The sequence below is a fragment of the Brienomyrus brachyistius genome, unplaced genomic scaffold, assembly GCF_023856365.1.
Source record: "Brienomyrus brachyistius isolate T26 unplaced genomic scaffold, BBRACH_0.4 scaffold113, whole genome shotgun sequence".
NCBI classification, from domain to species: Eukaryota; Metazoa; Chordata; class Actinopteri; order Osteoglossiformes; family Mormyridae; genus Brienomyrus; species Brienomyrus brachyistius.
In genome coordinates, this window is record NW_026042388.1 from 65,984 (window position 1) to 200,606 (window position 134,623).

Sequence of the window (134,623 nt, forward strand, 5' to 3'; positions counted from 1 at the left end):
CTGCTCTGGAATCGCATGGAAAGCGTGATCAGATGCTGAAGGAGATGAGAGAGAGAGAGAGAGAGGGAGGGAGGGGATTCACGTGCATTCAGCGCTGCGTGGAGCACATGGCAGCCGGAATAATTCACACTTCTTCTTTAGTTCCTGCTGCGGCAAAAAAAAAAAACAAGACGACTCAATCGGGTTGATTGGTTTTACTTGCCCGCAAGACTCTGTTCTATAATACCTGACTACAAGAGCCTGAAATAAACATGAAGCACTAGTAAGGTGTGACGTTGCTTAGCAACACTGGAATCGGATCCAAAATACCATTTTTAGCAGGGACGTTTCCACAGATGGGACAAACCGATTGAAGCAGGCTTGTATCAGAGGAAAAATGGCTATATCTTGCTATTTAGGAATACATTTAATGAAAATGTTTAAATAATTAAAAAGGAACTAGACCTATATATGGGTGGCATCGTGGCTTAGAAGATAGCAGTGTTGCTTCACATCTGAAGGTTGGGCATTTGAATCTTGCCTCTGTTCTCTGCCAGTAGTATATGAATGTGTGTGTGTGTCCAGCTATGGACCTGGGCATATGAAGTCCTGTCCACGGTTATCCCTGCCTCGTGCTGCCTGGCAAAGAGGCAATTCTGGGAGCGCTCCAACTCACCCTCCCCTTACATGGTGAAATTTATTACTATTATTTTAGCATGACGTCTTAATTAATAACACCAATAAAAAGAATTTGCACAAAATGTTTGTGCAAAACCGAATACACAAATAAAACAGATTTGTCATTGTAATGTACTATGTACTCGGCTGTCCTTAGGGGCCCCCTCTCGGCTTGGGGCCCCTCTCGGCTTGGGGCCCCAGGTCATTGCCTGCCCAGCGTGTCCTGTCATCGTGTCTCCAGCCATGGATCGGCTCCAGGCCCCCCTCTGACCCTGATTAGAGGATGGATGATATATATATCAATATAGTGTAGCTATACACATGGGCAATCTAAACAGGTCCATTTATGAAGAATAACCTAAATTCTTTCATATTTACACACCTGAGAACTAACTGACCTGCTGTGAAGACAGTAAGGTCAGTGTATTACTAAAAGTGTCCCTTAACCCGTATAATGAAGGGTAAAGAATACCAGGCCACTGTACAGTCAAACTTCACTGCATTAGTCTTGCAACAATACATCGCAGTTGACAGATTAACTAGAGGGAGACTCTGGTATAGAGAATAATCCTAGTAAGAATATGTGTGAGATTGCAAAGGCCAAGTAGACAGTCTAACAAGGAGAGAATCATCCCATGCAAACTTAAATGGTATTCACCTGCATCTGAACCACCATGCATCTGTCTGTGTCACTCTTGACTTGGTGACACAGCATCACTTGTGCAAGCAGGTCACGGTGCTGAGAGCAGAAACCGCAGCTGTTCCTCACTCACCCGAGCCGAGCCGTAGCAGCTGATTGTCTGCTTCCTTCCATCCAGCATCTGCACAGTCTCAAAAGGTCAAATCTCGGATGCTTTATCCTATTTTCGTGGTGTGCTGAGCGTTAAAATTAATTACAGACCTTTAATTATCAAAAGATTCTTGTTCTGGAAAGAAAAGCTATGCAAGAATTAGCTGACTCGCGCAAAGCACAATATTACCAGCTGGGGAATATGTTCTCGTACAGAGTGGTAGGAAATGCAGCTTGTGGTATTTCAGACGCTGTACGGCAGCAGTAATCAAAGGAAACCGAACGTCTAATCAGAAATGTCTCCGGATATGACAGATGGATGCCAGTGTACACTTGGGTGAACTCCGTCAGTAAGAGATTCCCAGCTGTACAAATGTGTGACGCTGAATACAGCCTTCAGATGTCATTTTGGTTTCGTTCCGTAATTGATTTCCAGCTCCTGGGCGGGAAGGTGTTAAGTCTTGTTGACGTCTGTAGCCCATCTCCCAGGATTCCAGGTAGCCCAGCTCACCCCAGCTCCACAATCTGCTTCTTTGGCCATGAATGTTTCTTTGGATTATGTTAAGTGGCTTCCTTTGAGCGGCGGAGATGCTTTTATCAAGCGGACGCAGCTTCCGCTCAGTACCGTTTTCGCCGCGTCCGCTACCCACCAGTCATTGTTCACTGCCGGCTGGCAGACGGACGGCAGTGAGGACGTTTTACTAATTCACGTGAAGCACTCACACCGGCTGAACCCTGTGCGCATGAGCCGGCCATTGCTGAGCAACTGGAGGCATCAAAATGAAAGGCCCTAAGAAAGGATTAAAAAAAACTCGATTTACACGCGGGTTCCTTTTGTGCTGCAAAACTTATGCGAAAATCCTTATGGAGGATAAAGTCAGTCCATCAAAACTGTCAGTGCTGGAATTAACATTGTGCTTGCAAGTTTTAACCCTGAAAGCTGGATAATGCTTTCAGTGATAATATTGCAGCATAATGATAATGGCAAACAATAAGGCTTATGACAAAGAATAGAAACTAATTTTCCCCTGAATACCCCACTTTTAGTTTTGTACCACCTGTAGCCCTTTAAAATGTCTTATCTGCAGTGGTTATTCCTAAACAGGGAGCTGCTTCTATCTGTACAGCTTATGTTTATAATGAGTAGCAGTTAGGAACCTGGAAGAAATGATAAATATTTAAGTTCAACATGGATAGACCTTGAACTACTGCGCCACCTGCCTGTCACACTATTTACTGCACACACCATTGGGGTGAAAGGTGTCCTACTTCTGGAACAAAAATGCTGGTCTGCGGTGACATTTCAGTCAACTTCAGGAGGCCAGAGGGACTCTGTGAGCGGACAAATATTTTTAGGTAGATTTTTTTGACCGCGGTCTATTTCACTGTCATTCCTTCTACCTTATTCGCTGCATGTTAATTTTGAGGTTCGGAATTTTAATGTCAGTGACAGACACCTGTATATTTTGATATAAAGAACACCTGCTTTACTGAACAAAGGAATTAAAATTAATGATTAAGAATTTTCAGACATACCACACACATGCAATTCAAAAAAATTTGTTATACGAATTATGCTTACATTTTATTTGCTAGTACATAAGTATGTACGGAAATACATAACAAAGGGAACTGGCAGTCCTGGACAGCTGTGGCTGTGGGTTACAGTGTCAGCACCCCCTTGGAGGTGTGATCATTCTGCTGTGTGGAGGGAGGTGCCTCAAACTATCTGTCACATTTCCTGTGGCATGAACACATCGAAAGCTGAAGGTGAAAATCCTAATAAAAAAACCTGCTAATAATTACTGATTGATTACAATCAGGCTACTGTAGCTCAATAAGTAGTGGATTCAAATCCCATTGCACACACAAATTGCAGAGCAAGCCCATCAAAGGCCGCTCTGTGGAAGAAGCAGAATCTCGACTTGGCCGAGGATGGAGCCCTGATGGACACCCAGCTATCCCCATCAACTTGTTGCACAGCCACGATTTTGTCTAATGATAGACTGATTCCTCACTGAGACAGGGGAGACCTAGAGAAGGAGAATAGGGTTAGGGTTCATTTTGAGACTGACTGTCACGTCAGAGAAAAGGCCAAAGAAAACCAGCAAGCATGGCAGGAATTACTGGTTAGGGACACAAAAGCGAATCACTTGCTGCCATCAGACTTCATCAGAAAGCCCCTCTGTGGTGAAACCATGAAATTAAATCACGCCCCCTTCTCAGAATACTATGTTCATGAAGTTAGCAAATGAAATCAAGAAGAGAAAAAATATATACGTGACTCCTGGTCTGCACTGTTAATCAAAAAACATGCATATGACCAAGGGAAGAGAAACTATCTGCAATGCTGGGAGTAAAATCTGTCTGGGACTCTGTGGTCCCCCACGATGAATTTTTGTGCAGTGAGAGAGGACTCCTCCGCAATAAATTGTGCTGACCCCCAAACCCATCAGCCCACCAGGAAAATGCCCTGTATGCCAGATGGCCTGTCCAGGCCTGACAATCTGTAATATGCCAGAGCACTCTTGAGGCTAAATATATAAAATACAGCATTAAGCATTCAATCTATAAGGGTTTATAAGCAAGGTGATAATCCAGATTTTAAAATAAATATTTACCAGTCTGCTTGGCATGGACTTAATGACAGAAATTGTGCTAAAAGTATACATTTTCCTCTATTAAGATTTAACATTTCATGTCAAGTAACTTCATAACGAAACTTACACGCTTGCGATAATTCTTATGAGACAAAGTATGACACTGAAACAATATAAAAGAAAAAACATCTTATCTGCAGTATTCGTTGATTATACTGATTGTTTCAAATAATAAAGAATTATTGATGACCCTGATCATCCTTTTTGTGGTTCACCTGGAATCCCATCCAGGGGAATCCCTGCCTTGTGTCCTGCTCTCCCTAGGATGTGTTTGAGACGATGCTAAGGATTAGTAGATGCTATTTAGACGAATGAGTGACAATAAAATTACAATAGTTTTGTGAATTTGCATTTATACGGTGGCTCTTAGCTCCAGAAATCCAAACCAACTTAATTAGCTGACCTGGAAGCTTTTGTTTGTACAGTGGACATAAGTGTGCTACAATGTCATCTTAAATTGTTCTAGCACAAATTCAATAAGTTCATTTTCACTGCCAACCTGACTTCTGCTCTCCCATGTTTCATAAAGGGACTCTTGTGTATATCTGAGCCAGTTAATGGGTTTGTACAATTGACTAAAGGGGCAGACGGAGTCAGACATCAGGTCTGATTGGCTTAACGACCTTCAGAAACTGGGTATTCTCTGTCTCCCCTGGGACGTTTAACAAGACGGAGCCCCCTTTAACAATCCCAGTGCGTGTGCTTCACAGAAGAGCTCTCAAGGATAATGACAGGCAATTGTCTCGGGATTGATGATTCAGCTATGGAGGCCGATCTGTAAAAAATGACTTGGGGATAGAGACCATCGATTTCCAACACAGCCAAGAATTCTCCATATCTCTGCCCAGTGACATGTCTGATTAAGTAATTCAAGGAGCTAAACTATTCTAATTGGACATTATGCAAAACAATATTTAATAAGTGGCTGTCTTTAACATCCGTTCATGCATTTCAAAATGATCGAAAGTCTTGATGACAGCGGATAGGATCAGAGAATGATGGAATAACACTGAGGAAGTTGGGTTGAGAACAACTTTAAAGAAAAACTAATAGAAGCCACTATCAAAATAATTTGACATACTGCAGTACTCATTCAATTTTATGTAAGAAAAAAATGCATAGTAAAATATCCATCCATCCATCCATCCATCCATGGATGGATGGATGGATGGATGTATATGCCGATATTAAATGTGTGTTAGTACTTGATTTATATTACTAATTAGACAGTCAAAAATGTAGAAAAATCAAAATCAATTATGAAATCCAGGTAACAATGTTGGTGACCCAGGGATCAGAGCAGGTACAGCAGCCCTGGGGAAGGTCTGGCCCCGGGTGAATACCGACACCGACAGGCACAAGTACGTTACCCAGACAGTGCTGACCATGATACCTCTCTCAGCACCCGGCCCCCACACATTAATAAGACACTTCCCACAGGGGTGCTTTGGTCAACACATCTCCTTCCTGTGTCTCCCACAATCCCAAATAACCGGGACAACAGTCAGAACAGCGAATGCAGAGAGGGCAGCAAAGGCCTGCAAGGCACCTTAATTCGGGTGGTGGAGCGGGGTTGGGGGGGGGGGGGGGGGAGAAGGGGAGGGGCATGCTTGCTGAAAGACTGCAGCTGCCCTCCATTGTTACATTGTGGCCAGAGGGGGTGACTCGGTTTATTTTAGGACTGCACTCGTCTCCTTCTCTTGCAGAAAAAGAGATCAGTCTGTAAGGTACCGAGAGAAAAGGGCTGACTGTATGCTTAAGTGACTGAATGATATGTTTCATATTATTATCCTTGACTTTTGTATAGCTGACAATTGTAATGCATTACAATACATTGTGGTGCTGATATTATATAAGACCTTTTCTAGAATTTACTGTTGCCGTACTTGTTACATATTCTCTATCCCATTGAGGTAAAGCCTTTCAAATGTTTCAGCATGCAAATCCTTTCTTTCTTCCTTTTTTCAAGGAGAAAAGACTTTTGATAATAGATGAAATGCTTTTATATAAAATTGGGGTCTTGATTAGGGTAATTAAATTTCACAAATGCAAATTCCCCAGTATAAAGATTTCAAAGGGTCTTCATGCCGTAGATTAAGAGATATTTAGCTGTCACTGTTATTTGCCACAGACCTCATATTTATGACTTTCCCCGGGTAGGAAAACATTTTGCTTATTACATTTTGAATATTGCAATTAAAGCCATATTTGGCATGGATTAAGAGGTTATTTAAGTGCCACACTTCATTACTTTATGATCCAGGAGTCAATGTTTCGGTTTTAGAATTCTGGCATTGGTCAATGCATAATATAGTAATAAATAATGTATCTGTGTTTCAGAACCTTACCTCTGCTTTTTAAAAGCCGTATTTTAATCAATACATCCATCCATCCATCCATCCATTTTACAAAGCGCTTATCCTACTGGGTCGTGGGGGGTCTGGAGCCTATCCCGGAAGCAATGGACACGAGGCAGGGAACAACCCAGGATGGGGGGCCAGCCCATCGCAGGGCACACTCACACACCATTCACTCACGCATGCACTCCTATGGGCAATTTAGCAACTCCAATTAGCCTCAGCATGTCTTTAGACTGTGGGGGGAAACCAGAGTACCCGGAGGAAACCCCACGACGACATGGGGAGAACATGCAAACTCCACACACATGTAACCCAGGCGGAGACTCAAACCCGCGTCCCAGAGGTGTGAGGCAACAGTGCTAACCACTGCACCACCATGCCGCCCCCTTCATCGATACATTTTACAGATTATTTTAGCTAAACCAAATTAAACACTACTCTGTTATACCTGTGTGATGCAGCCATCTAGTCATTAAGGCAAATAAAACTTGGTGGAATTGGCCTTGGTTGACTGCACAAACGTCACAGAGTCTCTCTGTCTGTTTGCACGTTGTTGACGTGAGGGATTGCTGAAATTTTGGTGAGAAAATAACTTCAAATGCCAGCCACAGAGAATTTCCGTTGACAAAGTGCCTGGCGTATTAATATTGCATGTGGAATGAAAGCGAGGAACACACACTTAAAAGATTTAAATTAACTTACAGAACAAGACAACGGACTGGTCTGTCATCTCACCGCACCTACTCATAACACTCGCTCCTTGATAATTGACTGACCCTGTTCCGTGCGTTAAGACACTCAACGTTCATGCCATGAAACACACAGAGAAGCATCACCTTATGTTCCTTTGCACAGATAATTGCCTCGGAGCTATTCTGAATATAATTAATATGTTGAAGGAATAAATGATCTTGTCTCATTCTAAAACAGGATTATAAAGATAGTTTCTGAAAATGGAAGGAGACTTGCTATTTCTGTAGCTGCCGCAACAGTCTGCCTTGAAGTGAGTGACTCATAAACTTGAGGAGACAGGAAAAATCTTCCTGTACCTTCACTAGATCTCCTCGGGGCATTTAGGAAATCCGGGTTGAATGGACAGAAACACTCATAAGACGCAGTACGGTTTAAAGGTTTGTACTAATTTGTTTTGCGTGCCATCTGAGTGCTGCTGATCGCGCTCTGCTTGCTGTACTTTCCTCACATCTCGTTTGCGTAGCGCCGTCTGCGGACAGTTATGTCACATGGGGCCTGGCAGGGAGCGAGGCCTTGGATGGAAACTGCTGTTGCAGTGGAGACCCAAAAAGAAATTGAAACTGACCATGCAAAATATTTGGACGTCCTCTGGCTAACCAACAAAACAGATGCGGACACAAACAGCAGGTGTAATCAATCAGTGTCCTGATACCTGGTCACATGACCTCCTCTAGACTGCTGCCCGAATGCCAGTATGCCCCAGTACAGTCATATTACTGACAGTATTAAAGAATGTTATCCTGCTGCCTTGGAAGCTTGGCCATTCATCATCGCACGAAGAACTTGTTAAGTGGATTTAGTCAAATGATCACACTCATTACCAGTTTAATGGCCTTGCTGTGAATGCTAATTCTTTTTTGGGTACCATTCAGTTCATAAAATAATTATAATCTGCCTAACGAAAGATCTGGGCCGACCCAGCGAAGAAAAGCACACTTAAACTGAGGATCATTACAATAATAATCATCATTATGGCAGGATCATTAGACGAATGGAGCCTTGTGAATGATCGTCCCATTAGTTCACCTCACAGCGACGAAATCCATTTCAATGAGGTCTACAGCCAGCTGGACAATCCTGATGGAAGTTAGAACCTAACAATGTATGATACTGGTCTTGAATGCCTTGAATGACAAAAGATGTAAACCTTGGTTTGTAGCTAATAAAACCGGTTTTTCTGACACACACACAGACACACATATATTTATATATCATTCACTTGGCATAACCGATATGAATTCTATCTTCCGGTAACCAAACATTTTTACAATGAATGTTGGTCTCGTAAAGTGTATTTGCAGCAGTGGCGAACGCATGTGTTGCGAAGTGTGAAAATTAAGTATTTGTTGCATTATGGTTCTCATGAGTCCATGTGGGATTCGCAGTGAGTCGTTCGAAATAGCTCAGCCCCTTTAAAGGGGGCATGACATCCCAAAATGTCACTAAGAGCTGGGGGGGTGGGGGGGGTGAAGGCTGCTCACAATGGGAGTGAATATATGCACACACACCCTGAGTGTGCAGCCTGTGTCCTCGGGGCTGGCAGTTGTACAGGTTCTAGAATTCAGTTCAACTACACACTGTCCCAACTAGCAGAACAGAGTTAAAGAAAACAGATTGTTGTTAACAAGGTCCCAAGTACGGTCCACTGCCTGGAGCAAAGAGGCACACCTCAGACTGCACACACACACGCGGCGAGGTTTTCTGCTTGTCGGTCCTTTACTTGAGGTGCTTCGCTGGACCAGGCCAAAAGCTATGGAACGAAGCAAGGTCAGGCAGCGGGCCAAGAGAGACTACAGAGTGCAAAATGAGACAACAAACCAAATGTCGGAGCCAATAAAACGCGGGTGGCCTATCTTATCCAGAGAGGGCCGCTGTGTGATGTGTGTGCAACTCCCTAATTAGATTACTATAGTGAGTCCTCACACCTGGGTTTAAACAGCTGACCTAAAGGTCATCCCAAAAACCCCTGAAATTATTCAAAAATAAATGTAAAAAAAAAACCCAGAAAGCCAGATGAAGGGAATATCCCACTAAGACTGAGTAGGCAGACATTGACTATACTGAGGTTAAATACATTGATTGCATGCATGGGTGATTATACATTAAAACCATCTGGAGGGGGCGTGGTCAGGGGAATGATGATGCAGGTAGTTACTGTATCGAATGGTAAACTGGATTCTGGATCAGATGTTGCAGTGTAAATGCCAACAAAAATGTCTTAATTTCGGCAGCTCAGCAATTAAGCCTGGGATGACTACATTTTTGCTTTTCAAAATGCATAAATGTCCTGACATCTATTATGTTTACAGTGTTGGTTCAAATGTATGAAAAAGTGTTTCAGTGTTACTACTATAACGATAGTGAACTGTAAAGGGAGACAGCTATACAGCAGATTTGAGAACAAAAACATCTCTAACCTGCCTCACTTAAAAAGGAAAAAAATAAGTATTTGACTCATGTAATGTAATACGGAAACCACATTGTTCCGTGACATTAACAAGCTGTTGTCACATGTGTCACTATATGCACCAAACTGCATTTTGTGGTCTGAGTCCTTGTACTTTGCACAACGACAATAAAATTGAATCCAACGTAATCTAGTCTAATCTAATCTGATCTGGTCTAATTTACAGCGCGGTGTTTTTTTAGATGGAGTTCTGCATGACACAGTAGAGTTGTGTTGAGATCATTGTATCTCCTGTGTTTAGATGGCCAGAGGTCTGTTCTAAAAATGCTTGCGTCTATTAAATAAGCAGAAGTCCGGGCATATGCCAAACTCCCCAGTGACAGCATTAATATTTAGCAGCTTCTGGGCTTGCTGCTTGAGGCATTAATAAGGTCACTGGTTTGACATGAAACGGACCCCTGGTCGAGCTCCAGTAGTAATGAGGTCACCTGGGACTGCAGCGCCTCCCATATCGATCGCGAACAAGCCCACAGTGTCTGTCACTTAACCGCTGACTAAACAGAACCTCTCCCGGGATACGGTCGCTGTCCGAAATGCCACACGTCTCCTATCATTCTAACTGTAATTTTGTGTATGATATACTGATCTTCACATTAACACTGACCCCACACCCCCCGGAAGTTCTACAGTCCGACATTTGGTCGAAGTCCTTCATTCGGAAGTGACCTGAGACCGCAAATTGGCATGATTTTGCAGAAATCCGAATGTTTCAGCATTTTAATGAAGAAAAATTCTTTTTAAAAAAACCCCAAAAAGGGCAGTGGTGGGTTAATGGTTATGGAAGCGCACTTGAAAGAATGCTGGTTGCTGGCTCGAATCCCTGACCAGTAACACGCCACTGAGGTTCAGCCCCCAAGCACTGCTCCCCTTGCGCTGAATTTGCTGCCCTCTGCCATGTCACATAAGGGTTAAATGCAGAGGACACATTTCATTGTTGTGCACTGTGTGCTGTGGTGTGTCACCAATGATCCCTAAATTAATTCATTCCACCCCTTTAGAGGTTAATATCCCCACTCAGGCTATGGTCTGTAATACATCTGAAATGGCCATTCTTTTGGGGAGTGCAAGAGCCTTAACTCTACGCACCCCCATTTTACTCTTGTTACCTGCGTGTTCTTTATAAAACTACATAGACATAACTTAAGCAATGCTAAATTAATACTGGTGCCAGGTACGAATTTTGGCTGTACAGGCTACCAAATTTTAATTCAGAGATGAGAACAGGTATGTCTACAAAGGTAAGACAACAAAGATAGAGACATTTCTGCATTGTTCCTGAACACAATATTTTGTAGTACTTTTTATAGATCATCCATCTACTTATCCAGTATAGGATCATGCTGTCTCTCTGTTCCAATGAACTTATTTTTCACCCAGAATGTCACATAAACAGATGTACAACTTTCAGCTCCTGTTTCTTTTAATTAGGCCGGGATTTTAACATAAATCCATTGCCGATCAGCCTCAGATTAGGTAGCTAAGAACAGAGGCTAACACTCATCAGCTTGATTACGACAATGGAAATAAAGTTTGATTCAGCGCTTAAAGATACATGCACATTTTCTCCCTTTAATGCTGGCTTTGGTAGATTAATGTGATGGCCAGCGGAGTTTCCTAAGAAATAAATGTAGTATTTCATGCTCACAATTGAAATAACCAGAAATACAGACTGTAGACTTCGGTCATCAGAACCCAAGAAAACAGCTGCTCTTTTAAAAAAAAATCTGCCAGGTTTTTCCATTATAACTTAAAAGCACATACTTGGTCCTGCTTGTGTTTAATCTTATGGAGCCACGCTTCACCATACTGGGGAAACAGGAGCAATTGCAATTCCCTTTGTGAACAGCGTCACCATGAGAGTAAAAGCCCTTCAAAGACTTGTGTTTTTAAAAAAACAAAAACACAATCAAATAAAACCAAGTGTATGTTGCCCGTTTGATAAGTCCTCCAGACTTTGCCAGTCTATTTCAGAACTGGGTAAAAGTCAACAGGAGCAAAAGGGTAGAAACTAAAATGTGTGGCACGTTTCAGCGACTTACAAACCTTTTATCCCTCGATATGCCCTTTTGTCTTCTCACACCCCCCCGTCTTTCCGAATGGAAAGTACAGTACTAATAAACTGGGAAGCCACCATCACATTTAATGGTTTCGTACCAGGGGAAACAGATCAGTGTAATTATCTGTTTTGTGCCTTTGTCATTGTAGAATTTCAGAATCCTGCAGTGTAATGTCTAACAGGCTCAATATGGCCCACTATTAAACCCCTAGTGTTACAATAGTAATCTAGTTTGTCTTCAAAACAAAATTTATTAATCAAATTTGTTTATTTCAGATGTATGAAATATGCCGCATAAATGTCACAGGAGTGTTTTAAGGCTTTTTTTTTAAATAAAAATAAATAATTCTCAGTAGGCAGCTAATTGATGCTTAACAAAAACAAAAGTTATTTATTAGGACTCGACAAATCAGAAGCTTTGAATTATAGCGTAAACTGCTCAGAGCCGGGGTACTGGGGGCTCGACTGAATCATTTAAAAGAGTGCCATGTAATGTTCTCCAAACCCCCCCACCCAGCCTACCCCACTATGAAGCCTGCGCCCTTCAGGAGGGGAATCATGCTTAAAATAATAATAATAATAATAATAATAATAATAATAATAATAATAATAATAAGTTATATTTAAATAGTGCCTTTCACATTAAGCTTTCCTTTTTAAAGACCCCCCTACTAATTTCTTCAATGGTATGTCATTCCAGGAGGGGGCCCCAAGTTGAGGCCCCTTTTAGCAGTGCCTCTGGTTGTTCCAGCACAGCCCTGGCAGGACGAGAGCACATGCTACCTGGTTCCCTTGGTCCCACGGCAGAGGAATGCACCTTCATTCATACACAGCTGGAGAGACAATCGCGGTTCACGTTGTCCTGGGGGGAAATATGTGGAAAAATAAAAAACGAAAAAGAATATATAATGGTTGTTCTCAGATTTCTGAGATTCATCCGGTTATTTGAATAACTTTCCTAAATGTGATAATATTGTTAAGTGAAAGTGGCTGAATGTTCTTGAAAAGTATTTTTTAGAAGGTTGGAAAAACATTACTGAGAGGCTTTTGGAAAAACATTACTGAGAGGCTTTGGAGCGTAATTCATTCCCTTTTAGTCATAATTAGGCCAGAATGAAAATCTAGCTAAACAGAATCTGCAATGGATTTTTAAAATATGAAAATAGACCCTCATTTGAGAAAAATTCTATGAAACCCTTCCGGAAATACTTCTGAACCATCTCTCCAAGTTTACTTTGAAGCCACTGAGAAGGACTATAACCCTAACTGAACAAGCTGGACTGATAGCACATGAAACATATTACAATTATCATCGCCACAGTAATTAGCATTCTGATATGACGTAATAATATGTTAATATACCGCCTACTTTCAAATGAAACATGCTATGCAGGTGTTCAAATCCAGAGTCATTTTCCCAAATAAGTGGCAAGACATGTCTGCTACCCAATAATCAGAAATGCTACTAAGTACTGCATGAGTCACATAAATTAAAAAGTATTTTCTGCTAGTAGAGTGTGTGTATGTGGGGCGTCAGTGTTGCTAGTGTAGCTGCTCAGAGGTGCTGCAAGGGGATCATGAAGTCAATCTGCAATTGGGGTACAAATTCTCTAGACAAAATGAAGGCTTCCTAGGGCTTTGGTCAATACTTTTTGGCGCACAAAGGCGAATATCTACTATTTGTAGCAAAGTTTGTATACTTTTTCAGTGGATTACCAGTGCAACCTCAAAAAGCAGGCTTGGGGTAGTAACACCTGCCGGTGGAAGTTTTACTTACACAAAAATGTTCTGAGGGCAGAAGGAAAAATGATTGGTTCAGAGAGATAGCCAATTGGACTGAAGATAAGGTGGGTCCAAGCATCTAGAGGAAGTGGGACCGACCAATCAGATGTCTTTGCCCCGCCTCCTCTAGCTGCTTGGACTCACCTCCTCTACAGTCCAATTGGTTGCCCTCAGAACATTTTTGTGTAAGTAAAACACTATCTATCTATCTATCTATCTATCTATCTATCTATCTATCTATCTATCTATCTATCTATCTATCTATCTGTCTGTCTGTCTGTCTGTCTGTCTGTCTAATTTGGGACAGCGGATTCATCGTTCCTATCAAGTAAAAGTAAGTAGACAAATGAGTAAATGAAAAATGTCCAGTGACCAGCGATAAGCCGTGTCTTTGCTCTAAGCTCTAAGCCACGACTTTTGGCAGTGGGTGTTCTGGAGCAGCAGGACACGGCTGGAAATGTTGGGTGTGTGTGTGTGTGTGTTGGCTAGAAAATGGTTTCAGCTGCAGGCGGTCAGGTACCGGCAGTAAGAGATGACGCCTCTGGGCCAACTTCCGATGGGCACCTTGCACAGTGCCCCGGGTCCTGTAGTGTGTAATGACAGCAGTCGATTTGCTGGGGGGGTGGGATGGGGGGGGCTGCAAGCAGACAGGTCTAACACTGATTGTGGCACTACTCCGTTGAAATATATGAATATTTTTTCCTTAGCTGTGTTTTGTGGTACGGTAAGCCTGAAAAACACAATCTGTAGGGGGACTGATTTACTCTGCAGGAGGAAACTAAAGAACACAAAAAAATCTGCTAAAAAATAGGAAGAACATACAGGGGATGTGATGCAAAACACCAGCCTTACACATGCTACTCTACAGCCCCTCCCACCCGGCCATTATGGCAGGAAAGTGGAAACTAAAGAGATTTTCACGTAACCGCGTGACCTGAGTCTGGCTCAACCTGGAACACAGCATCCACAGACTGACACCTAAGGCGCAGTACAGCATGAAGCCAGCGGGGGCATCCCATCTGCTACCACAAGGCTGTCACATCACAGTGTGGGCAAAGCTGCACAATATTGCAAGAAAGTCGCAAGCCTGGAAGATGTAAAAGCAGAAGTCCAGATTAACACACGCCGATTAACTAAACTAATGTTTCCAGTGCTTGATAACTCCACGGTAAGCTGGGCTGGCCCAGTGAATTAGGCAAGCACACTTTGGAGACAGATAAGCTACTAGTGGTGGCCAAAAAGTGTTGTGCTGACAGTCTGAAGCTGTTCTAACCTTAAGCAGCAGGTTTGATCTTGCAAAAAACAAAACAGGAAGTGTAATGAACAGCTGCAATGCAAAGCGTACTGCTTACGACCTGCGCCGCGTTTGCAGCACCAGAACGTTTTCTGCGAACCTTCGCTTAATGAGGAAGGGGCTGCGGACGCCGTTTCCTGCTCCTCTGCCACACCAGGGGTCTGCAGGTTTGTGGGGGTGGGGGGAGAGGGGGAACTTTTTTCAAAGTGTTTTGAAACCTGTAAGCTGCATATATGATGGCGAAAACATGTTGAATATAACTTGTTGGCTTAATAGTGAGAAGTACCTGGCATCCATCATGTCTTTATTTGCCTGGCTGTACATTGCAGTTCAGTTCCATTCTCCTCTCTAATTCCTTAGCTCAGTACCGCGCTGAGCTGTGCATACCAAGTATCTGTCTTATAAGTTTACTTTACTGTCACTCTTACAATTTTATTTGTATTCAGGGAGAGAAATTTTACTATGCTGACAAGCCAGGTGATATAAGAGAGAGAGAAAGAAAACAAATTTCAGGTGCATATTTCATGCCGGTAGCTTGTTGGACTCACAATGCCATAACATCAGCCTTCCATGAAAATTAGCCATCAGTGATTTCTTCTCACCTGGGCTATTTTTACTTTGCTGGGAAAAAAAATCCATATTTCTTGCACTCACAGATGTGTCTCGTGTGAAGGTCTGGACAACAGACGGTAAAGAGGGGTTCTATATTTGGAGTATTTTTGAATTGGGGACAGGATCACAAAAATGGCCTAGGAGGGTGATTAAATTATACATCTTTCTATGTTTATAAATTAATGCCGCTGCAATAATTCACATGGCGAATGCTTTATTGGTTCCGACAACAGAATGCTCCGGCCAAAAACACCCTGAGAGTCCTCTTTCTACGGAGAAAGATCTAATCCTATAAAACTACAACTTTGCCAGCGTTTTTAAACCTCCCACTCTCCAAGGTAACAGATTAAGACCAGGAACTAAATTCAGTATCTTCATTCCTGTTCCCAAGCAGAGCTGATGAAAATAACCGTCTTGGATGAATTCCTTTTCTTCTCGTTCCTTTTGCTCGAAGACTGCCGATCGTAAAACCTGGCGCTTTCGGAGCTGGGGCGGGCTGAAAGGCGCGTGACGTGCCGCTAGATCAGGGAATGCGGGCCTGATGCACTGGCAAAGGGCGTGTTTGGGTGTTTATGGGGCGCTGACATGTCGGGTTTTGAATGTGTCACATGGTTAAACAGTGTGTAAGAAATGCAATCAGAAACACGTCTGTGTAATAAGCTGCAGATGCACTGAGACTGTTAGTTATCCGGAGTCGTGTCTTGTCCACAGTGGGCTTGTTAACTTATATCCTGAGCAGAGCAGCGTCCCTATGGAGCTCTATCCCGACGGCGGCTCTCAGGCTGGGATCAGGCTTCACTGACTCAAACGCCATTTGAGCTCCTTGTCTACAGAGGAAGAATCCAGGTTACGGTTGGGGGGGGGGGGGGGGGGGGACATGTCAATGCTGGCAGCAGCCCATCAGGGATATGCATGCACTGGGATGCCAAGACACATAATGGTCTCCCTTGCTAAAAGGGCTTTGGGGATGGGTGGTGGGGAATTGGTGGGGGGGGGGTGTTTTTTTCTTGCTCCATTATTAAGCTGCAGTGCCCATTCTCCAAAATGGTCCCTTGGGATTTTGGAGTACAAATTGTTTTTAACTAGAGAAAATGAACTTCCTGATCACAATTATATTATTGTGCCGATATTATCACCTTGGATGCCCCTGGGAAATGTTGCTGCTGAGCGGGGGGGGGGGGGGGGGGGGAGGGGGGAGGGTGTATTTCAGAGCCCCCTGAATCTGCCAGGGCCCGTGCTTACAGTTCAGTGACAACAAATATAGAAACATATTAGGCTGGAAGTATTTGAATGTCCTGGCAAGTTACACTGTCTATGTGTGAGAATGGTTGTTAAAGAGGAGCGAGACACAGACGGTGCAAGCAGGTCTTGTTGCCTTCCTGCCGCACCTGGTGAGCATCGCCATGCTGCCCCGTGTCACCCGGGAGGGGCCCTGGCGGCCGACTGCTCCCGACGCTCGTGAGCTGACAGACGGTGGAAAGAGCGCAAACCAGAGTGGGACAGGTGGGATGGAGAGGCGTCCAAGGAGGATGCAGCCAGCGGATCAGGGGAGCAGGAAGGTGAGCATGGAGCCACACGTGCGCGCACACACACACACAGGTTAGTAATTATATCTTTGTGGGGACTCTCCATTCATTTCTATGGGGAAACTCTAATTCCAACATGACGACCTTAACCCCCCACCCAGCCATAACCTTAACCATAAGTAACCAAACAAAACAGGAGACTTTTGGCGTTTTTACTATTTCTTTGTGGGGAACCGAAAAATGGTCACCAAAGTAAAAAAAAAAAAAAAAAAAAGGTTTTTATAACTTTGTGGAGGACATTTGGTCACACACACACACACACACACACACACACACAGAAATTACATCTGTGTTCATGCTGACAGGCAATGGGAAAATAAGTATCACTATTGCCGTGTGCAGACAGGGAAATACTCGCGAGAATGTGTTATGTCCCCTGATAAAGGGGGTGCGCTTTCACCCAGACTGATTTAAAAAATCACTGCACTTATATTCAGCAACAAAAGCTTCCTCCGAAAGTGATATTCAGCAGCCCAGCTGGATGATCAGCAGCCCTTGGCCTGCGCATTCCCAGGCGGCCGAGAGCCTTCCTATCAATCCGTTCCCTAGGCGCTGAATCCGACGCCCTTTCCGTTTGACTGAAATTGCCATTGTACTGTCCTCCATTCCCCCCTCCCCTTTAAGCCCAGTGGGTGATTTTTGGGGCAGGGGGTCTTCTGAAGGTCAGAACAGCGCAGGAGACCAAAATGGATGATCATAGATGGGGGGCATTATTTAAATCTGGCCAAACCTGGTTCATGCTCTGTATTGCTGACTATGGGTAAGATGCGGCAGAGAGAGAATCATGTCGCAACTGGAAGGAATTTTCATAAGTTTGTGATCATTTTATCAGTCTGGTGGCAAAATAAAAATACCGTAACAGCTCAGAAATCCACCAAAGTGCAGGTTAGGGAGCTAAACTGTGTAGCACAAGGCTGAAAGCTTCTCACCCAGGCAAGGCAACATTGCAAGGCAAGTTTCCTTAAATGTGAAATATTCTGCTTTAATATTGGTGAAGCTGTAACCATACAAAGTTACGAATAGAAGGACTTGGTCACAAGCCAAATGGCCCTTTTTGGCTATTGACTATTGGCTGAATACATGTATCATCTACAATCCTGGTGGACGACATGTTGAACAGAATTAGGGTTCCTCCTGCTGCCCAAAGACAAAGCTAATCAGTATCTCTAAAGCAGTGGTTCGTAGCCTTTTTGCACCATGACCCAATTTTTACCGTGCCAGTTCAGTCGTGACTCTATATCAAGTACAGGTCTAAATTAACGCTATAATCAAGCACGCAGTGCACTCCGCAATTTACACCAATTAATGCCTATTGCAGAAATCTGAATGGATGTGCCAGTGAATTTTAAATTAAGCATCTGTGGTTTGGATTAAACAAGGATTAAAAAATTTATTTGTTGGGGGGGGCATCTCTGTGGGTTCTGACTCAGAAGGTTGTCGGTTCAAATCCATGGGTCGGCAGAATGATTCCACCATTGGGTCCTTGAGCGAGGTCCTTAACCCCAATTGCTCCAGGGACAAGCTGGCCATACTGTCTCCTCTATGCCAGTTTCATGAGGTGGCCTTCTGGGATGCTTTTCCAGCTGTTCTGACGGAACTCCCACATATGCTGAGCCCTCATTGGCCACTTTTCCTTCACCTGGGTCAGGTGGCCAGGTCATGTGATGTGACACTCTATGTCTCTCCTTTGTAGGTGTCAGATAAAATTACAGTATTAACTGGTACAGGACGGAGATCCATGCGTTCATTGCCACCTCCAATAGGTCTGTCATCTTCACAGACTGAGACTTATGCACATACATAAAAATACATCCATATTGGCATAATCCTTTCAGAGTGCTGAATATGCACAGCAAGCAGGTGCGAGCCTCCCAGAGAGTGAGTTAAGCTGGTGCGTGGGCGTAATGCATAGGTTGGCCACAAGGGGCAGACAGTGTGCAATGGACCATACATCCGGGGCATATGTACAGTCTGAGCATTTGTCAAATATGAGCATGTAATGTGCCTGTAATGAAATCAATAATCACATTTCCAGGCTGTCTACTCATGGCCACCAGACAAAAGTCAATTCCTCGCTCATTAATGTGCACCAGGTTTTACTGCGGGAATCACACCTGTCAGATGAAATTGGCACCAAAGCCCATTTCGTTTAGCCATGCGGAGATAACCCCTGTTGCCATTAAAGGTGTCATTTCAGATTACACAGGTCTGCCTCCGAATCATCCAGATCAGCCTGTCGCCTCGGAGGGTAATTCCTGTGACTCCCATATAAATAACGATGCGAGTAAAATGTTTCCAGGATGCACTGGTTATGCATCATCTGACAGATACTGAGTGACATCTGAGGTAACTGGGCAGAACTGCAGAAAAAGGTGAAAGTTGTAGTCATGGAGTAGTTGAGTAGTAAGTGCCTAGCAGAGGGTTACTGCTGTTGTAGTGATGAGGCTAAACTATCTAAATGGAAACCTCTAGCTGTGAAATACGATTAAATTGTAAAATGTGAGGTGATCCAAGTAATTTTGGCTGAAATTGTCAGCTGAGCTTCTAAAACGCTAATAAGAGTGTACGTTTTTTTGATGCTTACGTTATTTCGTTGCTGAGCCATGGAAAGGTCCGGAAATACCACATCACATTGGGGTGACAGAGATTATGTTAGCCACCGACGAAAGAAACGCTCAGCAAAAATGACTGGGATGTAGCTGACATTCAGGCACATGCTACCCTGAGCCACGGCTTGTATTTGACCCCCCCCAGGGGCCACGGTGTTGCCCTCAAGGACGTCCATCGCCGACGGCGGCTAATGGAGGATGGATCTGGATGCCTCGTTCACCATTAGGGACTCGGTGCCTATGAGCGATATATGGGGCCGCTAACGACTCTGCAATGTGCTTAAATCTCCATCCCTCCATATTTATCCTGGTCAGGGTCGTGGGTGAGTGGTGGAGCGTGTCTCAGGCAGCGTAGGGAGGGGTGCACCCTGGACGGGAAGCCAGCCCAGTGGGAAAATGTGAATGGCTGCAAAATAAACCTACAGACGTTTGTGTGAAGTGGGCCGGACTCACTGTAGATGTAGATGCATGGTCGGCCACAAGGTTCTCCGGGGGGGCAGGGGGCCGGGAGGTATCTGTATATAAGACATCCGATTTACAATAATCAAAAAGCAAAGAAATGATTGGTTGCCCCAGTGGTCCAAACTTGTGAGTAGGTGGGCCAGACCTTCCTTACCCTCCTCTGGAGCTGCCCCCACTCCCAACCGCCCCCCAACACTCTTTCAAAATCATGTCCACCATCCTCATTATACCTTGACAACAGCACACTGCCTGCATCTGGGGCTGGGTAATGGGGTCACTTCAGCCTGAACATTGTGTAGGTCAGGTGTGAGGAAGAGGATGAGGAAGGAGGTGGGCATCTCCACCCGTCCGGGCGTCAGAGTAATATGGGTTGACAAGTTTGGAATATCTAACAGACACGGAGTCTGACAAGCCCCGCTGCCCTTTTTGACCCCAATCCAGCCGCCCCCCCCCCCCCCCCCCCCAAACCCACCCCCCGATATGGAAAGCTTTCCACCACACTTGTCATAGCTCATTACTTGAAGAACAATAAAGGATGAGAGCAGGGAAGATGGGTACCTGGGAAAATAGCTTCATATTGGCTGCCACTCTTACTCGTTACCCAGAGAATGTATCACATCTCCAGTTCCAGTGAATTCAGGAGATTTAAAATGAGTACAACGTGTGTGCAAATGGTGATTGTGCCCTGCAATGGGCTGGTGCCCCATCCTGGGTTATTCCCTGACTTCCACCCACAGCTTCCAGGATAGGCTGTGGACCCCCCCCCCCCCCACCATCCTGCATAGGACAAGCTGGTACAGACAACAGAGGGATAGATAAAAAGAGTATAATAATTTATAATTGGTTTAATTTTCTGCATTTATCTAAAGCAACCTACATAACTTAGATTACATCTAAGATTTTAATTTAGAATATTTAAAACATAAACAAATTTTAGAAATTTTAGACAAACTGCACAATTTACTGGATACATATTGGAACTCTTTCTCTCTCTCTCTCTCTCTCTCTCTCTCTCTCTATATATATATATATATATATATATATATATATATATACACACACACACACAAACAGACAGACCCCATTGCTACAGTGCTGAGCCGTCCTTTACTGAAGCCATTATCTGCCATAACTTGGGGAGAAAACTAGTGTGAATATTGGCAACAGCAAGATATGCAGAAATCAGCTGGATCCAGACCTCTTCAGGAGGGAAGGAGGAACGTCAAGTCGACCAAACACTGGATACTTGTCATACTGTAGGGTGACCATGCTTCCTCTTTTTTCCCGGACTTTTCCTCTTTTTTTGGACCTAAAAATACCTTAAATGTCCGGGATTCTGCTTTGCTTCATGTTGACATTCGCTGCGCACAGTCAGAATACTTTCTGTCTGCATATTTGCGTTGCTTTGTGTCCTGCCCACGGTGTCCTCTTCACTGCAAGGAAAATATGGTCACCCTAACATGTAATTATGTGGTTTTAAGTACAATGCTTTGGGTGCTGGCTAGCAGAACCTGGGCCTGAATGAAGCATAATTAGTCCGCATGCGGCCTGGACTGGGAGACTGGGGACTGGGTAAGCCTGGTCACCCGCAAGGGGCTGTGGTGTCTACACCAGCAAGATACAGCTGCCCTCTCCGCTGTCAAGAAGTGCCTCAAGATCCAACTGTTCCATGAATTTCTCTCTTAGCCTGATGCCTCTCTACTGCACTTCCAGCCCTTGAATATTCTTATTAGGTTCAGGCTTTGTTAGAAGTTGTTGTGTGATCGTTATTGTGTAGCTCCTGCTCCAGTACTGACTGCCCTTGTTCCTGGGGATTGATTGGAAGCTCAGCCTAGCTGCAGTAACGCGTAGTTGACTCCTCAGCAGCACATGTCCGCAACGTGCTATTTACAACAATTGTACGTCGCTTTGGAGAAAAGCATCTTCTAAATGTATAAATGGACAATGTAATGATGTTCACATTCAGCCCCTGCTGAATTTCAGAGTAGAGAAAGTCCAGACCGGGATTTTGTTTCAACCAACCAGATCAGCAACCAAATCCCGGTCTGGACTTTTACTCTCTGGACCTGAATTACCCAGCTCTGGAGAGAGCTTAGCCAGCCATGCCCACAGCTATAACAATTCCTGTTTGTATTGCATCCACATGATAAACACTTGCAAAGAGCATATTAAGTAATTTTGGACTACAATTGTAGGTCATAACTACCAAGCTATAGTCATTGTTCTGTAGTATTTGAATAAACTTTTGGTAATATATACAATTTTAATGAGTTTGTTACACAAGCATCCCCAACCCTCCAAGGTTATCACAAAAACAAACAGAATAAGTACTTTACTTTTCCCCACTGATGCAGAACACTTACATCTAATATATGTCCTGCCTAGACTTTGCTTTACTTACTTTTAGCTCCATCTTTGCAGCCAGATGGACTGACCTCTAGCTCACTTATCATTTCTTCCATCATCTCAAGGTCTTTCCGAACACGATATTTTCCGGGAAACATTGCCAATGTCACCACCACACCAATATATGACTTACATAAACCAGGCGGCCTTTGCATCGCCGTTATAAACAATCTAGAATTCTCATTGCCGCTGGTGTGGTGGGGCAAGGCAGGGCGGGCATCCTCCATCCAGCTGCGGAATCTGTTGTGACAGCTCGTGTCTGTCATCTGGCGTTTGATTGAAAGATATGAAGGAGAACTATTGTGCGATAATAAGCCAGGATACCAGCGATACAGCCTAGAGCTTCCTCTCTTATACGAGCCTGAGAGCATGCAGAGGGGCCTGAGTGCATGCGTTTCACTCTCAAGTCCCAATACGTCATTCACGAAGACTGTGTGAGGTCTGGCTTAATAATATATAAATTAAAGATTACATCATAATGTACATGTGTGGATCAGCTCCTAACTACAGTCAACACATCTTTGCCTTAAAGTATGTGCGTCAGTAGCTGTAGGTCACATAAAGAGATCTCATATTAAACAATTCTGCCCATCTGTATAATCCTCCTTTTATTTATTATTTCAGAGAGTTGATATGACCACACTTTTCTAAACTAACCGACTAAAAATAAGACTAAAGTCTAAATTAACTCACTAGTAACTAAATGTGAGACGGGGGCTGGCGCAGCCTCCGGGACGTCCAGTGTCTCTTTTGTACAGAAACACGGGGCTTCTTGTATCAAAAGGGGTAAAACTAAATCGTGTTACCCTTTCTTCGCATTGACATGCTCAAAACTGACATGCTAACATGCGCATTTTGTATGTGTCAACACGTACAAAATGTTCTCGTCAACATGTCAATTTCCAGCTTTTTAGCGCAAAAAAAAATAAATAGCAATACGTTTTGACCCTTCCGGCATTCCGTAGCACGTCCTCCGGAATGACGTTTCGCGGTTCGATGGTGCTCTGGGTGCGGAGGGTTTCATTCACAGGCACAACGATAAAGCTGCCACTGAACATTGTGTCAGGAGCCAATTAACCAAGTCACATTACAACTCAGTAAGAAATAGGGCAACTAGGCTGATAAACCAGCAATAATATAACCAAAACTGGTGAAGTGAGCCTTAATGATTTATAAACCTCTATTCAAAATAGCTGCAGGATGCGTGATCTCTCCCACTGGTTTATTAACACATCAAGCATAGTAATGGTTTTTAATAGGTGCATATCTAATTATTGACATTGGCTGTTATTTCTCTTTTATTTAAAGCCATCCTTGGCCATAAATGATGCCAAACTGTACCCCACATGTACAGATGTAGTTGTGGAAATCTGCAACATTATACTGAAATCAAGGATCCGACATATTATTTTTAAAATCACTACTTTATTTCATAATGATTCAACTAATCACAGGATACACACAACAGAAATTAAATAATGGAATAAGATCGTACAGCAATAAAGGTTTTTTTTTTGTGTTCCTTTGTGAAAAGTTTTCTGGAAAAAAAGTATTGAAGGGAGTATCTTAAAAAAGTTGGCAAACGTAGACTAGGATAAGCGATGGTGTGTGTTGTATTTTCGACAAACAGCTGTTCTCACATTGGGCTACTGACTGCATCAGCAAGTACCTTCACTGCTCTGAGCGTTTATATACTATGGAGACTGGTGGGGGAAAAAAAGCCTTTCAATTATCGGTCAGTGCCTGTTCTCAGGGAAGCTGTGAAATGACATGCAAAGAAACTGAGCTGGGATGTTTTTAACAGAATTCTGAATGAGGCCAGAGACTGAATGCCACATTCTGCAAGCGTCGGAGAGGAAAACAACATCAGTGGCGACACTTAGAGATCGATTTAAGCCTCAATCAAATGAAAATCAGGCCACAATGATATTTATGACAAATAAATTAACAGACGATTTTTTTAAAATCTGAGTGACCCTACGCTGGATTAGTAGCTGGAAGATGGATGGATGGATGAAAACATTGGTCTATGATACCATTAAGAATGTGGACGTTTTGTTAATTATACAGCGCAGTTTACTAAATAAAATAGGAATTAACATTTTGGGTGTTCTGGAAGACCTTTACCCTATCAGGGCGTACAAATGTACAGTATCAAACTTATAAATAATGCTAATTTGTGCAAAATCATACTGCCTATTGTGCAAAATCATACTGGCTATTGTGCAAAATCATACTGGCTATTGTGCAAAATCATACTGGCTATTTGTACTTAAGCAAAGACTTCTAATATTAACCTTTTTTAATCCTTACTTTTTTGTTTGATAAATAGTAAAGTCTTACTTTTGTAATGGTTTCCATTACCACATAACAACACAAGAGCGTCACAAAGAAACCATATATCCACATAATAATACATTATAAATCATGTATCAAAAACAGCCTTTTTCCCCAGAATGCACTATTGCACACATTACATAAGCTAGTTGTGTATTTTGTGTATATGGATACGGAAGCCATATATGGGTTAAGTAAAAATACAACATTCACTGACCTTGTCTGCTGTTTTGACTTTGCTTTGACCTGCTGGTTTAATCTGTGTCAGTCAACATACCAAAAATTGAAATGACTGGGGACTCAGACAACCAAACAAGCCTGAGGCAAACTGTACAAACTAAGAACTACTGAACAAGTTGCTCCTGGCCATTACAAGGCTTAGTTTATGAGTATTAACCTAGGAGGAAGAGACGAACGTGAATGGCTAATTTGAAGCATGTATAAGACATATCAGTCTTTGACCTTTAACTGTAAACAATTATTTTTTACATACTTTGCGGAGACTGGATCCACTGTAGCTAAACGACTCAGATAACGCCTTTCCTCCTTATTTCGTGCTGTGCTTCAGAGAGGGGTGTTAGTTTTTGGGCTGCGGAACCTCTATTTGTGCTAGAAACGGTCCTAGGACGTTCTTCTCGGCTTCTCCCCTGTTATGAGGTTACCAGAGTGTAGATCATACTGGGGAGAGAGGAAAGGAAGAAGAAAAAAGGCATCAGGCATCAGGTGAATTTGCTAAGTAATTGAATATCTGGAGGATCCTAAATAAGGCCGACGTAAAATATGGGAGTGGTTTAGCACCAGCTGCATTCTGATTGGGTCACTTTTTTTTTGGTTGGGTTTCCCACCTTAGAAGGGGAGTGCTAGATGCACCTGAGACTTGAATTAATTAATTGTTATAACTGGATCGTAAACATGTTAGGGAGCCATTAGTAGGTGAGACTCCTGTTTGTGTTTTGATCCTGAGGTCCATGCTTTTGTGTTAAAAGAGGCTGAATAACACACCAGATGAGGTTTGGCAAAAAAATTAAATCTGAGAATGATTTGTACTATGCGGTCTAGATCATAAGAAATGAGGAGTGGAGAAGATACAAGTCCTCCCCCAGCCAGAGCTGCAATTTAATTACCCCCCCCCCTTTCAATAGCAGAATCTGCTACTGAGAAGATGTTGGCCATGAGCTACTTAAAGGCCTGTTTTCGCCTCACTGTCTTTGGCGACGGTTCTGTCATGTGGATGGATGCTGAGGACCAGGCCAACATTAAGTGAGCAATATGAAGTACCTACAAACCAGTATCTGCTAAGGCCTACTGATGGCAGTAGGTACCACTGAGGTCCTTTATAAATGAGGGGAGCGCATTAGGCCGATGATGTCATTATTATGTGTTGCCTGTACTTGCTGCTGGCCTTCTCATCGCTGAGATTCAGACCAGTTAGACTGCAGTGAGTGTTGCAGTGGGCACCTCCATGGATTCTGAATCAAAACTGTCATTTCTGTCTGGTACTTGCTGATGCAGGTCATCTAATAAGCCATGTTAAACCATGATATCAACGTCTGCCTACGGACTGGTGTTTAGTGATCTGTGAATGAAACCAGCTTAACATCAGCCACTTGGGAGTTGTGGGATTCATGCACGTGAGGGGGGCTATGGGTATAAGGAAACACACAGAAAGATCCAGAAGAGAGGTTCACTGAGGCAGGGGTGAAAGGTAAATGGATTGCATTTATGAATAACTCAAAGAGCTTTACATTTTATGCCTCACATTCACCCATTTATACTCCAATGGGGAAGACTGTCATGCAAAGTGCCAACCTGCTCACCGGGAGCAATTTGGGGTTCAGTGTCTTGCTCAAGGACACTTTGATGGGGTCAGGAGGTACCAGGGCTCGAACCTGCAACCCTCCGGTTGGAGGATGATAGCACTACCTCCTGCGCCACCATCTTCCCACATTACATTGGATGGCAACAGTCTATGATGTAACACAAAGTGGCTCATAAGAGGATGTCGTCTGATTGGAAAGGAGGTACTTAAAGGTTGCTGTTAGCTTTTCTCTGGGTGACGTTTGTAAAATCCCATCACCTTTACCACAACATTCAATGCTGAGGAGCAGGGGTGCATAGGTGTTACTTTGGGAGGCGGTGAGTCCCTAAGGCCAATGATGGGAGAGCTTGATACTCGGGAGGGAGGCAGAATGATCACACACAGAGCTGTCATTTAGGAAAAGCACAAATTGAAATCCTGATCATGCTAATCACTGTGCTGGTGAAACGTACATTTACATATTGCTTTGAAATTCCGCCCAACAGCTGCATTGCACTTTAAACGTAGACAGGATTCTAACACAGGATTAACAATGTAGACAGGATTTTAACACAGGATTAAAAATGTAGACAGGACTCAAACATTGAACTTTAAATGTAGGCAGAAATCTGAAACAGGGTTTTAAATTTAGACTGCATTCTAAATTTCAAAGTTCAAAACAGTATGGAAAAAAGCAAAAATGGCTAACACAAAATCAGCTGTTGTGACTGGCATTGACAATATTAATCAATATCTAAGACACTGAAACAAGTTCAATTATTTGTAATGTTGTGTCTACAAAAAGCTATTATTGGTCATTATGTTTTTTTTTTTAAAGAATCTTCTAGAACGTGGTTAAACACACATCGTGTGGTTAGATGTGAAGAGGACAGCAGTAATGTATAGTCAGACAAAGGATGACGTGAAACGGAAGGACGGACAGAGACTCTGCTCACTGGGTGAGGAGGAGCAGGTGGACAACGTACCAGTACAGATAGTAAAAGAAGGAGAGAACAAAGAAGGCCATCTTGCACCAGGCTTCCTTCTGGCAGAACTTCAGTGTGTCGCCGTTCATGACGGACGCCGGGTCGTAGGGCAGTTCTGGGGTGTCCGTGGGGCTGTGGAAGTACCTGCCAGAAGGTACCAGAGAGTGGGGGGAGGCCCAATTCATTCAGCTGCACCTATGATTAGTGGGCGTATCCCGGAAGATTACAAAATGCACAGCGGAAATGTGGTAAGCGGCTAGAGACACCAGGAAAACTGGTGGGGGGGTAGCAATATCCCTAGAGGATGAAGCATTACAGTTAGCAGAGCATGGAGAACGCAGGGGGACACGAGAGACCCCAGAGGAGTGACCCACAGAATGGTTACGACTGCGGGATGTCCCAAGCCCGTCACTTCCGGAAATAGCCTGATGTAGAGAATTGGAGTGTGTGGGGGGGGGAGGTGGGTGGCATGAAAACAAGAGAGGGTCAGACAAGCTCCCGGTGGGGGGGGGGGGGGGGGGGACTGTGATTACAGCCCTTTGGTGAACTGCAGGTCTTTGCTGTTCCTCAGCTGTGAACGGCCAACACTGTATTCTAACTCCAAATCCAGTGCCTTCCACATCCCCCCTCACCCCCCCATCACTCATACCTAATCCTGATAACCCTTCTTTCCTGTTCGTGTTGTGACCTTTTATTATTTACACATTATAGGATTTTTTAAAGTGGAAGGCATAAGGGGGCAATAATTCGTACAAAGGTGCCGACATTATCATCAGTCAACAATATCTTTTGAACTGGTGCCTGGCAGGGGAGGGAGCCAATCATCTTTGAGCGTCAGCCAGTGTCCCTAAGGCCCTGTCCCTATATTTTCCCCCTGTTGCTCCAGGCCTCCAAGGCTCTCCTTCAGGAGCTCTGAGCGGATGCTGGAGAAGCAGGCATGACAGCCCCGTGAAGGCAGGAGCCTCAGAAGGAGGTCTGGGATACAGGCAGTGCATGAAAAGCTGGGGGGCGGATGAGCCCTGCCAACGCCGAACAGAGTAAACATGGAGGTACCGAGCATCCACCTGCGCTCTGTGGGGAGTCAGAGGCGGGGGAGGGTAGATCTGAGGCTAATTTTCTCCCTGGCATCTGTGGCCAGTAGGCATCTGGCAGTGGCCGCAGTCAGCGAGACACAAATCGCCCGGTAACTTCAGCCAGCGGAAACAACAACAACATCGACATCGACATCAGCATCAGCAGCGGTAGTTCTGGCCCGGACCTCCGCAAGACACCTGAACTAATATTTTAAAATAAAGAATAGTGTCAAACACCTGTCAGTATTCCAAGTTACGCAACTTAAATTTATCCCTGCCTGTTTGGACGCACGCCTAGGTTCCGGTCTCACGTGATCCTTCATTTTCCACGTTCCGCTCGTGCCAAGGTGCACCATAGCCGGTTTTTTCACTCTGCTGCCTGTTGCATTTTGGCCGGCAGGCGACAACCGGAGCAGCTGTGGTCGCCTACCTCCACGTGTTGTAGAAGAGCAGAGGGATATTGAGGCCCACTGTCAGCCATTCCTGTGCGCACAGGAACATGATGCAGAACAGCCCGTGAATGGAGTACTCAGGCAGGACGAGCTGGCGGGAAGAAGCAGAAACAGAGTTAGCAAACGGCTTCGCTACAGCCTCCCCCATTCCTCTAACGTGAACAGACACATAACCTCACATCTGCTACTCATCCATCCGTAAAGACGGACACGGCTGGCCTGGCCCAGAGATTTATGTTGCGTTGTTGCGGTACAAAAATAAGCCAGTGTGTATTACTCATTGCATATTTCCTCTAGGGATTGACTTGAAATGACAGGTTCACATCTCGAGAGAGTAAATCTGAGTTATTCCATGGAGGCCAGATCTCTAGGGCCCGGGGAGTAAATGTAAGAGCATAAATCCCAGGAAGGATTATAGCAAAATGTAAATGAATCATTATTTAAAATTTAAACACTATATACTTAGATGTGTTACTATCCGTACATTCATTTTCCACACCTGCTTGTTCCATGCAGGGCCCAGAGTCTGTCCCAGAAGCTACAGGCACAAGGCAGGGAATAACCCAGGATGGGGCGCCAACCCATCGCAGGGCACACTCACACACCATTCACTCACACATTCACACCTGTGTGTAATTTGGCAGCTCCAATTCATGCATGTCTTTGGACTGTGGGGGGAAAGCGAAGCACCCGGAGGAAACCCCACGATGACACAGGGAGCACACACATACCCCACACATATGGAGCTGGGCCGCGGACTTGCTCTCCCGAGCCGTGAGGTTAATGTGCTAACCACTGCACCCCCATGCCGCCCACATGTGTTACTAGTTTGTGTTAATTTATGCAACGGCATTATTAATGCAAGGAAAGAGCCCCAATTCAACGCCAACGCCATACAAATAATTAAACATGTTTTTATTTACATTAGTACAGACATAAAATACTCACAGGGACTTGACTTTCCATGACACTTTCTAGTTATAATTTGCAGGAAAAATAAGGCGGATATAAAAATACGCAGAGCATAATTCTAGTCCTCATTCACAGTTTGTCTTTAGAGATGCAATACGGACACATAGTTTTTGTACCGTTTTGTTACTGGATAACTTCTCTCACAACTAATTCTGTTTATCGAAAGCACAGTGGCTAAAACAATTGAGGAAGTAAGAAGATAATGTGTTTTACAGTATTACAATAGTGATTTTTCCCAAAGAGAGAGAATGTGCTTTTGAATGACAATAAAACTGTAGCAATGAGTTATTTCAAAGTTACTCATGTTTCATAATTTAATCTCAGACACAGAGTAGATTCTACCTTCTCTGCCTTCACAGGCTGACTGCCTCTGTGGTGGTAACTGTAAGAAAACAACCGTGAGGCATAAATAATGAGGTGAGGCCGGGCGCAGGCTGCAAGGCCCCTGTCAGGCCTGACTAGAGCTGCTTAGTGTTCCTGTCAACTCCTCTGTGGCTTCATTCAGCATAGCTGGCGAAGTGGGAGGACAGCGAACAGGGACACACTGCACGAGCTCGTGGCACTGAGCACCGTGACTCAGCCAGCCCATGTGCCCAGATGAGAAATGATCAATACTGTCCTGCACAGAGCTACGTCGCAGCAGCGATGTTCTGCCCTTGCTTGCGTTGGTTACCTCTGGGTACTCCGGACCTCCTGAAGTCCACGAGCATGTGGTGAAGCGAATTAGGTGCTCCAAAATGGCCGCTGTGTGTGTACCCTGTGATGCACTGGGCCCCATTCGGGGGATCCCACTGCCTAGTGCTCTGTGATTCCTGGGATAAGCACCTGACTCGTCACAGCCCTGCACCAGATAAGCGATTATGTAAGACGGACAGATAGAGCAATATAGTGCCGTAAAAGGTAGGCTGCTATATGAGTTTGTTTACGTATATATATATTTATGTATATTATATTAGTCTGCCTTTACCCACAATGCTAAGTGTTTTGGAAATAATTTATCCTCCCAACCGTAAGCGTTTTTTTTTTTTTGCCTTACCGACACCTCAGTCCACCGAGTTCCTGCATTTTTATGCAATGTGCGACATGCACCCATGCATTATTTAACATGCGCCGAACACGCTTCACTGACACGTCTCACAGCAGCAAGTGACAGGAAAATCAGTGGCTGAGTGTCGGAAATAAAGATCTATAAAACTGTAAATAGACTTTAAACCTGGTTCCAAAGTTGGCCTTTAATGCCTCCCCCAAACCCCCACCGCTAATTCAGGAGTCCACAGTCTTGATGGAAATCATAGAGGGTCGGTAGCACTGGACAGAAATTCTGTGAGCATCTACAGGGAAAAGGCATAGTTAAAAGGGCAAATGCATGGTTTGGAAAACACGATGAGGACATGCGTGGTGATGGAGCCAGTAACACATTGCTATTAAACGCGTCTGGCTGTCCCCTCACTGCCCTCATTTTTGGGAAATCACAGCAAATGGGCCAGAATGACACTGTGCTTTCAGCTCCCGCGTCGGTGTCCGCTGTGTCCTCACGTCACGGAGCATCTCTGCCTCCCTGATATGCTGCAGAAAAATTTGCCTATCAAGTTACTTGGTAGAGAGGGAAATGGAAGAAAGTTCTTCAAAATATTTCATATATTGTATATGATGGTTGAAAACTGAATTATGAAGAAATTCAGGTTAAATGGTCAACGTAATGTCTCAGTCAGTACTAAGTGTGAACTGTGCCTTGACGCCTCCCAACGCCCTTCCTACCGCAGCTCTGTGTGTGTGTCGGGTTCCCATGGACTGTGGCTACTTTGCACAGATTATGACATGTGCTCAGGTGTCTCCGACTTGCTCTGCATGACTGCCTGTGCTCTCAGATGGGCAGCTATACCCTGCTCTTCTAAGGACAGACTTCATGCTCACCTCAACCCTGCACTGAATCGGTCCTTCTAAGAAAATGAACGATTACTTCCGGATGAATACCGCACACCAAAACCAACAAGGTCAACAAATAGCAAAGTCCCTCATGATATGAATCTCACCCCTAACCTCCCGTACGTGCTGCTGGCTGTGTGAAATTCCCTTATAAGTAACTCCGAAATGCTAACATAGAACAGCGCTCATTAATATCTGTGAAAGCCTGCATGTGACTGAAATATAAAAGTAAAAAAACCTCCCTGGGTACCTCAAGGGGTACAGAAATTAATGGCAGTTTCTCTATGCTTGTATCCACATTACTAGTTACATGGTTGAACAGAACTAAAAAAATAAGTCTTTACTGTACAGTATATCAGTGTTTCCCAACCTGGTCCTAGAGGAACCACAGACAGTCCACGTTTATGCTCCCTGCTAGACAGTCAGCATTTTTGCTCCCAATCCATTCCTCGGGGATCCACCGACAATCCACATTTTTGCTCCTTCCCAGTTCTCTGCTAACGAGTCAACATTTTTCTCCCAATCCAGTTGTTGGGGACCCATAGAGAGTACACGTTTTTGCTCAGGAGGAAGCAAATACATGGACCATCTGTGGGTCCCCAACAACCGGATTGGGAAACACCGTTTGGTATTCACTCATGCATTGTCAAAGCCCATTGCAGGTCAAGAGACCAGAACATCACAAGAAGGTTACTGGCCAAACATGCCACGGCCAGGAAACATTAGAGACATTAGGGACATTAGAGGAAGGCTATCAGCACGGGCTTTTTCCTGAGTGATTATGAGTGTTATAGCTCTTTCCAAGCACTCGTGGAGAGACCTCTCATGATGTAACTCCCAACAAGAGCTCCGGTTCCATGAAGCACGCGCTCCGCTGAGCGTGCCCCCTCCTCCGAGGCCGGGGCTAATTACCCTCTCAGCGCTCCTCCCCCCCCCACACACCACAGTCCTCTTACGGCAGCCACCAATTAATGCCACTTTAATTATATACTTTTTAGATGTTCCATTCGGGGGAGACAGCAATGCGCTGGTGGATCTTTGAGGAACAGATGCTGAAAGGCTCGGCGAACCTGCACTCTGGTGTTTATCGGCTCTGATCCTCTGTTCCCTCCGTTCCTAGTGAAATATGGTGCCCAAGAAAGTCTGGGAAACAAATAGCTGAGGGCTTTAAAACTGGGAGCAAAGGATACTTGAAATGGATTTAAGCTTGCAGACACTGACATGGAATGTGCTGTGGGGCTACACTCTCAGAAAAAAGGCTATAAATTTGTACCTTTGCTTGTTACTGGGGCTGCACCCTCATTGCCAACTTCCCAAGGTACAAATAACAATAATATACCCCCAATGTTCTGAGTCCATTTCTGTACCTTAAAAGGTACAAGTAAGTATAGCTAAGGGCGCAACTAACAAACCCTTGAAGGTACAGCCCCAGTGACAAACAAAGGTACACATTTTTAGCCTTTTTTATGAGTGTGCTGACGTCCTTGGACCTGGGGCTCTAATGCTGGCTGAAGTCGAGGGGCTTCCACTAAAAGGGGCCCCAAATAACCTTGTTTAATTGAATTTAAAAAACTCCCCCACCCCGGTCACCAGCTTTTATTGTTACTGCCGATAACCCCCAGTCGACAACTGGACCAACAGTCTCCGACTCAGGCTAGGACAAAATTGACGATTCCTCTGACTTTATGTAAAATCTGGAACTGTAACCATGGACATTTAATTAGCATCCTTCGAGATGCAGTTCTGTGGCTCTGGGCTTGTGGTTTCCCTGAATGCTGGAGCAGAATGAAAGTCGCACGGCGACTCTCGCTGTTCTTCCCTGGCTCAGTCTGGCTCTATTAACTATTCATAAGGGCCCCTTTATTTTGCGGACACATTAGTCCTGATTCATTTTCCATCCCCAACATCAGCACTGTTGCTGAATATGAGAAAAGTAGGTAAAACAGGGGCTGGTGTCTCCTGAGACACAACAGCACAATGACAAACCAGATCATCTGGAATGACTCTGACAGCCGGGACGAATGGAAATGTACAAGAAGCTTCGTACTACTGCATGACATCCCTCTCCGTTTAATTGGGTCGATCATCAATTTGGCACTTTAATGAGAAGATACTGTCACATTATCAGGGTGCCCCACTAAAATCTCAATGTATGGGTCTGCATCAGAGCGAGCGGACAGCGGTTTATACTCACTGGACTAAAGGGAGAGTCTGCACTCCAGTAAACCCGCTTAGTTTAACAGTCCAGTTAAAAGCCCCTTTAAATAATACCTACCATCTCAACTTCACGGACAATTTTGATGCAGATCCAAATTGTCCTTAAATGGCAGGAGATATTAATGAATGCAGCATCCTTAATGATATTTAATCATGTCAATAAAGCTTGACTAACAAATGACTGGTTAACAGGTAGGGTGACCAGATAATCCATGTCATAGGGACACTTTGAAATAATTCAGGTTTTACTAAGTTCCGTTCTTGTGCTTTGACTGGTTTGTTTCCTTGAATGAAAGACTCATTCAGCTGTGACACATTAGTGACACATGCATGATTATAGGAGACTGACCAATCAGCATTAGCGCTGACCAAGAACATTAGCGCTGAAATCCAAGTGTTTTTAATTCAAATGGTACTCTCCAAATCCTGTACTAGTTTAAAGTATTCTCTCTGACATGGATTATCTGCTCAACCTACCAAGATGACTAGTCTAACAGTCAGTCATTTTACTCATTTTAGACATATTTTGTGTTGCTAAGCATTGGGATATTGACTTTTGTGAAAACACAGGAAAAAAATATTCCTGAACTATTCACTACTGTGTCCTGAACGCAAACTGCAGTTTGGTGCTAATTCAATAGTAACTCGTGTAGCGGCAGGTGGGAACTTGGTTATCATGCCAGGAAGACAATCACTTTCAGCGACGTGCCTCGTTAAAATCAGACCTCGACGACAACATCAGCCGAGATCCAGTTTCCATCTGCGGTCCTGCCTTCTGCCTTGTTCCCTTTCAATTAGCATTAGCGCATTTCATCGAGCGGGTTGAGTGCATCATTAAGTGCATCTTTAGCTCGGGAGCAGCTCTGAGTGAAACGGTACCTTGGCTGCAAGTACAATCACACATCGGCTGCTCTCCGCCCAGCCGGCACTGCTGAACAATCCTGACGTCTGGCTAATTTTAGCAGCAGCCCTCTCCCTGTTGTTGGAGATCAGAAGGGCCTTTTCTCGGCTCCAATTAAAGTGGTGAAAAATGGCACGTAGCTTCTTTTTAAAAGGCACTAACTCTTCTGGCACATAATAGCAAATTAATGTGCCTCCTACCGTGTTACTGAAACATGGCGTCTTAACGAGGGCAATTAATACTAGATGAGAAGATGTTTCACTTTCAGTCGCGGTACGTACACCCTACACCTTGCGAAAGCATCCAAGCCCCGCTAATGATCTCATTTTTGAGGAATCATGTACATATATCTGTTAAAAATGTAAGTGTTGCAGGAGACGCAATGAAACGAGAAATACCTCCGATTCTGAAAATTTACAGACGCCTGACGGAGACCCCATTGACAGTTTTTATTTTGGACTATCAGGTTTGCAGTTCAGCTTGGCATATTTTTTCCCTGGCAGGCTTACTCAAACCCGGTGTAGCTGCTCGGGATTTATGGATTGTACATTACAAGCGAGGTTCTACGTGACCATAACACCTTTTGCAAGACAGAGCTGATTTATCGCAAGCTTAGTAATGGCTTTACTGTTTTGCCACTCTGACATATGGGGTCTGATTGTCCTAGTTATCTGAGACTGGCATTTTCTCCTCCTTGCTGGGCTCTTTTTCATCTTAGTCACTGAACACACTTTTAAAGCTTGTAGTTTAATCCCTGCTGGGCTGCTTGCTTAAGCAGGATGACTCGATCTAGGCAGGGTCTGGGTGCTGTGATGCACTGTCTATTTCTTGGCAACTACGTTTTTTTTTTTATTTTTTATCACAGGTTACTTCTGTACATTCCAAAACCTGCCCTTGATTTGTGATTTTCAATTACTTTGATCGCCGGCTTCCTCTGAAAACACCACGGTCGCGTCTCTGCGGGAAATTCACTACCTAATCAACAAAGTTCACAGAGACAACTTTCTGAAATGCTGCAGATCACTCTGCTGACTGGGTATCTTCAGGCTATTTTGAGCGACTCGGTAAAAGTATCATTGCTAATACATTGTACTATCCATCCATCCATCCATCCATCCATCCATCCATCCATCCATCCATCCATCCATCCATCATACACTCCATAAAGTGCAGGGTTATAGTGAACCTGGAACTTATTCTAGCTGCTCTCTACCCCAGGGCTGGATGCAGGGGACTTGAACGGTATGTCCATCACAGGACAGACACCAGCTATGTACAGTTTAGAGTCACAAATTAACCTAAACATAATAATAATAATAATATTGTCCATGCTGGACTACCTCCACCTCCCCATTTCCCTCACCTGTTGCTAGTCGTACCTTTTTACGTTGTAAGGTGTGCTGACCATGTGCTTATGTTGCTGAGGTGTTTTTTTTCGGTTCCTACAATGTCCTCCCCACTGGAGTACAGTCTGGGGGATGTTTTTTTATTCTCCTCCTCTCTCCTCATGTTATTCTGTTTCTTTTTCTTCTCTCTGTTTGCCCCTGTCTTCCTGACCTGCCTACCCCCTACTGTGATGTTTGTGTATATGTATGGTCGGGTTGATGGGCAGTTTTTTCACTGGTACTTGTGACTAGTGACAAGTTGTATTGCAACAGCAATAGAGGGTTTCATCAATCAATCAATCAATCAATCAATCAATCAATCAATCAATCAATCAATCAATAATACATATTTGGGTGCCTTTCTAGCACCCAATGAGACCTTACAATAAAGCATAGAACCATAAAATACAGAGAACATAGAATAAAACAAGTTTCATAGAGATAATTGTGATAATAATAACAATAATTAAATAGAAAACTGGAGAGAAAATGCTAATTTGAAAAGATGGGTTTTGAGGGCAGGTTTAAAAAGTGAAAGTGAGTTGATTTCACTTGTAAAAAGTGAAAGTGAGTTTCTGATATCTGGTGGGAGTGAGTTCCAGAGCTGTGGAGCAGAGCGACAGAAGGCTCTATACCCCATGGTGGTCTGAGGGGCAGAGGGAACAGCCAAGTGAATAGAAGAAGATGATCTGAGGGTGCGGGAGGGGGTAGCAATGAGAAGGAGATCATGCAGGTACGGAGGTGCCAGGTTGGGAATGGCCTTGAACGTTAAGAGAAGGGTTTTGAATTCAATACATGTTTTGAACCATAGGAGGAAACTATGCAAACACGGGTAGAAGATGAAAACTCTACATACTGACCCAGCATGAGATTCAAACCCACAACCCCCGAGGAGGTTGTGACGTCAAATTTAGTTTAATATTAATTATCGAAATCTAATTTTTTGCTTTTACAAACAAAGTTATATGGTAGTGTAGGATGTGTCTGAATACGTCATAAAGACTCTCTGTTTATGCACATTCTTGTCTTTATTTCCTGTTTTAAAAAGAAGGCTTATACTATGATAAACACATTTGACTAATACCTACAAATGTGATGGGCAGAATGTCATTGAACAATGAGCATTTCGCAGCTTCCTTAATCTCTTTGTGACTAAGCTCTTGTTCCTTCTAAAACACGACTCAGCTCCGATCCTTTTCACCCCTCAGGACCTTTAACCTGCCCCTCCATCATTACAGTATAATAAAATAACTTATTATTACTTTTATTTCTTGAAATAACCTGGAGTTCCTACTGTTTCCCTCAGTTGTAATAATTTGTCTCATCTAAAGACGTCTGGCCTTGATCACAGTTTGTGAAACGTTGTCAAAGCCATGTTAAGGTGACTGAAATGACATATGCAGCATCAGGACCAGAGTGATGCAGGGACAGGGAAGCACATTACATTTCAGATCTGAGCAAATGGTATTATGAGAGCAAAAGGCTGATAACCAGAAGATGGCAGCAAGCGGTATTTTAATGTCGCAATTAAAGATGTGCAATGTAATCACGGGCGCTAAAGATCCCATGGAAGACCTGCCTAAACACTTCAAAGGATGATCTGTCTGTGTGACTCTAGGTCCAAACCACACCTTCCCCTTATGAAGGTCATCACCTGCTTCTCTGTGGAAGGTCCTCATCAGGAAAAAAAAACAGCTCATCCCTGCTTCTCATCGACAGCTCATCCCTGCTTCTCATCGACAGCTCATCCCTGCTTCTCATCGACAGCTCATAAGAACATAAGAACATAAGAACATAAGAACTATACAAACGAGAGGAGGCCATTCGGCCCATCAAGCTCGCTTGGGGAGAACTAAACTAATAGCTCAGAGTCGTTAAAATCTTATCTAGCTCTGATTTAAAGGAACCCAAGGATTCAGCTTGCACTACATTATCAGGAAGGCTATTCCATACTCTGACTACACGCTGCGTAAAGAAGTGCTTCCTTAAATCCAGCTTGAAATGTTCTCCCGCTAATTTCCACCTATGGCCACGAGTTTGTGTATTTAAACTAATGCTGAAGTAACTATTTGGTTGAACAGCATCCAAACCTGTTAGAATCTTATATACCTGGATCATGTCCCCCCTCAATCTCCTTTGCTTGAGACTGAACAGATTTAGCTCAAGTAACCGTTCCTCGTATGACATTCCTCTAAGACCAGGAATCATTTTTGTGGCCCTACGCTGCACCTTTTCTAAGGCCACAATGTCCTTTTTAAGATATGGTGACCAAACCTGCACACAATATTCTAGGTGAGGTCTCACCAAGGAATTGTATAATCTTCATCCCTGCTTCTCATCGATGAAGGGCTTCTTCCTTGCTTTATGGGACTTCAGTCCTGCTTCTTAGAGCCTGTTTTGAATTGGCCTAGCAGTGCACTTCACACCGCTTAATTTTTCCCATTCTTTTTGAAGGTCACTTGAGATCATCCTCCGATTGATGAGGCTCTGCCAGATAAGTTGATGGTCATCTCTGGCATTAGAAAGTCGCTTCTGCCCTCTACTTAGCTGGTTTCTGGTTGTTCCCAGCGTCTCCTGCTTCACCTTGTTCTTGTGTACTGCTGTCTTAGAAAGTCTGAGCCTGGAAGCAGCCTGCTGCTCAGTGTAGCCTTCTGCCAGCAGAACCAGGATTATTTTAGATTTTAAAAAAAATGTAGAGTGCTCTCTTAATTTTTTCCGGAGCGGTAAGTACTGTGACACTGCATGTCACCTCTAGCCTGTGTTTCACTGAAGGATTCGCGTTAAACTGCAGCTAATGACTGTGCCCTCTGAGTGCCTCATACTTACAGACTCTCCAACCTAGATGAGGATTACAGCTCAAATGCAGTAATTATTGATGGGAGTTCCTGACAGTGATTAGGTGTGATTTAGCCATAGCATCATTTATCTTCATATCTTTGAAGTCAGATATTATTATCTTTAAACCCAATATTATCAATTCTTACTATTGTACAATAAATACTATACAAAATTGCAAGAAAACACTGTATTCTGCTGCTGTGTGACCCCTAAATTATGGGCTGCCTCAGTATGCCACTCTGCATCCGTCTGTCCATCCATCCATCCATCCATCCATCCATCCATCCATCCGTCCATCCATCCGTCCGTCCATCCATCCAACCGTCCGTTCGTCCATCCATCCGTCCATCCGTCCATCCATCCGTCCGTCTGTCCGTCCGTCCATCCGTTCATCCATCCATCCATCCATCCATCCTCTTTATCCACTTGTCCTATGATAGAGCCTATCCTGGAAGCTATGGGAGCAAGGCAGGGAATAACACAGATTCTGAATATGCTACAAGAGAGAAAGGTTAGCCCATTAAAAACTTATGCTCATAATTGCTTAAATTTGTACAGATTTCTGTTTGAATAGCCAGCACAGCATTTTAAATGAGGGCTGAATATCATTAATTTTCAGCGAGGCTCTTGGTCTGCAGTAATTGCGATTCCCTGGTAACATTGCCAAACTTTTTCTGGCAAGGTGCTGATGGCTACAAGTGATGTTCTCACCAACTTGGTGCCGAGACCCAACTGTCTGAGTCCCTGTGGATCACTCTGCCCTGTCTGCAGTGCTCAGAGTCAGAGTCACCTCCCTGAAGGCGACGATTGAACATTTTCCCCAGTTTCTGGCAATTTTTTTTCCTGCCAACTGATCATATGTGTGTAAAAGAGGGAGAGATAGAGAGAGACGCAGAAGAGTGGCTGAAAAAATCAGCTCATTCTCCTTAGAAAACTGTTCTGTGCTGGCATGAGTACTGCCTCCAGAAAAAGTCACATAGCTAATGCTAACGATGTGTCATTCCCGTGACCTTGCTATCAGCACTCAGGCTAAGGAGCCATCCAGACCACCACATGCGGCTCGCGGAAACTCGCAGGCCGGCATCCAAGTTAAGAAATTACACCCGTTAATGTCGCGGAGTTTTTAATCTCAAGAAAATCCCTTCTTCGGCAGTAACCAGGGCACTAAATTAACCGTCAAAACGACAGTGGTAAACAAGCGTGCGTGCGTTGCCATGGAAACTCGTGCTCCCGCCGGAAACCTTGCAAGGTCAACAACGGTCATGTGGATTACGTAGATTTTAACTCGTCGTAGAGAGAATTTTTTCTCCACGGGAGAGTTGGGGGTGCCGTCGGGCTACTGAGGATCTAACAAAGGGTGCGAATGGCGAGAAATTGTGTGGCCATATTGTCACTTGCAATACGGGTTATTCCCAAAAATAAGACTGAACAAATATCCAGTAATAACTCTTTCAGCTGAGCGTAGCAACTGGTGGGCAGCAAATGACTCAAATGCAAAGCTATTATGGTTCATATGCTCACATGCACGTTCATAAGAACAGACATTAACATAATCCCCTTACTCATATAAATCTTATAAATAAAAGCTATTGCTTTGGCTCAGTTCCCTGATGAGTAATAAAAATAATAATAGGAACGTCTTCATGGGTCCCTGTCGGCTCTTTGATGTCAAAGCCTTCGCCGCTTGGGTGAGGCGCATTAAAAATACAAAGAAATTCAATATACCATAAAACTGAAAACCCAATTTGCTTCCACCTGGGACGTATCCACGTAAAAGAAAATGGCAGGTTTAATATCCCCTTTGCCATCAAAGAAACCAGCTTCCGATTGGCCTCCTGCGACTGGAAATCTACGCAAATGTCTGATTTAAACGGAGGGTCATGGAGCGATGAGGAGGACTGAAACCTTTGTACAGCGACATCAAAAGTGCCTCCTTGTTTGAAGAATGAACACGGCAGGCGAGGCATCTGCTGGGGGCTGCTCTAGTCAGCTAAACCGACAGGCTCGGGGCGGGGGGGGGGGGGGCATGCACCTTCACACCAAAGTCAGGGAAAGCATCCAGATCTGGGTGTCCAGATTCCCACGTGAAAATTACAGCAAAGCTACATTGTGCAGATATCCGTGGTGTTCAGCCAAATTCTATTTGTTTTTATCTTTCTATTTTGCTTTAATCTGTGTTTTAGCCTCTTACAGAGCCCAGTAAATATGGTAAAATTACAGTACTGTGCAAAAGTGCGAGGCAGGCAAAGGAGAAGTTTTACACAATAAAATTAACAAGGATTTTCTTCTGTTCTCCAAAGAATAACTGATATCTTGCTGGATGGATAGATGAGCACCGCTTCAGTTCCCATATCGCTCCTCAAAGGCACCCTGGCCTTTCCAAGTGTCTGTTACATTTCACAACCAGCTCACTCAATGAATTAATTAGTTTAAAAAGTCAGTGAGGTATTGATGAGCCGTATGAAGTCAGGTAGTGTTTGATTCATACCCATAGCCATTTTAAGGGTGATGCAGGAAATTTCGAACTTGTCATTTTACTACCTGGCTATGCGTCTGGTCGGCAGTAAATCGATTTCTGGGGGGCCTGTGTGCCTATGTTTTTAAGTGGCTAAGCTAACACACTTTCACGCGCATAAATGTCATAGTTTTATACCAACATGAAGATCATTTAAACACCATTTTCTTGGATTCCCTAAGACTTTTCACAGTACTGGATGAGACAGTCAGTCTCAAAAACAATCAAAAAAATAAATAAGGTACAAAATGTCGAAAAACAGCAAAGGAAACTTTACGTTTAATTAATTGTACATGATTATAATTAGTGTCGATTTACTGATACGGCGGGAAAACATTCAAGCTGCCACTTAATAAAATATTTTGCAATTTTGTTGGTTTGCTTAAGGGTAGAACATGAAGTGCTTGGGGCGACAGACTGACAGGATCCTTCTCCTAATGTCTGGGCAGACTGGGGGAGGGCGTGCTGGTTCAGGGTGTCGTCACCTTGTTCTTCCAGGGTAGCGGTCACAGATCCAGTCCCGTGTGTGAGGACATTGCATGCGCTCACCTTGACTGTGTGGGTTTTTCTCACATTCTTCCATAGTCCAAAGACACATGGATTTGGTAAATTGGTTTCTCTAAATCAGGGTTTCTCAGTCTGGTCCACTGGGACCCCCGGCAGTCCATGTTTTTGCTCCCTCCCAGCAAAAATGTCCCTGTCTGGCAGGGAGGGAGCAACAACGTGGAGCGTCTGGGGGTCCCTGAGGGCCGGGTTCAGAAACCCTGTTCCATAGCCTCTCTACACATCTGTGTAATGGGCCTGCCATTGATTGGCTGTCCTATCCTCCATGGTCTCTGTCTCGCATCCAGAGATTTTCATCATAGAAACCAAAACAGGACAACAAATTCTTCAAAATGGATGGATGCTTTTGGTGATGTTTAATCGCCACATTTTGAATATTATTGGAGTTAAAGCAAATATGAAAACCAGAAACAAAGCTGAAAGAATATCCTATCATTTCAGTAGGATTTATCCTTCAGGATATTTCGGCGAGAAATTAAAAAAAAAAATGCATAGCTATTGTAAATCTTATAAAGTTTTGCTGTGATGTCAACGGTGGCGATAACAACTCCAGCTAGTTCCAGGAATTTAATCTTTAAAACATGCACAGTAGGCTGGGGATTCTCCGTTTTGGAAGGATAACTGGCTGAAGCGGTTTGGTGAGAAAGACCTGTAATATCACCGCAAAATACGCAACGCGTGACCATGTCCTGCGAAGCTTCTTTAAACAAAGCTGATCTGCGATGTACTGAATCAGCCACGGTTAATGTTAATTTGAATGGCTTAGGGGAGTCTGTCAGTTCGCTTTTGGGTCAAAAACAGAAATTTTCCTCCATCCACCTTGCAAGGATTTAAGGCCCCTCTGCTGCAATCTGTGACCAGATAGCAAAACATGAGCAATTTATGCACCTGGCAGAGACGTAGCGTAAGGGAATGACACCTTTTCCAGTTTCCCTTTAGCCTTTGTCTGTTTTGTCAATCCGGCACATTTTCACAACTTCAACTAACTTTTCTTATACAAACTCTCACAATCCCACATTCCTCTCGGGGGGTGATAATAATCTCCACAATCCAGAAGGTGCGAAGCCTCACTGCTACCCACTGAGTGTCTGTGCCCTTTAATTCAAAAGCATGCTCTTCTGAAATACTCATCTGGAATTTAATAACCACTAGTTTTCATAGGATTTAACCATTTACAGGGTTATTACTGGGCTATATCTACTGACTTCTTTTTCTTGTAGATTTCGCATAAATTTTCTTATTAAATGCTATTCTCAGGGAAATGGTGAGAGATGACTGTAATTGTAGAAAAAATAATTTAGTCTGAAAATAAAATAGTGCTGTAACTATTTCTGAAGCTTAATGTAGTGTGCTTGGTCTTTAAAGACACGTCGGGATGAGTGATCACTGACTCATCGCGGTGTGGGCAGCCTGATTTGGGTCGAAAAGCTCGATCCAAATTTTCCCCAGGACAGGTACAGAAGCACTCCCTTTCTGAAATTGTAAACATAAATGTATAAGTGTGAAAAAGTACATCTTCGTCTGGATAAAACGGCTGAACACTCTCACGGCGACGAGGTGAAATCCCTCGAGACACGTGGGCGTCCACGTGCGGTGAGAGATGGGCGTTCGGCTGTCGTCACGAACGCGGAACAAGGCGTCAGTTCATGAGCCGTTAGGGATGTGGGATCCGCACATGGCGCAAAGCCAGGAAGGGTGACACGGGTCTGTGCTTTTATGGAGCAGACGTCAGCAAGGCTGGGGCAAGCGATTTAGCCCCAGTTATTGTGCCTCTGATCCCACGGCAACCTACATCATGAATCTTCATCATCATAGGCAAGAGTCTGAATCACCTTCTTCCAACGTGAATACAAAAAAGTAATTACAAGCTAGAAACTTACAGCGAAGCCCATTAATTCTGTAACATTCTTATATATCTTCCTGGAATAACCAAGTTTTAAATGCGTATGGGAGACTTTGGGGATGTGGTCTGTCTAGCTCAGCAAGGTAGTAAGGAAAAAGCGAATAAACTTTACTCCATGAGTATTTGTCTTATGCATCAGCTGACAAATAAGGTGAAAATGGAAGTATTGCATTACATAATCTGGCATTTAAAATTCTGTTATTTTTGATAGATCATACTACTTGGCATTGCTTACATCAAAGCAGATTCTCAGGTATCTAGACAGACAGACAGACAGACAGACAGACAGACAGACCGATAGATAGATAGATAGATAGATAGATAGATAGATAGATAGATAGATAGATAGATAGATAGATATTTTATTGATCCTGAAGGAAACAGTCATTGCAATCTCATTGCATGTCGATGAGTATAATTTCACCCAGTTCAAGAAAACACTTGTGGGGCACCTCTATTGATTTAATTTCTACTGATTGTTTCCCATTTAATCTTAAATGGGAAATAATAACAATGTGAAATTGATAATAACTACTGTGACAACAGCGACACATGTTTTGGGCACTGTCATTATTTTGTGTTGCTAATAATATTTGTGATCTAATCTGCGTGTACAAGTCCCTGAGGAATGCAATGCAAACCTGATGCTGCTAATGATGGATGAAACAGCGTGTGCCGCTGGTGAGGGTGTGCAGGAGGGTCGGCCCAAGCCTGGCTGCAGCATTACCTTCCGCAGCAGGAAGCAGATCCTCTCGATGTTGCGGAGCCTCTCTCGCTGCAGGGGTGAGGCAGTGAAAAAGAGTGAAGGGTCAAGAACATGAAGGTATAAAAGTCACAAGCAGAACCTTCCCCAGGAACCCAATAACCTCATCTGGCCCAGCACGGCCAGTGGCAGAATATCTCAAGCTACCTACGGGGCTGGGAGCAGATATTACCCAGTCGATGTGCATTCCTCAGTTGTTGCTTACATATTTTCAGTATTTTCGCACTGTGGTAAATTTTGAGGTGAGAGCAAGGAAGTGGGGAGGTGAAAATAAACACCATGTATCAGACAGTGTGGTGAATTTTTGTGAGGGGTGGGGGAGGGGCAAGATAGACACGGATGGGTTTGGAAGCTCAGCTCTCCCATGATTACACCTCAGAACATTCCTCTATCAACTGAACACGTTTATTTTTTTTTTTTGAGAATTTCACCCTAATCCACTATAATTGATTTAATATCAAACATTCAGCTATAGAGTCCTGTGGGAGAGACACTGCAGGTTATCTACATATAATCTTCGATGAGAACAGAAAAGTAATGATCAAACAGACCCCGAGTAATATAAAAGTAGGCAGATGTGCAGCCCAGGAAAGTTACTGCAGCAGGTCTGCATTAGGATGCTGTTGCGAATCAGCAGAAGGAAACCCCTTGGCTTTTTTTACGAGACTGAAGAGTAAAGAACGTTAAAATATACCCTACAGTTCACCATGTCATTACGGATATAGTATCCATTTTATAATCCCAGCAGTTGTGGGTTAGGGTTCTGCTCCCAAGATCCGTATGTGTTGACATGATCTTTCCATGCTGTGTTTCCCACATCCCGTCTAGGGTCTTCCCTGCCTCCTGCCCCGTGTAACCTTGTACTGCATCAGCGGTTGTGTAAAACATTCTGTATCTAGGTTTGTGCGTAATGTTTTGATGGCTAATTTCATTCCGCATATGTCTATAATTCTGGGACATTAGCTGGCACGATTCCTGGACCCGTCTGACTGTCAGCACACAGCAGAAAAAATAATATCAACAAATTCCCAGTCCAGAGCAGAACATGCGTCAATGAAATAAGTGCTGACCTACATCAGGTTCTCTTATATAGGGAAAGCTGGCAATGATTCCAGCTGATTCAGGAGGAAAAAGGCTTGATAGGCATAATAATAAAATGAGTGGACAGAGGTGGGCTGAAAAAAGCACTTCATTCAGCACTGGAGAAACCCCATCAGAATGGGAGACTTCCCCAAACTGAATGGTACAATGAGCTGGAATCCAGCATGGAGACCTGGACGTCATCCCAGAGCGGGTCATCAAAGCGCCACGTCTGCCCGGCCAGGATTCATACGGACCGTACAGTGGATCTGGACTGTAAACGTGGTACCAGTTTAGCCTGTAGCTACGTTCGGTAGGATTTTCTAAGTTAAAATCTACATTGCTTGTACGCTGCTTTTGGGTCTATGTGTGAACATAAGTGCGCCGTGATTTGGACCCGCACCCATGCACGAATCTCTGTTGGTCTTGACAAAAATCAGAGATTAGTATGAAGAATTACAAAAGCCTACCGAGATCTAATGCACTGTTTGCGATTTGCAGCAAATAGTTGCCTAGTCCTTCTGATTTGTATAATCCCTAGAATGGGAAGCCAGCTGGCTCAGCCTTTTCAGTAATAAGTTATCAATGTTATTACTATTGTTCTATTGTCTCACAATAGGTAAAACAGAAACAGCATAAAAGCATTAATGAAATGTCTGACATTTCATGTGAAATCAATCAAAACCACTAACTCTGCTCATTAGGTAAAAAAATGCACCTTCTGAGACACATTGTTTGCAAAGATTGTTTTACTAGTTTGCAATTATGTGAATTTTAATTTTCACAGGTATCCGGTTTTCCTCCCTGTAGAAACAGCAACGGCTTTTGAAAGTTTGAAGGACACAGATGGGTTTCCCCGGTGGTGCTCTGTCCACCTATAACACAGGGGGCGCCAAAGGGCATTGAGTCAAGTGTAACTAATTAAAGAATATCTAAAAAATGTCCCCAATGGAGCAGGATGCCAGCATGCTGCAACCTTTTCACACAGACATGCTGTATATTATACTGCATGTAATATAACAAACGACATTTCTATAGATTTAAAAGTATTTACATATAGGTTTTAATGATTCCGGGTCATACAACTTAAGTTCCTTTTTAATGGTGAAGCTGGAGATATTTCAGACTTTTACTGGTACTGGGTCTGTGTCTAACGACAGACCAAGAGCTGCGGTTTCCTTGTGGACAGTTTGCCGCTTTAGCCCTGCGGAGGTAAAGGACACATGTGGCAGCAGAGGACGAGGTGAGCCCAGGGCCATTATAACATGGGCGAACGTGTGCTGAGACCCCCCCCCCCCCGGACAGCCGTCGGGAACAATATCACTCGTGCCACCTGACTTTGGCCAAAGAGTGAGAGTGATTCTACACTTTGGGAGCTGATTCACAGCTCTTAGACTGGTGAGTATGTAACAGCATGTGTAACACAAAAAGATGAATTCGTAAGGATGGCCAAAGCCCTTTGTAATTCATTAGCCTAATTTTCATGTTTATTCGCCGATGTTTATGGTGGCCTCTCTGATGCGAAATGAGGGAAATAGGCAGCAAATGACAGTGGCGACTTAGGGGAAAGGAGAAGGGGGTCCAGGAGGATAGTTCCTCAGATGAACAATCAGGGATCTGAAGGTTTTAAGTTGAAGGAAAAAAAAAAATCTCTCGCTTTCCGCAACAAATGAGAAGCGATATACATATTCACTGCCATGGGGACTCTGGCATGTTGCAGGCACTTCCAGGACTTACAGGGGCCATTGGATACATAAAATCACATGATTATATAACACAAGAGGGGAGGGGGGGGGGCAAAGGGTAGATTTTATCAAGGGGTCTAGAATGTCTAGCTGTGTAGAATCCTGGCATTGATGTCTACATGAAACCCACAGGAAACCCACTTGACCATGGAAGAAATGGGACGGACAGAATTGGAAACCCCCCCTGTACCTTTAAGAGGGAAGGTCTCTCTATTTAAACCTGATTCTTTGGGCCTGCCTATTAATCTGAGCAACAATACAGAGCACTGCTGTGGGTGAGTGCAGCCATTCTCAAACATTTGGGGGAATCTCACCTGGTAAGCGAGACAGCTAAATCCAACCCCCCCCCATCGCAATTTGGACATGTTCTGAACATCTGCTTAATCCAATAAACACAGAGGGCTCAGCATTTGTCATACGCACCGCATGAAGTGGATTTCCTTGATCAATGGGACACTTAAAGTCTTCCTGGAGCTCGTCAAAGGCTGTTATCTGAAAAGGAGAATACAGGAGAGGACTAAGTCATTTTTTTGTGCTTGTGATTCCCTAACTGCTCAGAGAATTAAAGCATTAAATCAGCTGCTTTTCGATGAATCTGAAAATCGCACCATTATTAGCAACACGATAGTATTACAATAGGGAGAATAGACTTTGATAAAAAACTGCATTTTTTTGTTATCATTAAAATTAAACAAAAGATTTTTAGATTTTTAGATGAAAGAAAACATAACAGATAGTATCAGACAACCGTGAGGCAGAACTACCTCTGTTCAGGCTTAGCTGAGATTGGCTCCGTCTGACAGTGTATGACTGCAGCTGCCACTCTCAGGAGCCCCATAAGAAACCCGCAAGCAGAAATACAAAGAACTGGCAGTTTGTAAACATTCAAATTACAGATACAACCTGTGAATCACATAACCCGATTATCACTGGGTGCTTTTCCACTGCACCAGGTACCATACCTTTGGTTCTTCCCCTTTCCCACTGACTTCCAGTAAATACCAGTAACAAAAGTTCCAAATTTTTTTTGTTGGTTCCATTTCCAAAACCCTAATCAAATCCTCATCCGTGTAACATGGATCTGTCCACCAAAGCTATTCCTCACGCTGGGTTATGGCATTTTTACTTCCACACATTTCAAATCCAGTGTTTATGATGGAACTAGTGGCGCTTACTAAATGCCACTTAATATGTCTGCAGGCTCTAGGCTTCGCTAAGTTATTTTCCAAGCTACTGTGAGCTTGGGGGGGGGGGGGGGGGGGGGGGGGGGTGGTTCGGATGGACTGGTGAAGCTGTTTACAGTCGACATGACTGATCACAAGCTCCTGTCAACAGAAGCTCCAGTTAATGGAACCCAGCTGGCATTGTTGCACTAATTACATTGTTACGGATAAATGCGACCAGCATGGTGATCTGCGGCCATCATGGTTGTATTGGTATGCAAGTAGGTAAGTAAGTAGTTAAATTAATAAAACTATTAGAAGTAAGAGAACGTTGAATCTTTTACAAAATTTCCATCTAAAAACAAAAATTGATTACAAAAATTCCATGCCCATAGACTAGTAAATTCAAATAATCACGACGAAATATTTTTTCCCTCCGTACAGAAACCAAATCTACGTTTCTGTCAGCTTCTCCTGTCGAGTCAGTGTCCCCCCCCCCCCCCCCCCCCCCCCCCTTCATCCTCGACGCTTCCTCCATTCGACCTGCCATTATCTGCCCAGATTGCATGTCGCACGGCTGCGTTAGATGTCATCCCAAACGCTCTCACAGCCCACTGGCAGCAGCTGCTGTACATGCGGAATGTACGGCTTCCAATAGGCTTCAGCTGCAGGCAAATTAAAAGGTCGTGTTACACAGAGAAACACGTTAATGATTTAGAAGTTTTAACTCTAATAAAGTAGGACCATGAACAGGGCGCGACGCTTCTCGTTTCATCTGAACATCAACTCCACAACACTTTGCCTCTTCCGCAGTGACTGAGAAGGAGCCTTTTTGACCATTCTCTCTTTTGAGGAAGCTGCTGTCCTTCTCATCTCCTTCCTGCAGCCTTCGGAAATGTATCTTGCATGCTCTGCCTGTCCCACTTGTGGGCCGGGACCCGTCCAGTTCATGACCTATTTCTGTGGGTGTGGTGTCTACGTCTAGAAGGTTGTTTGTTAAAATCTCGCCTGGCGCAGTAATAACATCACTTGTACGCCAACCCCATTGCTTTGGACAAAAGCATTTCCGTCATACACATAAAATAAACATCATAAAATCTGTGCCTGGCTTTGCACTACAGGAAAGCCATAAAAAATAAAAGGAGAACTAATGAATTATTAATACAGGCATGTAGCCTAGTTTTTTTACGACTCAAATGCTTCTTCTTTTTGAGATACGCCAGCAAATGATATAATGCAGAAATAATTCGATTTACATGCACTTTTATCCAAAGCGAGGTAAAATTCAGAAAGCAGGATCAGAGCATGGTAGAAAATCTTTTTAAAAGTGTTGTGATCCTTAATGGAGGTTGTGCAGTTTTATATTAATTACAGTAGTAGAGCGATTTTCATGTGTTTCAGTAGTTTTAGTGGTTTAGGGGTGGTTCTTCTGTTAATAGGCTAGATTGCATTTATTTTTGACATTCATTCTATGTACTCCGCTTAATCATTTAGCTTGGCATTTGCTCAGTGTTATAATGCTGGTGGGGACAGGGAAGCACAAGTGTTTTAGTGGCATTGGGGTACGTTGATCCAGAGCAGGTGGCAATGGCTGCTATAGCAAGTATTGTCTGTCCAAGGTTGGAGAACGGTTCTGATGAATGTACCGGCGATCGCACCATGGAAAGGGGAACTAGCTGATTATGAGGAACTCGCAGGAAAAGAACAACCGTGGCTTCTGAAACATTGCGATGTGGCAGACGCTGAGCTGACAGCTGAGAAGCAGGAACCAATCAGAATGTGCATGTTGGAGAGTATTCTGCTGAGGGTGTGTCACATTGCTCGCAGACTAACCAATGAAATGTGATTTCCTGATTAACCAGACATAATCAAATAATTATAAGGATAACGCTGAATCATGACGGATTGAGACACCAATCTCAGAATCAATCAAAGATTTTTTTTTATTAATGCTCTGGGTTTCTCTTCCTTCTCTTCTCTTAGTGATTTTCTGCAGTTCAGGTATTTTTTAAACGTCCACAGAAATTTGGGGACTCGTCTGGGATCACATACCTGCTGCTTGGTGGATGGGAGCAGACCTCGAATTGGATGTGAGGAGTTGGCAGACCCTCGGGACCTTCTCTGTATCTGGCTGAGACTGGGAAATTAATTACATTTGGTTCTTGGCTTCATTTTTGTGACTTTAAACGCATTTTGAAAGCATGAAAAATATGGAAATAATGTCTCACCATTAGCTGAAAAATGCCACACATAGAATATTTTAAATCTTATTTATAAATGTAATCACCCCCCAAGTCAATACTTTGCACATGGGCAGTCATGCTTCTGAGCCTGAATTTTTAAGTTGAAGAACATGTATTTTTGATTGATTTGATTAAACTGGAATTGCTTAAAATTGCTTAAAATTTGCTAGTTTTAGTTGACAGCGATGTTCAGATCACACAAAAGATTTACAATGGGATTAAAGTCCGAGATTTTTATCTTGGCAATTCCAGAATGCCAACTTTCTGGTTTGTGGACCGTTGCTTTGAAGTGTTTGCCATGTATTTACTGGAATATGGATCTTCACCCAAAACACAGATCTCTTGCCAGCTGAAGGTTTTCCTCCAGGATCTGCTTGAATCGTGTGCCATCTGTATTGCTCTTCAGGGCACCAGGCAACTTCTGCTGAAAAGCAACTCCATAACACAAGGCTACCTCACCGGACTTAGCAGTAGGGATTGTGCTACTCGGACAACGGGCCGCGTTTCCTGTGAGCTCAACACAGAGCATCATTTTCAGGACATGTGGTTTCGACAGATGGCATTGAGGTTGAATGCAGCAGATTGGCGGCTGCACTGTCTTTGCCAAAATCCCATCCACTGAAAGACGTAGGGAGATTCCCAGAAGAGCTGGATGACATCTCACACCATTGAACACCATGCAGAAAAGAGGCGCTCCATGGGTTTGAACTTCAGAGTTCCAGAGGACGTTTGAGGACATGAAGGAGCTACTCTCCAATGTTCCTGCTCTTCTTATTCTTGACTTCCAGCAACCATTCAAAGTTCAGACTAATGTCAGGAATGCCGCCCTACAGGCAGGGTCTACCCAGGAGGTTCAGGGGCACGAATGGTCTACTGCCTTTGCCTTTCAGTCACTGAAGCAGAAGAGAATTATTCAGTTTCAGAGCATGATTATTTAGGCTATGGAAAAGTGTAGACCATTGTTAGACGACAAGAAATTTGAAGTGTTCACAGACCACCCTGCTTTTGCTAGGGGTGCTTACCCATCCGAAGCTCTGGGAAGATGGCCTATTAGACTATGAAGTTTGACTTCTAAGTTTCGAAAAGGTGGGCTCAATGCAATGCAATTCCAGATGTTCTTTCACTGTGGGAGATCAAACCTCCGCATTGTTTGTGCTGTTCGCAACTTAGTTACTCACTACCAGCTAACTAATGGTACATGCACAGTTTCCAGAAAAGTGATGCAGAGGTTCAGACCACAGTGAAAGGCATACAAGCTGAATGTTGAAGACAGGACTGTACCCATTCGGATTCCGGGTCAAAAAATGTTTTGGAGGGTGCAGTACATATGAGATTGGAGAAAGTTCGGGGTGAAGGAGATCCTCTTTGATACCATTCTTTAAGGATTTCAGTAAGACCAGCCTTCTTTGGTTGCTCTCCTTGTGCCAGTTTTGCCTTGATAAAGACCAAACTTACATACCTAGACTGGCCCTTCCGCTAATTTAAAGTTTATCCGGCTATGCTACAGTTATTATAGTGTTCTGTTTACTGGCTTATCAGCTTGTTTGGTTTTAAGGCTTCACATGGTCAGTTATACTAATACACTCACGCAACTGCACGCAGATGGATTCCAGATCAACACAGATGGACTTAACTTACAGTTCAATGAAATCTCATAAAAATTGTATAAACATGTCTGAATTTAGATTACCAGTACAAAGTAATTGAATATTAGTAAAAAAAAAAAATTTGGTTTTAAGTTTAAAAACGATACTTCCTTTTGAATATAAAATAATAATTTTAAACATTTTTATCTGACCTTGCTACATAGTAAATTGTCGAATGCCTTATGCATTCAGACCCTGTTTTTTCCTTAGAGTCTAAGCCTGCTCTTTGGGTCTCTTGTGATATTTTCAGTGGCAAAGGAAATTAAGGTAACCTGATTATACTTTCCATGCAATAACAATGGTTTTGCTTTACCAGTGAGTTCTCCCATAACTCTAGACATCACCTAGCCTTTTTCAATTTACCTGTGCTGTTTGGCTTAGTTTCACAAACCAAAAGCCAGGTTTTTAAAAAAACTGTATTAGCACAAGCAACTTGAATTCGCATCAACTTTATACATAATATACATAATAGGAAAACTAATGAAATCACTTTATAGCATCCGTCTGTGGTTTCCTTGCTGATTAGCCCCTCCCCTCCTTTAGCTGAATAGCCAGTTTTGGTTCACTGATTGGGGAACACCGGATCACAACGGCCAATGAAGCAGCATATTCAAACGGTAATATTCATTCATATGCTGATGGCTGATATCCTTTCAATAACACCTAAAAAAATTCTGAACATAGTCCCCAAAACAAGTTGCTTCACTGAAATAAAAAAAAGTGAAAATGAACTGTCTCTAAATATTATATATAAAAAAATAAAAAAGAAAAAACGAAGTTCAGTTAGAGGTAAAAGCTTGGATAGAAATGTTTTGTCGTCAGCTCTTAACTCTGCAGACTTAAACTTTGGTTCAGCAAAGTCAGCTCAAAACTCAGCACAGACCTGTCCTTTACCATCTCACCTTATCGTCTTAGTCATGGCAAAATTCCTACAGTGCAGAAATATGTCAAAATCGAGATGACATCTTACTAATAAAAAGGTTAATTAATTAATTTACCAGTGATTAGATTGCCACATTTCCTATAGTAGCCGTTCACAGTTCTCCAGAAAAAAAGCAAAATATTATGCTATCAGCTCTACTTTATCATCTGTGGCTTTGCGTTAACATCAGGATGGACCAGTATTTTCCTCTCTGATAAGCTCCACATGTATCAAAAAAAAGCTGATTAACATCTGCTCTCAAAAACACACTCTAAGAATCTGCTGTGGATAGATCCTTCAGCTACTGGGCAATTAATTTTGGAACTAAAGTCAATGAAATAAAGGGATTCCTCCCAGTTTCACTATTTAAATTCCCTAATGGTTAGGGAAGCGTTGCAATTGAAAGATTGCTGGCTTGAATCCCTGACCAGCGAAGTACCACTGAGGTACCCTGAGCAAGGTACCGCCCGCAAGCAGTACTCCCTGAGCGCTGAATTAGCTGCCCCCTACTATGTCACATAGGGGTTAAATGCAGAGGACAGTTTTAAGTTTTTGGGCTGCTGTGTGTCAACAATGACAACTAATCACTTTCACTATTTCACCTAGATTAAGTGTAGCTTACCACAAATAATTGTGTTTCTGCCACTATATGTGCTGTTGTGTATGTTTATATGTCAGTGCTTCTCAATCCGTTCCTCGGGGACCTGTAGAAAGTCTATGTTTTTTTCTCCTAGGAGCTGGGAGGGAGCAAAAATGTGGGCTATCTGGCTGGAAGCTGGGAGGGAGCAAAAATGTGGGCTATCTGGCTGGAAGCTGGGAGGGAGCAAAAATGTGGGCTATCTGGCTGGAAGCTGGGAGAGAGCAAAATTGCGGACTGTCTGAGGGTATCCGAGAACCGGATCTGGAAACACTGCTATGCATGTGTGTCATGTCTCTGGTTCAGTGATGAATCGTATGTTTCCTCATGCCTGAGTGTCTCTGCCTTGGGTAGTATGTAAAATTAGCTCACACTGCAAGGTTCAATACTTAGGAGCCTCAACAATAATTCAACAATATATATATATACAACAAAACGTCGACATTACTGCTATTGGAGCATTGCAATGTCTATTGGGAAGATTAAACATGGTTTTGTCAATATCGTATATATTAGCAATAATACGTACAAACATTCATGAAGCTTTTACATATAGACCAATCACAGTATTGAGTGATGGCTCTAAAGTGCTTGTAAGCAACTATTTTTGAGTTCAGGTTCCAAATCTGTGAGTCCCAAGGGAGGCTGAAAAAAAAATTCAATACACTGAGTGCCAGATAAAGAAATATGGTTTAGCAGCTACCAAAAACTACAAATCTACTATTTTCCAGCCTTCTTCCGAATAGGGTTTATAATTCTTTCATTTTTCCTTCCATCGTTAAACACAAACTTTGTTTTTTTTCCCTTGGTTTCTTCAAAAGTTCTGAAAGCTCAGAATCAGGAATTATACAGTGATGGGCCCTGTTCTGAAGGAGGATCTAACCCGATATTTAAAATGGAGCCATTTCCATATGCACAATGCTACCTGGATAAGATCACCTTTCCACAAAAATTAATACGAGTTGTTCAAATGAGCCTATTAACTGACAACCTCGGAGTACAAAATTAATTAAATCGGAGATTACCAGGGGCACATGTTTCCATTGCTGCTGCTCGTACCCAAAGTTATAAAAAGAAAACCATTTAAGATTTATGATAAAAAATTGAAGAACTATACTATAAAGGTTCTCCATCGTGATCAAAGTTTGCTCTACTTTTTCCAGAGCAGTACAACTTGTTGATATTTCAAAACATAAAACGATTTTTTCCTATAACATTCTCCCGCCTTGAGATGACCTCGACAACGCCTTTCAGATAAACAGAAAAACAATGCATAATTTGTAAACTCACACATTTTCACCAAATGTAATAAAATATAACCAAAACACTCTCTCTAAACTCAAATTTTAAGTCTAGACCGCATAGTGGAAAAAAAATACTTTATGAAATTGATGAAGGAATAAACACTGTTAAGAAAATCATCTTTGTCTGCACATGGGCATGAACATTGTAAGGAGCTGAAACGATTAGATATTGTTACTGGGAGCATCTCTAGCAGACAGCTTTATTCAAATCAAGAATCACAATTTGCAATTTTATATTTCATCTCTTCATAAATTCATATTCTTATAGGATGGAACTGGGTCAAGTATTCTCACACTTTGCTGAAAGATATATTACTAAGGTTTCTGTCTGGAAGCGAGACCTTCAAGCTGATTATATGATCAGGTCCATAACTAGAAGGCGACTGCATGATCAAGCAAATTAAAGCAAGCGCTGATGTACAATGTGCTCGGTAATCACAAATATATGCTGTTAGGATAAATTCTACATAAAAAAATATGTTGGATAATTTTTGTTAGACAAAGCTGTTTAATAATGCAGCACAATGAGTAGTTTTGAACAACCTAAATCCCTGTCTACAAGCGACAGGTTCACTCTTTGTTGGTGTCATGTACTGTCATTTGTATCCCTTAGGCTAATGTAAGATATAGATGAAGTCTGAGATAACCACTGTCATAATATGACATCGTCTCTATTGAACTAAGAAAAATATGTCATAGAAAAGTGAAAGACTGGTTTTAGTACCTGGATAAGCAGACCAAAATAACAGAGTTGAGAGGAGATCTTGGATGATTCCTGCTAAGTGAGTATCGTGTCAGTCAACTCCTGTCATAAATCCACCGCATTGAAATGATGGGAATCATGAATATGCCACATAAAAAGGAAGCATGATTCATTTGTGATTAGTAAATCTATTTAAAAAACAATATTTTACAGAAGAGATTAACCTTTTTGGTAACGCTTTGAGGCTCAAATAATGTAGCAGTACATTAATTAACCAGAAACTAAGTGCTAGTTACATACTGACACCACATACATTCATTATTAATCAATCATGACAGTTCATGTACTCCATGCAGTTACTATATCTGTTCATGATTTGTACTTGAGTAGTAACTGAGTAACTAAGTTGCATTTTTCTCAGAACACAGACTTGCAACCTGGTGGCTTCTGCAAAGTTTATGAACTGCCAAGTGAGGTATTACTTCATTAAAATAAATATATATTGGTTATATGTATAAAGTTGGATAATTGGATAGTTGCTTGTAGTTTATGATTGTATGTGCCCTTCAATGGACTGAAATTCCAATAATAATAATAATAATAATAATAATAATAATAATAATAATAGTAATAATAATAAGATGAAGAAGAAGAAGAAGAAGAAGAAAGTTTTGCTCCTCGACAATGTACTGGAAAATGTCTGAAATAGGGGTAAATTGTTATTGTTGTAGTTTTTGTTAATATTACCGGAATTCTTTGCCACTAACTAAGTTTCAAAGCACATTTCACGCCTAGCATTTGCCATGGGCATACTGGACATTTATAGTAATATGTATTTGAAAGCTTTTTGTTTTTTTAATGTGACAAAGAAAAATATTTCAACTACAGACAGCTGTTTACAAGACCATGCATGAAAATCTAGTATTAACTGTGTGTGATTTCAGACATCGGACAATCACGTGCGCAAGCAATTAGTACACAAGGCGTTTATGCATTGACACATCATTTCAAGTAAGTTTAAAATGTTCCGTGGGAAAATGACCCTTCAGTTTCAGCGCTGACATCGTGTACGCACGACTTGATCCATCAGCTAAATATTGTGTGAGGACGCAGTTTGAAGCCTGACATTTGTGGCGTCATCCCCGACACCGACCCGGCGATTCACCCGCTGAGTCCGCCAACTGTGGACGGCATCAGTGTCATGCCCATAATTTCTGCACCTTTAGCACTCGTGTTTTTTGGGTGGCGTTGCTATGCAGAAGTAGGTTTTGGGACAGGACGGACAAGCTCGCTCAACTCATCCCTAAAGCATTATTTCAACCTTACATACAAACACAAGCACGCTTTCAGCAACAGTCCCACGGATTTCTGATAGGCATTTGGATATGCTGCAGAAATCCATGGCGCTCCTGTTGCTGGGCTGAAAAGAAATCCTGACTTCAGGGGTTCATTATCTAAATACTTCTCCGTGACTGTGTACCGCAACAAACACACCGGGGTGTCGATGAGATACCACACGGCGACCGTCGGTCTTCGCAATTCCCCCTTAAACACTCAGCCGCTAGACAGATCTGGTCTAGATCACGTTACCCCCGGGACTCACAGCAGCACACAGTCAGGTGTCACTGACACCTGCAATTACAGGCCACGCAAACCAAGCATCTAAGCGGCATTTAACGAGATGCGGGTGGGCTAGATGTCCAAGGGAACTAACGTGGGATTCGTCTAATATTGGTTAGATAAAAGTTTTGCTTAGATACATAAAAACACCTTTAGGCTGTACAGCCAATGATCATATATATACATACATATACATACATACATACATACATACATACATACATATACGCTTCATATAACAACCTCACTCTAACAATAGCAATCTTCATTGACTTATTGCAAAAGCCATCATAATGATCACGTTCATATTTTCGTTTTATTAATTATTTACATTTTATTTACCTGTTATTTAGGCTCAATGTACGGGGCTTTCGTTCAGATCCTGTTTAAACTAGACGGAGTGCATCGCGAAACCTTAATTGTTCCTGCGGCGCTTATCTAGTCCGCTTTAAAACGAGGGTACGTGTTACACGCGGCCAAAGTAAGATTTATCAGAAGAGTACACTTACGTGCCAGATCGCGAAGAAGATGAGAGAAGCACAGAGGACCAGGGAGAGCATATAGCAGAAGGCAGCGAAAGTAAACATGATGGAAATTACGCGTAAAAAAAAAACCTATAGAGGATTCAGGGGGAACCCGTTACAAAAAAAGCTTAATTTAAAAAATGGGAGTGGAACAGCTACACAATTAAAGTCATTATTCCATAAATGTTATTTAATATTCTGCTACTGACTGCATCCATGAAGAAATATGCAACTTTCACTTAAAATGTGTTACTGTCTGAGAATGAAAAAAACTCTCCGATTCAGCCTTGACATGATTTTATTCTAAACGTATACCACTTTTAGGAAAAGACTAGCACACTTAAACGCACTGTCCCCAGTCGCATCCCGAAATAGATGCCATCCAGGGAAGGACCGTCAAAACATTCCGGAGATCTCGGATTCCTCGGACAATCACCGGTAATCCATCCTGCGTTTTGCTGCCAGAAACCGGAGCTTATACTACATTTACAGGAGCGCCGTAACTCTTCCCTAGACAACATAACAACTAATGAACGCTACGCTCAAACCGCGGTTAACCCATAGCCCGTCACACATAATACGCCAGCAGTATTTCCCAACAGGTGGACTTAAAGGGCTAGTGACGTCTCCATGTCATAACTGACCTATCATAAACCTAGCTTAAGAATTGTGCTCTACCTTTCACTGCAGACACTCAAAACAGCACATTTTTATGTAATCTATGCAACACAGAACGACCTTCAATATTTTAATGTATTCAAATTAAAACATTATATGAAAATATGCTTTACGCCAGGTCACAGAGTTTTCTGCAAATGATTTGTCTACATCTTAATTCATTCCTAATAAATGAGGTAAGTTAGTAAAATAACATGTCATCCCTTCAGATATACTGTACATGCAACCACCTGTCTTACAACCACTTAGTACCACACAGGGGTGGGAGAAACCTGCAGTCTATTTCTGGAAGCACAGATCCCAAGACAGGGAAAGCCCCCTGGACAGGAAGCCAGTCCATTGCCAGAAACCCACCCACACATCATGGGCAATTCAGACATGTTAATGCACTTAACGGCATGTATTCGGACTGTGGGAGCAAACCCACGCAAATTATGCAAACTCAACACTCTATAGACCTGGGGCTGGCACTCGATTGCACAAACACAGGAGTGCGAATCCCAGGTGTATGTATGGTTACTAAAGATAAAAAATATAGCCTCATAATATAATCATTTATGTCATGTTTTCCTAGTCTGCCATCCCATCCAGGGTGTTCCCTGACTTATTCCCAGCGTGCATGAGGTACGCTCCAGGCCAATTTCCTCATAACCCAGAACTAGCAGAAGTGGAGAGTTCAAGTCCAGAAAGTAAAAAAAATCCAAACCAAGATTTTATTTCAACCTGCCAGTTGAGCATAAAGAGTGATAATCACAGAATACTCAAGTGGTCGGTTGAAACAAAATCTTGGTCTGGATTTTTACTTTCTGGACTTGAACTCTCCACCTCTGAGTACTGGATATGTGATTGGAAGATAAACAGATGGACGTTTTCTTAGTGGAATTCCTGTAGTAAACAGAAGGCAATTTCACTTGCTTTAAAACTAGCATGAACTGGTGTTTACTAGTTACCAGTACTTCTACCAGCAAGCCAGTAGCATCACATAGTCATGAAGTGATCACGCATCATGTGTTGTTACCATAATAATATACCAGTTTGGAGGTCCAAGCACTTATACTGGGGGGAAAAATCTGCCGAAAATCCTATTGGAGTAGATGTCATGGTTCCTTCTGAAAGAACATTACATTTTTTATCCATAAAAAGGAATCTGTTCTCTAACATAGGTAGATTATTTAATGTTATTGCAGTACCTGACATCTCCACAGAAATTTCAGGATGGGTCACTGTTACATTTTTAAAGTACCATATATTGTATCGAAATTAAAATGCTCAAAATGACAGATCTGGAAAAACACTTTCATTCAGGTGTTTCCAACACACAGCTGACCAGCTGAATGTTTTCTTCTTTACAAATTTGTGACAGTTAAAGATGTAACCGGAAAAGACCGTAATTCCTGGGAAAGCCGCAGCGAAAATGGGAGCAGCAGACCAGGAACAAGACGGACTCAGCGGTCACAACGATGAACATTGATGAGAAACCTAAAAGGCAGAAGACAAGAAACCAAAGTTACACATATGTACATGGTCACTAGGAGTCAACATCGACTTTATGTCATCTCATGATAATAACTGATTTGAAATTGAATCAAGGTTTCAAAATCTGATTTACTAGTTCCTAGTTTAGTCTAAAAGTCATGTGTGGAACCTATGATTAAACAATGCAAAACTTTAATTGAACCAAAGGTTTCTGGGTAAAAAGCCGCAGACTAACTTTTACCCTACACTACACTACTCTACCCAAATACGTCATCTTGTACTACCCGTATACGTACCCAGTGGCTGTAATTTTAAAATGTATTTTAGCGCCATCTTGTGTTTCCTGAACGTTAGGTCACATTGTTAACCCGGTTCAACAGCACAATTTACCAGCTTGCACCAGAGGGCGCTAAAGTATCCCGGTTTTACTAATGGAATTCTGAAATCTTCACGCCCGCTTTGAAGAAATTAATTAGTTCATTTATGCCAGTAATTAATAGAGGCGAGAAGCAATTTGAGGAAAACTATCATTACTGCGTTTGTTGTTTTTTTAATTTTAATTCCTTGCTTTTCAATCAATCAGGATGCACGGTTGTCAAGGAGACAAGGACGCCGTGATCTTCTTTTCAAGCTCGGCGTCGGGCCCTTCAAGTATCTTAAACTAAGCAACCGTTTGTTGTTGGCTTCCTGTCAGCTTTATTCAGACACATGCAGTCATAAAGGGCTTCTTAGTACATCGAGTAAAACTAGGACAGAATTTCTTAAAGGCATTCTTCAATTCTTAAATGTTCTCTTAAACTGAACTTTGGCAGGATTGCAGTTTTGTATTAAATGATCGCGAGTAATGAAGATGCAATAATCAGAAAAGGAGATAACTTCCGGAAACCCGAGGAACCTCCCAGTACGTCAGTGGTGAGAAATGCTGCAGGACAGGTAAACACGTAAAATATCGGCGCAATAAAGCGGCACTCTGTGCCGTTTGAAAGGCTTTTAAAGTTAATAGCCTCTCATGAAATCACTCATAAACATACCGTAGCTTGAAAGCCTTTTGATGAGCAAGGACGAAGGTTACATGACTCGCCCACAAGCACTTAATCTAGGTAATCTATACCAGCAGATCACCGAAGGCACTTTGTATCTATTTCCAGAAATACTATCTGGGGGTCGGAGGAGCCCAGCAGAGACTACGGCAGACGCCACTTCACCGAAACCCGCGGTCGGGAGGCGGTTTACAAGCCGCACATACGGCACATACAGCCAAACTACACCCAGTATGTGATATTTTTTTTAATGCAACATTAAAAATTCTCTGGTTGTTCTGATAAACTTGACATGTAATAGTTTTGCTTTTTTGGGGAAACCCAGCGAAGAACAGGATCTCATTTATAAAGAATTAGGCCTTGTTTGTACTCTGCCATGTTTTCCTAGGCCTGTATCATCAAACAGCTGTTTTCCTTCGATATTTGAATTTGTAAAGGGAATATAGTTTCGTAAAAGAAAATACGCAAAAGAACGACATTAATGCAGGGTCCTAATAAAGTTAACAGTTATTTAACCTAACATAGTGTGATACCGATAGACAGGCCTATATGTGTAAGGAATCGGATAATGGACCTAGTTGAGTCTATAGCGTGATTTTCAGCCGGCCCTCCCACGTAATGATTTCTTATTCTGTTATTGTCCTCCACCCATTTAAGGGGGTTGTATTGGTTGGTTCATTATGGGGGGGTACAGCCCCCCTCCACCCCACGTAATTTAGGCCCATGCATGCAACACCTGCTGTTATAAGTGACATTGGGACCGCAGGCAATGTTAATATACATGCTTAGCGGGGAAAAGACCACTCGCTCCTTGGTTTGGGCTGTAGATACGTTAACAGATAGTTCTCCTTTACATGGATAGTTTATCTGGGGGCTCGGGGTTCCAGCGTAACTCTTTGCTTTATATATTTAGAGATCATATAACCAGTGTTTTGGAGGCGGCGCACAGAAACGGAGATGTGCTGCGGCTGTTCTGTTACGATATTGTGATGGCGCTATTCCTCAAACAGGAGCCAGTCCCCCCCCCGATTTTTTTTGCTGTTGGACTCCGACATCCAGAAATGAATGAGCTCATCTGTTTGTATTGGTTGTACTGCATGGAGGAGCGATTGGCGCATCATCCGTCTGACTTGCAGATGCGACCTTGACTGGAAGTCCCGTCTCCGCCGGCTGCCGCAGCCCCGCTACGGCGACGCTCCGTTTCCCCACATCAAAGCCATTAAATTCCCCGAAGAGATCAGGCTGCTGAGGTCTTTTCCTAGTGAGTGCATTGACAGTGTGACATGGGCAACATGATATAATCTCTATATAAAAACTGTACTACGGAAACCTTACAGTTTGGGGTCACTGCAGTGAAGGCAATACGATCGCGCGTCTCCTTTCTGAGGCTTATCGTATTTTATGGAAATAAAAACTATTTTATTATAAACGATATTATTTTAATCGATTGGTGTGTCCGATATAGTAAATAATCTTCCTCAACATCTCCTTTTCATATTAATTTACCAGCGATCAGTAAAATACATGTATTTGCGCACTTAGACGCCAATATGGTCTCCCGTTCCGAATGGACTTTCTACCCCAACCTCGGCCACGCCGCCCCCTTCCATGAGGGTAAGCGCTGCCTGTTTGATGGGACGCACCACCGCAGAAGCATGAGGAGCCACTCTCACACCACCCTGGAGTCAGTGATGGGCCAGAAGAAAAGGGGGGAGCGAGAGTCAGTATGACCCTGAACATCATTACAGCAGCTGAAACTGTGATGATATTTTCACGTTTAGATTTTGCTGTCAGTTTTAACGGCGTAGGCATGCTCTTTCCTATGCAACACAGAACGACATTTTGCATATTTCTCTTTCTCTTCACCTGAGATTTAAATGTAAAGCCCCATAATCCACCGGAACAGATTGACCAGCCACTTCTTCCCCTCTGCAATAAGACCGGTTACTGAGGACATGCAGAGCAGCATATCGCATACAAATAGTACACTCCATCCACATAAATAACTGTGAAATAATCTCTGACACTTGTGTTTGTTATGCCTATTGCATATCGTATTCTGTTACGATATTGTGATAGCGCTATTCGTCAAACAGGAAAAGCCCCCCCCCCGATTTTTTTTTACGTATGTACGTATGTCCAGCAATTGTTTTTCATGTTTGCTTTGTGTCCTGTGTGTAGTGTCAGCATTTTTGTTCACTGCATTCCTCCTCTGAAGTCAGATCCAGCAGACACCCAGCTGAGGCTCCAAAGCCATATCTGAGCCCCGAATACACTACAGACTTCCACAAATACGGCTCTACGCTCCCAGCTATAGGTTTCGGGTAAGTTGTTCCTTTTATTGACTATACTTTACTGCCACATGAAGGAAAATGCTTGTAATTACCACCGAGTCACAGGTAGATCAATGTTTTAATTTAGATTTTAATATATATATATATATATTTTTAAAGTAGTTCATAGTGAAAATGTATCATTTAAAAAACGTCACACTAAAAAGAATTTAAATAAATTACTTGTCGATATTTGGGAAATTTAAAAAACAACCTGAACGCCAATGAAAATAGTGCTCGGGGAAAGGTGTAACTCTTACAAGCAACCGCGAGATGGCGGTATTGTTTTATTTGTGTAGATGTCAGATGATTTAGGGATTCTATATAGTTTAATTTTCTGTTCATAAAATTATAATAGCTTTGACGATGTTCTTGAGATCCACATCTGTGTTTAAGATCCACATCTGCTGGATCTTAAGTTGGAGAATATTTAAAAAGTTGTCAGTGTTATTTCTGTTCCCAAACATACACAGAACACACGAAACCAGTTGTGATTGAGGCACATTTATCTACGCTGAAGAAAACAGATTCATATGTACATCACGAGTTGCCAGAACTTTAAGTTTGAGTTAATTGATATGAATAAATGAGTGCTGGGGCATCAGAAGCCTTTTGAATGTGTGTGTGGGGGGGGGACACTGGCATAAAACTAATATTTTATGTTAAATGTGGGAGGGTCCAAACGAATAATTATGAAATGTGAGGAGGACACGACCCCCTCAGATTTAATGGCGGCGACGCCCATGAATGACTGTGTCTTCGGAGCATTAGGCTCCATTAAAGGAACGACACAGCACCCTTCACAGGGAGAAATGTCAATTAATTTGGGCAGAAATGTCAGTTAATTTGCCGTGCCGCTGATGTCATTTGCACATGCAACACGGCTGCGTTTTTTTTTTCACAGCCGACGATAACCGGCATAAAATAAGCAAAATATCAGCACACCTAACAGATAGTGTCTCTCGTAATTTCCGTCTGTTGTGATGTCAGATATGAGGTATGCTCATTTAGTGTATCTGAATTACATCCCTTAGAATGGCTTATGTATATTTCTGTAATAATTTTTTTTTTTTGTTAGGTTACTTAGAGATTTCAGGAGACAAAAGGGCCGTGTGTCCACATGAACCTCCACATGAACCTCCTAAAGCCTTCAGCTGGTTCTGTGTGAACTCGAAGGCCGCGTGAGCAGATGCTGTGGGAGATGTGGAGCTTCCCATAATGTCACAGAAGAACCGCCCGCATGCCTGACAATAGTGGCTCGTTAAATTCGTTTATAAACCAATACAAAAGGCTCATGGCCTCTGAGGTACGGAGATGTTACCAGCAGTGATGATATTCTTATAGCGTGTTTTACGTGACTTCAGGTCCCGGGCTACCCTGAAGGCAGACACCTTCATTGCTCTGTCTCCTCCACTGGCCCCAGCATGGTTAGTAATGAGACCCGACATCCCATGCTGTACATCCTCCATGCGGACTCTGAGAAGGACGCAGAAGGTTATCATTTAAACAAACGCAAGGGCATTTAAATAGCCTCCTCTTCAGTTGCTATGAGCATAGTGCTTATCAGTAACAGATATATTTTGTAGATATATAATTCTTTTATATATATATATATATATATATATATATATACACACACACACACACACACACACATTTGTACCTATATGTTTGTGGGGACCATCCATTCATTTCTATGGGAAAATGAATCCCCTAACCCCTACCCTAATCCCCTAACCCCTACCCAGCCCTAACCTTAACCATAAGTAGCTAAATGAAATACAAGACTTTTGGATTTTTTTTGTCTTTTCATCGTAGTCACAGACTTTTATAAAATTGCGTTTCCCCTTGTGGAGGCCATAAAGAGATACATAGAGTATATTATATGAATTGTTTTTGAAGTCATATCCTTTTAATGTAGCATAGTGGAAAAGTAGAAGTGATCTGTCTGATTGGCCGTTCGTTCATCCCACGTCGTCAGTGTGTCTTATGTGGAGAAGGAGAGGATTAAACAGCGAGAGGCGGATATCCTGGAGGTGAAGCAACTGAACGAATGGAATCCAGCAGCATCCATCTTCGACTTGTGACTTGTGCGATGACCAAGATAAGATGTAGCAACTCTGACTTGTCAAGAGGACTGTGTGGCAGGCGGATAGAGGGACAGTATGTGTGTGATTTTAGGACATAAGAAACACGTATAAAAATAAATTATGTGTGTGATCGTTATATGAAAATTTCGAGTTGAAAGATTGACATCTTACTATCCAAGAGACGATGTGGGTGGTAAGTGTGTAAAAGGGAAAGAAATGCGTGTATTACAGAAACTCAACACAATGCTTTCTTTTTCAATTCGATTGTTGAGAAATACTTACTTTATCCACGAGCCAAGTGACAAAAACACCGTTAGCCAATGAACCTCCATTCTGCTTTGCGGGCTGAACAGCAACCCAAAATTTGCCATAATTGATCATAACAAGCATAAATAGCAAAATGGGTGCGTGATGTTTTCATTTATCTTCTAACTGCTAACCCAGTTCGGGCACTTTGGGGAGCCTGCGACCCCTCCCAGGAAGGCGAGGGCACAAGGCAGAGGAACGCCTTAAATGGTATGCCAGTCCATCACAGGGCACATGCACACATTATGGGCAATTTTAGAGACATCATTTCAGTAAATGGCATGTCTTCAGATTTTGGGAAAATATCAAGAGGAAACTCGAGGAGAGCGTGCACTCCTAGGCAAAAAATGAGCCACATCCAAATTGCACAACATTAAGCTTTGTACGAGCTCCATACCCAGGGGCAGCATTTTACCCCATAAGGTGATGGACAACCAAATAAAATAAGAAACCATCATTGCTAGAGGCTATTATTTTGGGAACGCTTACGAAATTCTATTTCTTTTCGGTGGTTTGCAAAAAACGTGAAGGAAAGAAGCGATTGATTGTCATGACATTCAATACCAGGTGTTTGCAACATCCAGTAAACCACAGCCCCTTAAATCTCCCAAGGTCCCTTTGCCAGTGTATTTCTGCGAATGGTCTCCAGTCCCTCAGGACTCCGAAATGTGCACAATGAGGCCTTTGTGGGGGATGCGTTTAGTGACGCAATAATCACTTAATGAGCTCAAAAGAGGATGTCGTCCATGATTTAGTGGGGTTGCCCGATGTAGCTTTTTCTAAACTGCTGCATTTAAAATTAAACCAGAGCAAAACGTTAACAAAAATAGTACATTAAGTCAAGGGCATCTCTGAAACAATAACATCAGCATTAGCTTGCGAGTAAAATTCAGAGAGTCTGGCCCTGGTTGTGAAGCGAGGGAATTAGCCCGTTAGTTTCCCTTTCAGGCGTGGTCATGGAAACAGACTGACGACTGGCGAATCTCTGGGCAACCACTGACTTGCTGATACTCGCATGCACATGCACACTCGCACAAATGCAGATGTACGCAGCCCTGCCGGTCCACAAAGACACACATATAACTGAAGTTTGTTTCTGCTGGAAGACAACATGTCTGTTGGGAGCAGACCATGCTTCCAGACTGGAATCTCTCAAGACTGTAATGGCATAACTTTCCATGTTCGATGAGACAAATGCAAGGAAAGGATAGTATTTTGTTTTTTGTCCATTTGAATGATGTTTGAATGTCACAGAAAGGACTAAAAAAGCAATACATTTTAAATAACCATGCTATTCATGCATTTTTTTCTCTTTATTTTGGTTCAATCTTAGTGACTCTTTGGGTAAACTTGGATTACTTCTCTGAGAGGGCAGCTTGTGATGTGATGGTCCTGTTTGCCGAAGGACCAGACCAAACATTCTGCCTTCCACGACACAGAGTTTGTAATCAGGGAGGTCAAATCTTCCATTAAACAGAGCAAATCACACAACAGAAACTCCATTAAATCACAAATATCGCAAAGGGGAGATAACTTCCTGATGGACAGAAGCATCTTTTTTTCACTTTCCATCACAGGTGGACATCCGATACAAAATGCTAAATCAACAGGCTGTAAAATAGGCTCCCATGATGGAGGGGCAATTGTTGGGCTCCCATGATGGAGGGGCAATAGCTGGGCTTCTATGATGGAGGGGCAATAGCTGGGCTCCCGTGATGGAGGGGCAATAGCTTGGCTCCCGTGATGGAGGGGCAGTTGTTGGGCTCCTGTGATGGAGGGGCAATTGCTGGGCTCCCGTGATGGAGGGGCAATTGTTGGGCTCCCATCATTTTTGCCGGAGTATTCTGAGTCTGCAGCCGTATCGATCGACACATTAGGCCACATCGATCTCAGGCTGTTGGACAAGGCCTGGCCTGACGCAGCGGACCGAGGGCATTTCTGTCTGACAGCGCTGTCAATTAAAGATCCCGCCGTTAGTGACTGGCAGCTATGGAAACCCCCAGCTCCATAAAGACGGTGAGAAATGGACCTCCCTTTGGCCCTCACCAGTCAGGCTGTGAGCTAGGCTTTATTCAGCCACCGTGACGGAAACAGCCATGGTTGACGCCGTCTGCCAACTCCTGCCCAGATTCAGGTTCATTTAGAGCCTTTTCTATCTAGAACACATTCGTAACAGAAAACAGGGCGGCCCAGCAGTTAACCATAGGAGCTCACAGGTTAAGCAAACATCACTGTGGTCTGCAGAGACCATTCATCACTTCCATCATACAGATGTAAGAGGTTACTCAGAAGTTCATGTATGAACTTTCATTTTTGTCCTGGATGGGACACAAAACTATGGGCTGGTTTTGTAACAGATACCAAATTGAAGCAAAGTGTATGTCTGAATAGAATGGAATTGAAGGGAATAATTTTGGGGAGTGTTTTGGGGGTTTACAGACTTGGGGCAGTGGGGTGGGAATGAACAATGGACATCTGCAAAAATTCGATAGACTTTGGATCAATAAATATAGTATAGGATTGGACGTCTAAGAATGGTAGAGAGAAGGCTGTTTATTTTCTTAGAAATTGGCTTTGATTTTCGAATGACCTGTTTTTAAGTCCCTACCCTGGGAAATTAATGACCTCCCCAGGTCCAACATCAGCCTACAAAGCCAACTGCATGTATGAAGAGTAAGAGCTCCTGGACGGGGATTAACACTGGACTGGAACCACTATCGGAGCATCAGGCAGTGCACTGTGTAAAATAGGGGTCTCCAACTCTGGTCCTGCAGAGCTACTGTCTAGTAGGTTTTCTTTCTTACCTGCCATTTGATGAGCCACGTCTGTCCGCAGGTGAATGCCAAGAACAGGTGTGCCTCATCAGAAGCCAGGTAGAATAGAAAATCTACTGCACATTAGTTCTCCAGGACCAGAATTGGAGACCCCCGGTATAAAGTCACAGAACCACACAGTTTTGACTGCTTTTGACCATGTATCTGCATGGCTGTTCTTGTTTTTTTGGTGTTTGTACATCTATGCGGCACTTTATTGCACATGCTGGTGCACTATGGTACAATAATGTAGCAAAGTAGAGTAATACGTAAAGTCATGCGCTCATCATAGAGTAACACAGGTCTTACAGACCTTACAGACCGAGTGCTTTTGTTAGCTGTCGCTTAGTGCACTTAGTATTTTCATGGACCTGTAAGCTGCCCTGGAGAAAAATGTTTGCTAAAAGTAGATAAATGTAAATGTATGTTTCGTGGGTGGGAGCCTCTGTCCAAAGAATTCCGGAACTGCTCTGGTGAAATATCTAGCTGTGTACAGAGCTGGGGGTGGAGATTGAAAGTCACTTTAGATAAGAACATTGGCTAAGAGTCTAAGTGCACTAAAATGTGGAAGGAAAGATCAGATTCTGATAGAGGGGAGCTTGCTGTCCCACTTTTCCCGAAGATTTACGACGACTGGCTACTCCAGCAAATTTAAGCAGGTGAAAGCAAAGCTTCTAGCTGGTAATGAAATAATTTAACGTAATGGAGTACATGGAACTCCATGATGCATAGCGAAAGGGAACCAGCGCTGATAAAACCATTAGCAGGGAGTAATTTCAGTATCCCTGGGACTACAAACAAAATCGAGACGGGAGGTGCAGTTACTACATTATAAATTGTGATTTAAGAATTCATTTTTGGTTATGCATTAGAGGTTACTGGAAATTACATTCCAATAGGGGTAGAATTTTTATTGTCCACTAGAGGGCAGTATGTTTCTTTTTTTCTTTGCCGTATTGGGCTGAGGCCCATTTCCTCCCGGTCCGGGATGGTTAACCTCCTGAAAAATACATGTGTAACTATACCCTTCATGTTAAACTTTGCCTTCTGAAACGCGGCGGGACTCGGAATTACCCCGAGGGTCATTCTGCATTTCGTTTGTGAGCTGTGACCCCGAGACCCAAGCCCCCACAACGTCAGAATCGTGAAAGCGACGAGGAGCAGAGTCACCAGTGTGCACTGCCCAGCCACTGTAGCCCACTAACTGCAGGATCAGCGATTCCATATCTTACTACCTCTCTTGGCACCTGTGACATGTTTGGCCCTCACATCATTCCACTAAGAGTTTTTACCAGCCATTCAGTCGCGAGGCTCTCGGCCTTTTAATTTAACTCCAGTAGGCACTGGAGTCAGCATCTATTAAATCAGTATGGCAGACTAACTGAGGAGGTAGAGGCTTGCCAAGCCAAATACTGCCGTGGTATAACAATGCCTGCAGTTCACCTTGATGTTAAATGTACTTAAAATCAATATAGTGTGTAAGAAGCATAACAAAGAAGCCCAAGCCTCTTTGGACTAAGCATTGATATTGTAAGTGCCTCTACGTACCAGGGGGTAGACAATGTAACACAAACATCCCCTGAAAAGGACTTTAACTTTCATGTAAATAATCACAATTGCAAACTCAGCTGCAAAGCTAAGTTATATTAACTTGCATACTCATTAGCAGCACATCCATGCTATGAATGGGGTCTGATCAGTACCTTGAAGTTTCACTGTTCCAGTGAGGCTGAAGACTAAGTACCCAAACTGGAATTTATGGCACGGCTGCCACTGGGAAACTGCTTGTATCTAAAACCAAGACACAAAGATCCATAACTGCATTTAAAGAGGACAAAACCTGGACCACTAAGCAATTGAAAGACAGTACTGATGAGTCGTCTTTTCTTCTCCCTTCTCCCTGTTCCTGGACGCGTTTATGTTTGGAGGAAACAAGGGATGCTTTCAGCAAGGTGTCTGTCAGTATGAACAGCAACCTTGATGGATTCGTTAAGCCCGATGATTACTCTGCACAGTCTGAGCCTCAGGCCATTTTATGAGGCCAGACCCAGCTTACGGTGAAAAAATTGTGCTTTTTTAATAATCCCAAATTCAAAGATGAAAAAAACTCCCATGCAAACCTCTGAACAAATTCCAGAGTGATTTCACGAAGACTAATAGCTTTCAGGGTCTCCTTAATCATGAGACCTAAGTATCATTGAACTTTTGGGGAAAGTTACAGACTGCGGAATGTTCAGACTGCCATCTTATTCGGCCCTAAATTAACTGGTGGCTATTCTTTTTGAAGAATGGTCCAATATTCCACTGTATGCAACTGATAACTTGTGTAACAGCATTCCTAGATTGACTGAAACTCTTGTAAAGGGGCGTGGCTCATTATCAGGTCCATCCATCCATCCATTTTTCAAACCGCTTATCCTACTGGGTTGCGGGGGGTCCGGAGCCTATCCCGGAAGCAGTGGGTACGAGGCAGCATTATCAGGTCCTTGATATTAATATATTATTTGGTGTTTCTGATATTTTGCCCCCCCCCCCCCCCCCCCAAAAAAGGCATATTTTTTTAATCCATGGGAGTTTGGAGATTTGGCATTTGTTATGATTTTGCGCTGAATAAGATGCAGCTTATTACTTCGGCTGGATTAGTCCAATATGGCGGCGTTTCTGATTTAGCTACGTTTTGAATCAGTGTCCCATCGGTTTGAGCGCCATTCACCTACAAGCTGCGAGAAAGCTCAGTGCCGGAGAAGCAGCAGAGACCGTCAGCAGCCGAGGAAGTCGGCGGGGGGCACTGAGAGTGCTCAGGTGGCAAACTGTGATGCCCCCCCACTATGAGCGCACAGGGTCATGAAAATATCCCAAAGCTCCCTGCCGCCCACCCCCAACACACATCCAGCCTTCTGCTCTGAGGACAGCAAACAGCAAAACCTCCAAGACTGGGCTAGCTGTCGCATGTCCAAACTCCTCTGTGGAAATAGCCAGAGCTATGTTATCAGCACATAGCCTGGATACTCAAATACGTGGATGAGTGAGCAATCGCACAATACCATTAATGCTAACATCGTAATTATGCTAGGAGACGTAACTCACAGGCGCAAAATATGTGGCTACCATGCGGATATGCGGATACCAACAAGGCGCAGCCTCCATAGAAACACCTCAACACCTCCATAATCATCAGCGTGATTATAATAATTCACAACAGAAGATCAAGAATTGCAATACAAGGCGATTTTTTTTATAAAGAATTGCACTAGATTGTGAACTTGCAATTGTGTTTGGTATGATGTATATTGTTAGGGGAATGACATCATCAGGTAGTATGGTTAAGGGGTATATTGATTTGTAACCTGTAAACCGTTGGTTCGAATCTCAGTAGCTCTTTGATAATAGCTTTACATGCTTCAGTAAAACAGCCTGATGTTCAAATGGGTGAAACTATTGCTTTGAAAAATAACACAAAGTGACAAAAACAATAGTATTAATCGGAAAGTGTGCCTGTCTTTTTAAAAGTGCGTTTGGCACAATATCTCTGTATGTTTAGGTAATATAATGGGTAAGAAGCAGATGTAGTGATACAAAAAGGTTATTGGTCCTACTTTTGTAGCTTGAAGAACAGATATTAGGATTTAAGTCTCATATTGCACTGAAATAGCACTGAAAGTGTTAAATAGTGACCTTTGTATTTTGCACTGTACAGGCGTCAGTTTGGAAATGGAAATAAAAGCAATAATAACAATAAATAATTGTAATCATGTCTGTACAGTTTTGACAGAATTGCTCTTAAAAATATAATATGTAATGTTGCAACTCTGTTGGTATTCCCACCCCATGACACAGAGCCAGTGTAGCACTGCGCCGCCCTGCTGGCCACGTGACACATCTGCCCCCACAGCGCTCCCCAAGGGGCTCCTGCACCATCTGCCCTGATGGAACTACCCACCCCGCAGGCTCTGCTGCAGCATTTATTGAGATGCTTTCTTCCAAATACAGTTTTAGTCTTTATTCATTAATTCAGCTGGGTACTTTACCGCTGCCTCCGTTTGGACAGATTGAAGAAAATACTCCTTGAGATTTGACATTCTGCTCACAAGAGCGTTTTTTTAACCACTTTGCAGCTCCTGCCTCCCATTTATTGATTGTACGCTACATGCATAAAGCCACCTTATCTATAAACACCTCGGGGGAGAGTATGACACAGAAGGACAGACCGCAAGGTAGACAAATAATAGAAATATCCAAATGTAAATATTATAATTCTTGTATTAAAATGAACGGCACAAGTTTTTCTGGGTTTAGACAACAGGAAAAAGTGCCAGCTGGAACTGGTGCTTAATTCCCCTCCAATACCCACCACACACACACAATATCACTGTTGTAATACAATGCAAACAGGAAGTGATTAATTGCTCTAGTTTTCCAGCTGACAGGGAAAGTCATAGCCTTGGCAAAATAACGTGATAAATGCAGCCTGCCAATTCCCCATTTGTTTGTTGATACGTTAGACTTATGCCTGTAGAAACTCCCTTGACAACGGAAGCCTCATATACCATCATATACGGCAGCGATTCAGTGATGTTCAGCAAGGTTCTCTCAGCCAGTGTCAAATTGCTGTGGGGGAAATGAGACACTGTGCCCCCACTGTAGGGACAGGCGCAGCGTGGCATCGGGGGGCGTAGCTGCATAGCGGACATACACCATAGCGACAGAAGCCAATATTGGTGCATGCACCTCCTTCCCAGATCTGCTTCTCCCCCCCCCCATCTGAACGATCTGAAAAAAAAACATCAGGTGTGACTCGACAGACGACGTTCATCTGCTCTGAGTGCTGACGGGACTGACATTCATTACCTCAGTGCCAGTGTTGCGGTCCTTCAGCATGCAGTTAATTAAGGTCAAGAAATCCATTATAAATTCACTTTCAGATGGGGACCAAGTTGGAGGTAGAGATGGTTCCATCCCTGGAGACCATCTCAACTCGAGGAACACGAGAAACACAAAAAGAAAGTGAAGATATCAAACGCAAAACTCTGCTTATATCTCCAGGTGATTAAATATCGATACGCTTTGTACATGCTACTGAGTACGAGCGATAAACCCAATCAATGTATTTGTATAATTCGTGCATCGCGTGACAATTACATGCCAGACAAATAAAGTTTCCTACAAAGGCATCAGCCTGAAGCCCGTGGCGAGGCCTGTGGTGCAGACAGTAATCTGACCTGCCAAGAGCCAAAACACTGCCGCTCGTGCGGCTGTGACAGATGTGAGACTTTCCTGTGTGCGGCTGCTTGCTGGTAACTCCCTCAGATCCCTCCCCAGCACCTGCTGCCTGAATGAGAAACAACAAAAACGACAACAGCTGAGAATTAATATATTTTGGAAATCGTGACCTGAGAACAAAGCATCATTTGATGCATTAGAAGGAATTCAAATTATGTTTTAAATATTATAGGTAATACTTCATTTGACGGGACAGAAATAATGTAGTTTTATGGTGTTAGTTTTGTATTAATTAACCACAAACTAGGTCTTAGTTACATCAATGAATTGTGATGCATGTGTTATATCAAGCAGTTACTACATTTGTTACTGTATCTGTTAATTCTGTAAACCTTTGTGAACTACTAAGGAACTACTAAGGCACTACTAAGGCACTACTGAAGGAACAAGTCATGAATAACACAAGAAATACTGATCATGTTTGTCTACTGAATCGTAATGCATCTTATTTCAAGTAGCTATTTGTTCAAGATTTGTACCTCGGTAGTAACTGAGTTATTACTAAGTATTTGTGACCCATCAAGTGTTACCATATTAGACTTTTATGTAAACAGGCTTAAATGCAATATTTTTTAAATATACAGTACTGTGCAAAAGTCTTAGGCAGGCAAAGAAAATGATGTTTAGATTATCCTCGTGTTGGTGTAAAACTATGATATTATGCCTGTCAAAGTGTGTCAGCTTAGCCATTTCAGAACCTCTGCTAAAATCATCCTAGTATTTGCAGCGACCGTCCAGTACAGCCATGTATTTTTTGACTTGGCCACTAGCACACCTCATACAGCTAGTCAATCTCTCACTGACTTTTTAAACCAATATTTTAATTATTTAATTGAGCTGTTGGTGAAACTGAACAAAATCATGGAACGGCTGAGGTGCCCCTGAGGAGAAGTTTGGGAACTGAAGCGGTGTTCATCTAGCCATCCAACTAGATATCAGTAACTTTTTAGAAAACAGAAGGAATTATTACTAGTTTTTATTGTGTTACTCTTAATTTGCACATGTTCCAATTAAATTGTGTTTTTTGCTCTAAGCCAAAGTACACTTGCTACCCAGATAAACAGCTTTAAACATTTCTTTGGACTGCCTAAGACTTTTGCACAGTAGCAATAAAATTACAATAAAATTAAATACAAGTGAATATACATACATCCATTGATTTTTCCAAACCGCTTATCCTACTGGGTTGTGGGGGGTCCGGAGCCTATCCTGGAAGCAATGGGCACGAGGCAGGGAACAACCCAGGATGGGGGGGCCAGCCCATCGCAGGGCACACTCACACACCAGTCACTCACACATGCACTCCTATGGGCAATGTAGCAACTCCATTTAGCCTCAGCATGTCTTTGGACTGTGGGGGGAAACCGGAGAACCCGGAGGAAACCCCACGATGACATGTGGAGAATATGCAAACTCCACACAAATGTGACCCAGGCGGAGACTCGAACCCGGGTCCCAGAGGTGTGAGGCAATAGTGCTAACCACTGCACCACCATGCCACCCCAGTGAATCTACATTTTTCTGTTAATCATGTGAATTATTTGTATGATTATGTAATAGTCACTAAAGCTGGGGTGGAATTTTGTCTTAAGAGACTGAGCTGGCCCCCTAAGCATTGGCTGGGGTTGGGTTTCATTTATTTTCACTTTCACTATAGAAAATGTATAAAAGGTTAAAGGTGACATGCATCTGGGTCATCAGGCAGTGTGTGTGACGTACAGAACTGCATGGCCTTTGCATTGCACCATCAGGCCCCTTGGTAAAGGTTGAATTGTTATTCTAAGATGCAGGTGGACTTTAAATCTGCAACAGCGACTGTGATTTCCAAGTTAAAAAGGAATGTGTAGGGTTATCAACACAGGTCATTCAATTAAAAACTGAATCAAACACCCAGCCAGTTGCTGCAGCAAAATATTATATTGATCTATATTAAATCTGTGTCTTAGAATTCCATGGCCTTTAACAAAAACAACGAAACAATGTTTAAACAGCGACTACCTTAATTATTTTTCTTGTCTTTGAAGTTTGATTTTCTGCTGTATTCATGGGTAGTTTCAGCTCATGCATTGACGACTGTCTGCCAGAAAACACAGAAATATCACAATAAAGACAAACCGTTTTAATACTTATAGGCATGGAACATTTCCATCTTACTGTAGGGATAACGTCACCCTCAATTAAAAGCATTTTGATCGTATAATACTGGACATATTGTATTATTTTTATTACAACCAGATGATTAAAATGTTTGAAAGCAGAAAAGAAATCATTGTAACGTAGTTAATGTCTTTGAGCTAAATTCAATATATCTATTACATTTACATTCTAAAATGTAAAATCAATCATTTAGAAATCAGTGCTGCTCCTTATAAGATCTTGTAAACAAAACTATATTTTGCAAATATACAGATTCAGGGGTATAGAGCTTTACAGATGAAGTGTACTTACATATTGTGTTATCAGTGTAAAAAGAAAGGTTCTCTGTGATCAAGCAGCCTTTAAGTTAAAGACTAAGTATCTATAACTCACACCCCAGATGGCTCTCATGGGGAATTTTCTGAAAAGGTGATCCTCAATACTCTTAATATCAGACTATGCCAAGCGAATCAATACAAAAGGGCTTGATTTGACAGCTACATGAAATAAACCGCCCTCAGCTATTTGTCACAGTAACGCTTGATGAATTTTTTTAAGGCTTGTTTCTGGGGGCTGAGGTGAAAGATTTGTGTTCCAAATAGGCCAGAACACCAGTGTCTGCATTCTGGTTGTGCGGCACGACCAACGCCATCGCAGCGGGTTAGCAACACTGACAGAGCCCCCGTCTGTTCACACCCGGGGAAGCAGGACGCTGCCGGTAGTTTAGCTGAAGCCTCAGAGGCACGTCTCGAAAACAGCGGACGCCCACGAATCCAGCCGGCCACACGGTATCTCATGTAGCACATGTGGGAATTCTGGGTAAACAAATACAGCATCTAAGAACATGCAGCCCCTGTGTTATTGTTTGATTTTTAAAACACGATAAAAATATGCGACAATGTCTTCGCCATTTAATGATCCGGGGAGACATAAAAATTTGTTTACTTACATGCTACAACATAATGGACTTCGGGATTTTTTTCTTTAAATTACATATCTGCTAAGGCACAGTGCAGTTACTGGTGGCCAGTACTTTTTCATGTAAACAATGTATCACAAATCACTGACAATATGCAACTGGCCCATGCAAAAGAAAAAAAAAACACCACACACACATTCAGGTTACGTTACCCATTCCATTCATATTTAATCAGTTAATATAACACAAGCACAGGCAATGGATCTTCCAAGACACCACTGCACCGGCAAGCACACAAATGATACACAAATGAGTGGTGCTGTGTGGACGAGAAGCGTTGCTTATTACTGATGGCTTTCCACCCCCCCCCCCCCCCCCCAATGAATCCCACCTGCATTCCGATGAACGGAAACCCGAGTCGAGGAGACCCCATGAATAATTCACGAGGAAGACGAGGCGGCGGGAGACTCGGGCTCGTTCCCGTTGTCTCTCGAGGAGCCTGACGAGCCTAATGCACGAGCGGCCTGCCAAACCCAATACATTTTTAAACAGCTACAATTATTGTGAGCTGACAGTTTTATCAAAAGATTTATATGGGAGTGCGCAAGTTGCTCAGGCTAATTTTCATGATAAAAAAGAAACACAATGAGGCATTAGGCTGCAGCTCAGGTAATTCTGAGTTTATTCCTGGCCTACATCGGTGCTTTTCCCAGACACTGCTTCACACATGGGATTGGTTATTTATAGCTATTTTGCTGCCTCATACAAGGATCACCTCTCCATCTGTACCTCTGCTTTTACTCTGCGCCATGCAGCAAATTGCGTGACCTAGGAGGACGCAGCCTCAGGGAATCTGGAGGTATCTGCATTTGTGGCCACGTGGAACACATGCAATATTTTGTGTTATTTTTTTGCTGTGCTGTTTTCCCTTAAAGTGGCCAGATGTTCAGAGCTGATTACAAAGGAGGTGAAGGATTCAGTGTCAGAAGACAAATGACACTGACTCATGGGTTTGTGGAACTGAAAAACACAGAGTTTACGAACTGGGAAGACAAACTGAACCATATATCAATATGTAATAAGTTCCCTTAAAGCAGCCTCAGCAACCTTAGCGGTCTTTCGTCACTTTTCAGGCTTTTGAAGGGACTGATGCTTGAGGAGGTTCCTAAGTCTATTTTCTTTAAATGATTTGTGTGCAGGTCATAGGGCTTAATTCTTTCTGCTTGGAAGTCCGCTGAATAACGTTCAGTGAAATCCACATAATTAAACTACCTTTTGAGGAACCATGATAGTCAAATGTGATCAGTTTAGGCCCTTAACCAGGCCTTAGCAGGAAGAGGTAGGACGTTCTCAGGCTTATCTTCTTGTAGCCGAGGCACAGCGCTATCGCATTCTGCTTCGGCATTAGGTGAAATCATGAATTTTAAAGTCAGAAAGCTTGGATATCCTGATTTTCCCTGGGGGGGCAATGGAGGGCCAGTGTGTGGCTCAGCATTCTAAGCCTGTGCTTGCGAACACGACATTGCTGCTTTAAGCCTTGTTATTGTTGTTGTTATTATTATTATTACTATTGTCATCGTGAAATAACGAGACAGCCTTACGTTGCTCGTTACAGCCTTTGCAGTTAAGCATGTTCTTATCCATGAATGAATGAACGAAGGAATGAATGAAAATTGCATTTATGTAGCACTTTTAGAGACACCCAAAGTGCTTTATAGAAGCAATGGGGAACCACGTGAAGGACCACCATTGTGAAGCCCCCACCTGCACCAGTACGCTCATCATACAGTAGCTGGTGAAGGGGCAGGAGGGAATTCACCAAATAGATATAGAGGATGATTAGGAGGCCAGATTTGAAAGGGCCACGGTGGGCAATTGTACCCAGGGCAACTGGGTGACTCCCATACTCTAATGCCCAGGGATCTTTTATGACTTGAGAGTCAGAACCTTGGTTTTACGTCTCGTGCGAAGGACGGCACCGTTTTTGCAGAACAGTGTCCTGTGCACTTTGCCGCTTAACAGAAAACACGGGTTTTGATTAATGTGGTGATGTCATACAATGAAGACTGTGACATGACATAAAGAAGTGAAAGACAAGCCCCTCCACTTTTTGGCTCAGGCGCACATCGAACTCGGCAAAATTAGGACATATATGCATAAAACATTAACATCCACCCAGCCATCCTCCAAAAGCTTATCCCCTATAGGCTTGTGGGGATTCTGCTGCGTATTGGAGGCAGCATAGGGCACAAGGCTGGGGTACAAAATGGACTGGATTCTAGTCCGTTTCTGGGTCCTCCCACACACTGACAGATTGCGAGCGATTAGAGATGCCAATTCACTTAACTCTGTGTTTTTGGACTGTGGGAGAGACTGCAGCCTACAGTACAGAGGACATGCAGACTCCACACAGAATAAATGTGGGGGGATTATTCAACCCCCCCAACCCAGTGCCACCACGTTGCTAGAAAAAGCTTACATAAAACACAACATAATTAGTATACATTTAATGACATAATCTAGTGGGACGAGGCAGAGAAACAATTTTAAATGCTGCTTCCTGTAATAAATGGAAAGTTCCAGAACAATGGCAGTATGACTAAAACACTGCAGATGTGTGCATGTGCTTCCTAACATTACTTGTGGACAATGTGAGTCTTAACCATAGTAAAACTTGACAGTCACTGAGGGCATAGACGGCCCATCTGTTCCTATTGCTTGTGATGGATGTATGTCCCGGAAACAGTTGTTTTAAATGCTGTCCAGTGACTGCAGTGGCTTTAGAATTCCGCACATGACAAGAGATCTGGTTAGTCAGTTGAAATCACCCGAGCCATGGCACTGTAGGCTGAGTGTTTAATTACTTTATTTGGCCAAACAGATGGCGTGCAGAAATAACACAGCTAGGAAATTAACCTACAACTAAGACCCTGTTACCTTTTCCTGTCACCCTGGGTTGTATTTTGGACATAACACATCTTAATGAAAGTGTCATCTCTGATGTCTTGCTGTGAAGGAGGCAAATTACAAACCCATATGACCGTCATATGTAGTATGCAATTTTATACAGGTAAATAATTTATTGGGGGCGGCATGGTGGTGCAGTGGTTAGCACTGTCGCCTCACACCTCTGGGACCCAGGTTCGAGTCTCCGCCTGGGTCGCATGTGTGTGGAGTTTGCATGTTCTCCCCATGTCGTCGTGGGGTTTTCTCCGGGTACTCCGGTTTCCCCCCACAGTCCAAAAACATGCTGAGGCTAATTGGAGTTGCTGAATTGCCCATAGGTGTGCATGTGTGAGTGAATGGTGTGTGAGTGTGCCCTGCGATGGGCTGGCCCCCCATCCTGGGTTGTTCCCTGCCTCGTGCCCATTGATTCCGGGATAGGCTCCGGACCCCCCGCGACCCAATAGGATAAGCGGTTTGGAAAATGGATGGATGGATAATTTATTGAGCAATTTCAAGTTAAAAGCCCACCTCCCCCCCTTTATGAAACATATATAATTTAGATGTAAATAAGGAGTACATTGCATGTGGCACTTATACGCAGATGAACAGGCTGTTCTACAAATAACCTTCAACCTTCTCATAGAGCAATAAGAAACACGGCAAGTGAGGAAGCGGCACCCAACCCCCCCCCCCCCCCCCCCCCATGACAGAGCGACATTCACACACAGTTATATGGCTGATGGACAGTCAGGTAAAAAACAAAGTATAAGGGTTTGGAAAGAGTAGCATTAACCTGCAACTTCAAGGACCATAACAGAGGAAAATGGAACGAACATGAAGTCCGCTGGTCTTATTAATCACGGAAAAATCAAGATATAAGGAAACAAATGAATTTCAAGAAAATCAGTGGGGACGGAAATTAGGGGACTAATTTGAAATGTAACGTGTGAGAAAAATCAAAAGTAAAAAAATGAAATACCTAAAGAAAAACAAATGACAAAAAGACGTATCATCAAGACAAGCGGGCTGACTGGCACAGAGCACAAATGGAAAGAATTGTCCTTTAGAGGAAATACGACAAGGCTTTAGCAAGTGATTTCATTTTAAGTACCTTCATCAGTCATCCAGGTCTTCAGATCATAGTCTTTAACTGAGCCACCCACTGCTTAGTCTGTGCAAAAATAACACAAACTAGATACCCTGCACTCTCTGCAGCTTCTTTCAAAAAACGTGAGAAACCTTACACCTGTTAACCATGATAATTAGCCACGAAGACCAGCATGCATCATGTGCTTGTTGCCATGGATCTGTTGCAATATCACACTTCCACTGAAGCAGGTGGTTCGCCTCCATAACTCCTTCCTCTGAGTTTTCTTCCGAGCATCTGACCTGCAGAAGCCATCAGATATGTAGGAGTACAATAAGATGTCATTCTGGAAGCACAGAATCAGACCTACAAGATCCATCCATGGATCTTTGTATTGCTTATCAATAGTGGCGCAAGAAATAATGCATCAAAACCCACAAATGGTGGGGCTGCTTTAATCCTCTTTCATTGGTTACTTCATTGGCTCTTAGCAAATTACATCAAGCGGTGATTGACACCCACTGTGGACCCCCTCCTTGCTCATTTCTCCCAGCACTACTTGTCAGTATAAAGTAAAGGACTATGTACCGTATTATTGTTTACATTAAAAGAACAAACATGAACCAAATGACTCTTTTTAATATCAGAGCAATTGAACCTTTAAATCCATTTACTGCAGTTCATTTTTTACTTTTTGTGGTAATATGGACCTGTGTGCTATGCAAGATTTATTGTTATTCAGTCAGTTTACAAGGGAATCTACAGCCAACTGTGACTGCAAAGAAACACTTTCACTGGGAGTGAGGTGGGGGTGGCATGGTGGTGCAGTGATTAGCACTGTTGGCTCACACCTCTGGGACCCGGGTTTGAGTCTCCGCCTGGGTCACATGTGAGTGGAGTTTGCATGTTCTCCCCGTGTTGTCGTGAGGTTTCCTCCGGGTACTCCGGTTTCCCCCCACAGTCCAAAATAATTGGAGTTGCTAAATTGCTTGTAGGTGTGCGTGTGAGAGTGAATGGTGTGTGAGTGTGTCCTGCGATGGGCTGGCCCCCCATCCTGGGTTGTTCCCTGCCTCGTGCCCACTGCTTCCGGGATAGGCTCCGGACCCCCCGCGACCCAGTAGGATAAGCGGTTTGGAAAATGGATGGACGGATGGATGAGTGAGATCCACTGCACAGTCATGTAGCATGAAACAGAGCTGGTGATTTTACCAGTTTTGAAATTCCTTGATCTCCCCCCCTCCCAGCAGCCGGCCTCTCCAATCCCTTCAAAGTCTGATGGTTTGCCCTCACTGGACCTGATCCTCCTCAGAGGTGGAGCAGGCGTGACACTGGCTTGAACACAGACTGTTCTGGCTGCTTGAGAGTTCCGCAGTGCCTTTGACATGCAGACACGTGCGAATTCAGTGCCTGTAAGTCCTACCCAGCCTGTAACCAGACACATAGCAGTATGTGCTTCATTCTGGCCCTGAATCTGAAGGTATTACTACATGAGACATATCACCAAATTCAGTGCACATTTGAATTGGAGAGATCAGTGTAGCGCCCGTAATCTCTGGGATAGGCTCTGAAACCCCCGCAACCCTGAATAGGACAAGCAATTACAGAAAATAGATGGATGGAATGATGTGGTCTAATTGCTTGTAGTTAAGAACTAATACCTGATCATAACTGTTAAATCAGGTCTTTTATTTTTCTTTTCTGTTTTTTAGCCTGATCAGTACAAATTGTCTGTCTGAACCCTTTGTCACAAAGACTATTTTTAGCTTTCCGTAGACATCGCTCACAGGTTACAGTACAAACATTTTATCAATGCATTTCTGGAAAAAGCCATATTCCCCAGCTGAAGCAGAAAGGAGAAGCCTTATAACCTGGCCAAAGTCATGGCTGTTTTTCTCTCTGGCATTTCTGTGCCAGTGCCCTGGGCACTTGTCGAATATTGGCACGTACTTTTGCAGTGTATTTTCTCAGCTCCATCAGGTCATGTTGCAGTATATTGAGTCATCGCTGCAGATGCACTGATTTTAATTTAATATGAATTTTAATTCTTCTTCCATTCATTACTTGACTCTTCTGTTGTGATGACATATTAACTGTTGGGCAGAAAGTAGTCAACAGGAGTTTTGAAGAGAGCTCCATCCATCCATCCATACATACATATATCGATCCATCTGTCCGTCCGTCAATAAGCACCCAGAATAAAAACTAAAAGGTATAAAAATTTCCTGAACTAAAGTGGAAGGCAGAAACCATTGGATAGCTGGTATCCATAACTATGTCTTTAAATACATTACGGAGGTTTGGACAGTTGTCTCAAAGGCAGCGCAAACCCCTCATTTTTTAACCTGAAATATTTTTGTTTCTTTGTGCTTTGCTTACTGTGAAGAGATGAATAACCTGCAGAGATGTGGAAGGTGATTTTGCCCATTTCAAGTTTTAACAACATGTCAGCTATTCAGTGCATAACCTGCTTTATAGTCCGTTTGCAGCTGAATTTTAATGTCGTCTTTCCTTTTTTTTCTGGGAAAATGCACTTTGATGCAATATTAATATTCACACTGTAAGTTTGATATGACAAACTGTTCTTATATTTTCATGCCTGCAGACTTTACAGTGGCATGTGTATTTCAGTCTGCTCCTTGAAAACATTTATATAAAAGGTGACCCTTCTTATGAAAACTGAATTTTCACTAACTGCATTACAGTCGCACATGGCTTTTCAGTCTATCTGGAGTTTTCCATTAATGTGGACAAATAGTTGTCTGTGGAACAACAAGGGAAGGACAGAGTTGCCCCCTTTGCAGTGTTCAGTGTGGCCACTGATAGATGGACATATTATGGGGTCTCTTGGGAACGTGTGCTCTGCTGTGCTACAACTGTTTTAATTAGTTGAATACCAATGGCAGACAGTACAGCAAAAATGGAAGCAAAATGAAGTCCTCCTTCAGACAGTTTGTCTACACTGGTATCTGAAGTTGGTCTACACCTTTTTTAGCATAGGTGTTCTGTTGATACACGCAAGATTTAAAACCATAGTACTGTATATAATTATTTTCATCACCCAGTCAGAAATTATCAAATGTATTACATTTTAATTGTTTTATAACGTGCTGTCAACCTCACACCTGATTGTCCATTTTATTTTTACTACTATACTACTACTATACTACTACTACTACTACCACAATACTACTACACTACTATACAACTACTACTTGTATTATTATTGCTGCTGTGTGTCATGTCTCTGTGTCTCCTCACATAACCACCTAACCCTATGGCCTATGCTTACACATTCTGCCCCATGTCACTTTGTACAGTACGGTACAATCCCAGGTCTTAGATCCTGGCTGCCATTTGATTGCCTGTATACAGTACATTGTTTATATAATTACGTCATTCCATACTGCGCCCTTATGTTGTGTGTATTGTCTGATCCTGTTTACACTGCATTTCCTACACCAAAATTTCCCTTCGTGGGGTTAATATGGGGTCAAGTTAATCTTATCTCATGTTGCCTGACAGTTTGCTTGTGAATAATAAGCTGGTGTAGTTTCTGAATGGGGCAGCGTTTGAGTGGTGCAGTGGTTAGCACTGTTGCCTCACATCTCTGGCTTTGCATGCTCTCCCCATGTCGTCGTGGGGTTTCCTCCAGGTACTCCGGTTTCCCCCCACAATCCAAAAGCATCCTTAGATGAACTGAAGTCACCAAACGGTGTGTGTGTGCCCTGCAGTGTGCTAACGCTGCCTCCTGGGTTATTCCCTGCATTGTGGCCTAGTCTCCCGGGATAGGGACTGGACCACTGCAGCCCTGAATCGGACAAGCGGGTGAAGAAGATGTATGAATGGATTTCTGAATGAAAAGCCCCAATAACACACCTTTTATACGCCAGCTACAGAAAAAGACAAGGACACTCATTGGTTACTTTATCCAACTTGTCATGCTCCACGATCATTTTACTGGGTTAATTTTACTGATCATTTCAGCACGGCGTTTACCTTTAATTACAAAGCGCTACAAAACACCATCACGCAAATGGAAACCTCAAAGCATGGCCAACGCTCCGACTAGCTCAAGTAACATGTTTCTCATTACCTTGCCATCTGGAAATCTGTAGCAACTCTGTTACCAGCAGACAGAAAAGCAGCCTGTTGCCCCAGGCTATCAATATTCTGATCTGCAAGAGTCCTCACATATGCCCCTGTAATCAAAATTACAATTTCACTGCTTGTAGTTACCTTATACACCTATGGAAATACGTCAGAACTTGAATTCTAGCCCGAGTACTACAGACCACCCACATTGTATTGCCTTATTGTTTTGCATCTGTTAGTTTATTATACAGTACATAGCCCATATTGTACATAGTATATTATACTGCAGTATGTGTAATGCCCCCCCCCCCCCCGCCTCCCCCTTGCTATTATGTTCCACTGTATGCTACTTTGGTCTTGCATTATTCTGTACAGTAAATATTACCGTGTTATGACTTTCCTTAAATGTAGCAGAATGACCCTAATTAAAAGCCATTTGTTTTCACTGTACACTGGTGTTAGGTAAAAAGGCAGTAAAATTGAACTGAATTAAATCAAATAATTTTTTCCCTGACAGATATGGAGGCACTGAGAATGAAAATACTGCTATAGTTCAGATCCAGATAAATTTTCAATTAACACTTTAAACAACTGTAATTATCAAATATCTCCACGGTTACTAGAGCAGTGGTGTGCAGCAGGCTTCCGGAAACAGGCTTTATTTATAATTTAAACTGTAATAGGCAATTTATAACTGAAACTGATAAAAAAAGTGTACTGCATTCCTTTTGTTAACCTCCTTCCTTTCATCACAGGGTGCTTTTTATTCCAGGATAAGATATTTCCGGAAACGTCAGCTCTTTTCTGTTTGTCGCAGTTGGGCCTCCCCTTTTGGGCTTCATGTGTTAAATAATAATGAGTTATTGTCCCTAATTTGCAATTTACAATGAGAAAAATAAGGTTGCATCGATAATGGTTGTGGATTCATGCGGCGTGGTGGCCAGTGCGAGTAAAAAGGGCAGATTTGCATATTTACTAACTTACATACTCCATCTCCATCAGATGTGCATGATGCCCTTGTCTCCAAGCCCAGGGAAAACAGAGTAATACAGAGTGATAATACTGTGCACCTACTGAATGAATGAATGACTGTACAGTTTATTGTTTTGAAGATAAACTGGTTAACTATGCATGCTCTATTGCAGCTTTTCCCAATCCAGTCCTCAGGGACTAAAAGACAGTTCACATTTTTGCTCCCTCCCAGCAGCAGAGGACTCTCTGGCAGGGAGCTGGAGAGGTAAGGAGCGTGTGCCGATTACCCACCTCATGACAAACCACCTCGGGGATGAGGACCTGAGTGCAGCCATGCGGTGGGTGATACTTCAGCGTCACACAAGTCCAAATGGACCAGTGTGAGGTTTTTTCTGGTGGCTTGAGTACCAGTCCTGCCACCAAGCCTCAAATTTTCCCTGAAAGTTGGAGGACCTGCTTGCAAGGAGGGATGTAGATTAACATGATTTCCAGAATGAAGCAACTGAAGGTTGCTTTGCTTTTCTCAAAGGCCCAACACAGTAGGATCACTCCTGACATTCACAGGATTCAAACCAGCAACCTTCTGATTGCTGGCACAGATCGGTAGCCTCAGAACCACCACTACGCTCCACGGGGAACTCGGAGGGAGCAAAAATCTGGACCGGCCACAGGTCTCTACGGACCGGATTGGGAAACACTATTGAATGGATCATTTCACACGCTTCACACATATGTACAGAAGCACATTCTTCCATTTAATGGATGTAGTTACATCAAACAGCTCTGGTCTGCATAACAAGCTTAGAAAAAAAATTCTCCTGTACTGTTACCAATACTTCTTCTTTACATACGTCTTTATTTCTTGTGAGTTAGCTAATTGTTATGCATTAGCGCTATCAGCCTGGGCTTATAATGTATTACTAGGCTCTGGCAGACTCTCAAGGGGAATAAGATTAATATAAAAGCTGTAAAGTCCTTAAATGAGTGGGGACCACAGGTAACGTTTCCACAATCCGACATTGTCAGATAAATTTCTTCAGAAGAGTTTCATTCACCCTGATACGTATATTGGTAATGATATTTTTTTGGCTTGGATATTATAGTACCCAGTATATGCAGCGCATAGAAGACAAATTGAAATGAAGTCGGGATGCAATATTAGTAATAACACTATATGCACCTGATTTGGACATGTATTCTGAAAAATCATGAAAAATCCATCCATATTTTATATTGATGCTGGGTTTAGAGTGAGCCGCAAGAAAAGGGTAGAAGGTAGGGGATATGATGGATGGATCTCGGCACGCAGTCACTAAGGGTAGCTTAGATGCGCCAATTCACTTAGACCACATGTTTTTGGTGAAAACAGCGATACCTGTAGGAAACGCATGTGAACGCAAGGACGCAAGGAGAACGTGCAAACTCCTCACATGGAGAGAGACGGCAGGAGGAGGTAGATCCAACACCATGGAGGTGTGAGGCTACGGCGATAATGACGGACCACGATTCCGCCATTGCATAAAAAAATCAGGGATTAAAAATATCCAGGGCTGTTGACTGGAAAGAGGACAGCTGACCTCTAAAGCAGATGAATAGATGTTTTATTTTTGAAAGATCCTTATCGCAAGGTTGTTTAGAGAAAGCGCCCACTGCATTCTGTGGACAAAATGGGACAGAGATGTCCTCTCTTCCCCTTTTAAAAATGCTGAAACATTGAAATAAGGCTATTTTAATTTTTTTTGCCGGGGTATTCCTGACAAACCGCGACGCTCTACATTATGAGAGCTGCTTTGGATAAAGCCCTCCATGTCACAAGTAAATTAATAAAAAATGCTCACATGCAACATGCTGCATTTCTCCCAGCTTATGCTATGTTGTTCAGTTAACTGGAACATGCTGAATATTCATGTTCATTACTGTCAGTCGTTTAATGAGCGTTTTTATCGGAAGGAAGGCGGCTCACAGGTTCTCACATATGTGGTTGCAGAGTGGGAGTTTTACTACAGTATCTTGCTAACAGGGACATCAGCCACTTTTGGAACCATTTTAGTTCACATTGCTTCATCATTGGGCAGGTTCAGGAAGGTTTGCAAACACCAATATCCCAAGACTTGTTTTATTTATCTCTGGAAAAATTCTCTTGCATTCTCCCTCACTTTCCTGTATGCTTTCATAATTCTTTCCTTCAGAGTTGTTGTGACACACCAATCTTCTGATGGTTTTCATATGTATATTGCAATACGAAGATACTGTAATAATTTCCTGCATGTCTAACACATGCCATGCAATTAGTCTGCATTTTAAAGACATGCATTTAAATGAAAGTCATTAGTCCCATCTTCTCCATTTTTTTTTTTGCATATTTTAATGAAGGGCTAATTTGAATGTTTATGATTCTTGAAGCTCATTGTAATCACTGGTGCATATTTTATTTTCAGCCCAAGCACCAGGAACGAAGAAGCCGTACACAAAAGTAGCGAATGTTTTGCGAATAATTCAGTCACTGCAGAAGCTTTGAAATGAAAACACGTTGATCTCCGACTCTGGAGAGAGTGTAATGCGTCTATGCTGGCTGAAGAAAACTAGATTAGTTCTGCTGCAGTCTCAGGACTCTCCTCAGTAATATCAGCATCAACCAGATGCTGGGATTTCCTAAAGCATATCAAATATTTCCAGTACTTAGGCTGAAAACTGGTTTAATGGCCAGAATCAGTTTCACATAAAAAATTGCAAGTTTTATTAAAAATATCCTACATAATGTTTTTAGTACACATTTTGTTGATCTTATTACATATACATACATGTGTTTTCATGCTATTGAGCTATTACATAGAATTAAAATGGAATCAAGATGTCTTCACCTTTGTCAACATAAAATAGTCTACCATAAGATTTCCTCCAAATTAATTATAAATTACAGAGAGAAATTAACAGATTGCAAGTGCGAGCTCTAAAATCTCCTTGAATTCCCAAGTTTCGTCTTGCAGTCTAATGACCTGCAGTTAAGTGAAACAGCGCTTAGAAATTTCCATGTGTGATTTTGTGTGTGGTGTGTGTGTGTGTGTGTTTGCCCTGTGATGGACTGGCATCCCAGTGAGGGTGTCCCCCTTCGCAGTCTGGCCTGGCAGAGGCTCCGCACTCCCTGTCATCTGGCAGCGGATAAAAAGTTACAAGATGGGGGGGGGGGGGGGGGCACTCTATGGCCCAAACGTTCAACAGTCACATAATAATGCTGCTGATGCTCAGCTCTTACCAGTTTATGCATTTCTCATGATTCCATGTTTCCAAGTTAATTACGCCTGTTTGAGTCACGAGACAGACTGAGCTCGGGGAAGCCAAACACAGAGCAAACGGATATCCAACACGCGAACCGGGAAGCAGGGTTAGGGGCGGATGTCAAGGTCGGGAAGCCGGGGAGTCTGTCCTGGGGAGTGAGGGGAGGGGGAAGCACTTGTGCAGACACAGGAATAGCACTCGCCAGGTTGGAGACCAGAGGATGAGCAGACGCATGCGAGGAAGCTCAAGGCACAGAGGGAAAAATCAGGACACAAAATCAGAAAATCAGAGAGTGACTGCAGGACACACATCCTCACATTTTGGAACAGTCAGGTGAGAAAAAAATGTAAATCTCAGAGGACAACAAAACAATGGAAAAATATGTTGTGGGGAACCGCCCTACTTTGCAAAAAGTCCAAGGCCAACTTTTAATCCCAGTCCACTCCTGTCCAATAAGCCTATGACAGGCCTTCCTCAAAACCTGAATCAACAAGGTCAAAACGAGAAGCAAATCTAAAGGAATAGCCAGTCGTCCACAGCTAAACTGGAAGACACTGTTTATAGAATAACAATGACCCAAGTACATTCATAGGCATCAGTATCATGGGAGAGTGATAATAAAGCATGTCAAGAAAGTCACAGCAGCACCTGCTTAGAATTTGCTAGAGCGGGAGACTCCGAGGTCAAACAGCATAATATAATATGCTCTGATGGCATTAATACTGAACGGTTTTGCCCTTAATTCTAAGTACTATGTTCATCCTGCAGCAAACACTGCATATGATTCTATGGACATGATCCCAACAACGTGGAGTGGCAGAAGTATTTTGTTATTGGTGTGCGTTTCCGCTTTGGAGACGGGAAAGATCGTAAAAACGGAAAGCAAAGCGAATAGTGGAATGTGCAGAGAAATAGCGAAAGCAAAAAGACCAGAGAAATTATGGAAGCAAAAAGACCCGAGAACTGAAATTCGTCAGTGACACTTTATTTGAGGGGACATGAATAATGTAGTAGTACACGCTTACTTAATGCATTAATTAACCAGTAACTAAGTGTTTGTTAAGTATAGATTCCATGTTTATTTATCATTAATCAATCATGACAGTTAATGATGGGGAAACCAATTTTAGTTCATGATATGTTCTTAAGTAGTTAATAAGTAATTTTGTTCTCAAGTGGTCTTATCATTATTGTCTAATGAGTTAACTAACACTTGTTTTGTTAACACTAACTGTGACACTAACAATAACTCTTTTGGGCTCCACCAATGGTGACTGTATGACAATGTTGCTATCTCACGTATCTCAGTATCTATATACTGCATTCCATATAACTCATTATACTACACAATATTGGTGTTCGTGATCATTTCCTGCACTCTTAACTGAGGCTTTTCTCAGGTGCAATAATTCATGCGCAATATTCCCCCAGTACCACATGCTGTGTACTGTAATTGCTAGCTGTTATTTTACTCAATATTCTTTAACTTGCATAGTTTTCATTGAGGCTTCTATAGAAGGATCCAAACGTCATCTCATCTCATTTCATCTACAGTGCTTGAATGGAATGCATGAACTGTCATGATTGATTAATGATGAACAAGCATCAGTATCAGTATGTAACTAACACTTAGTTACTAGTTAGTTAATGTTAATAAGCATGTATTACTACATCACTCATGTCCCCTCCAGTATGACCAGTTCATCTTCTAGATAAATGATGACCCAAAACATATAGTAAAAGCCATAGTGAAGTAACCCATCCATCTATTTTCCAAAATGCTTATCCTACTGGGTCGCGGGGGGTCCGGAGCCTATCCCAGAAGCAATGAGCACGAGGCAGGGAACAACCCAGGATGGGGGGCCATCCCATCGCAGGGCACACTCACGCACCAGTCACTCACACAACATTCACTCACAAACCATTCAGTCGCACAATTCAGCAAGTCCAATTAGCTTCAGCATGTTTTTGGAAACCAGAGGACCCGGAGGAAACCCCACGATGACATGGTGAGAACATACAAACTGTGACCCAGGCGGAGACTCAAACCCTGGTCCCAGAGGTGTGAGACAACAGTGCTAACCACTGCACCACCATGCCGCCCCCTAGCGAAGTAAAATATGCCAATGTTCTGGAATAGTCAAATCTAGCCTTGGGGCCTAAATCCAGCTGAGAATCTGTGACAAGAAGTAAAAATCCATCTTACACAAAGAATTGCTTAGAATGTGGATGCCCAGGTTTGCAGTGCTGGAAGGCGGTTACTCAAAGAGACTCAGCAACGTCAGAGAGACCCAAATGAAACCTTAATTCTGAAACACTCAATCAGATATTACTTGATAGGGAATCAGCCACCAACATCGGTGAGAAATTAGAAATATAAATCTTGCTTTGGGTCAAAACAACATAACCTTTTATTTTTTTATTGTATTCCTTGATATCAGACCTTGCCTCCCTTTTGGATTTCTGTTTTGTAATGGTTTTCATTTTGCTTGAGTGCACGAGTGTATGCTTAATGTGCGACTTGTTTGCTCTTTTAAAGTATGAGAATGAATCAATATCACTGCAGCAACTTACCCTAAGGGTCATTACTAGTCTGATGGTGCAAAGGAAATGTCTGTCTTTTGATCACCATTGTAAGTAATGATTTCAATTTCAAGAACCTGATTATGTGGTTTCCAGTGCTCACCAGCCAACTGTTACAATACTGTACATCCCCAGATCCCCCCCACAAGCTGAGCCCTGAGGTGCCATCCTCCTCTTCAGGTGCACTGCTGAAGAGCTTCTGCTAACACCAGTACGTTTCTGTCCATCCGTGCCTCGAATCCCAACTATCTTCAGAGGGACAGTGCATAGTAACCTGATTAGAAAGGTTTGAGGTGATAGACGCAGAGTTACCTCTCTGCTGCAGCCTTAGTTCTTAGTGTATGTGGCGGAATTTTCCGGACACACAGAGGACCCTCGCTGCCTTCTGGATAAATCTCATACTGCTACGTGCCAGAGCGTTCCCTCTCAGTCAATCCATCTTTGTGTCAGAATCCCCAGAAAGGCATTCAGTGGGTTTTACAATAAGCTGGTGATTTTCTTGTGAGAAACAAACCTCTCAGACATTCAAATATAATCTGGCTAGAAGTGAGTTGTGTGTGGTATTGCACTTATACCAATGGGCTGCAAGAAAGAACTGTATTTCAGAGTAAATAGCTTTAAATACAAGTATGCCAGCTCATGGTGTGATTAAATATTTTAATTTTGGTTCTACAGTGAAACATGCAATGAAAAAATATACCTGGAACCGTACAATATATATGTAAAACATTTCTTGTAGAGGCCTGGCATAATCCACAGGGTCACTTTAACATTGTATTACTTAAGTGGTGTGGAGGATGAATGAATAGGCCAATGCATGCATTTATTTTATGGACGTTACATTATTTTATCGAACTCATATACATTTTTTTAATATTTTACGAGGATAGGGTGCTTTTTCCAGAAGAGATACAAGAGAGTACAAATGAGTGAGCTACACGTATGGCTTTGCTCATAAAAATAAAATTATTTGTGCAGTGAAGTAAATTTCTTTAAAAAATTTAAAAATGAAAAAATTTGTGATTTGTGTTGGCACGTACAGTGCTGTGGAAAAGTCTTAGGCAGTCGCAGAGAATTTAAACAATCTTAAATAATACGAAAGTTTAAATAATCTTCATGTTGATGATATTGCCTGTCAATGTGCGTTAGCGCTTAACCATTTCAAAATCTCCCCTAAAGTCACCCCAATAATTGCAGCAACCATCCAATTCACCCATGCATGTTTTTACTTAACCACCAGGACACCTTGTATAGCTAATCAATGTCTTAATGACTTGTTAAAGATAGTTTAATTAATGGATTAAGTGAGCTGTGAGTTTTAGCAAATGTGAGAAATTTAACAAACACATGAAATTGTTGAGGCGCCCTTGAGGAGAAGTTTAGGACCTTTACTGGTGTTCATCTAGCCATCCAACTAAATATCAGTAGGTTTTTTGAGAACTGAAGACATTCCTGTTAGTTTTCATCATATTACTCATAATTTGTTATATTATTAAATGATGTTTTTCATTCTGAGAAAATATAAGATAAATAGCTTTAAAAAGTCCCTATGACTCCGTAAGACTTTTGCATAGTACTCTGTGCAGAGGATCGCTTCCTGCTGGCCGTGTCTCCTAAAATGGCCTGGCATCCTAACCAGGGTGGATCCATGGGTACCTATATATGCCATCCAGGTTCATGGCAACCCTGTGCTGCATAAGTGGTTATGGAAGACACTTTAATCCAAGGCGACATTAAAGACATTGGGAAAACAGGCTCAGCTGCTCCCTGAAACAGATGGGAGCGAGGGTCTTGTTCATGGGCCCAACGGTGAAACCACAGGATTTGAACTGGCAACCTTCTGATCAAAGGCACAGAGTCTTAAGCCACGGAGCCTCACCCCACCCTGAAGATGGATTGTGTATTTGTGGTACTGTTACTCTTTTAATGTTTTATAGATGCTTTGCGATTCAGAGTATGTATGTCCAGAAGAGATGCAGGAGACTAGATTATCAGCATAAAAAGGTAAACATCAATACATTATTTCCAACTTTCTTTCATCTCTCTGAACACGCTTGTATAAATTAATCAAGCCAGTGAGAAATTTAAAGCTAAAAGACCGCAGCAGAATGAAAAAAGTAAAATGCTGTTACAGTATGCCACAACAGTGTTGAAATTGAAGAACATCTGAAGTCAGTTAAGCTGTACCTTAGCATTTTTTGCTAATTTCATTGGGGAAGTAATAAAATCACATGAGTAATGGCTGTAAATTTGCGGTCATAAAATTGGTACTTCAAATCCAGGGTGTGCTAATGCTGTTGAATACCATCGAATGAGGACACTCCCTTCGGTAAATAGCAAGGGGTTTGAAAAATGGGGAAGTATACTGTACAACGTAAACTTCATAAAAATGCTCTGTGCGATAACATTGCAATGCTACATACACACCCACAGTGAGCGCCATCCCATCCGTCCTTGTTCTCGACCAGCCACAGCGGGAAAAACATAACCGCACTGGGCCGACTGGCCTGGTTGTAGCCCTGCTTTGATAATATCGTCATTATTTACACAATCAAATAAGCCTTTGTCATACAGCGGGAGGACTGATATGGCTCCCTGAGTTACTGTCTTTTGGGGGAGGGGGTAGGGGTCATTATCCGTCTTCTTTACGCTTGCGACCCCGCCTCTAAAATGCTGCCATTAGCCAATAGTAGGCCACCATGCCTGATTCTCAAGGTGGATGTTAAAGGTGACCGTTAAATCGGAGGCCACGCGACAGGCAATTTCCACGTAAATTAGAATGCCATATTTCTATTGACTCGGATCAGCAGTCGTGACGCCTCACTCCCGTGATCGTCATCAGAATTATCCGCCGCTTGTGCTACAGTGGGCCCTCTGTTGGTTTGAAGAAGACAGGATACCCTTCATTCACATCTTTCATCAATGAGTCCTGATCACCCAATACTCTGTTGGCGGTTCATGGATTTTCCCTCCTCAGATCGCTCTTGGTAGGTACTCACCTAGAGGTTTGGCCAAAGCAATTTGGCCCTCAGCAAAGATCTTTATTCCTGCCTATTTCTCCTGCATTCATCACGTCGACTATGAGTACCAAATGTTAACTTACCACCTAATTTTTACTAGCTTTTACTTGATAGTCAACATTATTTGCCTTAAATGAGGGTGGTTATAATATTTCGGCTCTTCAGTGTATGGGTAGTTGACAATACTGTGTTTCCTGTTATATCATTGACATCACTCATGGTGGTGAGGGGGGGCAGGGTGCCTATCCAATTTCAGGGGATGGGAGGGCTTGGCTGATATTTCTTCTTGCTTTAATGTCTTCAGTGCCTTAAATTCTCAGACAATACGAAGCTGCCAGAGTTAGGAGTTCCTCTGTATTAGAGTTTGAAACAAATTAATTTTTAATGAGTAACACAGTTGCTCATTAAACCAGTCCAGAACCAGTCCACTTTTTCCCACAACAATAATTATATAAAAATACTAAAATTATCTGAGGTGTAACAACCGGGATGTAGCATTTTATTCATTGCCGTGGGATATTTCGCGGTGTTTTATAATTCGAACATTTTTAGAGACCCGTAAATTAAGACTCCAGAACCATCGATCCACTGTCCATAACTGCCATTGCAGTGACTTGCCGAGTCTCTAGCTAAGAAGCACAGGGCATGAAGCAAGAATCACCGTGGACAGGAATCCAGTTCATCACAAGACGCAAAATCACACACTGAGGCCAATTCAGAGACAGTAGTTTCCGTAATTGCTATTTTTTATTATGAGAGAAATTCCAGAAAAAGAACTAGTGGCACCTGTATGCCAAATACAAAGACCACGTATCTCAGCAGTAGCACAAAATGAGCACAGTTGCCAAGTCTGCTTATCGTAAGTGACTTTGGGCTTGTTTTCTGTAGAATCGCTGCAGGACAATGGCAAACTTGGCCCGTAGGTATCCTACACCTAACGAAAACTGTAACGGGGAAATTCACAAACATACAAAATTCAAGTATAAAACGAAACAGAACACGGTGATTTTAAATCTCAAAATATTACTACATTAGGCTTTAACCGAAACTTTATTCTCGAAATCCCTTAGCCTGTTATTTTATTTTTATCAATGCCCTAAAACGCCATCGTAGATAAAAAAAAAAGAAAATAAATCATTTTAATAATTCAACCCAACTCGAGCGATAATTTTAATGAAGACAACATGATACCAGACCTGCTTTGTATGCTTGCAATTTTATTATAACTGGCCCGTCCACGAATTACAGAAATATCATTGAAATTTTTTGTTTGATCCATCAGACCGGCCACGCATCATTAGTGTGCGTATAATGAGTGAGAATTCTGAGGGTGACCCTGCAAAGGTCCAGAGGTAGGATTCAAAGCTCCAACCCTGGAGCAGTGAGGAAATGCCACCCTAGGCGCTACCGACTTTCTAAGCATTGTTACGCTCGTATCAAATTAACGTAGGCTGCTATCTGCACTTTATATGCTACTCTCTTACAGGTTGTAGTTCTCCCTATTTTAGCAGCATACAAATGCAGTAACGGTGGGAGGTAAGTAATAAACCGCAAGAAAGATAGTGGCGAGCATATGAGGGAAGCCTTACATGCCAAGTTGCGTTGTCCTTGACTTAGTGGCACTAGTAGGCATTGAGAGGCATTAACATATGCTGTGTTTTAATGCGATCCTGGCAGATGGCTTGCTATCATTGCATTACGTGTTCATGCTCCTAGATCGACACGGCTTTTCTGCGACCGTCGCATTTCACAGACAGGAAGTACCCCCCCCCCTTTCCGCAATGACACCACCTGGCTCATTCCCCGAACCTCAGCTGGAGCAAACCGGGAAGAGTAGGGAAGTGATGCGGAAAAGCTTGGACGATCTATCTAGGAAGGACACCATTCAGTCCCATGTGTCCTCTATCTTGCCATCTGTACAGTGATGAATTTAGTCACTCCTGTAATTGCACCATTCTGCTCAGCTGCCCCGTGTGTGTGTGTGTGTGTGTGTGTGTGTGTGTGTGTGTGTGTGCGGGAACCAGCAGCACATGATGCAATAACATCAGTAGCTGAACGAGCTCAAAGTGCCTGGCAGTTGCTAAGCAATTCCGAAAATTGCCCCTAAATGTCAGCTGTTTAAAAAGTAGGGGAATTTTTCATTAAGCAACTAATCTCTTGAATCCCATGCACCAAAAAACAGAGGCAATACAATTCATATTTGACAAACTACACTGAAAGCTAAGAAAGGCGACTAAATCTACAGAGAATTCACCCCAGAGTAAGAGTATGCGCTTTGCAATTATACAGTAATTAGTAGGCTCTGCTGTATCCTCTGAATAGATTATGTGCGATTTCTTTGCATTTATGCATTTTTGAGTAACACTTTGCAATACAGGTCCTTAGTAACTCAATAGTAATTCAGTTATTACTACTCAATACAATTCATGAACAAATATAGTAGGTAGTTGGCATCAAAGTTACGATTCACTCATGATGAACAAACCTGAGATCAGTATTTCACTTTTTGTTCCTTCTGTGGTTCACAAAGGTTTATAGAATCGACAAATATCGTAACCTGAGATAAATGATTTATGATTCATTAATAATGGACAAACATGAGATCAATATATGTTAATTAATAAAAGCTAATAGATAAGCAGTGGAAGGTTCTCGTGAATCTTTACTTGAGCAAACCTACTTACTGCTTCATTAGAATCATAATTGCCAATAACCAATAGGTAATGATTATGTACAAAAGAATGATGGTTATTGGATACATTCATCCATCCATCCATCCATCCATTTTCCAAACCGCTTATCCTACTGGGTCGCGGGGGGTCCGGAGCCTATCCCCTAAGCAATGGTCACGAGGCAGGGAACAACCCAGGATGGGGGGCCAGCCCATCGCAGTGGATACATTCAGTGACTTGCTAATTCACTTGTAACTAAGACGTTCATATTTAATTAATACTTTAAGTAAGAGTTAGTTTATGATTAATTAAGAACATAGCCACGTTATTTGTGCCCCCTCAAGTAAAGTGTTGCCCATTTTTGTGTTGTCTTGACATTTCCAGTTTTTCCAGGTTTTACTTCAGAGTAGAGTTTTTAAAGGATGTCACTTTAAATCTTGCAGGGATCTTTTCGCATGACTGATATCTGGATTGTTTTTTAGGGAAGAATTCATTACCAACTATAATCATGCACTGGTACCCACTTAGGAGCTTGGTTGGAAGATAGACCGCGAAAGCTAAACCTAATCAGTAACTAATTATATGCACCTTTTATTCATATGCAGTCGTTCACTGAAAACTACACCACAATAAATTGCTGTTTGACTATTGCACAAGTACATTTTTCATAAACACTTCATTCATAATTTGACAGCTGTTCAAAATAATAGAATTGTTTTCAGTACTGGGGCGATTATGTTACTGCAGGTTAATGCATTCTCATTCACCTGAGTGTCATTGAACCAAAAAAAAAATAAAAATCAAAACATGCAAGGTGTTCTACCTTTGGCGTATTTATAGTGATTTATGAAACCCAAAGTGAATAAAAGCCTGTAGACCTTACAAACATTTAGGCAACAGCCTGCAAACGATAACGAAATCCTCTGAGGTTAAAGACATTAAAGGGCGGAATAACGGAATGATTATTTTCTCTCAGCTTTTGGAATGTCTGTGTAATGTTTGCGACATTTATCTAATGACCAAAGTGCATTAGTTGGATTGAATCCTTTATGGATATTGAAAGGGAGAACATAAAACTGTTCTGGCTGTAGATAATTAACTATCAAAGCTGCCCACCTCCTAAAAAAAGAACTATCTAATATCTTTAATTAATACTAACAAGCTTGATTCAAAGTAATATCATAACACATGACTGAGCTGGTGGTTAGACGGATATGCATTTCTAATGCACATTTTCCAAAGCCACCGCAGGAGCTGAAAATTATGGAAATGGGTGTTTGTGTTGTTGCTCTCAGACTAATCCCCAACCTGAACTCTGACCTGCGTCCAACCTTGTTGCATTGGCTGTAATTAGTGCAACCTGTAATCCGGACAAAATGTAAACAGCGAGAGTCTCTGAATGCAGCTGGAAGCACAGTGATTAAGCACATGAACTTGTGACTGAAAAGTCAGTGCAGCCCAGAGGGGGTTATTGATTATAGCATAATAAAAAATAATAAGAAAAAGGATAATGAAGGGAACTGCCTATTTGGAAAGTAACAAATCTTTATGGGAGCCAGTGAAAGGTATGACGGAATAACATTTCACTGCTACTTCTGCAATTAATACAAATGCTCCTATTCTCCTCCTCCTCAACATCATCATCCTTTTATGAAGAGGCAAGAAATTTACCGTAAATGCAGCCTCACATCAACAGTTTGGTACCAAGGGCGTAGTTTTGGATTGGACATTGTTGGGGTTGAGGTCTCCACCCAAGCAGCATCATGACGATATGATTATTTGGGGGGGGGGGGGTTGTATTGGCCGGTTCTGATTACTGATGGGGTTACAACCCCCCACCCGCCCATAATTTACGCACATGCTGGTACTAATATTGATTGTTGCAGAAAGCAAACAGCGGCACAAATGTCTCCGGGGTTGAACATAAGGAAACATAAGATTGGAAAGATAAATAAAATGGGGGGGGGGGGAGCTGTAAGGGTCAGGTGAGGAGGTCTAATGACCTGCCTCTTTAAAGGGCCAGTAAAATCCTTTGTTGATACTCCTTTTCATTTCCATTTTCACCAGCGCTATAAAAAGCACCTCCTCTGGGTCAAAGATCAATTAGCGCCAGGCTGACAGGCAATTGGGGCATCATGCACAGCGAGGGCCTCGTAATTCTGCCGCCCTGCACCTCCGTGGCGTCAGCGTCAGCCAGAAACGTTCCTTAACTCACTGGCTTAACTCACTGGTACTGTTACAATGTAAAAACACTGAAAGTAAGTCCTCATTAGAAAGACTTTGGGACACTGAACATTGTCATTGTTTTAAAAATTAAAAGTCGAATCAAAGTGCATAGTAAAATGGGTAAAGCCCTACTTGAGGGAGTACAAGTAACTTAGTAACTCAGTTACTATTCAAGTACAAATCATGAACAAATATAATCACTGCATGAAATACATGAAGCATAATGTACATTGTGAATTAATTAGGAGAATTGACTTAACGTAATTAAAGAGTCATCTGTGGTTAAGGTACATCTTCGGTGATGTTGTTGTGCTCTCAGAAGCCCTACAGTAAAAAAAGATAAACTTGCTAAGGAGGCAAAACTAGCGCCGCGCTCAACAGAATCCTACACACCCTAACTGCTCCGCTTTCATCCAACAGCAATGGAACCATGCAAACATGTTAAATCAAGTCCTGTCTGCACTTGGACCTTCTCAGAAGGTGAGGTGACCTTTGCTTCCACATCAGCGCACAGATACAACCTGGACTTTTAAACTCGGGAGTACGTTTCCGCTTTGCGTTTGCTGACCACGTTTACCTCTCAGACCATGTCTGATAAGAGAATCATTATTCGCTATAGCAAATACTATGTTACCTACTTGACCATCAACAGTTGAGGGAGGTGGAGGCAGTGGGTGAAATTATGGCTGGGCGGTTAATCAGATTTTAGTTTCGATAATGATTTTGGCTTTCAACGATTATCAAAAGAAAATAATCGAGATGAAACGATTATTGTGTTACGTTTTGCTTTGCAGTGATGCTTCTGTCTTGGCTTGTGTTGTAAACACGCCATTCCAACCCCATTTTATTATTCTCATTTGCATCAAGACAATAAAAAAATAAAACAGTATATGCATGATATTTTCGAAGTCAATGAGTAATGACGGGTGAGGAATGTTTAATAATCGTGATTTCAGTACTGACCAAAAATAATGGTGATTATGATTTTTGCCATAGTCAAGCAGCCCTAGGTGAAACCAAATGTCTTAGTCCCTGGATCAACCAAAACATGTCAGTAAGCATACAAGCCGCATTATTGCTCTGCATGCAACAAGCTTACAATTATCACTCAGTTTTATCATATAGATTTTTCAGTAAGCAAAGTCGGTTTGAGCACCTTACTCAAGGGTACTCCGGCACTGCAGCTCAAAGCCCTAGCCTTTGGATTATGGTGCCATGGTCTTAATCTTTGCCTACTGTGCTGCAACAAACAAACACAGTGCAGTTTGGGTCACTTCATTTAAATTCCGCACCATATAGTTCTCCCAAACTGCCCAGTAAGGATTACGCAACTGCACTTAAAGAACAACAGGAATCACAGCAGGTAGTGTTATATAATGGTAAAAGTCAGCATTTGAAAAAAGCCAAAAAGCAAAACAGGAAACAAAATGAGCTGCAGGATGAAGAACATCAAGAAATTAAAGAGGTTTCAGCCATTTGTATATAACGCAAAATACGTACTCAACAAAACAACAGAATAATCAAACAAAAAAATACAATGCAGTACAGTTTGGAATTGCTGTATTACATTTGATAGCAGCATGGTGGCGCTCTGTTGCTTCATACGTGAGGGACCTGGATGTAAGTCTCTGCCAGCGTTCTGTGTGTGGAGTGTGCATGTTCTTGCCGTGTTGTTGTGGGGTTTCCTCCGGGTACTCCAATTTCCCCCACAGTCCCCTGCAGTCCAAATTTGTGCTGAGGATAATTGGATTTGCTAAATTGCCAGTAGGTGTGAATGGTGTCTGTGCCCTGCGGTGGGCTGTTGACTTATCCTGGGTTGTACCCTGCTTTGTGCCCATAGGCTCTGGACCCCTGTGACCCTAAATAGGAGAGGCCCTTTTAGAAAATGGATGGACACTTGATATTACAGTATTTGACCAAATACATTGCAAAGGTATGTCTCCTGCGATTGGATGAAGACCTCAAGTTGGCAGATACTGTAAGGAAGTTACTGTTTATTTTAGTTCAAATTTACTGCATGACCATAGCTATAAACACAGAAAGCTTCAGGTTTTACTATAGCAGTTCATGTTTATAAATGCTATGAGTAAACCGTTTTACCTTCTTACAATTTCAGACATTTAACACAAATTAAATACATTTAGCTTATGATTGTTTTACATTGCATTTTCCAGCTCAGTCTTTTGAACTTAACGAAGGACCTTTATTTAAAAAAGAATATGGGGGGTTAGTAAAAGGCTGATTTGGTGGGAAAAATGCTCAGCAGATCTATTACTTAATCATATTGCCAGCCACTGAACACTGCTGACTGTGAGACTCAAAGAAAAAGACAACTCTTACTGCACTTGATAAATGGTCACCAGCAGGATGTAGTTTCACTGAAAGTATTGATCTGTTTTAGCTGGATGTCAATGCTGCTATGCATAGCAGTTTCACAATAATAGGAAGAGAAACTCGTAAGTCTTGAATTGCAGATCTCTTTTCATTGTGATTTGATTTTATATTCATATCTAGGTTTTTTTATTTTTCAGAAATCTAACACTGAACCATTCACACAGCTGCATATTTTACAAGAGTGTGGCAGAACCCTTACTTAAGGCTACAGCAGGGTTACTCCTGAAACTGAAAACAGACAGATTCAGGTTGCAATTATATGTCACCCTAGGCGCTGTATCCCATTTAGAATGAATGATGTCGTTATCTTTCTTTATTCCCACCAAACAGATTGCAAAAAGGATTTTTTTTGCATTTCACAGAGAAGAGCAGAGAAACAACAACCTTGTGCTTGTGTGTGTGTGTGTGTGTGTGTGTGTGTGTGTGGGGGGGGGGGGGGGGCAAATGTTTGGGGGGAGGTATTTGTAACATTATACTCATAAACATCAACTTGTTTTTTTTTTTCCTCAAAGAAACCCAGAGAACAGAGACAGAACGTCTCCCCGAGGAAAAGTTTACATTAAAAACAATTTATGCAATTACATCAAGAATTAAAAAAATGCTAAAAATATATATTTTTTGGTATCTGAATATGCAGAATTGTTCATAAATATGTATGTTAAGAATGAATGAATTAAGACGCAGTGACGAGTGAACTAGTAGGGAATGGGGGTAGAATTCTCATCTTATCATTTTAAACAGCTGTATCAACCAGAGAGATTGCCTATGCAATATAATTAAGATTAAGACATATGTGTCTTTTGTCTCAGTATTTCAGTTTCTCACTTTCTTATTTTCCACATGCTTGTTAAATAGGGGTGTCTAATTTGATGCAGAAGAAAAATACGAACAAACAAATGCCTACACCAAAAACTAAATTAATTAAAAAGATAAAAGCTATAGACTCATCTGGAATAAAGCTGCTGAAATGAGGCTTGAGAGCTGTATAGATGTTCAGCAGCTGCTCAGAGGAGAAGCTAAGCACTGGAACTCTACCTGAAGGGTCTATACTTGCAGAAGAGTTGGACTTAACACAAACTCAATGTTCTATTTCAATGTTCTGCTGAGACGTTTCTACCATCTGAAAAGCACAGATGTGCAATTTAAATGTAATGCTGACATATAGAGCAGCAAGTTCAATAGTGGACAGAGAACTGAGCTTAAGATCATAATTAGTGATTTTTAAAAATATGATCGCCTCTTTCCCTCAGCTGCATGGTCTGAATGGCCTCAGTAATTACATACCCTTAAGTGTGCAGTTGTAGGAATAATGCTGCACCGTTTATGACTGCTCTTGCTGTAGTATTGGATTAGCAATGCCGTAAATGCTATCGATTTACTTCCGCTTCCATCAATAATAATGAAACAAAGTAACCTTGTCTTCTTGTACTCTAGGCTTTTTTTTATTTATTTTTAATGCTCTGGCAAGTGTATTTCATACTAACCTTACTGAAGAAACATCATGAATACATCAACTGCAAAAACAAAAAACAACAATTTATATACTATGCTGGATTCCTTTGCAGAAAATAATTTATACTGTAGAATCTGTACTTCTACAGAAGAGAAATAATCTTAATCTTCAAACCCAGTGCTGAATTCCACCTCCACCTCCTCCAAACTGTAGTGCATTAAATGTGTTAAGTTAGAAAAAAAAAACAAAATTATATAACAGTCTATGTCTGAACTATAAAGGCAATGGCAACTGTCCAAAAGTATAATGTGTTTGTGCATGTCCTTTTGATGGATGCAGACTGGACGCTACATCAGTCTACACCATATTAGCATTGCAGTCTAGAGCATTTATCATTTGCATAAAACCCGTAGAAGCAATGTGACAGCTTATGCATATTCAAGAATTAAAAAAGGGTAGAACAGTGACTCAGTTCTGTTAATATAAAAAACAAAAACTTAAAAGTCATTCTAATAACATACAAATTTTGTATACCTTAGTCTAAAAATCATGAACAGCAAAATGAAATTGAGCAATGAAATTTTCCCAGTAAACATCAATGTCGTGTCCAGAGGATATTGTCCCTCTTTTGACTCAATGGATGGTCTCAGGATCCATGTGACCCTGGTAAGAATGAAGTCACTGAAGATACAAAGGCTTGGTTATACGTGTATTTGACTTGTACTTGGTATTACTGTATTTGGTAGTACATGTACTTGGTATTACTGCATTTGGTAGTACTTGGTATTACTGTATTTGGTAGTACTTGGTATTACTGCATTTGGTAGTACTTGGTATTACTGCATTTGGTAGTACTTGGTATTACTGTATTTGGTAGTACATGTACTTGGTATTACTGCATTTGGTAGTACTTGGTATTACTGTATTTGGTAGTACTTGGTATTACTGCATTTGGTAGTACTTGGTATTACTGTATTTGGTAGTACTTGGTATTACTGTATTTGGTAGTACTTGGTATTACTGCATTTGGTAGTACTTGGTATTACTGTATTTGGTAGTACTTGGTATTACTGCATTTGGTAGTACTTGGTATTACTGTATTTGGTAGTACTTGGTATTACTGCATTTGGTAGTACTTGGTATTACTGTATTTGGTAGTACTTGGTATTACTGTATTTGAGTTCTGTATTTGGAAGCTGCTGATGGGGCCTATTTGAGTTTCAGAAGGAAATTTGCTGCAGGTGCTGGCCTTGGATTACTAAGGACTTTATCTTCAACCAGAGGCACTGCTAGAGATTTTGAGCCCTGTAAAAGCATCTCATATTGAGCCCCTAATCCAGACCAATCCAATTATGTTCCACATGTTTACCCCCCCCCCCCCCCCCCCCACTTTACAAAGCTGATACATGGATATTTTTTTGGAAACCCAAGAATAGGAAAAAGGCATCAATTTTATATATAGCATTTTGTGCACTTTCACAAAAACCGGCAAAAAGGTGATGTCATCTGAGCATATCTGTCAGTATTTACTCGAGAGCAATAGAATGATCCTGCCGTCTGTTGCGTATAGTCAATATTTGATTCAAACTGATGCAAAAAGTGATGCTTTGAAGTAAAAAGAGTAAAAGCTAATGAATTACATGTATGCACTTAATAGGGAGTTTTGTCCAAAGGATCGTTGAGTGTCACCCATTCAGACAGTTCTTTTACTGGGACATCCAGTGCATGGCGACAGTGAGCGTGCACCTGATCCAGGGCAGGACGGCCATCCATCACAGGACACGCGCTAGGGGCGATTCAAAGACTTCGCATAAACCGCATGTCTTTGAACGATTGGGGAGACCCAGGACAAACCAAGGAGAGCAAGAACTCCACAGCCAGAGATGAATCAGATCCACAGCACTGCAGGGCCTCAGTATCACTATTAAAGTATCTTTAATGGAGCAATAAAGTTAAAGTCTCCTTTTAAGGCTGCAGAAGTGGAAGCTTCCAGAATGCAAGGTTAAACCACTTTGCCACTTGCTCCCGATTTATTCAGTCAGTAACTTATTGCTTTGCTCGATTATCAGATGCAAAATCCCTTGAACCACTGATCTCATCCTGAAGGTTGAGTCTTCTACTGGTGGAGGGTAATTAGTGGTTGTGCCCTGTTTTGAAAATGGCTGCCTCTTGCTCACACTTGCCTGAATTATTTCTCCAATTATGCCTTTGTGTACTATAGGAATGCCTGAATACGACTGGGCTTTTCCCGAATCCAGGGGGGGACGGCAAACGACTCCTTTGTGACGCCCTAGGCTTGCAAATCAGCCACAGCTATTGGAATAGATTTCGTCATAAGCCCCTGCACTCTGATCAAGAATCTCCTGAGAAAATGAAGCGGATTCCAAATACTGTTTGCATCTACTTTGCTTACATGGAAACTCCCCACTATGATTAAATGAATGGTTTGCTAAATCCATTATATTGACTCTCCTGATAGCATTTCTTCCCAGCGAGGAACTTATCCCTGTAAAGAGACTTGCCTAGCTTGTTTTCCTTATGAATTATTTAAACCCCTACATTATGTGGTTCATGTAAACTCCCCAGTGAAGAAAATCAGTTTTTTAATCCACCTGTTCCATTCTCTGTATTAATTGTGTTGGTGCTGTGAAACAACAAAAATAGATCATGTCAGAATGGATTAAGACGGTTTGCCAAAACGTTTTGAATAATGCAATTAAATCCTATGATCCTGTTTCTTTCCATAAACAGAGAACTAAATTGACAGATTGAGGATATGTATCGCTGAATTGAGAATATTACTTTGGAAGCAAACAGGAAGTAGAGAGAAGTCTCTGTGAGACACAGGGAGTTTCGGTATACGATACTTCACCCTAGAGAATCCAGGCATGTCTGGTTCAATCACTTCATTGTTGCGCTTCACATTGTTGCCCTTCAGGCATTTGACAAAATAGCATCTACAAGCTGAAATAATAACTCAGAATTCCACACATAGAGACACATTTGTTTCAACTGCTTGTAGATTTACTTCACTCTGTTTTAAATTATTTGGTAATGCTTACCTTAACTTCACCTTCATAACGCATTCATACAACATTCATAAGCTGCATATACTCAACCTTTACATGTCAATGAGCATGACAGCTGCAATATACATTAATAATGAACATTATAATCAAATAATCATATAGTATTTGTTATTAATGTCCATTAAAGCTGGTAAGGTATGTTAGGATGTTAAAGTGTACTTAAATGCTGCTTATATATGATATATGAAGCTGCTGTACAGGCATTATGAAGGTGCAGATAATGAAATCATTACCAATTATTTCCTGATCTTTTGAAAAGATAAATTTGTTTAGTAAATGTTAAGTAAAACGTATATGGTTATTGTTATTTTCTTATGCTATCTGCAGCTTACTTTGGACGAGTACGTTTCTTTGTTGAACTTAATCAAAAATGAAAACCGATAGCAAGTAGCTAGCCCATTGTAGGAGATTTTGCAGATCTTGCTCGAAGGGGTCAAGGATATATTTTAAACCCAATACTTTAGTTCACTTTAGTTGATGGGTTCAGATTTTCTTCACAACACCTCCATGCCTGAGTGGATCCTGAATTGGTGTGACCGGAACTGCAGGAAGGCAGCAGATCACCAGTGACCTACAGTACAGTAATAGTGACCATGACTGATTTACCCTCCCTCAGCAGAATAGTGCCAGGCTATACTGCTGCATTAGTATGACTGCTGATTAAAACATCTCAGAAAAAGGCTATTGACTTTTAAAGATCAATTTTTAAAAATCAATAAAGAATGAAAGTAGGCTGAAGAAAAGCAGACGATGGAAATGAAGACGTTTAACTGAGTTTCTGTTTGAAAATGACTACAAAGCTATTCAAACCATTTGGTAATAATTTTACCAACTGGCTTTGGGCTCCATAAATACAAAGAGATGAACCATCTGGAAGTCTTGCTGCATAATTGGCAGTATCATTGTCCTCACAATTTGATAGGCTGCAGCTGCTTAACGAGTTTAGGAGGCGACACTGTACAGCACAAAGAACCAGGGGAAAGGAGCCGGCTTCTGAATAGAAGAGGCAGTTGAAACAGAGTCCCAAAAGCATCTGCGTAGGAGGTTTTCATGGGATTTTCATGGCCCCACAGTCAATAAAAGCTCCGCTAAGTCGTGTTTTTGGTAAGCGAAATGGCAATCGTGTGCTTTGGTACATCACTTCCCCATGATCTCCACTGGGATATGGCTTGGGATTCACACATCTGCTGTGACGGCCGGAACTGTGGAACGGAAGCTGTGATTTAGGACGGTGGATAAATTCATGTGACATGGGGATGTGAGGATGGAACAAGGACATTTTTTGTGTTTTGTTTGGGTTTAACAAACTGTGGGAATGCTTGCAAATGGCAGCTTTAGCAAGAACAGGCAGGGAAATGAAAAAAGGAGGCAGGCAGATTGTCTTGTTGTCTGGTCTATGTTTCATATTATTACTGACTAACTATGGCTAGATGCAAGAGGTTTGACTCCTGACTTCACCCTGCCCCATCTTACAGACTGATTTAAAATCGAACTTTAACTTTACTTTGAATAAACTGTTGGTGGCAGACCCAAGAAGTCAAACTAGGTACATATAAGTAAAAGTGCAAATTGCAACCCATAACTGATATAGCAGTAGTTGGCCACTGGTCGATTATGATCGGTTGACCTTCAAAACATTCTCAGTCAATCACAACATCACACCGCCGCCTTTGCATAAGGCAAAATCTAATCTACTCTAATCTACTATACAGCATCTCCTCCCCCACTTCCCAAAATATATCGAGGGAGAGCTTGTCCACCCCCCAACCCCAATGGCTGGGCACAATTTTTACTTAATGGCTGGAGACCACTGATATAGCATCACGTCTCCCATTTCTGCAGTGCTATGTTAACTGGAGCTGTTTAGACTAACTGTAACTATGAAACGGAAAACACTTTACTTGAGGCACAAGTAACTTAATAACTCAGTTACTACTCAAGTTTAACTCATGGACAAATTTTGTAACTACATGAAATACATGAACCGTTACGACTGATTAATGATAAAGGAACATGGGATCAGTACATAACTAACATTTAGTTCCTGGTTAATTAATACATTAATTAAGGATGTACTGCTACATTATTTGTGTCCTGTCAAAGAGTGTTATAATAAATTCTAAACATTTTTGCGACTAAAACTGTCCATAAGTCCAGTTCTACAGCCAGGATGTTGCTTTCTGCTCATATAGGTAATAGTAGAATGATAAAAATGCTCTTTGTGTCCTATGTGTTCCTGCCAGCTACTGCGGTTTCCCCCCATAGTCTAAAGACAAGTCGTTAAGCTAAACAGTATCTCTAAAGTGCCCTTAGAGTGTGATTGTGCATGTGAGTGTGACTGTGTCTGGGCCCCCAGCTTTCATCCTGTAACAGGCTCTAGGCCCCTCCAGGACCCATCCAGAGCATTAAACATGGGTTCCCGGTTATTGCTTGGTATTTAGCAGAGAATCCAAAAGTGAGGAAAATGAGAGAGGGACACAGAAAACAGAGTACTAATTTCACACATGTGACTTTTTCTGTGATGCAAGTATGTAATGTTTAGCAAACTTCAGCACCAAAAAATGGCAAGCAATTCAGACATCTGTGCCCGAAAGTTCCACATTTCATAAGTCACCTTGTGTGACTCCACTATTTTGGGCAGGAGAACATTTAGTGCATTTTTAGAGCTTGTGATTAGGAATGATGCAGCCTTTTGAGACTTCAGAGAAAGCGGTCAGAGTCTAAAAATGGCTGCTTACTAAAACCCCTCGGACTTCAAAAAAAACCCTTGATGTAACATTTTTAAGGCAAACCATCAAAACACAACTGTTGCTCAAGATCTATAAACAGACATATTTTAGGAATCAAATGAAGTTTATTTAAGTACTAAAAACTATGGCAATGTGCAAGAACAATACATTCTGTAAAAAAACAGCTTAATGAGCAAGAAATAAGAAATATTTTCACCGATAATACCGCTCAAAGGAAAAAGAAAACATCTTTTCCAAAAACATATCACAAATTATCCACATTTCTCAAAATATCTTAGTATTCCATGGAGTTCATAATGATATTGACGGCAAGATGAAAACAAGGATCACTAGATGCAGACCAACCTGATCCAGGTGCTTCACATTTCACTATAGGTTCGAGTTTCTTTTCAATATAATTGTCTAGGCCAGAAAGGTCAGTTACGAGGTCAGAATCCCATCAGACCATAGTACCTAGTTCTATCAGATAATATAATGGCATTTAGCAAACTCCAGATGGTTCCTTCTCTTCAATGCTTTTATTAGAGAGTTACCTTTTTTGGCAATTTTTCCAAAAATTGTTTTTGGCCTGAAGATGGCTTTTGATGGTTGATTTGGAGGCTCTATGCTTTCAGGCCTTTTGCCTTGTCTTCTGAACCATCTGGCGCATGGCAGGAGCCTGGAAGAGGAGCGATCGCATCCTTCACAGAGCAGCTTCAGCATCTGTTATACAGTAAGTGACACTGAAGTCCTACTTGCGGTTTTCTGTCTTCCAATACTCTTCCATGTATCTCATGCATAATGATGGATGACAAATGGGTTTTGCATTTGTGTTACTTTATTTTTGCACCCCCATGAAACAGGCAGAGGTGGAACGTTCAGGTCCGAAAAAAAAAAAATCCAGACCCTGATTTTGTTTCAACCAACCAGTTGACTACAAAGAATCTCAGTCACAGAGCACTCAGCTGGTTGGCTGAAACAATCAGGTCTGGATATTTACTTCCTGGACCTGAATTATCCACCTCTGAACACAGGAAGCCAAGACAGGGGTACAAAGTGATTCACAAAGATCAAAATTTACTTGTAAAAAAACGTATGCGGGTGTTGCGAATTACTGCAATACCTAACATTTTGGGTTAAATCTCTGAGCAGTTGCATTTGCATGCAGGAACATAGTTTTCAGTTGATTTTGCTTATAAAACGTAACTCGTTGCTTACATTACTTTCTTTGAACAGCAGTTTTAATACATCTTATTGGCATGAGTCAAACATCTGCTGTATATAATATAGGCAGTTATATCCTTGGCAGGACTGTGATCACTAAGAGGTATTTCCAGAAGCATCCACAATCAATATATGTAATTCTAGTTATACTGTACAGGGCATTTTGGTAATAATATTCTCTACAGCACAGCTTGACATCTGGAATAGTCATCATATTTAGACATATTGGTATTTACTTTGAAGGAAGCTGGCCAGTCCATACATCTCAGACTACCTACATATTGTATACTTACACTGACACGTCTTTGAATCACAACTTAATTCCTTGTACTTTTTTTCACATATGCTAACTCCACTTTAGCAGTGACATCTAAATCGTGGTTGGTTTGAACCAATCGACTAACATGCTTTTATTTTCCTACCGTGCTGAAGTATTCAATAAAACAGATCTTTGCATAATTAAATATCTGTATGTTTTGATTGGATTAGCAGTATCCCACTTTAGACTTGGGTCATGATCTTCTAGTCACTCTGTGATCACAATGTTGGAATAGCAAACTCAATTGCGTGTTTATTATAGTAAAACTAACCATATGAACATGTATATTTTTGATTATTATCAGTGTTCTATTTGAATAAAATCCAACATTATTGCATTATGCTTAATCCATTGATGTCCCATCTCTGAAAATAGTTCAAACAGCCATTTCCTGTTGCATTGCTGCTAATCAAGTTTGACCTGCCCTGATTGCAGGTAACCTCCAAAGGAGATTCGATTTATTCTCCAGCTTGCAGACCGTGAAATTATTTCATTTCCGAACCATGAAATCTGGCGCGATCTTCACCCTTGAGCTGGTAAGCCAGTGGGTTCCTGGCATAAATCAGCCCTGTTCCCTCCCCATTGCGGGCTTGGGGGGGTACACTTATCCAGCTGCTCTCTATTTATAGAGTAACGCACCTAGGGCCAAAAATTCTGTTCTGTTTGCACAGTTCATTGGACAGGCCCGCCTCATTAGGACCTCAGATAATGGTTGAGCGTCTGGCCGCCCACAGTCCGTATTACCTGTTATAATGCATTATAACTCATTACCTTCATAATGGGTGCTGAGACACAATAGACTGAGGCCTTCATTGGGAGCTGGCGGGCTCCCCAGAAACACTGTTTCCACGATAAAAAGACTTTAAACAACCTTTTAGAAACAAATATGATTTTTCTCCCGAAATAAATTCAGTTGCTTCTGCTGGTAAACTGAAGTCATAACATTTTCACGGAACCAATTTTGGAGCTAAGTAACCTTTGAGGAAAGGACACGCTCCACAAAACCCTGGCAGTCAAAGACTGTAGATTTTCTGTTCTTTGTTGCTCATAGATGAGCTTATCAGGAGCTTTTAGTTGCTGACATAAAGAAATACCCTGAAATTAGCTCAGTGGAAAGTCCTTTTTTGCTTTATTCATGAATATACCATTGTAGGTGTTACCAGCAAGGACACCCCCAGGACACTTAATCCATGAGAAGCCGCAGAAATTTCACGCGGAAGAAGGTGTATCTCTGGAGACATAGGGGACATGCTGGGCAACGGGGCGGCATGTGACTCAGCGGGACAGGCCTCGGTGCTTGTGATCAGAAGGGCATTGGTTCAAATCCCGTGCTCAGCTCATTAGTCACGTCACGACATTGCATCACTACTGGGCCCTTGAGCAAGGCCATTAACCCTGAAAAATGCTCCGGTGGGGGGCAGATAAGTGGCTGAAACTACACTCTGACCCCCAAGCTTCACTTACCACTTGATGTACATCTTAAGAGGAGAGCAAAATGGCATAAGTGACACCTACAGCATTTCAATGTACTTGTAATGACAGCAAATTAGGTTTCGTTGCATGACATCCTTTTGCCACTCAGCGCTGCTTTACATAGTGATGTTAACATTTATTGACAGAAACACAGAGATCCATTGTGCAGGATTACAATGTACCATTTTCTCATTAGAATTCTCCTCGTGGTGCCTCCTTGGTGTTCCCTATCTCTCATAGTGCTGTCTTACTCTTGACAGACGAGACCCTACAGCCATTTCGTACAATGTAAGCGTCGTTGGGTGATTCCCTGAGCGAAGAGGGATGCTATAGACAGGTATGACTGCTACCTTATCAATCTGGCATGAGTAGGTGACGCAGGATGTGTCGTGCGGTGACTCATTCTGGATTAGACCATCTGCCACACAACAGTGAAATGAAGAAGAAAATAAACACATCATTAGGTGTATGACAGCTATGCGACTCCAACCGTAAAGAGCTGGTAGGGAGGCGAGGGGGGCGGGGGTGGGGGGTGTAGGCCGGTGCTCAGGAGGTCACTCTGCAGGGCAGCGTGTGATTGTAACTTGAAACATACCTAGCCTATGGAAACAGGCATTTACTCAATCCAGCCCCACTGCCGCTTCCGCCATAATATAATAAATCAAAAAGTGCAATAATCTCATCCTGCACGATTTTTCTATCTTCTTTTTCTGCTATCCTTACTTCAGTAAATCAATCAGGACACATTCGAATTTCTATTCAGCAATTCAGTCCGTAACATTATTCACAATGCGAGTTAATTAACCGGGGTGATCCAATTAACAAAAAAGAAAAGGAATTTCACTGGGACTCTATCTTGGTTCTCAGTCTAACTATTAATCCTCCAATCTTCTGCTTCCATAACTAATTAAAACTATCTTGGCTGCTTTATCATTTATTGCCCACTTCCATCGAAAAAAATGCAGAGCCTTATAGCACTCAGGGAGTGTCTGCCAAGTGCAATAAAAAAACAAACAAACAATAAAACCATTTAGGGTACATCCTTAAATTATTCTGGGTAAATAAGCCTGGGTCACACCTATTTCTTCCATTTTTACTCTATGAGAGGCATAAAATCAATATTTCATCATATGTTGAGTTCAAAGATCTGGTTGCCTTCAAATCACTTGCTTTGAAAACCTTTAAACTCAACCAATAACATGTTTTACATGAATAATGACCGTAGTTTAATTGCACATGGCTTTGCAAGATTATATCATTTTGTCCTTTGCACATAAATAGCAGTATCGATTCTCTGGTCTTCTCATTGGCATGGAATTCAATAATACAATCTGTTTCCAAATTACTTCTCAGCCACTGGTTCTGAAGAGCCCTCAGTGAAATCAAAGAACGTTGTGAGTAAAGAAATGCTTTCTTTGTCTCGACAGAAAGCAAAAAAAAAATGTAGCTAAACATCTCTACAGTTTTTATCTACACGCCTCCCAGCATGATTTTCCTTATGTTTCGTTTTCCAGATCTGCAGAGTTGCAGTTTTCCGACTGCTTGCGAAATCGCCCTGATTTAAAACAACATTACAGTAATTACGGAAATAAATTAGTACTTCGCAGCAAAGACTTACATAGGCTTTTAGGGAGAAATTATTATTTTGCGTTGCTTGAATAACAATGATAAATTGTCCTGTCAAAAGGATGCGTTTTGAGCATGTAACTTGCAGAAAGATCAGCAAGAAAAGATGGACGGATTATACTGAGATTTTATTTATTTCACAATATTTCATAACAATAGAAATGCACGTGTACTAGAGTGGTTGGTGACTGCACTGCATGGCTCTATCTGGACACCACATAGAACAGTGTACAATAATGATACTGAAATGCATGTAGAGGTGCAAGAGATAAACAAACACAGTCCTCAGCTAGAGCATGCTTGTTGTGTACAGCGGGAACACTGAAATTAATCAGAGCAATTCTGTGAAGCTGGTTTAGATGTAACAAAAACACGTCACACATATGGGAGGACCATAGACATCCCTGTGGAGTAGTTTGAGGATCCGCTTTTGGGGCGCAAAGATTGTCAGAGGTGTCATGCAGTGCTGCTTGCTTTACATGAAACAGATATCTTAGAGCGTAAGAGAGATTAGGAACTCTGAATGGACACAGCCCAAAGAAATGAAAAGATCAGACAATTTCACAGTGAAAAGAATGTTCAGGATTCTGAGGGAAGGGAATTATACTACTTGAAATAACTAAACCATGCATGTGATTGGGTGAAGTTACTGAAACAGATTCATTCATTTAGGACATTTTAAAAACCCACCCCTCATTTAGCCTTTTATTGCAGATCGCAAAGAGCACGTGATTATAAGTACTTTGGAAACTTCAGGGACCTGTATCACAAAGCAACAGGATAACATCAGATTTAAAGTAGTCTGGGCTTAATGTAAGTATACAAAATAAATGGATAAACTCCATTTAAACTGATGTACCTTAAATATGACAAGTTAAGTAAGGTATCCTATGTCATGAACCTGGCCCCCGCTCACTTAGCTGCATGTTTTTGGACTGGGGGAGGAAACTCACTCACCACAGGGTCTTAAATCTCTCCATTTAAGTGGATTGTAGAAGTGTTATGTTTATTTATAAGAATTTCCAACCAAAAGTTCACAAATTCAATGTCACTGGCGAGGAGCCACTGTTCAACATGCTAGTGATTTACTTTCTGAAACAATATTCCTATATGCCCACAAAATAAAGTAGAGTGGAGTGGTTTTATGGACATTTTTCAAAACTGGAGTAGAACAAGATGTCAGTCTTTGCGTGTTCAAGCAGGCAGCCTTATGAGACACTCATACACAGGCAACAGCAAAGCTTAGGGTCAGGAAACAGGATCAGCCATTTATCCAGCATCCCTGCGGCAGATGAGTTTAGAATTCATTCTTAAGGGTCCAACACCGATACGAGTGATTATCTGAACATAGGATTTGAACCAGCAATCTTCTGATGACACCCACACCTCCTGCAATCTGTAGCCATCGACCCATTTTTAGATAGTTGTAATGAAATGTGACTGCTAAGCTAAATCCTTTTTTGAATAATTAAGATTTACTCTTCTGATAATATCCGAAGTAGGATTTGTTTTTGTGCAGATGGCCCTGTATGTTTGTTCCAAAGCCATTTATCTTAAAGGGGAAGCATTTGTGCATCTGGCAAGGTTAATCACAGATGAAGCACTGCATCCTAACACACCTTACCCGCGTTTAAACAGGTTAAATGGAAACGCTTAGTCACCAGTCACTCTTTTAAGGGTATACGTCACGAGTCATTACCTTGCAATTAATGGGATGGGAAAAGTTTTCAAGAACATTTTTCTAAAATAATTCATATTCATTTATTTAGCAGCAGAGGTGGCAATTTCAGGTCCAGAAAGTAAAAAATCCAGACCATGATTTACTTTCAACCAACCAGTTCAGCATAAAGAGTAACAGTCACAGAGTACTCATCTGGTTGGTTGAAAGTAAACCATGGTCTGGATTTTAACTTTCTGGACCTGAAATTGCAGCAGCTTTTGTCCATTTTGTCCTAAGTGATGTACAAGTGAAGAAAGCTATGGGTCAGAGAGAGAGGCCAGCCAGCATCCATCCACATCATTACCCTGCTGGCTACGGAAACCCATAACCCTCTGGACATGAGCAGAGATCTCTGATCTACTGCACAACACACTGTACACTGTACAGCAGAGTTGGGGCCATTCCGGAATGCATTCATCAATTCCAGTTAAAATCAGGAAATGGAACTGGAGTTAGAATTGGAAAAAAAAAACTATGGGGAACAGAACTGGAATCCGAATTTCAGGCCCATTTAAATTCCAACTCCAATTCCATTTCCTGATTTGGATTAGAACTGATTAATGCATTCCGGAATGGCCCCAACCCTGCAGTACAACCCACATTTCAGCAATCATGTGTCACTTTTTCTCAGAATCCAGTTCACCATTTAACTCCTACAGGCGTAGTTGTCCTCTGTGGCCATTTCAACCTCTACATAGCTTCAATCTGTAATCGCTCTCACTTTCAAGCTACTTAAACTCTGTCTTTTCAAAATGCATCTTTTTCTCATACTTAGTTTTCGTAATGGTCACCTACTCAGTCTTGGCATGCAGGGATTCCAGCCTGGCTTTCTGAGATTTCTTTGTTGACCTTTAGGGGCCTTAAAAAACTTGGATCCTAATTGTTTTGGTCTGGGTTGGGGGCCCAATATGATATGATTTCACGGAGCACAGAATCAGGCAGCACCCCTGACATCAAGTATGTGAACATGTCATGTACCTAGTTAATAACAATGTAGATTCTTTAGTTCTCCCATAAGCTGATGTGGAACCAAAATGGTAGAAAATGTCATTCTGAGGTGGAAAGTGTTTCACAGTTTTCAATAGAAAGGCTATATACGTCTGACCTAATCTTGTGAGGAAGTGTAAAGAATTTATAAAATAGTGCTATTTACATATTCAGACCATTTACAGAACCCATGAAAATGATTCAGCAATAAATATGGTTGGTTCACTGTTTGAAGTATTCATTTGTTATTTACCAGTTTCTACAAGTTTACTTAATATTTTGGACATAAATATAATACATGCAGTGCCCACAAAGAAATGTATCTTAAAAGAAAACATCAAAGTATGATACCTTTTTTGTAAAATTCACCTTGAAAGAGAAATAAAGGTTTGATAGTATACTGATACAGCATCAATATGTCCTTCAAAAGCACATGTAGGACAATACTGGGTTTTACAAGCATGGCCACAATATCTACATTAATATGTGTGACACCACTGCTGCATTCCTGGTCCTGCAGAACATCTTGGAGTGTTGGAGTGTGGATGGTTTAATAAATAAAACAGAATTATGCCATCTCTTAATTATATATCACTACTTGCCCAGCTACACGCTACGTATTGTATTTATGGTTTAAATATAGCCGGAGCCTGGCAAGTCCAAGCCCTGTCTCCTTATGTCCAAATTGTACCTGGCTGAAGTGCAGTTCTGTCTACTTATGTCCAAACTGCACATTTCTGAAGTGGAGCTCTGCCTACTTATTTCCAAACTGCACATTGCTAAAGTGCCAGTCCGCTTCCTTATGTCCAAACTGCACATTGCCAAAGTGCCAGTCTGCCTCCTTATGTCCAAATTGCACCTTGCTGAAGTGCAATTCTGCCTCCCTATGTCCAAATTGCACCTTGCCGAAGTATAGCTCTTCCTCCCTCAAAGTAAACTTGCTAAATTTAAGTAAAGGATTCAAAGTGAATAGTATAATTAAAGGTCAGTTTTGCATGAAAAATCCTGCGTTTTTCCATCAGCTTTAATATGAATTTTTATTAGTATCGCTGATCAGAAATTCATTTCTCTAGTGGATATTCCTACATGATGCCGTGGTTTCTGTCTTGTGTTTTTGTAGTTTGACTTATGTTGCTTACTGTCCTGCAACCAAATCTTAATTTACAAAAAATGTATAAAGAAATTCAAATACTATATATACTGTAATAAGTGAACTTATTGCAGTCAAGTTACCAATGTTTTGCTCTGTAGTTAGATCCCCCACATGGTACTGTAGGTGTGATTAGCATACTCACCATGTGTGGTCTTTACTGAGGAGACACCAGCTCACACATGGTACTGATCTATCTCAAAACTACTATGTATAGCTGGGGTATGTATGTGTTGTATTTTATATGTGTAAGGTAATTGTGTAACCCACTAAGGTTAGATTTAGATTAATCTCTGTGGCATGAATTGTAGTTGGTGCGCGTTTTTATCCAGTGAACAAGCCATGCTTTGATTACTTTTTGATTGTCTGAACCTGCTAACTCTGGCATATTCCTAGCTGATGGTGTTGCCATAATTCTTTGTTCGAACTGATACACGGATTCCTAACTTCCCGAATATTCGTTTGATTCAATTATACTGCAGGGGAGCAGCTACAAGACACAAGACAAGGTTAAGCTACTATCCAGCCACTGACTTGAATCTACCAAACATACTACCATTGAACTGGACCCTTGACTAACTAATCTGTCATGCTAGTTATGACCTTGCAGCCTCTTAGCTGAGTTAGCTATATATACTGAGTCGGTCCCTGAGCTAGTTAACCAAACATGCTGAGTTTACACTTTCGGCCTGTGAGCTGAATTCGTTAAACATACTGGCTCCAGGCAATCCCTGAGCTCTGGGGACCAAACACACTGCCTTGCTGTGCAGCCCCTGACTTGTGTCACCCAGATATACTGCTTCTATGCAGTCCTTGGGCTAGAGCGGAGTCAGATGTAAGTAAGTTTTCAGGAATGCCCAGAAGCATTCAGAGCCTATGGCTGATGGCTTGGATCCTGTTGCTGAGCCAGTGGGTGGCTCCCTTAACCACTTTCCCAAGTGAGCATGTGTTAAAATTAACACACCTCAGATGATCCAAAGGCATTAGCAATGGTAGATTACACAAACATTTCATAAAGACTTTTCGGTCAGCCAGCTGTGAAGCTTTATACAAGGAAGGCAGATAGGCTCAGGTGCCAGAACAACATCCACAAAATCTGTGGTACTTTATTCTGACATACAAATGGTGGGACAGGGCGAAATGCCGCGGTCACCGGTTAACTTGGGAATGTTCTATGACCCTATGAACCATGTTATACAGTACTGGTAGACAGACATTATGGTATTAAGACTTCTGTAGCAGTATATTGGAAAAGTAGGAGTGTATACCAAGTTATGCTAAATATGCAGAAAACAAGCCATCAAATGCAATAAGTTGCTACAGTTACAAATAGAGTTTAGTAGGACCTTATGAATACTAAGATCCTAGAAGACTTTCAAAAACTATACTAGATTACGCTAAAACGATATGAATATAGACGGAACCTGAAAACACAGCTGTAAAACACTAGGTGCCCATTAATAATAGTGACAATAATAATAACAATGATAATAATAATTCTTATTGTTATTATTATCATAATTGTTGTTATTGTTATTATTAATGGGCATCTGGTGTTTTGCAGCCGTGTTTTTGGGTTTTGATTATTATTAATACACAGCTGTAAAACACTAGGTGCCCATTTATGCCCTTAATGCACTAGGGCTCTCAATGAAAGCTAATACGCAAGATGTACTCTGTGATGTAGGAATGTACTTGAATGCCAGGAACCCGTACTAATACAAATAGATTACATGCAAGCTACAACCTATTTGTTTGTTATATGGAGAGTGCTTTGGGAAATTGAAAGATTTGCCTTTCATTTGCGTTTGATTCCACAATCGGGATTCCGCATCAGAAACCACCAATCTGTTTCTGCTTAACTGCTCAGGGTGATCTGGAGCTAATGGTGCAATGTGAAGGGTATAAGGGGCGTGAATCCGACTTGCATATTACAAGTGCACACTCGCATTCAGTCATACAGTGAAACAGTAAAGCCAATTCCACAAACACATTAGAGAAGTCAGACACGTATATTGTATAAATGCAGGATTTTTCAACTAATGACAAAGACTGCATTTTAGCTGATGGAGAACACAACTGTTATAAATGTTAGCAGATCTATGCCATGCCTAATTACCAAAATATCATAATTAAAATATTAACATGATTGCATTAGGAATATTGCTTTGGTCTTATAATAAGACACCATGAAATACAGCATATTGCTTGTTATTGCAGGATAGTAGTACTGTAACGTTTAAGTTTTTGTTTAAAAAAATCCAAGCAATGAAATAAAATACCTTGGAATAATACAACCAAATCAAATTATGCTTGGAGAAGATATTGTTCTTTGTTTAGTATTCTACATCTTACAGCAAAGGAACAAAATTCTATGCCGATATCGATTCTTAGTGTTCAGTACATTGAATTTAACGCAGCACGCCGCACAGGGAACATGTTAAGTTCATCTGTTTATTTTTCTACCAGCCTTTACATTTGTGTTAGGGTCAAAACCCATGTGTAATTATGCATTTATTAATGCAGAATTCTGTGCGGTGTATTAATATTAAACACAATGAACGCAGAGCCTATCCCTGAAAGCACACAGTGTGAAGCAGGGGACAACCTGGATAGGATGTCAGTCTTTATATAGCCCAAATTTCCCACAGTGTTCTGTGTGTGGGCATGTATCTGCCCTATGATGGACTGGCATCCCATCCAGGGTGTAGCTCAATACTGAGTCTGATGTTACATGGAATAGGCTCTAGATTTCCCATAATCCTAAGTAGGATAAATAGATGGAGGGGATGATTACATCATGTTTCCGGTGTCTGCCAATTGAGTACCTGTAACATAGCAGGTCAGTCCATCAGGAGTTTTAGCTCGAAGGATAAAATTGGAAATTTTATGAATCAGCCATTTTATAAGCTGGTAGTTTTCAGAAGGATAGATGTGGGCAAACTGAAGAATTCATAAAATTCCAGTGATGGGCTTTTAATGTATTTGTAAAATAATGCCAGCAGTGAGTGCCTTGGTTTGATGTACCAAATAAAAAACCAGTATGAGCTTTCTGGGTTATGTTGTTTTGATGGAAATGACTAAAATGACCTATCCCATCCCGTCCAGCTCCATGTTTTCCACCCCTCTCTCCCGTTTCACCTGCTCAGATGTGGACATTTTAGTTAAGTCTTTGCTGTTATAAGTAACTTCTTCAGGGCTATATCTGTAAGGCTACATTACCCTGACACAGTGTGCTGAGCACCAGTTATCTAATGCCGAAGTAACGAAGGGTAATAACAAGACTGTCGGTGGCCCCTGTCAGAAAAGATGATGAAGAGTAAAAATTTTACGCAATAATCGCTCTGTATTTTACATGGTTATTTGCGCATAGTGAAATAAAATGCCAAATGTTATTTTCCTCCCTTTTCTATAGAGCATACTAGTTTTATTTAATAACATAATAAATCAAAACATTGGTGGGTGCTTTGCTTTTAGCAACATCATCTATCATTGGAGGGCTTATTTAATGGAAAATGTGAGCCTAGAGGTCTTTGTGTGTTTTAACAATATATCGAGTAAATTTACCCCTCACTTCCAAAGGCCAGGCTTCAGGTCTCCTTGTGCTATACGGTTCTTTTGTTGCCGTTTTCTTAATTTTTTTTTTCTTCATTGAAGAAACCAAGAAAATGAACAAGATCCTCATCACAGAAGCTATGTGAATTTTGACCGACGCAAATTTACGTTTAACAGCATGAAACCACATTCAACTACTTGAATTTCATGCAAAATGCAATTCATTGGTCAGGAAAAGTCATTCAGTGGGAAATAAATATACATTTATTTTATTTAGCAGCAACAAGCTATGAAGAAAAAAAAAACTGAGTGCGTATCTATATCTAGAACTAAAATAGAGGATTTAAGAAGCTAAAATATTCAGACTGGGAATATAAATAATGGAAGCTTGATTTTGACTACTGTGACATCCTTAAAGTTTTTCCTTGCATAAAGACTCAAAAGACTCCAAAGCAGGTGCACCAATTACATTGTTTGATTTATCATATAATACGCCGTAATCAGGCAAAATCCAAAGCTAATTTTACTGACCTGCACGAAAAAAAAAATTAAAAAAAAACAACAGTTAAAGTTTCATGAATAATCACGAATACAACTGTTACTGTCATACCGGCGAGCAAAAATGACCTTCTCCAAAAAATAGCAAATCTTCAATTGCAGCTTTCATAGGTCATGAAAATAAAAAAATGGCCCCCATCATGTATATCACTAACAATTACGTTCATGTTCGAAATCTCATTTTAGTCCTTTTAAAACGAGTACAGATGAACAGTAGCAGAACCATTTCACGCTGTTTGCATGTTGGGTTTCAGCTACATTGTTTGCTGTTTGTGGATCCTGACAAGCCGGTATATCAAAGAAAGTGTCCACTGCGTGTATATTATACTGTTATAAGCAGTAACACATTGTGAAGGCAGTGAGTCCAGCATTCAATTACATCAACGTGTGTTAAAGCACACAATAAGTTAGACACATTTTTGCTTTATCTTTTCAAATGTTGCTTTCCGATTTGAATTTCATAACCAGAGGAAGCTTTCAGTTTGATGCCGGATATGTTAGGGCTACACTTGGAAAATGCAGTAACACAGAGCAGAAAAGCCGATGAGATAAAGGTTTTTCTGAATTTCAGGTTGTAAAAGGTTCAGCAAAATGTTATGGAGGGCAGTGGAGGATACAGTGTGAATGTGTCAGCAGCCATGAAGAGCTCAGATGTTTTTATTCAGCAAATTCTTCATGTTTTTTATGACTCCAAAGAAGAGTTTCCCTATTTTTGCTCATTATAAAAACATTAACGCGAATGATGGCGACAGTCTCATCGGGCCAAACGTTCACGTGGAGTAGACGGCCTGCTAGAGAAAAAGTTTTCATCGGTTGAAGGTTAAATGCTGAAAAGACATCAAGGAGAAGATGTAATTCAGAAAGCTCCGTCAATGAGTCACCGTATACCAAGATGAATTTTACTCCACCATTAAGCAGCCTCTGTGCGACAGATATGGATATTTCGGTAATATTTCGGCACATACAGTATAGAGGTTACGTTCAAATCTACACAGAGCTAATTCTAAAAGCAATAAACTGAAAACCAAAAAATGGAAAGTAACGTGCCCCGGATTTAGTCAGGAAAACGAATCACTATGGTGGTACATATTTCTTTAGTGTTGCGCAAAACGCTTCACGTCACGACTGCTTCGCGACAGAAAAGAGCTTATTATCCACTGGGTACGTTCTGACAGGAATCCAGCAGAAAAAAAAACGTTGAAAGCCGCCTACATGGCCGCAGCTGTGCATAAAAATGCGCCGGGCCAAGAATGAGGCACAAAGGGAGCCGAAGATGAAGAAATGAGAATTTAATATGAGGCAGAATGGAAAAGCACAAAACAGCATCTCGAGTGCAGCCAAGCATTTCGCTTAGAGGAAGAGGGAAGAGCGGGAGAGCATTTCCTTTTCATTGCAGCTGAGCAGGGTAGATGTCAGTGATGTGATGTACTGGGCCCCCACCCTGCAGCTGCTAGGGGTTTATTAATCAAACTCTGAGCAAGATTCAAGCCACTCACTGTCAAGTCCCTGCGCTCTCTTACACAAGATTCTTTCAGCAAGGCTCCCGGGACCTCCCTCCTTCCATCAGATTAAAGCCCATGCCTGAAATATAATGTTGAATTATCCAAATCTTGCTTATAATTTTAGATATTCAAGGGCTCCTGTTAAGTGATGGGACCCAAAAATCTGTATCCATGACACTTGATGGCCCTGGGTACAGTGACAGATTACAGAGTTCAGGGGTCCCAAGGCAATACTTTCCATCGGCCCCTCTTATGCCCCCACTCCCCCAAAACGATACTACAATTAACTATAAAACAATTAAATATTAGTAAATATAATCTTTCTACAAAGTTACAGAGTGTGATGCTGTATTAAACGAGAGCAATCACATCAGAAGAGCACCAAACCGGCAAGCTTACACTTTTAGATCAGTCATAGGCAGCAACAAGAAAAGCTCGCAACAGACACTTCACTGAATAAATGCTTCTCAGGAGCAGTAACCTTAAAACATTACACTCTGAGCCAGTGTGCATCAAATGCATCCACAGCGTGAAAGAAGTTCGTACTATTACAATATTTTCCTCCATGAATTCCTGGCAGAAAACTCATTGATCAGACTCGTAAAATCCATTTTACACAGAAAGCGGATTATGCGTAGGCATACCGGAAAAGACATATCTTTAGCAAGCCTAAAGATAGGCCTTTAAGAAGAGCGCCATAAAAAAGAGATACGTTTAAGAATTGGTCTCCCCATTCAGTTTTAACCAATCACCAACTCGCAAAAAAAAATAAACAACCAATGAAGGATTACTAGTAATAGTAATTAAACTGATGCCCCCCTGATCACTTTGGGCTCCTAGGCTGCAAATAAATAAATACTAAGTATTAAATAAATACTAAAGAGAACAAGAGTACGATACCTTTGTAAGACATTTCTTTTTATTTTCAAATATATTATAAAATGATTAATAAGTTTAGTAGTTAGTAGTTAACTGTGTTTTTTTAAACTACTAACTGTTTAGTTTAGTAGTTAACTGTTAGCAGTAGACCTTAAACTAAAGTGCTACCAAAATAATCAACACATTACACCATGAATGTTGTACGTGATAGAGAATAAACGCTTTCCTCATCAGAAGACAATAAGCACACGCCGTCATCACAGCTGCTGCAGTGATGCCATGGAGTAGCATGTGGATTCATCCATTTAAATAAAAATGGACCATGTTTTTGTCAATATGAAATATGACTCACATTAATACTTAACGCTCATTTTCATTGGTCTGTGTAGAAACGGACGCCACCCCCCACTGGAATTTATCCTGCTATTCTGATTAAAATAAAAAATTGAGTCAAATAGTATGTAATGTATTCAGCCCCTGCAGCATGGAGCAAATCTCCCACAACAATTTCTCCGCGTAGTTTCTAGTTCATTAGTTTGTATTTAGCAGATGGTGCGGAAACACTATTCCATTTTGAGCATTGCACAGTTGAAATGTGAATCTTGACTTTCAGAAGATTGGATAGAAGACTCTGTACAAAGCCTCAATCATTTGTCTCTAGTTTACCATCAGTATTCATGGAGCAAGGTTCTGTGGAAGTGGATGCCCTATTTAATGCCATAGCTCAAGGAATTTCATAAGCGAGATCAAGGGTAATTCCCAATTCGCTCACATAATTATTGCGGGACCATCTCATTTGAACGGAAATTAATACAATTCAATCAAAATCCTCGAAAAATTTAATGAGAAACACTTGATGAATAATCACAGTACAGCGCAAAAGTCCTATGCCAAAGAAAATTATGTTTAAATTATGTTTATATTGGTGTAAAACTATGAATTTATGCCTGTCAAAGAGTGTTAGCTTAGCCATTTCAAAAAATCTCCTATAGTCTCACCAGTATTTGCAGTTGCCATCCAATACACCCATATATGTGCAAAACTCAACCACTAGGACATCATATTTGGTTAATCAATACTTCCTGAAGTTAAACTGTATCATGGAGAAACCTGGGTTTCTCTTTATTATATTACTATTTATATGTACATTTTCTAATGCTACTGTAAACTGTATTTTTTCTGAGTAAATATACACTTCCTTCAAACACAACTTTCTTTCGTGACCTGCAACTTGCCCAGATCTGCATTTTATGTTCCTTTTTTCACTGCGAGAAATCAACACATACCTGCATGTGCTGAGACAGACTGATCAGTGTGGTGCGATGGATTGGAAGGCACAGTCCACCAATAGCCAGCACTTGGAAATAAATTGGCCACATCTCTTTAAGTGAGAGATAGAAATCTTTAACTTAAGATACAAAAAAGCAGAGTCTTTAGTGCCAGATTAAATTATTAAAATGAGGCCTTCAGCAGTTATAACTATTTTCATTATGAGGTTCTCACTTCTGACATGATCAGAGTCACTAGCACCTCAAGGTTTCAATTCTATTCAATTGCAATGGTCCTTTAACAGGATCTTTCCATGTTTTATTAAATCAGGGAACCCCAAATCAGAACAGGCCACGTAGAGACCCCATAAGAATAATTTGTCACATAAGTAACTGTAACAACTAAATATTTATTTCAGGTTGAAAACCACTGTTTTACAATAATGAGATTTCGAGTGTAGTCTGATCTTTGACCTGGTTTTGATCCGTCCATCCAATCCACCCATTTTCTGAAACCGCTTGAAACCTATTGAAGGTCGCAGTGGGTCTGGAGCCTATCCTTGAGGCTACAGGGACAAGGCAAGGAACAACCCAGGATGGGGCATCAACCCATTACAAATGGGGATTGATCATTCTTCATTATTGACTGAAACTCCTTTCTGTTCAGCATGAATGTAATGTAACATAATTTGCTGAATTGTCTCTGTCCTAATATGAAATATTCAACTGAAACTCTTTGTATCGGTTTCTGTTTGGTACCGTGGGAGCACCATGGGCTGAAATGGAAGTGCTCAGCTGCTGTCATAGTCTCTTGCTTTCATTGCATCATCCTCTGTCAATCATCCAATTCTAACTGGGTCACATCTACTGCCAAGGACAATCAGCCAAAGAACTGCTTTGACTAATTTGTAATTTTTTTTTTCTTGAAAATGTTATGCCTTGGCTTTTAGCGATATCATCCCTCGACAAATGTTTTATGGAGACATTTAACACACAGCGTTTTAATATTTGCTAATATGCTTTTTTTCCCCCAGTACCCTAGCATATATTTTCTTCTATTGTTTTTGGCTTATTATTTGTCTTCTTTATATTTAGACTTGATTGCATGTTTCATGAAGATCTTGTTTTTCTTTATCTTCTTAAAAATAAGCCCGTTGAATGACAGACTGATGGAGCGTTGTGTTCTTCCTTTGGATGACACAGACTAAATTTAAATTTGCGAGATTGATTACTATAATAAAATTCTCCTTGTCAGCTGTCAGAAGTCTATTTGTATATTTGGTTAAGATATAAGGCTGCGTTTCTGTGTCCCTGATGACTGCAGTACATTTAAAGGCATGCGCCATTCTGTGGACTGAGAATTCAGTGCTTGGCCTAACATTAAGTGCACTGCTGGTGTAATTGGCTGCAGAGCCCAGTGTTTCCAAGAGAGATCTTCCCCCGGGATCCGTCTCTGAACCTGCTTCTGAGAGCAAAACAGAGGCACCGGCTTCTGTTTTGCTCACAAACATTGTTAGGGTTGTTTTTATGAGTCGTGGATGGTTCAGACACACATTCTGTGTCATTAATGGTTATTAACGCCTGCGATTACATTTTCAAGATGTATGCCTGCCAAGACTTTAAAGAAAAGAATGTTAATAGATACCACTCAATCCTTCTTGGTGATAAAATGATCATTTTGAATATTAACATCATGCATAATATGTAGTCATCATAATAAAATTATAAGCCTTATAATTCCAATGGCAGCCTGAGAAATGCCAACTATTAAATTATTTCACGTTCAAAATTTGTTTCTTAATTACTTGGTTTGCACATTAAATTATGTGCTGACTGAACAGCCTCAAAAATTACAAGTCTTTGAGATGAAAAATGAAAAAGGGAAATAGCGACTGAATGGTGTATCCAGTGATGAGTGACATAACTTTTTAATTACAATAACAAGTGTTAAAGGAAAGCTATTTTTGTGAGACGAAGTAGGTTTTTGGGCAGGTTTTTAACCTAGTTATGTTATATTATCCATCCATACATATATTATATTATATTATATTATATTGTATTGTATTGTATTGTATTGTATTGTATTGTATTTATTATACATGAATATTAGGGACACACAGCTACAACATTAAAGATATTCAATATTACAAATATAATATATAAACCATTGATTACTTACTTTTCAGAGGCTCACACACACACCCTCACTCTCTATCGTCCAAATCCCCCTCTGAACAGATGTCACATTTTCATGATTAGTTTCCAGTCAGGATATAGAGTGCAGCAGAAATAGTCTCTGCCGGTCCATTAATGATTAAACGTGTAGCTTTCAAATGCGCCATTCACTCTTCAAATGACACGACGGTGAATGAGGACACTCAGGATGGATGCTGGAAAACCCTCTCAAGTGTATATTGATGCAGAGATCAGATGATCTGATGTAGACTCACAAAAGCTTTTTAATTCAGATATTACTTTTTAAACCTCACGGTTTTCATGAACTTGCTGTTGCTTAATGAACCATTAAATGCTGTTTAAGTAATTCGGAGGGAATTGCTACTCACACCAATATAAATGAGCATTATTTTGGACACACACTCTCTCACACACAGACTTCTACTCATATCTTTATGGGGACTCCATTCATTTTTATGGAAAGAGCCCTAATTCTAACAATGATGACCTTAACCCCCACCCAGCCCTAACCTTAACCATAAGTAACCAAGCAAGACTTTTTATTTTTTTTAACTTTTGACTTATTTGTTAATCTTTTGGCATCTTTAGTTTTTTTATTGCAGTCACCAATTTTCATTGAATTGAATTTCCCCTTGTGGGGACCAAAAACATTATCTCCAGAACTTTAAAATATCAGGTTTTTAATCACATTGTGGAGACATTTTGTCCCCACAATGTAATGTATATTTGACCCCCCCCCCTCCAGCACACACACACATTCAAAAACATGGCACAAAACTGAATTTCTTCAAAGAAGACTCCTTTCAAAAATCACATCCACTTATTTTACCTCCAGCCCTGTAGTGGTGAGGCAACAGTGCTAATCCTTCAGCCCCACGTCACACTTACAGTATATCCAAAGTAATGGAATTGGTATTCAATCAGTAAACAAATGTAGCTATGTTTTCACCCTCCTTTTTTGTAATGTCTGTTTACTACATTAAATGTTTGGGTTTAGTGGCTCCTGGGGCCTGTTTCAAAAAGCAGGATTTCGTGTTGAGCTGGATAACTTGTCGGATTTAAGGTAGCCTGGGCTCAATGTAAGTGGACAAATCTTTAGTCCATTTAAACCCAACAAGTTATCCGGCTAAGCAAGAAATCCCGCTTTCTGAAACAGTCTCCTGTGATGTCTGGTTTGGTGGGATGCTACACCCTTCCAGACATAAAAATCTTTCTTGTTTAAGGTGAAGTTTTTTGTGGGGTGCAATAAATGGCATTAGCAGTAGTGGCTAGGCTACCAAACCACAGTAGCTCCTAGCAAATGGTTCCATTTTATGCTTGGATTCTGGATTCACTAACGCATTAAGTTAGAGAGCCAAGTGGTTGTTTCGTAAGTTTCTCACTTCGCCCTCATGATGCATCCTGGAGATGCTAATAAAATCGCTCTGCTTCATCCCCCCAATCCTTGGGTCCTGTGGCTGATTTCTCTGAACAGAAGGACTAGGTTTTTCACACTCTACATGTGGCCTGGAGCAAGAGTAATATTCACTTGCAAAAAAAAAAAAAATTGAAGTACACTAAGATTTTCCTAAGAATGTTTGCACATTAACCGGACACATGCAAATATTGCACGGGGCACGATGTTTCCCTACTCAAGTTCCCACTTTTTAAAATGATGCGTTTGCTTTCCACACCATAAGCCCCTGAAACCTACCTTGAGCTCCATCTGAAAGCGATCATGCATTAGCGGCTCTGGCCTGACGAATCTCTTCAGCTTTGAGAGCCAGCTGACGAAAACAGGGTAAGGCAGATGGCCTTTTAACTACAACTCTAGGTTTCATTAGCCACCAGAAGAGATATGAGAGGTGAGGGGATGGGGTGGGGGGTGAAGGAGGGGGGAGACGCACAGGAATCCCTAGTGTGAGTGCAATTAATTACGATCGCTCAATTTCCGCAGATGGCTGCTGAAGGAAAGTAGACTGCCTGGGCTGGAAGGTACGAACATGCCAGGGGAAAGTGGGTAGTTTACGTAGCCATGTGGTGAATGTACCATGACAGAAGTACAATACCCTTATGCGCATTTTAATGACATCCCCCCAAGGGTCTTGGACAAGACGATGCAGTGACACTAAATGACAGGACTTGCGCTGCGTGCAGCCAAGACCCAGCACCGGCCACACTGGTACCGTGCCTGAGGTATCTCGTAGTGGCTTCGGCCAGGTCGGTTTGCACCTTATGAGCAGAGAATACCTTCTTTCAACAGCAAGTGGAAGCTCCTTTGTTCTTGACTGTGTGCCAAGTCAATTTGTGACTCAGCGCCTTGCTGTGGCCCCACCAGGCTAGAGTGCAGCTTTGATGGGGTGTAGGAGCGAGCCATTGATACGGTGGCTTAACAATGGGAAGCCCACTGCTTTCCCTTATGGTATTTCTGCAAAAATTCTGCCCTCTTCTAGCATTTAAGAACGTATTTTTCATCATTCATTTCCGCATTTGTATCTAACAGATTCAGCCTCTTATCAAAATTCTGAAAAGGAAAGATGCAAATCTAATTGCTGACCAAAAAAGCAAACAGTGCCCATTCAATAACTGTTTAAGTGATAAAAACTAATGTCTTTAAATGATTATGATGCTCTTACAGGCGCAGTATACTGTATATGGGCTGTGTACACCAGAGGGGCTGGAATGTTACTATGGTTTTACCGCCACCAAGATGAACTCCAGCGCTCCGAAAAACAGTTTGCAAAGATGGGAGATTTATTCACTGCTAACCTATCATTGCAGTAGCTACAATTCACCTTTTTTTTCTAATCACCACCTCCGGAACAGTCTTTATTATGGATTTATTATTTCTAGTACATAATTTTCAAATAAAGATGTTTTAAGGTTTTATGGGGTTGTGATGATTGACCCTTAAAGATAAAAACACATTTATAAAAGTCTTGTTTTTTTAATCTTGAAATCTGCGGTCTTGAAAAAGCATAAACAGTATTTATTTTTTTATCGTCTTTGTTCCTTTTTATAAATCCAGGTATCAGAGAGGCATATTAAATACCCCCCCCCTCCCCGAGAAGATTTTTGAATACTATACGAGCCAAGAAACATGTTCATCATGCAAGACCTGCCTTGTTTATATGAAACAATTTCATTGGCAAGGTCTTTGACTCTTGCTTTGAGCTGAAGCTTTCAATTATAATTATGATTCATTTCATCAATTTATATTTGCTCAGATGATAAATGTTTTTTAATGCGTGTATAATTTCATACTTTCCGAACATTAGCATCCCGGTACCTACATAACCAGTGTCACCCTGTCAATAGTCAGTTGTTGACAATGGAGAGATGGATGGATTGTAAAGGTTAAAAGTTCTCTCAGAAGAACTATACTATAGATACCCTGCTTTTCCTGGGGTTATTTTCCGCTGCTTTAATCGATTTACTCATCTCATGTCTTCACCAAATTAATTCAGAATTTTGCATTTAAATAACTTTACATTTGAGAAGAGCAAAGTTGCACATTTCAATAGTACAATAGCAAGTTTGCTTCTTGACCGTGGTCCGATGAGCATCCGATTGTAAGTCAATACCCTTTACAATTGACAACCTGTAATTCCATTCAAATTTGCCCAATTTTTATGGATATTAGTGGATTAAAATTGATTATTTGAATTTATTTTTACTAGCAAATCAATTGTGTATTCTCTCCGGATTGATAGGTTACCAATCATTTTAACTGGTAAAGGGATCTTTCATCAGTTAAGGTGAAAGCTGAAATGCAGCGGAATGTACCAAATCTGGGTCACATCCAGTTTTAACAAGATATGACCCAACTAGCTTAGATACTGGACAATAAAAAAATAAAAAATATGGGATTTGACAAAAACCACAACTAATCATTATAAATAAGATTAAAAAGTAGCCCAACAAAAGAACAGCTGGACCACTGATTAAATATCAATGTTGCTTATATCTAAGAGAGAAAAAGACGCTTGATTTAGCGTTAGGTAAGGAAATCAGGGCCTCCTGTGGCTTCTCATTAGTCGGAGTAAATTAAGCCATTAATTTGGGAATAAATAGCTAATTTTGGTGCCAGCTCAGGCTATTGTACTAACCTCAATTCAGTGGTGGATGCTTGTCAGTATTGCCCTAAGAATTCATGCTAACTGCATGATGTAAACTCCACTTTGTGCTACAGCATATAAATCCTAAAACACACAAAGTGAATCACACCCTACTCTGCTGAATGCGGTATTGAGTGAGCGAAAGACATCTCAAGGACAAGCCCGTTTTGGATCCTGAGAAAGTTCATGCGCAGTAACACATGGGAGGTGGATACCATCACAACCAGGTTTATGTTTCCTGGATCGGTAAGCCTGTTCCCCTGCATTTTGCCTCATTCGATCTCCCAGAAAACCCCAATTGAACGTGTTTTTTTTAACATAAATTATCTGGGACACTCACTAAAAAGATGCTTTAGATGCCTTATGTAGTTATACTAGCCATGCTGCATCAGGCCTTTGTAGCAAAGTCTCACATATACAAACTTTTGAATTCACCGCCATAGACAAACTGGCCTAAATACAAACTGAAGTTTATATGTAGGCTAAAAGGCCAATGCGTGTCATTTTGTATGACTTTCCAAGACAGGAATAGAAGAGATGCTTGGTTCTAGATTGACGGATGACATTGTCCAACACATCTGGGTCTGCAGAGTCAGGACAGTCATCAGCATGAATAACCGATTCCTGTTTACAAGCTCCCCCCCCCCCCCCCCCCGCCAGTATGCTCCCCTACTCTGTGCCTTTGAAATGGCCTTTCAGTGGACTCCCTGTGAATCACAGCATATGCCTTTGAACTAAGCAATACACCTGCCTGTAAGCACACGCAGGAATTTTCCCGTTGTAACCTCTCCCTTCAGAGAGACCCGAGGAGCATTTTACGTCATCGTTTGTTTCATTAGCCGAAAAACACATTAAAACAGACCTTTCACGAGGTGTTTGGGACCCTTGCTGAAAATTCCTTCTTAATACAGCTCAGTTCAGGTTGATCCAGTTCCGGAAAGAGGAATGACTATTTATTTCATGCCGGAAAAATACACAAATAGAATTCATCAGTGACATCTGCTGTAGACACAGCAAGGTACATCTATCATGTCACCTTTAAGTATTAAAATGACATAATTTCTGAATTAAATCACACTGTTAATAACACACACCATAATATTATCTAGCCAGTAGCACAGTATATTTATTTATACCCAGATAGCTTTAACAGATACAAAGTTACCCATGATCCTCTGCAGTATTGACCTGAGTTGACCTAAGTAATCTTGTAACCAATCTGAAAGCTCTGTGAATGATTTGACAGATCATTGCCCATCACTGGGGTGGAAAATTATTACTAAGGCAGATAATGACTTGAAAAATAGTATCCAAGCAGCTATACAGGAATAAGGAATGTGGTTGGGGCAGCAAATGTGAGAGGAGAGAGCGCTTAGCTAGACCCTGTCGCCTGAACTGAAGTCAGATACAAACCATCCAAAGCAACAGAGCTGTCGCTAATGAGAGCTGTTTCTAAATGAGCATCTTATGCTGTGGATTTTTTTTTTAAACTGCCCAAATAAGAGTGTAAACAATGCTTGGAAACAATGGCAACCTGTATGGAGATATTTAAAGATTTATTTTTGTAGATGTCTTGCTAGTCGTAGGTCACAGCACAATGCTGCTGCCAAAGCATCATTAGACTGCAATTACCCAGTAACGTATCTGCATTTTTGCGAAAAGCAGTTTTGTGACGGATAATTCATTAACTAATAGTACATTTTGCCACACCTGAGCCGGGCACAGCCAAGCTTTTAACAAACCCTATC

General features: G+C 41.7%; 3 protein-coding genes and 1 long non-coding RNA gene across 6 annotated transcripts; 2 read left to right on the forward strand and 2 right to left on the reverse strand.

The window, feature by feature from the left end:
* Positions 1 to 16,652: 16,652 nt before the first annotated feature.
* Positions 16,653 to 28,927, forward strand: LOC125727724 (uncharacterized). The gene is made up of 2 exons (XR_007388823.1): positions 16,653 to 16,990; positions 28,502 to 28,927. It is a non-coding gene; the product is annotated as an uncharacterized LOC125727724 (long non-coding RNA).
* Positions 23,900 to 59,268, reverse strand: cnih3 (cornichon family AMPA receptor auxiliary protein 3). Of its 2 annotated transcripts, none has more exons than XM_049004637.1 (6): positions 58,697 to 59,268; positions 48,373 to 48,441; positions 45,089 to 45,136; positions 29,119 to 29,231; positions 27,616 to 27,759; positions 23,900 to 25,509 (listed from the first exon to the last, which is right to left on the reverse strand). In XM_049004637.1, the coding sequence occupies exons 1-6, from the start codon at positions 58,772 to 58,774 to the stop codon at positions 25,482 to 25,484; spliced, it is 480 nt and encodes a 159-aa protein (XP_048860594.1). In that variant the 5' UTR covers positions 58,775 to 59,268; the 3' UTR covers positions 23,900 to 25,481. The 2 variants fall into 2 exon arrangements, with proteins under 2 accessions (XP_048860594.1, XP_048860595.1); XM_049004638.1 differs by lacking the exon at positions 58,697 to 59,268 and adding an exon at positions 48,912 to 49,005.
* A 2,256-nt stretch (positions 59,269 to 61,524) lies between these two features.
* On the forward strand, positions 61,525 to 67,816 carry LOC125727720 (spermatogenesis-associated serine-rich protein 1). 2 transcript variants are annotated; one of them, XM_049004634.1, is made up of 7 exons: positions 61,525 to 61,798; positions 62,014 to 62,136; positions 63,009 to 63,166; positions 63,448 to 63,625; positions 64,128 to 64,229; positions 65,603 to 65,665; positions 66,220 to 67,816. In XM_049004634.1, exons 1-7 carry the CDS (start codon positions 61,785 to 61,787, stop codon positions 66,323 to 66,325), a joined length of 744 nt encoding a protein of 247 aa, XP_048860591.1. In that variant the 5' UTR covers positions 61,525 to 61,784; the 3' UTR covers positions 66,326 to 67,816. The 2 variants fall into 2 exon arrangements, with proteins under 2 accessions (XP_048860591.1, XP_048860592.1); XM_049004635.1 differs by lacking the exon at positions 65,603 to 65,665.
* A 5,986-nt stretch (positions 67,817 to 73,802) lies between these two features.
* Positions 73,803 to 78,261, reverse strand: LOC125727721 (uncharacterized). The gene is made up of 6 exons (XM_049004636.1): positions 78,174 to 78,261; positions 77,560 to 77,678; positions 76,726 to 76,804; positions 74,667 to 74,776; positions 74,296 to 74,416; positions 73,803 to 74,217 (listed from the first exon to the last, which is right to left on the reverse strand). Exons 1-6 carry the CDS (start codon positions 78,213 to 78,215, stop codon positions 74,038 to 74,040), a joined length of 651 nt encoding a protein of 216 aa, XP_048860593.1. The 5' UTR covers positions 78,216 to 78,261; the 3' UTR covers positions 73,803 to 74,037.
* Positions 78,262 to 134,623: the final 56,362 nt, after the last annotated feature.

Excerpts from the sequence above, each read along its gene's own strand:
- cnih3 (XM_049004637.1), bottom strand. The coding sequence starts at position 58,774 with ATGTTTACTTTCGCTGCCTTCTGCTATATGCTCTCCCTGGTCCTCTGT. Across the intron at positions 29,232-45,088 it reads TCTGCTTCCTGCTGCGGAAG|CTCGTCCTGCCTGAGTACTC; the intron begins GTAATGCTGCAG and ends TCTTCCCGCCAG. Across the intron at positions 25,510-27,615 it reads TTCTTTTACTATCTGTACTG|TATGATCTACACTCTGGTAA; the intron begins GTACGTTGTCCA and ends CTCTCTCCCCAG.
- LOC125727720 (XM_049004634.1), top strand. Across the intron at positions 64,230-65,602 it reads CTCCCAGCTATAGGTTTCGG|GTCCCGGGCTACCCTGAAGG; the intron begins GTAAGTTGTTCC and ends ACGTGACTTCAG. Across the intron at positions 65,666-66,219 it reads CCTCCACTGGCCCCAGCATG|TGTGTCTTATGTGGAGAAGG; the intron begins GTTAGTAATGAG and ends CCACGTCGTCAG.
- LOC125727721 (XM_049004636.1), bottom strand. The coding sequence starts at position 78,215 with ATGGGGTCTCCTCGACTCGGGTTTCCGTTCATCGGAATGCAG. Across the intron at positions 76,805-77,559 it reads GCAGCGTCCTGCTTCCCCGG|ACAGTCGTCAATGCATGAGC; the intron begins GTGTGAACAGAC and ends GTTTTCTGGCAG. Across the intron at positions 74,218-74,295 it reads ACCGCAACACTGGCACTGAG|ATCGTTCAGATGGGGGGGGG; the intron begins GTAATGAATGTC and ends TTTTTTTTTCAG.